The 129,614-nt window shown below is 36.0% G+C and overlaps 2 protein-coding genes across 2 annotated transcripts; both read right to left on the bottom strand.

Annotated features, from left to right (window-relative positions):
- Positions 1–3,180: 3,180 nt before the first annotated feature.
- Positions 3,181–5,043, bottom strand: LOC143410444 (transport and Golgi organization protein 1 homolog). The gene is made up of 2 exons (XM_076871312.2): positions 4,844–5,043; positions 3,181–3,833 (listed from the first exon to the last, which is right to left on the bottom strand). The coding sequence occupies exons 1-2, from the start codon at positions 4,998–5,000 to the stop codon at positions 3,520–3,522; spliced, it is 471 nt and encodes a 156-aa protein (XP_076727427.2). The 5' UTR covers positions 5,001–5,043; the 3' UTR covers positions 3,181–3,519.
- Positions 5,040–76,037, bottom strand: LOC143410653 (A-kinase anchor protein 9-like). Its single transcript, XM_077110646.1, is given in 27 exon segments — positions 5,040–5,048; positions 6,612–6,688; positions 7,956–8,056; positions 8,167–8,234; positions 8,312–8,347; positions 8,462–8,522; positions 9,387–9,488; positions 14,165–14,217; positions 15,959–16,081; positions 16,614–16,709; positions 17,200–17,343; positions 18,774–18,977; positions 20,651–21,007; positions 21,764–21,856; positions 22,979–23,078; positions 32,691–32,854; positions 33,406–33,434; positions 34,579–34,789; positions 42,169–43,275; positions 43,277–44,530; positions 48,915–49,106; positions 49,885–50,040; positions 50,978–51,151; positions 51,523–51,576; positions 54,994–55,038; positions 55,562–55,807; positions 75,990–76,037. Coding segments are annotated over 27 exon segments (5,304 nt in total).
- Positions 76,038–129,614: the final 53,577 nt, after the last annotated feature.

Here is a 129,614-nt window from a genome sequence, read left to right on the forward strand (position 1 = left end):
ACTGCAGGAACAACTGCTGTTTTTCTGACAACTGATTGTGAAACCTTAAAACCTGCATACCTTGTCTTTATAAAGTGATGAGTATGCAAAATCTGGAAAGATATTCTATTTTTTTAAATATAGGTAGATACAACTGCCATTTATATCCTATTTAGATATATTGACATTCATATGAAAATATGCAGGTCATTAGCCTATTATAATTTCACCATTTACATTACTTTTAACTTAATGATGAGACATAAATAAAACTTTCATAGTACACAAGGTGGATATTTGATACACAGAACATAAAAATTTGTGAGGAGGTTTTTTGTGGGTTACATGTAGAACCCATGTATTTTAATATTCACTATTTTAAAAGAACAATGCATGAAGGGAATGCAATACTTGGCCTATTTTTAAACTAGTGTAAACCCTAATCATACTATCTGTTTGCTTTTTAAACCGAATAACAGTTATTTTAGCCCTTGCACTTCAAGAGATCTAGTCTTTAATTTTTCAGTCGTCTGTTAGGTCAATTTTGTTTACTAGATGAATGTTAATAAAACTATATGAGCCTGAAAGAATTCTCAACCAAATTTAGTCTTTTCTTTCATCTGGATTGGGTTAATTTCACAAGTGCAAAAATAGTTCAGTCTACAGTAGTTCTAGGAAATGAAGAATTTGCCTTAATAAAATGTTCACTCAACTGAAACTCTGAGTAGTCAAAATTTCCAGACTGTAAACTTCTCAAGAGAAGGGCCTCATCTTCTCCATGTCATGTAAACTTTACAAGGTGCTTGGCAGCACTCTGTACCCTGTGGAGTACTCAGTACCTTTTTGTTTGATGTTACTGATGTTTGAAGTTGCTCCCTTAAAATCTACTATTAAAATGTAGCAAAACTGATACATTGTTCTTTCTGTTTTTTCATAGACTATAAAACATGTATATCAAAGTGATAATTTAAAAAAAAAACAAACCTTTTTTTTTGGTTGTAGATGGACACAGTACCTTTATATTTATATGTGGTGCTGAGGATCAAACCCAGTGCCTCACACGCAACCCCAGCCCCTCAAAGTGATAATTTATATAAAGAAACATTTAGCATCCTTCACATAAGAATGCTTTTTTTTAACCTCTATTTATTTATGTGATGCTGAGGATTAAACCCAGGGCCTTGCCTGCGCTAGGCAAGTACTCTACCTCTGAGCCACAACCCCAGCTGCCACCAAAGAACAGGGTTATGTGAAAAAATAAGAGGATGCTTTGTATGAATGTCTTTCATCAGCATTAAACAAACTTAAATTGAACATTGTCATCAGCTTAGCTTTAATTCAGACCTGAATGACCAAACCTCCCCTGCCAAAAAAGGTGGTTTTATCTTGAAGCAATTAACACAAAACAATCTGTATCTCACAAATTAGTTGTTTAAATTTACTTTATAGTGTGGGAGGGGATGAGTCACTGGACAATAATTACAACTATAGCAGTAATACTTTCAGGTTGAAACACTACTGCTTCACAAATGAAATGATTTTAGTAACTAAACTCAAACACAATTTGCTGGAGAGGACTTCTAAAACTTTTGAGATACAAAAGTATAATTGAATCAAGAGACAGTATTCTCTCACAACTGGTATATGGGCAGCTACCTTGGGCTTTGCTACAGAAGTGGTACAATCAGATGGATGTAAGGAGAGGCAACTATGGGTGGGTTCAGAACTGCTCAGATAAACTACATAGAACGCATTATAGCTTACCAATAGAATAAATACAAAAAAGGCTTTAGAGGGAAAACTACTGTTGCTTTGAATAAAAAAATAAATCTGCCTTTCCTTGAAAATCTATCTTCCTAGCTGACATCACCTTTATTTAAATGCTATTTTAAAATTAGAAGTTTTAGTAACTTCAGCATTGCCTTGTGTCCTATAGAGGTTGAAAGATACATTCAAAATTGGTGTTTGTGACTTAAATTTTATTTTACATGGTTAAAAATGGCATAAGCTATTATATGGTTTTCCTCTTACACACAGCTGCTGCTTCTGATATTAAATGGAGGCTATGTAGATTGAATTCTTCCTAACGGACTCAAATTCTTTTTGATTCTGGGTCATCTTCAGTAGTTTAGAGATGTTGTTTCACAGAGATTTTGTTTCACACTGAAGCTTTTGCCTCTATTTTGAGAATACTTAGGGGACATAAAAAGAACAATGATATGTTCTAGGTTTCAACAATCCTATTACTTTCTAGAACTTTGAAGAATGGAAAAATATGTTCTAGCAGTAAACAAAAGTACCAGGCTTTTATAATTTTATTTAAATCTTAAACCTCTTAAAATGTACTGTTAAAATTGCTGTAATTAAAATTACAGCTCTGGAGAGCTAGTTCTTAGAAACATTGTTTTAAAGAGAGTAGTTACAGATTCAGGACTTGCTTTAATTGATTTTTAAATAAAATATATTTGAGTATCTGTAAAAAAAAAGAATTTAATTCAGCCCATAGTTGCTGATTAAAGACATTATAAGCCTTAGAGTTTCATTCATTCTTTCTCAGAGGGTTATACTTTTCTAATTTTTTTATCATATTTCTTGAAAATCAGTGGCAAGGTATGGGAAAGAGAAGAGTGTGTGTGTACATTTTTTAAAAGAAATTTCCTTATTTTTTATAAACACAACATACCACCCTATATTTTACTGTTATAATGCAATAATGGCAAAAGCAGTAGAACTTCAGGTCAAACAACTCTTGCTACTAATGTAAACTCATTCTCAGAAAACTATTCTCACATGGACAGTGGTTAGAAAAAAGTACATGAATGTGCTACAAAAATAGAGCCACAAGACTTCTCACAAGTAAAATAAATTCCTCTGTATAAGTCCACAGTTGACCAAGGTCCAGCCTCCTTAACAGTGAGCAACAGGAAATATGCTGCCAAGTCACCATCTTCAGTTCTGAGAGTGAGTTTACATGCTTCCCCAATGGCACAAAGTCTCATGACAATCCAATGAATCAACAGACACTTGGGAAATATTAATAAACAATTTTTTATGAACTATTACAACAGAGAACTTCAGCAAGAAGGAAAATGAAGTTTATGATCTTTGAGTAAACATTTTTAGCATAACAGTCTCTGCGGCCAGATATTTAAAGAGAAAAATCAAGCTTATAAAACACCATTTCTCTGTTATCAACTGGAATACACTAAAAAGAGGATAATGGAAATACATGTTCTTAAAGCATTTCCACAGGAAATGTCCATAATTATGACATTCTAAATCATTTAGCAATTGTATATGCTACATTAACTAAAACAAAGGTATTCCTTATTGCACATTTTAAAGTTGGAAGGATACTCTAGTTTAAGTGGGGGATATTTAGGGGGAAAATATTTTGGCTCCAAATGTATACTGTGCCAAGGCAGCTTCATTCTAAAAACATAAACCATTTAAAAAAACTTTTATATTTTGAAGCCAATAATCCTTCAACACAATGAATAGTTCATAGTCCACTTTCTGACTAAGTGTCAGAGGTTAATTTTATGGGCCCTGTTTTAAGGCCTGTGAACAGCCCTCACTACTCTGAGAATCGGGTGTAGTTGGAGGCTCATCTTTAAAGCCTGAAGACATTAAGTCTTTTGCAGCAGGTGGTGGCCCATAGTCTTGGGGACCATGAGTTGGAGGTGGTAATGGGGCACCAGGAATGAAGTACTCTCTTGGGTCAAATGAGCCTAAAGGTCTAAATGGTGCAGGTCCTGGAAAAAAATCACGAGGGTCAAAAGGCAAATCCCGTTGTCCAGGTGGAACACCTGGTGCATATTCTCTGAAGCCTATTGGTGGATGCATATCAGGACCTGGAAAATAAAAAGGAAGTTATGTAAATACCCAGAAATTTCTGAACTTGGGTGATTTCAAGTATGTTAATATAGTCTTTAATTTCTCCCAAGCCTAGAACATCAACTGGTGAACACCCTGACTTGCCAGATGAGGCAAACTGAAATGGATCAGGTTTAGGTTATAGCCTGGCCAACCAGCCATGAAGCAACATATTAAGGATCTAAACATGGCTCTACCTAGCTCCAGGCTCATCTTTTTTCTTTCCCTACTATATAATTGCAGAATTATTTCTATCTCACAAGAGCTCCACTTATATTTGGAAGTACTATATTACCATGACAAGATGATAGATTATGAAATAAGAACTTTGCTACATCAAAGAAATTTTGATAAAAGGAAATCCCACTATTTATTACTGTATCCATTAAAAATTCATGAAGTATTTCAGCATGGACTTTACACATGCCATCAGAATCAAGGTGCATGCCCTCCTGGAAAAGGCCTTCCAAAGCCACCTAATTAAATCAGCAACATTTATTAGGTCACTGTTAAATCCTCCTCTTTAACACTCCCCTCTGACTTTTCTCAAGGTAAGGAGGGTTTGACTTTTCCTTTTCTATATTCTATAACCTACTGCTTATGCTTCCATTATGGGTGATTACAAACTTTATGCTATAGGATTTTCATATCTGTGACAAAATTTTAAGTTATGGCATGTGTCTCATCCACCTTTCCATCTATTGCAGTGCATATCAACATATTTTCAACAAACATCTGCAGAAGTAATATTTCTGGCTTTTCTCTATATAGCCCCTTATCCTTGTCAATGAGATAGCTATTGCCTATCTCAGTATAAGATTATGTAGTGTCCCATATGTCCCAGAAAACTGGAGGAAAAGTTAAAATGTACTCAGCTGTATCCTTTCATTGTTAAGACCTGAGATAGCAACCAACTGTTTTAGCAAGCAATAGAAATGAAAGATGAATGTGATTTATAAGTCAATCACTACTGTTCAGATCATCATACCAAATGGTGGAGGAATTGGCCGAGGCCCAAAAGGCCCACCGAGCTGAAATGGCGGTCCATACCAAAAGGGAGGTGGTGGAGGCCGTCCCATCGGGGGTCCCATAGGGGGGCCCATGAAGGGTACCCCTGAGAAAGGAGGGGGCCCTTTCATAGCCATATTAACCTGCAATTTAAGATTTGAAAGCAGTTAAAAGTTTTAAAATTCCTATGTATTAAGACAAAGTACCAACACCGATAAAAGCTAAAACCCAAAACAGGCACCTGTCCAGAGAACACCATCAGTGCAACAAAACTCTACCCACCCCTCCTGTGTATACCCACTGACAGCTTACAGAAGTTATAAGGATTCCACAAGAGGGAGCAGTTTGTTACTGATTATATCTGCACAGGAAAGGGAAAGGCAAGAGGACTGGCAGAGGTTATTAACAGAGGTGATTTCTGACCAGTATGTCATGCTGTATTCACTACAACCTATTTCAAAGGGAGTCCCCCCCTCCCCATCACTTCCCTTTCATCACAGTAGCTCATTACTTCCATATTAAGAATGAACAGAATAAAATGAAAAATCCATTCTCTACCCATGTAATAATAGCTACAATTCAGAGTATCTTCAGTACGTCTTTCATATATTATTCAACCTCTGAGATCTTTAAGTAGACTGTCTTGTTTTAAATAAGAGGGAACAAAAGCAAATGGATTATCATAATTTGTTGACGGCCACACTGCATATTAAAGGATCTCAATCCCAGGTTTGCCTCCAAGCCATGCTTTCCCACCTCTACTCCTCTCTAACAACAGGTCTTTGCTCTCTTTTAAATCTTCTACTACAAAGGGTTTTGGGGGTCTTATCTAAGCTGCCCTTAGATTGCTCCAGAGATGTATGTTCCTGGGATATGTATACACTGGAACTTGAGAAGTATTTTCCAACACAATGCTATATACACAAATTAGGAAGACAAGGCTTTAATATTTACTTTCATTTACTGTACACCATTTGAGATATTGATTTATCATTTCCTATGAGTAGTGGGTTTGAAACTAAACAATTAAAAATTTATTTTATTATAAAGCTGCAGAAGACCTACCAGATATAATAGCAACACAGTTACAAGAGAATGCACTTATGTGAACAAATGAGACCATTGCTTGGGACTGGCTCAAGAGGTCATTTCAGATTATCATTGTTGCACTGAAACAGTATTTCACTTTCAGAAAATCTGATACCAATCTAATTCAAATCACTCAAAATAGGGTTTGCTCAAATGGAGGAATTCTTAAATAGCATTCTTCCAAACAAAAATAAAAATGATGAATTATATAATTTATAATGAATTTAATTTGCCTTAGAACATTCAACACAAAACACCATATAAAGTTAGAGTGATAACTTTTCACATTCTGTAGTTCATTATAGTTGTACACACTTAAGCCACATTTCCAAGTTAAGGAGAAAAGTAAGCTCAAAATTGCATGCAGTTTAAAGCAAACAAGATCAGTGTCATGCTCTGAATATCCTTCCCAGAAATGCACAGAATAAAACCCAATTCAGTTCTCAACCTCTAAGTACTTACTCCAACTGGATGCTCAGTCAAAGAAGTAATGGTAGAAACTGAGTGGGTCTCAGGTTCTTGGGGAACAGCTTGCTTTTTAAAAAACAAATGGGATAGTACAAATAGAACACAAAGAAGGATAAAGCAAAGAGCAAGTACTGTAATAAAGCTACATGTTCCTCCATGACCACGTGATTCACAGTAACTACAGAACTTACCTTGCCCTCATCCGTCACCTTAGCTGGAGAAGAACTTCTGGAGCTGCTGTTCATGTGAGCTGGACCACATTCTGGGTCTGTTAGAGATCAAAGAATGGATTCAGACTTATGCTAACATGAAAAGAATAAAAATCCTGCATCCACAATTACAGATTCTTTGAAATTACTTGGTCTCTTTACCAGAGGCAATGGGTTTCCCAGATGCCTCAGAAGACCATTGAGTACGAGGTAAAGGTTCATCCATTGACCCTTGGGAAAGAAAGATCAGAGCCCTTGTATGTATTTTTCAGAAGAAATAAACCACTGGTGGACAGGTCAGGGTTCAACAATAACTAGAAAGCAACATTAAAAATGGGTCGCCCAGGGGTTGGGGTCGTAGCTCAGTTGTAGAGTGTTTGCCTAGCATGTGTGAGGCACTGGGTTTGATTCTCAGCACCACACCATCTACAATTAAAAATATTTTTTATAAAAAATGGGTTGCCCAATACGAAAATCACAATTTATGAAGAGACTTAAGTAAAATAAAGAACTGCCTTGGGTTGATAGAACAGCAAATTAATACGTACTGGTCCTAAACTTTAAGCTATAGACTTGAAGTATGTGTAGGTTGGCTTTTCTTTAGTCTATATAACCTGACTTCCAATCTTACCAAGACTACAGTCCTATTTAGAATTGGAAATAAGACTCAGTATTTCATATTGGAAATACGTATGCTACATAAAGTTTAAGGCTACTTTTATAATATTTGGGAAAGGAACACCATAGAGATTTAATTTAAAGATAAAGGTTTACACTTCACAGTGTAAAATTTAAAAGAAAAAAACAATACAGGGACCTCCAGGAAAAAAAAAATGTTTTCTATTCTAGAACAGATTTTACAGAAAACATTCACTAAGATAAAGTAAGAAATTATCTTCTATATATTGTACAGGCCCAAATTCTATGTTTTCATTAGAATATTCAAAAGGGAAAAAAAACAAAACCTTGAAGCAGTTTACTATAAAGCAACATGCGAATGCTCACCAAATCCATTTCTAGGCATATCTCTTTGATTAAGAGTAGCAGAAGGAGGTCTCCCAGCTGGCTCTGCTTTCAGTGGAGGGGAACATTCTCCACCACTCATTGGGGATAGACCAAAAGAGCCATTATGGCTCAGTGGACCTAAAGACAACAATGCCGTGTTACTACTTTAAGGCAGCCTTCTCCCTGACACCAACCCCCACACCTCCCGCTTTAGCAAATCATTCAGATTATTTCATAACCATTACACACAGAAATAAAAAGTAATTTACATACATTCTGCACCAAGAAATAAAATAGCTCCTTTTACAAAGTGCCCCCTACCTCTCCGAGGAGGACTTTGTAAATTTGGTCTCCCCGGCATTGGTTTTACAATCACAGGTTCATCTTGCCGCATTGCCATCTTTTGGGTCATTTCCAGTAGTCTTGAATATTGAGAAAGAATGGGCTGAATTATGAAACAGCAATCCTAAATAATATCTAGCATAACCTTAAAACACTATAAAACATACAGTAAGACACAAAAATCACATACTTCTGTCTCAAATTAGCAACTTCCCTTTTCTCTTCAGCTATAGCTCTTTCTGCAGAACGAGCTTTGAGCTATTAAAGAGAAAATATTCAAATTCAGTTGCGGTAGGCTATGCAAAAAATAAAGAAAAGGGGGAAAAAAATCTTACCCAATTATCATGAGCTTTCTTCTCATGCATAGCAATCTGAAAAAGACAACACATTAAAAAAATGTTTTTAGGGACTCATTATAATAGCCTATAATTGTCTGTATTAGATATCAAAGAATTCTGCAACTACAGGACAGTATTAATTACTACCTGGTTTTTAAATGAGCGCTCGGTTTTCTGTAATTCTTCTTCCATCTCTTCAATTCTCCGCCTAAGAATTACAACAATTGAATGAAATTTGAAACATTCTGACCATTTTCTCTTTATTCCATCAGCTATACTTTTTAAAGACTTTTATCATACATAAGAAAAACATTTCTGTAGTTATATGAATCCAGTGTGATCAAAACTAATACTACAGACCAGGTGCAATGCCACATGCCAGTAATCCCATGCCAGATTAGGAAGCTGAGGCTGGAGGATCACAAGTTCGAGGTCAGTCTCAGCAATTAAGTGGGAACCTATGCAACTGAGACCCTGTCTCAAAGTAAAAAAAAAGGTCTAAGGATGTAGCTTAGTAGTAAAGCACCAAAAATAAATAAATAAATAAATAAATAAATAAAATAAAAACCTAATACTAATAACTTCTTTATCATTTAATTGCTAGAGATTCTGAATTGATAAATTATAATTTCCTTAACTGCTCATCAGTGTGTTCTCAAGTAATTCTGCTAGAAATATCTTCCTCTTTAAAACTTTTTTTTCTTTTTTTCAAATTATATCCATAGAAGATTTCCAAGGTCTATCAAATGCCACACTTTTGTGGGTCTTGATATAACACACAGCAAACTGATTTCTTAAGAATTACTATAACATAAAAAAACCCCAGAACTGTTTGCATTGACCAAGTTCCCTATGGTCTTGCCCATTGGGTACAAGTAAATTTTTGTTAACATTTTTTACTTGTTAAGTTGAAATTTATTTTTTCTCCTGTGTGAATTGAATGTGTTCATATCCTCTCGTTATTATACTTCCATGCTATTTTCTTCTATCTACATTATGTAAAAAAAGATTAAAAAGAAAGCTAACACTAATTCATTAGACATTGACACCCTCCTTTAGAAACTGAACTCACTTGTAATTTTTAACTTCCTGTACAGCGGAAACCACCTTTTCATCTGCAGCTGACAGCTGCTGCTCTTTTTCTAGTCTCTCACATTCTTCTTGACTCAGTTTCCTAAAATAAAGCCAGTTATCAAATCAAAAGTTTCTCTTTGTGAATATCACTTCCCACAATTCTATAAAATGCTTAGGCACATAAAATGGGAATTCAAACCTGCAATTTCATAAATCAAACTCTGGCAAATCACTTACAGTTTCTAACTTCTCCTCTTAATTCTCTACTTACCAGTAAATAAAATAAATGTGAAAACAACATGTACCCCAAGGGCAAGTCTCCTGTGTGTAAGATAATAAAAACTCACTTTACTTCAATGTGGAAGATCAGGACTGATCAACCTAACATAATTAAACATATTAGGATAAAGCAGGGGATAATTCTTTTCTCGTTTCTGCCATGGGTAGGACACTAAGTATATCTTTGTCATGGAGGAACTCTTTTCTCAATCCAAGACTGGTACCATAATAAACATATAGTCAGTCAAAGAAAAAATCTTCTAGAATATGTCTTTTAGCTATGCAATTAACCACAGAACATTTTTCACACTTTAGAATTGTAAATTAAGCAAAAAGACAAATCTGAGTTTTGATAATGTCTATCACCCAGAAAAAGAAGCCAAACTGACCCACTATCAGAGTATTATCTACTGACAAGTTTTAACTCTGATCATGAAACTCAAGATGTTCATCTACTGACACAAAGGTAGCCACATTTAATGATTTTAAAAATACTATTTTCTGCTATCCTTGTACTACTTTAGCCATAGTTCCAATTCAAAAGATAATTAACTTGAAACTTAATTTCCATAAATCAGAAGAACTACAGTAAAAAAAGGATTACTGATACCAAATAGAAAAAGGGGATTATATATTCTTATATAGCTTCTCATTTAATTCTTCAGCAAGTATTTTATGAGTGGCTATAATATACTAGTTATCTTGTAAGATGCTAAAGAATAAAAGAGCTCACTGTTTCAGGTATAAATGATGCCTAAAGGAATATAATAATTTTCCCCACTGGCTTAAGAAGGAATATGGAGAAAACTGAATCTTGAAGAACAGAGAGAATTTTGTTTCCAATTATCAAAGAGTTAGTCTGAGAGCACTAAGAACAATCAAAACATCTTTATAAGAATATAAAATTGTGTTTGAAGGGATCCAAGCTAAAAAGTCAGTGAAGATATATGTATGTGGCCAAGATCCATTAGAAAAAGGAATCTCAGAATTACAAGTAAGGCTGGCACTTTAAGGTACTTTTCTCCTATTAAAGATAACACAAAGATATGAGTCTGAACCAAGCCTTCATTAAATTCCTGGGCTTAGAGGAAAAAAGAGGCTACCAATAAAGGTACCCTTAATAAAAGCCCTAGTCTTTGAGTTTAGATTAGAAAGTACTGGACAGTTAAGTGATGAATAGGCAAAAAATCTAAAAGGAACAATACTGAAACATTGAAAAGACAAGTCATTTTTGAATTATCTTAATTGCTGACTAAGTTTAAAGTGACAATCTTACTCAAGTAACCTCAACACTTTTCTATAAGAAGATAACTTCGTCTTAGTCCTCAAATTTCATCTATAATTATCACAACAATGTTGGCCAATCAAAACTGACTAGGCACTCCATAAGACAAAATTCTGTGAGAAAAAATCCCACAGAAAAGGAAACCAGCTAATGGGGTTATCTGCACATGTTTTAAAATCACTGTGCTTTATATAGTCAAAAAAGTAAAGTAAAGATTATGAATTTCAGGGCTGGGAATATAGTTTAGTTGGTAGAGTGCTGCCTTGCATGCACAAGGCTCTGGGTTCAAACCCCAGCACCACTAAAGAGGAAAAAAAAAAGATTATGAATTTTGTCAAAGGATTAGAAACTATAACACCAAGAAATAGTTGGGTGTGGTGACCTTCCTACAGTCGAAGATACTCAGGAGGCAGAGGCAGAATTATGAGATTAAAGATAGCTTGGAAAGCAGTAAGACCATAGTCCCTTATGAGAAAGAGCAAGGAGTCTGGAGAGGTAGCTCAATAGTAGAGCACATGGCTCAAGGTCCTGGGTTTGAGCTGTAGTACTGAAATAGGACTGGGGTTGTGGCTCAGTGGTGAAGCATGGGCCCCACATGTGTGGGGCACTGGGATCAGTCCTCAACACCACATAAAATAAATAAAATATTGTGTCGGGCTGGGGATGTGGCTCAAGCGGTAGCGTGCTCGCCTGGCATGCGTGCGGCCCGGGTTCAATCCTCAGCACCCCATGCAAACAAAGATGTTGTGTCTGCCAAAAACTAAAAAATAAATATTAAAATTCTCTTTCTCTCTCTCTTAAAAAATCCTATAAAAAATAAAATATTGTGTCCATCTACAACTAAAATAATATTTTAAACCCTGAATTTTTTAAAATCCTAAACTCAATGAATGATTTTAGCAGCAGATTTGGGAAGTAAAATAAATCCTAGCACTTTTAAGACAGGTCAGAAGAAAATATCCAGAAGAAGTAAATCCAGAATGTAGGAGGCAGGGGAAATCAAATTCTAATATGCATTATTATAATCACAAAAGAGAATGAGGTAAAATCAACATTTAGAAAAAGACTCGAAAATTCAAGAAGTGTTTAATGGTCCCAAGCAACATAACTGCAAGAGGAAAAGTGGGTGGGGTGGGGAAAACTACACCTAGGCACTTCCCAATACAACTGTTAAAAAAACAGAGAAAGGACTACAGAAACTAGGGGAGGGATAAGACCAAACAACAATGATAATGGACTCCTTAAAGAAAAAATTTAAAACAGATGGTAATTAATTGGATATTTTTAAATTGCTAAAACTAAGTAACAGTCAAAATTCAGTAGCCAAAAGAAAGATCCTTTAAAAATGGAAACTGGTTTTAACTCTAATCATGAAGTTCATGTCAACCTAATACGGATTATAAAGGTAGCAATATTTAGTGAATAAAATACTATTCTCTGTTTATCCTTGTACTACCTTTGATACACTAATCAAATCTATCATTAAAGGACAATGTTCAAATAGAATGAAAATAATTTCAAATAAGAAACCAACAGTGTAGAATGCAGAACTACAGAAACTTTAAATATGTGTATAAATTGAATGAATGTCTTGTGGAGTTCACAGTATATGAAGTACTAACATATAATGCCACAACAGTTATCTGATTCAGGAGCTACTTAAAGCCCATAAAAAATAATAATAAACCTATTAATCTATGTCAGATTTTTATTAAATCCAGAATATATACCATGGCCTTTAAATTATGAGAAGATGAATAAAATTATAATTATATAATTATAATTCCATTATAATTTATGATTACATCAAGCATATACAGGGGATGAGGACAATAATTAAAAATATATAAACTATTAAAAAGATACAAGGAAGAAAAAAAGAACAGGTCATCAAATAGAAAGCAAATTCTTCATAAACCACTGGCACATATTGACATGGACAGACTTATATTTTAGAAAGTCCACTCAAGCAGCTTTAGAGAAAACTACTAAGAATTTGAAATAAGTTATATACAAATATAAAAAAATGGAGAATGAAGACAGATGATCTAGGTTAGAAACAGAAAAGATGACAGAGGCATGAACTGACATAGTACCTGGGGATGAGTAAAAAGAGTACAAACCACAGATGATGACTGAATTAATTTTGGAGGAGTTGAGAAAAATAGTGCTACAATTTAATTGCATTACAAAGAAAATTAATTGCCATTTAGGTCATTCAGATTACTAGTAGGGACAGAGAAAACAAGTGTTCTTTAAAAAAAAAAGTGATAAAATGAGAAATGTTTCTTTGAAACAGGCCAGGAATTTAGAACTGGCCTGAACAAAAATTTGAGATTCTAAAAAGGTCACTTGGAGATCACAGAATTTTAGAAAAGTTAATGGAAAGGTTTCAATATTTAATGCATTAATTAGGCAACAGAAGTCAAAATACATAAAAATAGTTAGGTCTGTAAGAAGGTCTGTCTTTGCTTTACAAGATATATATATGCCGAAGAGTAAAATCAGGTGCAAACAAATAAAATCTGACACAACCTATTTTTAGAGAATTCAAGTATATTTGTGGATTAAAAACTTCAAATGAACTTTCAAAAAATAACTACCTCCACACTAAGAAGATTAATATATAAATATTTACTCCAAACAAGTACTTCTGTAATCATAACTCCTAAGGTCCTTGCCACAGTTCAATTTTGTGTGAACATCTGAGATATTCAAGTCCAAAACTTGTACCATCAATAAGTAAATATTATTCCTTTTTGAAGTTTTTATTCTACTAAAACATGTCATTCCAAATCACTCAGTATTTTTAAAGGTCCAGAGTTAGAGATACAAGTTCAAAACATTAGAATTACATAACTGATCACAATGAAAGGTAATTAAAATAAATAGGGGGATCATAGAAAGGGTCTAGAACTTTGAGAGGTATTTCCACAGTGAATGTTAATACCTTTTTACCACTTCCTGCCTTCATATGAATTTGACAATTGATTATGATGTCCTCACAGCCTTAGTTTATGGTTCCAACTACCTCAGGACTCTTAAGACTGACGATGGAAAGAAAAATGCAACTTATAGGAAACAAAACACAAAGGAAAAAAGACAAATATCTACTTATTACAACTAGAAGAAATTGTAAATAATCTTAAGAAAACATAAAATTATCTATTAGTTCACACAGTGATAACAATAACAAGCAATGAAAATCTTACTTTTGTAGTGCCATCTCATTTTTCTGGTAGAGTTCATTTAAAATCTCCACTTTCTGCCTTAGAGTTTTGCATTCCTCTTCCAGTCCAACTTTAGAAGACTGTAGTGAATTGCAGTCACCTTCTAATTTCTTTATTTGGTCTGTAAAGGATAAAACAGCTTATCTCTATATGTGTACAAGGACTTAAGAACTTGTTTGAGGGAGTAGTGCCAAGAAAAGTAAGAAGCATGAAAGCAAGAAGCCATTCTTTATCTTTCCAATAAAATTTTAAGTCTTTCCAACATGGCAATTTCTTCTCAAGAAGAACCCACCTTCTAGATTACATTTTGTGGACATCGAGGCTCTTAGCATAAGTTGTAAAAGTTTTAGATCCTCTTCAACTACTGATATTGTAGTTTGTGTCTAAAAATTGCAGAAAAAAGAGGTATTCTTAAAAGTGAGGCACAGGAAGAATTCACAGGTACTATGGGACTCTTACAAAGAACTATACCTGAGAGACATCCATCATCTACTTAATTTGATCTTTGATCTTCTCGTTCCGATCACCTAAAAAACAAAAGACTTTAGCTTTTTCTTTCCTTACTTTTAACTCTATATTCTCCTAACTTCCCCAAACCAAATATTGATTGTGTTCAAACACCAGAAGAAAAAAATCAATTAAATAACTAAACTGATTAGACTAATGACTTTTAAGAGAATTGTAAGATTAGATTTAAAAAAAAAGAGAGAGACAGAGGTGAATTTCAGGCTGGGGTTGTGGCTCAGTGGTAGAGTGCTCACCTAGCATGTGTGAGGCACTGAGTTTGATCCTCAGCATAAAAATAAATAAAAGTACTGTGTCTGTCTTAAAAACAAAACAAAAAAAAAGGTGAATTTCTAGTTTGCACAACTAAAATGTTATCTATGCTATTCTTGTAAGATAAAAGCTTTTCTTCTCTCTCAGATCTATTTTCACCTGGGCAAGTAAGTGTCTTATTTAGAAAGATTCAATCCTCTATTTTCTCCCTGAATCTACTACCAGGTGTGGTTTGAAATACTTGCTATGTAAGCAATATCCAACTTGGGAGAAAACATCTGGAAATATTTTCCTCATCAGTAAACACTGTTACACTCCCTCTCTCTAGTTTTCTGATAGTCTCTAGCCTCTGTTCTCACAGCCTTAGTTTATGGTTCCAACTACCTCCAGACTCTTAAGACTGACTGTGGACCTTAAAACCACAGACCCATAGAGATGATGAGTATCAAAATCAACTATCATCTGCATAAGTTAAGAAATAAATTTCTCTTACTGTACAATGTTCAATACTCTAAGTATTGTACAGGATGTGACTATTGTAGCTGCAGTGTACTTACTAGTTTTCAATGGGATAGAAAAAGTCAGTGTTCTTCACATGCCTATTGCTACATTATACCCCAGCAACCTACCTCTGCCAATGCAACAGACATATCTATAGATCCAGTGATATATGTCTACAACCCTGAAGCTTAAGAAGAAAATCAGCCAGCTGAAAAGTGGCATCTGTATAAATACTTAATTAAAGACAGGAAAGCAAAAAAAAGGATTCAACCTCCCTGAGACTGATCTTACCTGCTACCTCTCCGTTGGTTAATTCATCTGACTCATCTTCTCTATTTTGATCCTCAGATTCAGATTCACATTGTAACTGATTCAACTGTGTGATATAATTAGTCAAAGCCTAGAAAAGAAGCAAAAGGTTGGAAGACTCTCGATTTTAATTCAGAAGATTTCAGGAGAAATCATGAGATGAAACATGTATTTGGAGTATAAACTTACATTAATAGTATCATCTTTGTGATTAAGAAATACAAGTAAATCTTTCTGGGACTTCTCAAATGATTTGATGTGTTCACTGAGCTCAGCATGTGATGTACACCAGTCTTTGACTTCCTGCTGCAACTGAAAAGTCAAAACACATGAATTCCTATGGGTTAGGGAGGGATTTCTGCACTGGATACATCAGGACTACAAGACTTAGACAAAGAAATACAGAACCATACTCCTTGGTGGCCTGCCTCAATCGAGGAGGTTGAGACCTTGGTTAAGGAAGAGGGCAGAGTGGCCCCAACTCTTAGAGCTGCAGTAAGAACATCAGAGCTCTCAGGAAGTTGACCCTGTTTATTACATTCCCCAGAAAATTGCTGCCAATTCAAATAATTTACCTCCAGCAGGAATGGCTGGGCACATATGACTGTCTCCTAAATTTAGACTCCTTATCATGTAATCTTCCCTTGGCCGGTGAATCAGTAACTACTCAAAAGAGGATCATAAAATACTTAATTTTCTGGTTTAAAAAGTTTCTTTGAGGCAATGCAAGTTAATAACTGATTGACATTTTAAGAAAATACACATATACAAGATAAAAATCAGGATGAATAAAGTTTATTACAGTTTAACAACCATTTTAATTGACTTTGCACTGAAAAAATACACATTTTGTATAGCTTTCACTGGACAGACTATCAGGAGGTACATCTTCAGGTTTTATGTCCATTTCCTTTTCTTTCAATGTCTGTTCTCAATTTCCCTTTGGTTTTCATTTTCATTCTGTTTAAGTTTGTGCAACGGCAGAGAGGACAAGACAGAAAGAAAACCTGTCATCTTAAAAACAGCATATCATTCTTCTGTACTGGTATGATGTGAACCAGAAAGTGCTTGAAATAATATTTAACTACAATTTATCAAGAGATCAGCAGTATCAAGAAAAGGATAAAACATTCAAGTGTAGAGATGAAAAATGTTTTAATGGCTTCAAACTAATATACTCTATATAGTGTGGCAATAAGGGTTGTCAATAAAGGTTGCTCCTTGGTAGAACAGTTTCTCCTACAGCAATGCCAAATTCAAATTATCTTAAACAGAAAGCAAGGCATTTTGACTCCACCTACCTTACATCTAAGTGATCACCAATATGTTAAGCTCAGTAACTATAAAAATACGTCACCAATCAACAATAAAGACAAACAAATCCTACTGCATTGTTGATCTACTGTTCCTAAATGCACCAAAGTCAATACTACCTGTGTTTGCGTACTGCTGCTGCGCAGCTCACAACACAGCTTCTCTCTTCCAGCAAAAGACAGCTGCTTTAGTGCTACCAACTCTTCTAAAAGCACCCTTTCTCTTTCTGAAACCAGGTTTTTGTTATTTAATGAGGATCTCTAAATAAGAAAAGAGGTCATGGAAGAATATTGATTGCGATAGAGGTAAAAAGCAGAAACATCAAGCAGATTTCTTTTAACCCCTTGGGACCAAGAGACCTTGGTTCTACCTTATGATTCATATTTCATTATTAGGGATTAAAAGGCACATATGAAGTTCAATGCAAAATTCGCAACTTTAGAAAAAAAGTTATTTAAACTTAAATATTCAGGAGTTTGTATAGTTTGAGTAATATTTTCTCTGTCAATTTTTGCATTGAAATTTTAGAAGAATAAATTCACAAAATGCAATGAAGAAAAGAAAAACTGATTTTTCTTTTTTTTTAAAGGAGAGAGAGAGAGAGAGAGAGAAAGAGAGAGAATTTTTTTTTTAATATTTATTTTTTAGTTCTCGGCGGACCCAACATCTTTGTATGTGGTGCTGAGGATCGAACCCGGGCCACACGCATGCCAGGCGAGCGCGCTACCGCCTGAGCCACATCCCCAGCCCCACAAAACTGATTTTTCAAATGATATATTTTATTCTCAAATATCAATTTCCCTATTATTTTATATTTTAAAAATACACGTTTTAGTTTTCAAAATTAAATTCAATAAATTTGTTTTCATAAGAACTTTCATGCAAATATTTCTTGCTTTTCTGCAATAATTTTGTGAGTATATTTTATATAGCAGTTGATAAGAATATAGCTCCCAAATACCATGAGATATTTAAATTTAGAAAAGAATGTTATATAAATTTGAATTTCTCTAATCAACAAGAGATGTGTCCTCTGAGAGAGTTCTAGAAACAGATTACTTCAGAAGATTTCCATTCATGATTAAAAAGATGGATTAAAGATAGCTAAAGATGGGCTGGGGATGTGGCTCAAGCGGTAGCGCGCTTGCCTGGCATGCGTGCGGCCCGGGTTCGATCCTCAGCACCACATACAAACAAAGATGCTGTGTCCGCCGAGAACTAAAAAAAAATAAATATTAAAAAATTCTCTCTCTTTCTCTCACTCTCTCACTGTTTCTTTAAAAAAAAAAGATAGCAAAAGATAAACCTTGGAGATGGTAATTGATAGACTCACAGAACTACAAATGAACATTGAAAAAGTGAATGACAGCAACTGTATACTCAAGTACCTCAGTATAATATTTCCAAAACTCTCAAAGTGCTTTAGCTATGTATGGTCAATAGAATTTTTAAATTTATATTGTAGTCACATTTCCAGTGCCTGAAAGGCAGTTAAATAAAATGATAATGCACATTATATCAGTTGAGTTAGGTGTGCCTAACAAGGTCTAAAGTTGATCCCAGGAACTTCCTGATGTTAAGTATTTGTAATTTATTTGTATCTAGGAAAAATAATTTTGACTTAAAAAAAAGCCACATAAAAAATACCATTATTTCAATTGAGGAGAAAAGAGACTCTAAAGTTCCATACCTGGGCTAACTGTCTATTAAGTCTCTTAATCTCTTCTTGTAGCTGCTCCATGTGTCTCATGTGTGCCTGCCTCAACAGTTCTGTGGCCTGTTGATGTTCTTCATACTGTCGTACAAGTTCTTGCCTCATATCTTCCAACTGTTCTTCATTTGACATCATTTGTCTAGAAGCATCCATGCTTGATGTCAACATCTTACCATGAATCTTTGATAGGAAAAAACACAAGCAAAAAACTCAATCAAAACATATTTTGTGGTAATTAGTCAGCACTGATACTTTAACTGAATATGAAAACAATTCTATTAACAACATAAAGCATCTGAGTTTTAGTTTTATTATTAAACAAAAGCATAAATCACTTTTTTAAAAAAATTCTTTTTTAGTTGTAGATGAACATAATACCTTTTTTCATTTATTTTATGTGGTGCTGAGGATCAAACCTAGTGTCTCACCCATGCAAGGCAAGCACTCTACCACTGAGCCACAACCCCAGCCCATAAATCACTTTTTTAAAAAAGTATTTTTCTTATTTATAATTCCAAAACAACGTGAAGTTAATTTATTACCACCATACATGTTATTTTCCAAAAGGAAACAGCTACTTACAAGATAGTTTAGCTAAAATCTAATTCTAACAGAGAAAAACAAAATACTCAAGATTCTTTATCCACCCCCTCCAACCCCCACCCCATCCACTTTTTTTTCCGCCCATACTAGAGATTGATCCCAGGGCCTCACACATGCTGGGAAAGTGCTCTACCACACCAAGCTACATCTCTAGCCCCTTCTCTTAATAAAGTTATAACTCCTTTATATCTCTTGATATTTTATAATGGGGAAATAATATAAACAACAACAAATACACACACACACACACGCAAAGTTTATAGGGCCAGGGTTGTGCCTCAGTAGTAGAGCGCTTGCCTAGCATGCATGAGGCACTGGGTTCAATCCTGGGAACCACATAAAAATAAACAAATAAAATAAAGGTATTATGTCCATATACAACTAGAAAAATATTTTTAAAAATTAAGTTCACAAAATATAAGGAATTTTGCCTATTTAATTTTTATTCATTGGTCATCACCGTATTATAGAAAACTGCTTATTCAAAGAAAAATTATAATAAATTTTATTTGGAAATAAATGCTTTACATTTATGAGTTTCTCACACTCATGACAAGTCAATAGGTTCTATGAATACTTCAATCCCTTAAGATACTAATTAAAATCATTCTGCCTTGAACAGCTATAGCTAAATTAGTTTTCATAAACATTTCACAAGTTTTGCATTACATAAAAAGCTGACAGTTTTATTTGAATACTCCTCTGAACAAGATATATCTATCGTGAACACATAAAATAAATTTGAAATTCAGATAATTTTAAAAGAAATAGAATTTATTGTTTTCTAATAAAGGCTGCAATTCGTTGGGGTAACAGATCCTCAACTAACAAGAAAAAAGAATTAGTATAGAGATAATAAGATACTTTGAATTGTCTTCTTGAATTCGTAGCAATTTCCTTTTATGTTCTTACATTTAATTGAGCAAATCATTTGGCCACAGGTATTACCTAGTTATAATATAATTAATCTTCAATTAGTTTAAATAATACTAACACAGGTATAATTTACAATGAGAACTTAACATGTACTATGTCCATAAGACAACCAAGAATACTATGACCTGATTTATTTTATACTTCACACCAATATTGTTTCACTTAATCAAATACCTTATAATTAATAAAATACATTAAAGTCAAGACTGGACTTCATACTTTCATTCTCTATTAATCAGCATTATTGCTACTGTTTTAAACTGAAGATATTATTATAAGTTTTTCTTTTTTTATATTCAAAGAAGCATACTTACAGATTCGCTAACTATAAATGTTTTGTCTTTGGAGAACATTTCTTCTGAAATAGTTAGTTGGTGGACCTCTGATTCTGTTATATCATCAAGATGATCACTGTTTGGTAATAGAACTTCTCCATCTTCTCCTAACTCTTTACTAAGTGGCTTAAATTCTTCTTTAAATTTCATGTCCAATGCATCAGAGGTCTGAAGATTAATTTGATCCTGAGATAATTTCATTTCATTAAAATAATGTTTTTCATTTTGCTGACAGAAAGTAAGTGCTTGTTTTGATGACATAGTATTTTCTTTTCCCTTTGATAGTCTAGATAGTTCAGTTTGTTGAGCAAATGCAACGCTCATTGACACAATGACCTAAAGAAATCAATCAAACAAACAAAAAAGGATTAGATTTATAAATACCAGCTGGATTTAAAAAGTGGGTCATTACTCAAAATTATATGAATTAGAAAAAAGCCTGGCCTCATAGTTTTAAAAACAAAAATAAATCCTCTGATAAAATGATACAGAGATAGGCTATTTTTCAATAAATTTAACATCAAAGTGTTTTACTGCCTGCCTTTTAAAATAAAACAAGCAAAACTTTTCTAACTATAACATCAATAAATGCTCAGTACAAAAATAAAAAATAAATAAAAGTCTTTACATTTCTTCCTTCCAAGAAAATTCACTTGGCTATGAGTGATAATGTTCTGTGACAAACCTCCATCAGTATCTGTAGTTATTATCTAACATCACAATAATTTATCAGGGTAATACAACTACTTTTTCTCTTCATAACTTTTCCCTCATTTTTAGAATGCCAAACTCCTTCACAAGGTAACTATTTGCAATGTAACACATATATAAAAACTTGTGGCATTCTGAAAAATTGTAATTACTATTCTTTATCAAGAAAAAATATTCTTTTCAATGAAAAGCACCGCAAAACATTCTATGAAGCAGCAATTATAGTTGATGCTGTTACACAACTGTTTGATGGAATATATATGAAACTTACAAATAAAAACAAAGTACATACCATCAATAAAATCCATGCTTTTTTTGACAGTTCAAAGATCAAGAAAATCTATAAACCAAGAAAACCTTGCAGATAAACTATAAACTTACCTTAGCTATTTCTTCTTCTAATCTTTCTTGGTATTGTTTTTCCAAAAATTCAACCATGTTTGTTTCTTGTTTCATTCCACATTCCTTAGAAAACTAAATTGAAGGGTGAAATATGACAATTTACACTGATTTTATACCATTAATTTTAAGGATGTAGTCAATATTCCAAAAATATCACTATTTTTGGACACTTTCAAATAAAAATAAATTTCAGTTATCTTTTAACTAAAAACATTTAATCTAATAATCCTACAAAATAATTACACTTAGTATAAACTTAAAGATGCAAAGAGAGAAATATATTTACATATCTGTAATTATTAGCATAAATTCTAGGGTGGGTTAAAGATACTTAAATATAATTAATAAGACATAGGTAAAATGTTAACAAATGGCTATGTTTGATAATGAAATCATGAGCAAATTTTCTTCTTGGTATTTATTAAAAGAACACAATTTTCCACATACAAATTATTTTTATCAATTAAAAAAATAAATCTTCTTTTAGAAATGTAGATATACAGTCAACATGAAAGTATTTGTTTATTTACCAATTATTTGAATTTCATCCAACAGACATTTAATAAGGGATGAGTGTGGCTCATATCTCTTCTTAATATCCAGAATGAGAATGGGCAATAGTCAGTGATTTTAATTTTTACTAGAATTTAGAATTATTTAGTGAAGATGAAGATGCAGTTGGGGGTTGAAAAAGTTTTGAATAATACAATGTCGAGGACAGGCAGAGAGTGGTTCAGTGGCAAGCACGGTAAAAAAAGCGTTTTTCTATCATTATTTCTGTTGGAAGGTGGCCTGATCCATTATTCCAGCCCTAGCACCTTGGATTTTAGGGAATCCTATACACCATTCTGAAGATACCCTCCGCTTCCATAATGGGAAGAAAAGACTATGTTGGCCATGGTACTGAAGCTGATTTGTTACACAGTTCATAAAGAAATGTTACAAAGAAAAAATTTAAACTGTAACAGGGGTGGAAAATTCTCAAATTTAACTTTCTCTGTGTTTTTCCTATGCTATGAAAAATATTTCTATAGACATTCTGGATCTTTTACATAAGGTATTATCCTCATGATTTATGCTTAATCTTAGCCAAATATTTACTACATAATTACAAAACTGAAGACATAAAATTGATAGTAAGAAAAAGTATCAGTGTACATAACTGTTTAAAAATGAAGATTAAAAATAACATACCTCTATTGCATGATCAATATTCTTTTTTAGACAACTTCCAGGATGTACTACTGATTTCTGTACATCAGATTCTTTAATTACCACTGAATCAACAGAGAAGCTAAATATAAATTAAAAAGTATATAAAAAAATTAGTGTTGTGTGTTTTATCCAAAGTTTCTACCATGTATAACGTGTACTGAGGCAGTGGGGAGACAAAAATGATAGTTCCCCCAGGGTTACAAGTATTGTAACTTAAAACATTTTTGACTAAGTTTTCCAATTAAAAGTAACAATGAATATTATGTCATTTAATGAATTTCAGTATAAATGTATGATAAAAAATTTATTATGTAAAAAAAAATTTTAATAATTCTTTTAAAAATAACATCTTAGATATGCTTATATAGCAACAGTGTACATAACATACTATATACACTGATACTACACACTACTTATATACCTAAGATATATGATACATATTATTCATATTTCATGGATATCTAAATTACAGACACAAAACATATAATAATATAGAATAGATTATATTGGATTAAATATATTAAAAGAGCCAGGTACAGTGGTGTGTGCTTGCAACTCCAGAAATTTGGGAGGTTGAGGCAGGAGGATCAAAAATTCAGGATGAGCCTTAGCAATTTAGTGAGACTCTCTTTCAAAAAAAAAAAAAAAAGGTTGGAAATGCAGGAAGATGGCTGAATAAAGTATTTGCTTCCCTGACAGATCTGTGGAGTGAACCAAGAAAAGCAAAAAGGTCACTTTTTTCAATAAGATGGGTGAATGGTCCAGAACTAGAAAGGACTTAACTGGAATTTAATACTGGATACTCAAAACAGATCATGGACTCAAGAGATCCTGTATAATAAAATAAGGGGGAAAGATCCCCAGCTCCAGAGCTGGAAAATAGCTGGAAGTACAAACCAGAATAATCCCTATGTGAATGTAGTAAAGCAATAAAGGAACCCCCAGTCCTAGGAAAACAGAGGTGTTTTGCGGTATGGAGAGCTTAAGAGCTCAGAGATACTGCTCAAACAACAACAACAACAACAACAAAAATCAGTAAGCTGTGCTGCACAGCATGTGTGTACAGGAGGGAAGCCACCAGCTTTCTTGGCGGCATGCATGGAGGACAGCAGAAAGAACCCTTGTGAAGCAGTGGCTGGGGGGCCTGAAGTTAGGTGAGTCAACTATTGGCAGATCGAAGTCTGGCCCCAAAAATGTGCAAGGCAAACCCATGCTGTGTGATAGAGAGTGTTCCAAAGTGACCGGAGAAAATCAAGCATGGAGGGACATTTACACAGGAGAATACTGATCAAGGAAACCCACCTGGCTTTCCCCTCCCCATCCAATCAGCTGCTTGCAGTACTGGCTGGAAGAGAAGTGCCTGACTGTGAATTTGAAAGGACAGGCAAAGAAAGAGATCAAGTTTGGAGACCAAATGAAGACCAGGGTTCATGGGGTCTGCAAGCAAAGTTGTGGGCTAAGAACAGATTCCTACATCACATGTGTAGAACCTAAAGGAGATTCCCGAGGTACGGTCTTCCAATGTGGACAGACAATTGCTGAGCCTTGGAGGTGTGATGACTTAAAATCTTCAGACCAATAGGCACGCAGTGAAGAGATTGGAACGTACCTAAGCCTACACCTTGGCTCTAGTAGTTCCGCTTCCAGGACTAACACTCTCACCCTAGCAACCCTAACTACCCTGAGGGTAGAGCTAACATCAAATTCCAGACAACATACCTAACTGCTCAGAAGAGAAGCTGAGAAACTTGAACTGTAATGGAAAAAAGTGTTCAATTTTTCATCCAGATTCCTTTTTTTTCTTCTCTCACATGTCTACCATTTTTGAAACCAAGTATTTTTCATGGATCATTTTATTGAGGACTGGGATATCTGAATAGTACATTACAGTTTTGTTATTATGTTCTTTTAAAAAATTATATATATATTCCCCTCTCATTTATCTGTTTCCTTGTATTCTCTTTCTCACTTTTCTCTTGCTAACACCCAACCTCTATTAAGTCCTCCCTTCATTCTTCCTATAATTTTTTAACTACTATCTTTTCTGATCCTTCCTCATAAACATCACACCCTACATGACTTTTGTTCTCTCTTTGTCCACCAATGGAAACTGTAAACTTTTTTGCAAACTTAATGTTTATATTGTAGACAATAATTGAACACATCATTTCAGTTTAATGGAATAAAACTGTGGATGCCTTAATAGGAGCTATTTGGTTTAAGGCTGTATATTATTTGTATTGGGTGCAGTTATTATTTGTCTCTTCCATAAAGGCGAGGTACTAGAAATCTTCAGGGACACTATTAATCTACAGGGTAGACACTGTACTGCTTGAAATACACACTGCTAGAAGGACAGACATAAGAACAACATGAGAAAACAATGGAACAAAGTGGCCCAAACAAACCAAGATGATCCAATAATTAAACCCATAGACAACACAGTAAAAGAAATGTAGAAAAGGAATTTAGAAAGTACATATTAGACTGACCTGGTACATAAAGAATGATATAGGGAATAAAATCAGAGATAAATTTGAGGAGGTAAAAGATCATTGCAGAGGCAGAGATTCTCAGAAAATTACAACAACAACAACAACAACCCCAGAAATCTTCAAAATGAAACAATCAATAAACCAATTAAAAATTCAATGGAAATTATTATCAATAGACTAGACCATTTGGAAGATAGAACCTCAGGCAATGAAGACAAAATATATAATTTTGAAAATAAAGTTGACTACACAGGGAAGATGGTAAGAAACCATGAACAGAACTTCCAAGAATGATGAAATAACAAGACCAAATTAAGATTTATCGGGATAGGTGAAGGCATAGAGATACAAACCAAAGGAATGCCCAGTTTTTCAATGAAATAATATGAAAAAATTTCCAAAATCTGAAGAATGAAATGGAAAATCAAATACAAGAGGACCTCAAATGTACAAGATCACAACAGACCCACATCAAGACACATCATTAAAAAAAGGTCAAATATAGAAAATAAGGATTGAATTTTAAAGGCTATGAGAGAAAAAATATCAGATTATATATAGAGGGAAACTAATTAGGATCTCAGGTGATTTTTCAACCCAGACCCTCAAAGCCAGGAGGTCCTGGAATAATATATACCTAGTTCTGAAGAAGATGGATGCCAACCAAGAATTTTATATCTAACAAAATAAAACTTCAGATTTAAAGATGAAATAAAAACCTTCCATAATAAAAAAAAGTTAAAAGAATTCATAACTAGAAAATCTGTGCTATTTTCTGAGAATCTCTGCCTCTGCAATGATCTTTTACCTCCTCAACAAAATATTCCATGAAGATGGAAAAAAAAGTCAAAAATCAACAAAGGGAGGAGCCATACAAAAGGAATAATCAATCAAAGGAGAAATTAATTCAAAGAAAAAAGTAGAAATAACCTAAAATGACTGGGAACACAAATCATATCTCAAAAATAATGTTAATGGTCTAAACTAATAAACCCAAAAGACATAGATTGGCAGATTGGATTAAAAAAACAAAACCCAAAAATCTGTTGTCTCCAAGAGACTCACCTCATAAGCAAAGACATCCACACAGTGAAAATGAAAGGACGGGAAAAAACATATCACTCACATGGACTGAGTAAACAAACAGGGGTTTCTATACCCATGTCAGATAAAGTGTACTTCAAGCCAAAAGTTAATCAGAAGGGACAAAGAAGACATTTCATACTGCTAATGAAGACAGAAAACTCAAATCACTAAAATTCATAATCACAAAAAATATTACAACAGATACTGTTGAAATACAGTAGAGAATCAGAAGCTATTTTGAAAATTTATACTCCAATAAAAATGAAAAATTTAAAGACATCAACAAATTTCTAGAGACAAATGAGCTACTCAAATGGAATTAGGAGGACATACACAATTTAAACAGATCAATTTCAAGCAATAAAATAGAAGAAGGCATCAAAAGCGAACCATTTAATAACGCCCAGGATGAAAAAGATTCTTACCCAGTACTACAAGACCTTTGATGAATTAATACCAATAAGCCTCAAACTATTTCATGAAACAGAAAAGGAGGGAACTCTTCCAAACTCATTCTATGAAGCTAGTATCACCTGATATCAAAATCAAAGACACATCAAGGAAAGATAACTTCAGACCAATATCCCTAATGAACATAGATGCAAAACTTCTGTATACAATTCTGGCAACTCACATATAAAAACATTAAAAATATAGCTGTTATGTTTTGGTTGTGAAGTATCCCCCAAAAGTTCACATAAGACAATGCAAGAAGATTCAGAAGAGAAATGACTAACCTAATCAGTGAATTAATCCCCGATAGGAATTAAAAGAAGTGGCAGGGTATGGCTGGAGGAGATGGGAATTGGGGGGATGGCTATGGAGTATACATTTTTTATATGGAGAGTGGAGTCTCTATATGGGGTATATATTTTGTATCTGGAGAGTGAAGTCTCTGACTCTGTTTCCTGATCACTATGTGAACTCCTTCCCTCTGTCACACTCTTCTTCCAGATGTTCTGCCTTACCTCAAAGCCCAAGGGATGGAGCTGGCCTTCTATGGACTAAGACGTCTAAACACGATGAGCCCTCAAATAACACCATGAGTCCTTTTCCTCTCTTAAAATTGTTCTGGTCAGATCTTTTAGTAACAGAAATAAAAAAGCTGACTAAAACAATAGTGCATCATATTCAAGTGGGATTCAAGGTTGGTTCAACATACAGAAATAAATAAATGTAATTCATCACATCAATAGACTTCAAGAAGAATCATATGATCATTTCAATTGGAGCACAAAAAGCATTTGACAAAATAAAGCACCCTTTAATGTTTAAAATACTAGAAAAACTAGGGATAGTAGAAACAAATCTCAACACTGTAAAAGCTATACATGCTAAACCCAAGACCAAAATCATTCTAAATGGAGAAAAACTGAAGGCATTCCATCTACGAACTGTAGTAAGACAAGAATACCTTTTTTTTTTTTTTTTACCACTTTTATTCGATATAATCCTGGAAACTAGCCAGGGCAAGTAGACAGAAGAAAGAAATTAAAGGGATACGAATAGAAAAAGAACTCAAATTATTACTATTTGCCGACAATATGATTCTATATTTAGAAGACCTAAAAAATCCACCAGAAAACTTCTAGAATTAATGAATGAAATTCAGCAAAGTAGTAGGATATAAAATTAACAACTATACATCAAATGCATTCCTATATATCAGTGATAAAGCCACTGAAAAAGAAATTAGGAAAACTACCCCATTCACAATAGCGTAAAAAAATAAAATAGAATATTTGGAATCAATCTAACAAAAGAGGTGAAAGACCTCTACAGTGAAATCTACAGAAAACTAAAGAAAAAAACTGAAGACCTTAGAAGATGGAAATATCTCCCATATTCTTGGATAGGTAGAATTAACATTGTCAAAATGGCCATACTACCAAAAGCATTATATAGATTTAATGCAATTCCTATTAAAATTCCAATGACATTCTTTGTAAAACTAGAAAAAGCAATCATGAAATTCGTTTGGAAAAAAGAGACCCAGAATAGCCAAAACAATCCTTAGGAAGAAAAGTGAAGCAAGAGGCATCATAATACCAGAACTTAAATTATACTACAGAACCATAACAGCAACAACAAAAAACAATGGGATGACACTGGCACCAAAACAGACACATAGACCAATGATACAGAATAGAAGACATAGAGACAAACCCATATAAATACAGTTATCTCATACTAGACAAAGGTAACAAAAATACTCACTGGAGAAAAGATAGCCTATTCAACAAATGGTGCTGGGAAAACTGAAAATCCACATGAAGCAAAATGAAATTAAACCTCTATCTCTAATCTTGCACAAAACTCAACTCAAAGTGGATCAAGGATTTAGGCACTAGAACAGAGACCATGCATTTAACAGAAGAAAAAGTAGGTCCAAACTCTACCATCTCAGCTTAGGAACTGACCTCCTTAACAAGATTTCTAGAGCACAAGAACTATAAGCAAGAATCAATAAAAAGATTCAAACTAAAATGGTTCTTCACATCAAACAATCAATAACATGAAGAGTGCCTACCGAATGGGAGAAAACCTTTACCACACATACACCTCAGAGCATTAATCCCCAGGATATATAAAAAACTCAAGAAACTTAACAACAGGGGCTGGGGTTGTGGCTCAGTGGTAGAGTGCTTGCCTGGCATGTGTGAGGGACCTAGGGTTTGATTCTCAGCACCACATATAAATAAATTTAAAAAATAAAGTTTCATCAACAACTAAAAAAAAATTAAAAAACAATAAAAACACCAGAAAAACAAACCAATCAATAAATGGGCTAAGGAACTGAACAGACACTTCACAGAAGACATACAATTGATCAACAAATATGTGAAAATACATTCAACATCTCTAGCAATTAGAGAAATGCAAATCAAAACTCCAATGAGATTCTATCTCACTCCAGTTAGAATGGCAACTATCAAGAATACGAGCAACAGGCCTAGGGACATAGCTCACTTGGTAGACTGCTTGCCTCACATGACCAAGGCCCTAGTTCATTACTAAGCACCACAAAAAAAGAAAAAGAAAAAATATGCAACAATAAATGTTGGCAAGCATGTGGGGGTAAAGGTACACTCATACATTGCTGGTGGGACTGCAAATTGATGCAACTACTATAGAAAGCAGCATGGAGATTCATAAGAAAATGTGGAATGGAACCACCATTTGACCCAGTTATCCCACTCCTAGGTTTATACTCAAAGGGCTTTAAATAAGCATAATACAGTGATGCAGCCACATCATGTTTATAGCAGCTAAATTCACAATAGCTAAACTACGGAACCAACCCAGGTGTCCTTCAACAGATGAATGGATAAAGAAAGTGTGATATATATCTTCCCAATGAAGTATTACTCAGCCTTAAAGAAGAATGAAATTATGGCATTTGGTGGCAAATGGATGGACCTGGAGAATATCATGCTAAGCTAAATAAGCCAATCCCAAAGAACCAAAGACTGAATATTTTGTCTGATATGCAGATACTAATTCACAATGGGTTGGGGGGGTAGGGAAGAATAAACATATTTTGGATTAGACAAAGGGCATGAGGGGAGGGGAGGGTTATGAGGGAAGAAAGGATAGTACAATGAATCAGAAATTATTACCCCAAGTACATATATGATTACATCACATATTCTACATCATGCACAACCAAAGAATGAGAAGTTATACTTCATTTATGTATGATATGTCAAAATGCATCCTACTGTCTTAGATAACTAGTTAGGAGAAAAAAATTGTTAGAACTAAAAAATAATAATTAGTTATTGAAACTACATATATAGAAATAATAGTTCATTAAAATTGATTTGTCTAGAATCAAAGTGTGAAATACGATATATCAAGAACTATGTAATGTTTTGAACAACCTACAATAAAAATTAATTAAAAAAAATTGATTTGTCTAACATTACCCAACTGGTATGTGGTAGATCTGAACATGAGTTATTTTAAATAAAAACAGTAGTTCTGAAAAAAAAAGAAGAGGGATGAGGATGTGGCTTGATGGTAAAGAGCCCCTGAATTCAATCCCTGATACAAAAAAAATTATATATATATATATATATATATATATATATATATATATATATATATGTGTGTGTGTGTGTGTGTGTGTGTGTGTGTGTGCATGTATGTATGGATATATATATAAAGATATACCTAAGATATATTACTGAGTTAAAAAAGCTTGTAAATTCTCACTTGCATTAAAAGCCTGTTTTAACATATATGTCTATATAAATAGGAAAATGTCTGAAAGAATACATATCAAAAGTAACAATGATTGCTTATATTGGAAATGAAGTGTGGCAACAGGAAAGAGAAGGTTCTTAACTTACAGTTAGTTTAATTTTAACTTACAATCAGTTTAATTTTAATTTTATCTACCCACATATCTTTTGGTATGTATGTCCGAATTCTGTATTGTTATATAAGCATTCACTACTTTGTAACAATGTTTTCTTAAAATGTCTAATCTTATAACAATAAGGCAAGATTAGTATTTAGAAATCATGTGGATTTAGAATACATCAGTGACTTAAATAGACAACGATAAGCTTAAATTCCTAGGCTGGGGTTGTGGCTCAGTGGTAAAGTACTTGCCTAGTGTGTATGAGGCACTGGGTTCAATTCTTAGCACTGCATGTAAATAAATAAATAAATAAAATAACAACTAATAAAAATGTTTTTTAAAAAGGCTTAAATTCTTTAATTGAAAACAAACAAAATGAAACAATATTTCCTCTAAATTTATATATATTTGGATACATAAATTACATACATACATTATTTATATACACATATACATGCACACACACAATGATTATAATGTATTCGTACATATAAAACAAATAATTTTAAGAAAAAATGAAGTAGAAAAGTAAGACACAGACTCTTTGGGGATGATTTTAATTTATGTAGGAACATGACATCTAAGTAAAGATCCAAAGGAGATGAGGGTATGGGCATACAAATACCTGCAGAATAATCATTCGAGGTAGAAGAAAAAGCCAATCAATCCCTAAAGCAGAAGCATACTGATATGTGATATAATTGAGGATCACAGTGTGGATGTATGAGGTTTTTTTTTTAATCTTTTAAAATTGTTTTTAGTTGTCAATGGACCTTTACTTTATTTATTGATATGTGGTGCTGAGAATTAAACCCAGGACCTCACACAAGCCAGGCAAGCGCTTTACCGCTGAGCTCCAACCCCAACCCCATGGGATTATATGGTTTGAGAACAGTAAGTGATAAGAAAGTCAGTAGGAAATGAAAGTCAAAGATGTCATGGTCCTCAGGACTAGTGAGACTGTAAAGAGCAGAAAAGGATTAGAGTAACATGATGTAACTGAAATTATAAAAGCAAAGGTTCTGGCACTTGTGTTGACTATATAGAGAATAGACTGTAAACAGAAGTTGAGTAATCCAGGTGAAACACAAAACAATGGCAGGGACCAGTGGAGCAGTAAGGAGTGGCACAGTTGTGATGTACTTTGAAGGTTAAAAAGAAAACAAGATTTTTTCATAGAATGGCAGAGAGTTATGACAGAAAGGAGTCATGATGGATGAAGATGGCTACAGAAGGAGCAAATTTTAGAAGATCCTGATCCAAGAAAACATACATAGTGGTAATTGAAGATCATTTCTTCTCTCCTCATAGATCAGGGTTCTATTTGGGACATGATGAATTTGAGCATTAGACAATCAAATGGAGTATATTCAAGTCATAGTGGAATGATCATACTTAGACTATTTAAGTACTCACCACATCAACATATCAAAGCCTAGGCATAGAATAAACAAGTAAATGTCTACTACCTGACCTATTTTAATTCAGAAAATAGATTAATAATAACATCTTTATAAAAGTATAAGTAAAATTCCTATAATAAAATGTCTTTGGTTTATACCAACATTTATTTCACACATTTCAAATACAGAATTATCTCCTGCTCTTATTTCTTAAAAAATGTTACATCCTATCTCTTTGTTAAAGTTATATTTTATTCTTAAAATAACCATTCCAGATGATACTATCATTGTTACTAAGCTACAAATACTGCTGAATGAAGTTTTAAGTAAATAGATACCTTGGGTCCACCGTGGTCTCACTAATGGCTTGAAGCTTCTCCTGCAGAGAATAAATTTCTGCCCTACGATTTTCTTCAGTTTCATTCAATTGTTTGCGCAAAAAGCATATGAAGTTTTCTAATTCTTGAATTTGTTCTTCAAGTTGTTTATTTTTTTTTGGTATCTTTCAGAGAAGATAACAGGAAGAGAAGACAATACACATTTCAATACAAACTTCTCAGTGAAATAACAATCATTTTATTTCAATGTATAAAAATATTTATTCTTTGAAAAATGTTTTGAGTGAAACTCAGGTTTTAATTTGACTCATTCTGACTGATGAAAACAAGAAAACAGTGTGATTCAAGATCATTTCTCCTATCCTTATGGTATAGTATCTCTAAATTCAACAATTTTATATCTTTAAAACAATTCAGAAACATGAAACAAAAGAAGTGTTAAAAAGGGACCACAGGAGAGTAGTTAACACCTTTCACTTTCCTCTTTTATTTTATTTTATTTCTTAAAAATGCTGATAATTAATCACTAAACTAACTTTTTTTGCCAATTAAATGAGCCATTAGTTAACATGCAATTTGGGAAATAGTGGACAGACTACCTCAAGAAGATATCAATTTAAAAAAATACAAACTTAAAATATTACTATATTCAAAGAACCCCTGAAGTGAAAAAGCATGGTATTATCTGATATGCTTGAAATTCTATTCTGTTCACCAAAGCAATTACAATAATAAAACTCATTCCTAAAAGCAAAAGTGAAGGCTTAGAGATACCTTGAACACAAGAAGTCTAGTTAACTGGCCAAATAATCATGAAAGAAAAACATTAACTGTGACTAATTGTTTATGGTTCATTGTATGGTCCCTTAACACTGTTACTTCCCATTATGCCATCTTGGTCTTTTAACTCACTCTCTAGTTTCCCTTGATAACTCATTCTTGTCCTTGACCTCTTGTCCTTGACATTCATGCTGATTATAAATCTTTACCTCATAATTAAATTTTTCTCCCAGGTTTCAGACTTCTATTTTCAACTAACTCCTATATATTTTTTCAAAGTCAATAAGTATTCTATTCTTAACTCAATATATTTAAAACTGAATTATTATTTTTTTCACAAATTGGTTCCTTTCTATGACTAGAACCATACTCTAGTTTCTTAAGCTAGAAACTTGGGTATCATTCTTAGTTTCTGCTAACATTAACGACAAACTAGAACCAAACTCTAAGTGTTGAACTTAACTTTCTATCATACTCAATTCAATCTGGCTGGTCTTCCCATCAATAATTTCATCCCTTCCAACTGATCCTAATGGTATCAACTTAAAATAAAAATCTTATTGTTACTCCCACTATTTAAAATCCTGCTGTAGGTCTTATCACCAATAGCATAAAACATAAACATGTTTCATCAGAGTACATAAAACATTTCCTGATCAAGCTCCTTCCAATCTCTCCAGTTTTATCTAGCTAACACAACCTGAACTCCCAGTTCTCCCAAAAGGATGCAATCTTAGATAGAGCTCAATGCTTAAGACTCCATAGCCTTCCCCAAATTTCCAACCCAGTTACTCCTACCCATACCCTCATCCTACTCATCTCCCCAGGAAAGACAAAACTCTTTTTTCTCCCTCCATTCTTTACATTTCAGAAATTTTCAGTGTATTTTATATATGCTTTCCCAATGGATTATAATTTCCTATGGGAAAATGACTCAGTAATTTTAGTTTTCTCTAGCACTTGAATGAATATCCAATGTTTATATGAACAAATAAGACTAGGGCTTAGATACACAAGTCACCTTCCCCTGTGAGTTCTAAGGACAGAATTATGAAATGGTGGACTCTAAGTGATGCTTCATGGTAATTATAAGTCAGAAACTATTTACCTGTTTGTGTTTTTATATTCTGTAGTTCTAACTGGTATATTTTCTGAAGCTCCTTGATCTTTTCCTCTTGAGTAGAAATAAGCTCCTCTTTAAGATTGCAAAGAGCTTTATCTTTTTCATTTTCCATATATTCACGAACCTGATCCACGTCAGCTGAATAAACCACTGAAAGGCATATGCACTGAGCTTCCATCTGTAGCCTTAAATCATTCTGAAAGTGAATATATATTAGAAAAATTTAAAATAATTTACTATAAAATAATTTGCTTTTTGCATATACTAAAACAAGAGGAGAAATAATTTATAGTTTAAAACTTCATAAGAGAACCAATGACAATTTTTCTTCATTCTTCATTCAATTATACTTAGCTACTTCTTTTTTCAAGGAGAGTAGTATCATTACCTCAATTTTAGAGCAAATTCTGATATTTGGTATAGCTTATGATTTGTCCATATTGGAGAGTCTTTATTCTGACTGTCTGGGAATGCTCCCTACAGGAACAAGTTGTCTCTGCAGGAAACAGCCTAGAGTCTCAACATTTTAGGATATTTAAAGGCGAAAACCACATCCAGATTGACTTGGCAACCAGCAAGCAAGCAAGCAAGAAGTAGTACAGAAGCTGAATAAAGCCATTAGCGAAACAATGCAATGTTTTAATCAAATTTTCATTTTATTCATTTCTCCTGGGATTTTTTCATAATCATAATCAAAAGAGAAATGGATTAAAGTGACCCTAGTTGAATACAAATTAAAGAATGGCTACTAACATCTAATCAATTATTCCCCAGAAAGGTACACTGCCCAAGGAAAGTGGGAACAAAAGAGAACAATTTTACATTGTGCAAGAATTGCTATTCTGTATTGCAAGTAGGCTATGCTAGGCAATTAGTAATGTGGTACAGTGATGGGACTTTCCTATGGGAGAAGCTCTTCTTACGTAATATGGAGTCTCAGGGTAAAATGAAGTCTGTTTGGTCATTGCTTATATAGCCTGGCCTATAACATTCCCCACTGGTTTTATGGAACTAATCAAATCATTAATTAATCATCATTGGTTTACAGCTACTGTAGTGAGTATGGAGGACCATCAGTTTTACAGAATGTATTTTTTGTTTTATATATCTTATTAAATAAACAGTTAAAGATGCAGGGTCCAATTAAAAACCCTAAGAGGACTAACAGCAATGGATCGGCTACAGCTGTGTAAGAGTAGTTAGCCAAGGAGACCAGGAGAACAAATTTTCATACCAATTTCTCTCATGTTGTCTTGGCTCTTCCTTATCTTTCTTTTTATTTTCAAATAATATTTTATTTTCATGGCACTGGGAATTGAACCCAGGGGTGCTCTCTACCTGTGAGCTACATTTCCAGCCCCTTTTTTTTTTCAATATTTTCATTTTTATGTGGTACTGAGGATTGAACCCAGTGCTTCACATATGTGAGACAAACGCTCTGCCACTGACCCACAATCCCAATCCCAGCCCTTTTTGAGGCAAGGTCTCAACAAGTTGCCAAGGTTGGTCTTGAACTTAGAACCCTCCTCTGCCTTAGCCTCCCAAATAGCTGCAATTACAGGCATGCACCACCATGCCTGGATTTAAAATATTATTTTAAATATGGAAAAATGCAAGCAATAAACTCAAAACCCAAATTAACAAGTACTATAACATTTTCTCTATATTTTTCATTCCCTGTACTCCCCATAAACTTCTATGTTCTCATCACTCCTTTCTCACAGGCAACCATAATCATAGTTTGGTACAAATCCAGTCTAATTCTTACATTATCACTTCTCATTACAATACATTTTGCATTCTCAATGCACTGTATATTTTGTATTTTTATGGACTTACACAAATGATATTAATTTTACAAATTTATTTTCTCATTCAATATGTCTCTGGTATTATCCCATGTAGGTAATGGGGGGTTTAAAGTCCAGTACCACAAACAAACAAAAAATAAACAGCATGAAGGCAACAGGTTAATTCATTTTAACTGTGGTATTATGACTATACCAAAATTTGTCCATTTCCTTTCAGGAGATAAATTGGTTTATTCCTAATTTTTGGATAAATGTGCTAATTTCTTTCTAATTAGTGGTTCTCAAATGTAACATGCATCAGAATCACTTGGAATGCTTATTAAAACAGGTTACTTTAGGAACCTAACCCCATCCCCACAGTTTCTGATTCAGGAGAGGTCAAAGAGCTTTGAATTCTAACCCGTTACCAAGTAATGCTGTGCTTCTGGTCAGGAACCCCACTTTGAGAACTACTTAGAAATATAACTGCTAGGTCACAGATAGTGCATTTTTAACTGTGCTAGATTTGATCAAATTATTTTTATATAACAGTACTAATTTACAATGCTACCAGAAGGTTGAGTACTTATATACTCACATCCTCACCATTCTTTATATCAGACTAACTTCACCAACCTAAATGGGTATAAAATGTTATTTTATTTTTACACTGAATAGTAAGGTTGAAAGAATATTTTCATGTTTATTAGATACTTTGATTTCCTATTCAGGCACATGTCTTTCACATCTTTTGCCCATTATTATTTTGTTTTTGGACCTCTTGTTACATTAATTGTTCTTTCTATATTCTTGATAGCTTTTGTTTGCAACTTACATTCATGGCAAATATGTAGTCCCAGTCCTCAAATCTGTTTTACATCATTGTTTTTAAAAGATACAATAAAAATTTTAAATGTTTTCCCATGCTTTGTATTTATTAAAAGTTTTCCCTATCTTAAGATTCTATTTTCTTCTTATGTGTACATTTTTAACCAACCTGATTTTTTCCCCTAAAGTGACAATGATCTAATTCCCTAACTTCTAACCTCTAGTATCAAAAGTCAATTGTGCTCAAAACAATTTTGTTTTTTTTCCTCCCAAACAATTTTGAATACTCTAAGCTTCTGCTAATTTGGTTTATTTTTTGATTTCCTCTGTCTCTGCTCAAATATCATCTCACCAAAGTAGTCTTCCTTGACCTACCCTATGCAAAAAAAGCCCTACACTTAGGGAGATCTTCTTATCATACTGTAATTTTATTCATAGCACTTAAGACCACCAGAAATATTTGTCTGTATTTTCTAATGTTCATTTAAACCCTAAAAAGTAAACTTTATTCTTCCTTGACCATTTTCATTCACTGTTAAATTATGAATGACTTGAACAGTGCCTGGAATGTAGTAGAGATTCACTAAGTGATTCATTGACTTGTAGGGCCTTCTTGCTAAATTTTTACAAGATACAGATCTGTTCTGGGCTTTTCATTATATTCTACTGATCTACTTAACCATCCTGGCATTAAACCATATTGTTTATAATGATTTTGTAATAAGTTTTGATAACAAATACATACTTTTTAAGATTGTCTTGAGTATTCTTGGCTATTTACTCTTCTATATCAATTTTAGAATCAGTATTCCACATTCATTAAGAAACCTTATTGTAATTTTGACTAGAACTATTAATTAGGAGAGAACTGATATTTTTCTTTGTATCTTTCCATTATGGATATGATATGTATTAGCACACAGTCAGGTCTTTGTGTCTTCAATATTTTATAACTTTCTTAACAAAAACTCAAAACATCTTATTATCTTGGGTTTAAAGTTTTGCCTGATCTGTTCATATTTTTTCTCATTTCCTATTCTTGTCATATTGCAAGAACTGGAGAAGCATTCACTAAGAACTACAAAACCATGTTTCAATAGTAATGTTGACAATGGGTATGTATCCTAGTCCTATACTTGATTCTAATGGAAATGCTTCTAAATTTCACCATCAGAAATATAATCTGTCAACATTTTGATGAAAATCAGCATCATGACTAGAAAATTTCCGTGCTATTCCTGATTTCCTAAAGCTTTTTTTTTTTACTTATAAATGGGTTGTCAATTTTTTTATGTATTTTTTTCTGAGATGCACTAAAATAATCATGGATTTTGTCCTGCTACATAAAAATGTAGAGATTACAGTCACAGATTTTTTTTTCAAATGTTTAACTATTTGTCCACTCTTGGTATAACTTGCTAATATTTTATTTGGAATTTCTGCAACTACACTTACAAATTAGATTACTCTACAATTTTATTTTCTTTACAATTCCTATCAGGACTTCATATTAATATTGGCTTTCTAAGGTGAACTGGGTGGTTTTTCTTTCTTCAGTTTTTCTTCTTTCCTTTTTTTCCCATTCTCTCTTTAATCCTACTTTAGTGGACACTTACACTTTTGTTCTTGGAGAGTTAATAACAATTACTTGTAAAATGGTCTTAAGTCTAGCATTTTGGTTTGAGATGAGGCAAAAGGGAAAACTTCTGACCACTACTTCAACTCTTTAATGATTACTGACTTATTCATTTCTATTTAATGGTTATTTGAACTTATTCATTTCTATTTGCATTAGTTCTGGTAGTTTATATTCTTCCAGAACACCATCTAGAGTTTGCTTATATTTTCAAATCTATTGGCAGAGATTATTTGTAGCATTTTTTATGACTTTTAAAATTTCTTGTGGTACCTGTACTTATGTCCTTATTTCATTCTTGATTTTGCTTATGTGTTTTTCCCCCCTTGGTCATATTTTCGGAGATCTAATACCTGTAAATAATCTTTTCAAATAATAAACCTCCAAAGTTCTTGAAAAATTTTCCCACTTGTTTATTACAAGTTCTCTTATTTTTGCTCTTTATTTCCTTCCTTCTACTTCCTTTGAATGTGGATATTCTTGACACTTTTCTACACTGTTTAATACTTAACTCATTTCAATATCTCATTTATTAAATTGATAGTATTCTAATTTTATTTATATTGGTCTTACACATTTTTGGCTAATTTTGACATTTATTTTACATTAGGATTTTTGGTTTCTTTGCTTAGATTATTTTTCTCAATTTCTTAATTACACCTGTGAATTATCTACTTCTATTTATGCCATGTATCTTTTTATCTTTGGAATGGTTAGGGCTTATAGAACAATGCTAAATAGCAAGCGACAAAAGCTATTCTGATTTTCATTCTAACATGAAGGCCTATCCTGATTCACAGCTGATTCTTGATAAAGCGGCTTTGTTTATTTCCCCTATTCACCCCTCATTCATCCATTTGTAAAACATTATTAACTGCTGATCATGTGCAAAACATTATTCTAGGTACTAGGGATATAGTAGCTGTCTATATAGCCTATATAGTAGTGTCTCTTCACTCACAGAACTGATATTATGGTTTCTCTTGAGGTTTCTAAGTTCCAGTAGATGTTTCTAAGCTCAGTATCTCTTCCAATACCAATAATTACCTCCAATTTTAAACACACACACTTGAATTTATGGCTTCTCTCAGCATCAATAACTAGCCAATATCTATAATGTTCCTGCCACTCCTTATTTCTTGCACCCCAATGTTGAAAAGACTCTTTGATAATATGGAATTATACTCCAAAACTATTCATTTCTTTCTTTTCAGTTAAAAAATTATTTTTTTCTTTTTCTTTTTTCTTTTTTGGTACTGGGGATTGAACTCAGGGCACTCGACCACTGAACCACATCTCATCCTTATTTTGTATTTTATTTAGAGAGAGGGTCTCACTGAGTTGCTTACTGCCGCACTGTTGCCAAGGATGGCTTTGAACTCACTAGCCTCCTGCCTCAGCCTCCCTCAGCTGGGATTATAGGCGTTTGCCACTGCAGCTGGCCAGTTAAAAATTTTTAACAGCCACATTTATTTTGGTTTCAGTGAGATATATCTGCTCTAATTACTAAGTTTAATACTGAGAGTAGGAGTATTTTGTTGCATCTGCAGTATTTCAGACAAGTAAACAGATTCACTATGTAAGTCACCGCTCAATTTCTTCTGTGAGCTTCCCTCCACCTGCATAAATACCTTACTCCCCCCTCTGTATCAATGATGGCGTTTATTTTAATAATGATAAATGGGAGCAATTTACAGACTTGCTTTTCTTCACTTTGTTTAGTTAATTTCAAGGAGAGAGTATCTAAATACCATTGCAAGTATCTTCAATACAGAAACAAAATTCCTATTAAGAAAATTTCACCAATTTGACAAATGTGCTTCAAATTCAGGTCTTCTTCGAATAATGCTTTTTAATAAAATTTAAATTATGTCTGACATTTTTTAGGAGTAATTACCACCATTTATAGTTTTAAAAACAATTTGCAATATTTAACATAGCAAAAGTTGTTAAGCAATTTGAATTTCTTGGGTCTATTCAAGTTATTAAAAACGTAAAGTATGACCACATTTGATAAGATCATCAACATGAACATGTCATTAGAAATAAAAACAGAAAACTTTCCGATGACTTCCTATTGTACTTAGGGATAAAAATCTAAACTTACAAAGTCTATAAGGCTCCCTATGATTGAGTTTCTTCCTTCTTCAAACTCTTTCCAAACTCAACTACATAGGCCTTCAATTCGGTTCCTCAAATTTACTCATGGTACAACTGCTCTAATTTCCATAATGCAGCCTCTTCCCTCTCATTCGAATCTCAGTTCAAGTGTTAATTCCTCCAATCTCCAGACCACCACCCACCCCCACCCATCATTCTCAATTTTTTTTGTGAGCTTCCCTGTTTTATTTTATCACGATATCATGTTTTATTTCTTCATAGACTGTTAACAATATTTCTGTCTTATTTTCTCATTTATTACCTGTCTTCCTCACTGAAATATATACTCCTTAACTTCTTCTCTCTTTCAACACTAAACTCTTATATCTGCAAAAGATATTTATTACCTAAGTTTTAGAAACACATAAGTTTATTTAGCAGGCTACAGTTGTGGCTCAGTGGTAGAGAGCTTGACTAGCATGTGTGAAGCACTGGGTTAAATCCTCAGCACCATATTATAAAAAAATAAAATAAAGGTAAAATGTCCATCTACAGCTAAAAGTTGTTTTTAATTATAAAAAGTTTATTTAGCATTATCATACTGAAGATACACATCAGACTTTTCTGTTATTTCTAATATGAATAGCTGACATAAAAGGAAATAACCTATTATTTTATGTGTTTTATTTCTTTAGCTGTACAGAGAATTAATACTATTTTTTTTTTCCTCCTCAGGTATAAGACTCAAAAAACTCTAGGGCTTAAGTGTTTTTCTTGCACAAAGGAAAAAGAATTTATAACTATTGAACAACTGCATAAGGTTCTAAAACACTCAAAAGAGTTTGTTTACAATTGTGGAACCTTGAAAAAGACCAGTATGAAATAAAAACTCTAAAAGTCTTTGAAATTGCAACAAAATACTAAGTTATAAAATCAATAACTTTTGTAAAGTTGAGATTCTAAACAATATTATTTAAACTATTGTCTTTACAAAGAAAATATTGCTTTAATTTCTGAGCAGAATACATAATAGATTAGCTAAAAGAAAAACAGTTTAAGAAAAAAATAGGAAAATTAAATGATAAATGATAGATCCAAATGAGAATTACATAATTCACTTTCATTTTCTTTTATAAATTTGTTTTAAGAAGGTGAAAACTCTTTTTAGCATGAAATGTACATTTTCACTGTGCTATACCATATGTAAATAAGTAAACATACCTGTTCTGATTTAAGTACATAAAGTTCCTGATGGAGTTTATCGTTTTCACTTGATTGATCTGTCCCAGGTGAGGACTCATTTGTTACTGATGGTGAAAATAACTGTTCTTGCTTGCTTTCTCTTCTAATAGCCACATTTTCAAAAGAAATTTTCTCTTCCACTACTGTTTTTGATTCTTCTCCAAAATCTTCACATACATTAGATAATGATCCTTGAGAATCCTTGTTTATAATAGTTACTATTCCATCTTGTAAAGAACTTAAATGAACATCACACATGTTTATATTTTCTGCTCCATGATGGTTAATTAGGAGTTCTAGCTCTTGACATCTCAATAGAATTTTCTCTTTTTCTTGCTTTAAAGATTTGACTTCTTCACTGAGAAAATTAACCTCACCATGTTTCTGTTTTAATTGTTCAAAGAGATCAGACAGTTTCTCTGACAATTCTAGCTTTTCTCGCTTGGTTACCTCAAGTTTTTCCATAAGTTCTGTTGTATCTTTCTCAACAACTTCACAGATTTCTAATGGCTCTTCGACAAAAGCTTTGTCAGTATCAAGCATGGCACTTTTCACTTTGATTGTAGCTGGATTTATTCTTTGTAAATGAAGCTCTTCATTAAGTGCTTTAAGTTTACTTTTATACTCTAATTCTTGTTTGTTTTTACTGTCTTCTAAATCATCTTTTACCTTGAGAAGGCAAGTATACTCCTCCTGTAACTCTTGATAGTTAGCTTCAAAATTTTTTTCAGCAAATGAAAATGTACTTCTTTGATTTTCAATTTCTTCATTTAGCTGAATACACTGTTGCTTGAGGGCCTCATTCTCTTTTGTAAGCATTTCCATTTCTTTTTGCCAGCTGCAATCTTTGGATATGGACTTGCTGGAGTCAATGAAAATCAATTTTTCTTCTTGTTCAGCAGGAACATAAATTTTCAACATGTCCTCAAAAGCTTTTTTCTCATTTTTAAGAATGTTATTTTCTGCTTCAAGTTGTGAAAACTTTTCTTTAAGGTCATCCTCTTTTTCCTTTATTTGTTTCTCCAATAATTCAATTTTAAGTTGTAATTCCTGAACTTCTTGTTCAAGCGTACCTTTTTCTTTTTTTTTCTTGTCTTAATATTTCGATTTCCTCTTGGAGTTCATGCATCTGAAGGTTCATTTCTTCTGATTTTGAATCCATGATGGACTTCTGTAAATCTTTTAGTTTTGAAATTTCCAAAACCAACTGATTCTGCTTAGTTATCAAATTATTTTTTTCAAATTGCATTGTTTCCATCTTTTGACTCATTAAATTTTGTAAGCCATCTATCTGCTGTTTATAGTGAATGCCTAAGCTATCTTCAAGTTTTTCAATATTTATTCGATGTTCAAATTCTAAATCATCTTTTAGTTTCGAAAGTTCTTCTTCATGACTAAATAGGAGCTGTGTTCTCAGCCTCTCTAATTCAGCTTCTTGTGATTCAGCCATTCTGTCTAATACAGCATTTTTTTCTTTTTCCAACATTTCAAGTTTTATCTTGTAATTTGTAACTTTTGCTTCATGTTTTAACTCTAGTTCTTTCCTAGATTCAGATGCCAGAACAATCTCAGCTTTTAAAGTTTCTACTGTACTAAGGGACTTACGTGCTTCATTCAGTTGACTTTCTTGTTCAGCTATTATCATTCTAGCTCTCTGAATTTGGTCCCTTAAAAAGTTCAATTCTTCAAAAAGGTCATCAAGTTGTCTCTGCAGAGTAGATTTTTCTCCTGAAACTATTCCTAGTTCTTCTTGGAGTTTTTCCTTTTGCGCATTAGTATCTTGTAATTTCATATTCAGTTCATTTATTGCCACGTTCATTAACTTTATTTGATCTTCATTAATTGTAATATTTAAATGTGATTTTAAAACACTCTCAATTTCTTCCTTATGTTGTGCTTTAAGTTCCTCTATCTGTGACATGTGTTGCTTTATTAACTCTTGTTTCATCTGTACTATCTGTTGCCCATACATTTCATCCATCTCTGCTCGGAGTTGTTCTAATCTTTTTTGCATTTCTTGTTCCACCATTTTCTGTACCACATCAGATTCAAACTGGCTATCTGTGTAATGATGTCTTTTCTGAAGGTCTTCAACTGTACCCATTAATTGTTTAATTTCTTCAGAACATTGTCTTTCTTTTTGCTTAGAATTAGCCAGCTCTAATTTCATACTTGCAATTTGTTCTTGTAATTCTCTCATTAATTTTTCAGTGGCTGTGACTTGATCCTTTAGCTCAAGATTCTTTTTTTCTTCTTCTATTATTCTTATATTTAATGCCTGGATGATTGCCTCCTTTTCTTGTAATTCTTTTTTATTTGACTTTTCTACTTCATCTTGTTCCTTTAGAAAGAAAAGAAAATGAAAATATAAGAATGACATTTTTAGCTTCTGGCAACTTCTTATGGGTGTCTCCTTTTTATAAAATTCTATAAAAAGCAACTGTTGGGCCTGTCCCCCCCCCCATTTTTCCCAGTACAAGGACACCTAGGACTCAGTACATATGAGCAAACAATATAACAGTTTTACCCTTCTTGGGAAGAAATTTCTCTTACACTGTGCTGTGATTAAATATTTAAATTTAAAAATGCAATCTAATTTGCCTAGCATGTGTGAGGCCTTGGGTTTGATTTCTAGCACCACCAAAAAAGCAAAACAAAACAAAAACCAGTCTGACTAAAATATCTATATAAACTATCACATTTTCATTTTTCTTATTAACTGGTCAATATTCTAAATATAAGTATTTCTGATGGCTAGTTATAGTACTACATACTATCTAGACACTCTCAGAAGACACAAAAATATAAAAACCTGTCCTCCCCTGGATTCCCATAAGAAACAAAAAATAAATAAATAAATACTGGTCCTCCCCTGGATTCTAGTGATTTGAAGGTATTTCATGGACAAGTGCTATAAAATGAGAACAACAACAAGAACTAAAGTGGATTCCTTAAAGTCTTCCTTAACTTTATTCCTGGGGTTTTAAGTGAATCAGAAATTTAGGGATATGCAATGCTTAAGTGACTGAACATCAAGTGACACCTAAGACCACTACTGTATATTTACAGCATACCAACTTGGGCTTAGACCCACAGTTCACACAGAAAGATAAAAGACCATCAGATAATTTTCCCCAGTTCCTATCTTTGGAACTGGAGATTAGGCTAAGACAAGACATATTAACGCATATTCATTAAACAGTTAAGAGCTATAGTCCCAAAGCCAAGGAAATAAGTGAAATCCATATAACTGATGAAAATATAGGTAAGGAAGTAAAGTTATCTTAAGGAGACACGAGTCCTTGCCAAACAGGACTCTTAGGCGCCTTGAATAAATGTACTAAGAAAATGTAGGCATTGATCAATTGAGTATAGTTCTTGGAAGAAGACCAACGCACCATCAACCTTTTAGAAGTCTGATCCCTCTCGAAAAACCATACTGAATGCAGAAAACAATGTTGGGAGTTACAGCAAGGAGCATTTAAGAAGTTTAGTCTACAGACATGAACATTACTACTCTGAGATGGATGTAACAGGTTATCTCAACCTCATGCCACTGAACATCTGATTCCTCCAACACCCTTTCATCTAATACTTAATAAACAACTTTTTAAATTATTACCTGGCTTTTAAAATTCATCTGTCCATAGAAAGAATATAAAATCCAATGATCTTAAAATCTGAAGTTTGTGATAATTATTTCTCATTGTAAATTCACAGTCTTATATTTAGACTTAAACATTAACCTCTTGAACTAATTCACCTCTGATATAGCTCAAGAAAAAAAATATGACTTCTGAGCCTAACAAATAAAGGCCAAATTTTGCACTACATAAACCAAGGTTATCTTGTGCAGCCTCTTGAGTGAGACTATGAGCTGTTGTCCGAGTGTCACATATTCCTTTTCCAATTACATCAATTATTACCAAGTGCTGAGCCTTCTTAATTTCTACACTAGAATGCAACATTAGTAAATTAGTGTAATCTATTAATCCTGGTATTTCTATCTGTACAATAAAGATAAATTTCCTCTATCTCCCAGAATGTGTTTGAGGTTAAAATAAAATAATTAAGGTATTTTATTTTTACTGAGCTTTATACAAATATATTCATATACTAGAAAGAAATTTATAAATCATTTGGAACCTATATAAAATGTAAAATCAGGACTGGAGCTGGGTCTCAGAGGTAGAGTGTTTGCCTCACACACATGAGGCACTGGGTTCAATTCTCAGCACCACATAAAAATAAATGAATACATAAAGATATCTTGTTCATCTACAACTAAAAAAATTTTTAAAAAAGTAAAATCAGTTCATGATGGTCAATTTTAGCTAAACTGTTAAACAATAACTAGTTTTGAAAAATGTTAACATTGATATAAAAATCTGTTATAATTTTATTTCCTGATTTTCTATAAGATGAAAGGAAGACTCCTCATAAAAGAAAATAACTTAATTCAACACTGTCCAACACCTAATATGATAACCATAATTCTTCATTCAACTATTAAACACCACAAATTCACAGTTTTCTTTGTTTAGCTTTTTTCAAATTACATGGTTTTAAATCACTTGTTCTATGTTACAAAACTGAGAGCCCTTCAGTCAAGGAAACCTCTATTTTTAGAACTACACCTGAAAGAGTGGGGAATAATATACCTCCTGTTTGTGACTACTATAACACAGGAGGTTTGGAGGATTAGGATAATGAGCCTTTGACTATCAATATAGTTACTTCAGCTGCTCTGACAGAACTACTTCTCAAAGGGATTAAATTTTTTGAAAACTGAGAAATTAAAATATAATAATAAGAACAATAAAAGTAGTATTGCTAACATTCAAATAAACAGTTTATTTTCATACTAAAATGAATTACATAAATTTTAGATTATCTGAAATTATACTGCCTAGTGACAATAAGAAATAATAAAATCCTAGATCCAGGCACTTTCAACTTAGGTCTCAATTGTCTTTCTACTCTTACCCTCCAGAAAGACACTTCCAAAGCCTATTGCTTTCTAAGTAAATTACTTTTTGCTCCCTATACATTTTCAACATTTCAGCCTGGGTCTTTATGCCCACTCCATACCCCACAAAGAATATCCTGCCTATCTCTATTTGTCATGAATTCATAAACAATTCTCTTGATTACCAAATAGGTATTGAATAGCTGTTCCATATATTATACCAATTTATGGGTAAACAAAATATAAATAACACATTATTCCAATTTATAGATCTATCTCAAATATTACTTCCCTGCTGATGTCTACCCTGAATCTTTTCCTCATAAATCAGACCTCGTCAAAACATTCATAACACTTGTTACCTGCACTTACTTTTTATTTTGTGGTAACTTGTGTACATGCCGCACCGCTCCATGGGTTCAGTGAAGAAAGGGGACATCTTAAGGTCCGTCATATATCTTTTGCAAGGGTTACTACAGAATAGGTATTCTGTAAACACTTGCATAATCTTTAAATTACCTTAGTTGAAAAGCATGCCCTTCTCATAATTTTAATTTGTACATTTCCTATTTTTCAAAGAGGAGTCTCTGGAGTCAGATAACTGAGCTTTGAAATCTGGCTCTATCAATACATCACTTCTGCACCTGGATTATCTCCTTCATCTTGCATTGTCTTGGTACCATCATTTGTAAATGATAAAGGTACCCTTATCTCATGGGGTTGTAGTGATAATTCAATGCATTAATATGTGTAAGAGGCTTTGAATACTGCCTGTTATAGAGTAAGTACTTAATAAGTGCTAGTTAAGGCTTTTGCTATCCAAACAATATTCTTGTCTTGGTAATTTCTAAACTTCCTGTAGAATCTTCTAAGTTTATAAAATATGCTGTATTATATATATTCTCCATCTTCATTGTTCCCAGATTCCGTATTTGCCTACTTGCTCAAATTTATTTGAAACCCACAAATCCATACCAATGGTGCTTTCATAGACATTTGTAGACACACACAGAGTGATGGAAAGAAATTTGAGTTACTGTAAAATGATGTTCAGCTACATTCAAACACGGTGATCACACTGCCTTGTTTCAGCTCTCACAGAGCAAAAAAGAGGACAGAGATGGCAAGGATTAGAGTGCAGTGTAGTGCAAGGAGCTCAGAATTTCAACTCTGGCACCTATTAATGGGGAAGCTTCAGGCAAATCACATCTAAACTTCAACTTCTCAAAAAAAACAAAAAAATAATGGAATCTACTAGCATGAATTGCTTTTAAGATTAAAGATTACAATCCATGTGATACATTTCCTACCAGGAGCACTTATTGACTAAATAATTCCCCCAAACTGGAATATAACTCAAGTGAATAAAAAGAATCAACCACATTTTTTCCTAGTTTAAATTTACAAAATTTCTTTTTCAGAATTTTATAATCATGGCTAAAATAAGAAGAAATACATTTAGTTGGAGGAAAAAGGATAAAAATCCTAGTCATAAAAATAGATTCTCCTGAGACTTTAGTTTAACATAGGCAGATCACTTTTAAGGAGCAGAGTAATGAGTAGTGTCATCTTTAAAACTATTACTACAAAATTCTCAATGTTTTTGAAATATATTATTTTATATACTCAAAGAGTTTGTCTCAATTATGAAATTTTGGGTGCATATGCATAAAAAAAGATAAACACCTCCATTAAAAACTTTAACGTTAATTACAAAGCTGCTACAAGTAGGTTGACTTCCTTAAGACACACATACCATTTCATATACTTTAATTTTCTCCTGTAAGAAATTAATTTGCATTTTGAAGTCTTCTTTCTTTTTTTGATAATCTTCTAATAGATGGTCTTGTTCTTCAAGCTGTTGTTGATGAGTGAGAATTTGTTGTTTGGCTTGCAGTAAATCTGCAGCTGTGTTACTGCGAGTGCTGTTTCGTAGAGTTTCAATAGCCTGTAACATGAAAACAGAAAGAAATCTCAAAATATTAAATTTTGAAGTGACACTTTATTGTACCCTCAGCCCACAGGGGTTCTCTGGAAACTATGCTCACTTCATAGGCTTACTATCTCAGTCAACATGTTTCCATGCTGTCAACATGCTGATAGGTCATGTGCACTTTGGGTAATGAGCCAAAGAATTTACCTTTCACATTATAAAGCTGAAAAAATAGGAGAAATAAGACAGGCAGACAGGCAGAGAAAAATGCGGACTGAAAGTTCTTCCTGGATTCTTGATGACTTTTCAAACTCTAGTTCCAATTTCTCTCAGAGTTCTGGTTGTATTTCTGCCCTTAAGTTCTATAAACAAGCCTGTATTCTTACCTTAAATTCCTCCCTTTTGTTTAACGCAATTAGATTATAGTTCCAACTAAAGATAAATGGAATATATCCAGTTGTCAGTCTAGTTATAATTGATAACCTAATTAACATAAAACCATACCAGGGTTGGAAAAAGTAGGGTGTAACTGCAGGTTAAATTTCTGCAAAAATACACCTGATAAGACTTTGTAGAATTTTTAAATAGAGACAGGGAAGAAGTACAAAGAAAACAACAGCAAGAAACTACCCAAGAAGTATAAATTAAATTCTTGATTAACGTAACACTTATTCACTAGTTTTTCCAGTATGAATAAACAAATGGCTTTATAACAGATTTGTTCTAGAAAGTGAAAAAATTTAAAAATTCATTATAAAAATCGAGTAAGTCTTGTTCTACTTGTAATACTTACTTGTTGGAATTGAATCTGCAATTTTTGACTTTGCTCCTTCAACTCTAAACATTTTCTCACCGTTTCGTCCCTTTCCCTTCTTGCCTGTTGTAAATTGGCGGTGAGCTGTGTGATAATACTATCTCTTTGTTTAACTGCTGCTTCAAATTCTTGTAACTAAAGGAAATCAGTGAAAATAATTATATTCCAGGCTTATATTTTACATAAAACTGGTTATCATTGTTACAAGCAACTTTTTAAAAAATATGAGATTCAAAACACATCAGTGGAATTCTTACAATTTGTATGCTATCTCCCACATTTGAAAGCTATGAGCTTTAAGAAATTTGTTTTACTTCCAAATCAATCTGAAAGAAATTAATGTGCACATGCAAAAAATTTTCACTTGTTCTGGCTTTTCTATATATCTAATTCTAGAAGCAAATGCCTTTATATTGGGGAGCTCCCCCAATCTGTTACTGGGCAACACCACCAAATTGTTTTTGGAGAGGATGAAACTGAAATCTATTCTGTCATCCTCATTAATATCCCATTTTCATCTTGATTCATAACTGATTACTTAATACAAGAGATCTCACTCTAACTGCAGATAATATTTACAGGGACTTGCTGACATTCTTAATGGGTTTAAGTCATCATTTTAAAAAAATATGATTTATACCACAATTTTCTTTCAGGCTCATTAGAAAAACATCTGTCCTGAAATCACTGAAGTTATTTTACTCTATCTTATTAAGGTAAATAAACAAAGTAACATACATGTTACCCCTATTAGTTGAATTCTAGGTGTAAAATGGGATTCTTAATACTATGTGCAAGAACCCCATTTTTCTCGTGAATGAGATAATCTTAAGTTAACACCTGTAATTCTCATTAAATAAAAAAAGTATCAATAAAATTTGCTGGAGGGCTGGGGATGTGGATCAAGTGGTAGTGCACTCGCCTAGCATGCATGAGGCATTGGGTTTGATTCTCAGCACCACATAAATGTAAAATAAAGATATTGTGTCCACCTAAAAAAAAAATATTAAAAAAAAATTTCCTGTTTTTGTGTTTGTGAGTAGCAAACAAAGGCCACAGAAGGTAAATGTACCTGATGCAATCCGTCAGTCACATAGGTGGCCCTCATTTCTTCCAGTTCTCTGTTCAGTTCTTCGGGCTCATGTTCAGGTTTTCCAACTAATTCGTTTTCTATCAACTCTAGGCGAGTCTCACTATAGTGTGCGCCTTGTTCAGAATAAGAATCAACGACACCAAATTCTTCTTCCTAAATTAATCCAATATTTTTAATAATTCAGTACTAGCAACATTCCTGAGAGAGGAATTCGAATATTGAATTCCATAGCAAAATCCACTTTAAAACATCACTCTTCACTTTGAAGTTCACTTCTATGGTAATCTGGTTTGCTATTAATGTGATATTACCCCTAAACAGCATATCTGCAAATTTTGTTCCAATTCCATGTTATAATAGAAATGAGGTAACTTTGTTTTGTTAAGCAGTAAAGAAGATCTAGTAACTTTTAGAAATCACATACAGAAAGAATTACATACAGGAGAAAGCTTGGTTAGTAAGTCAAATGGTTTTAAATAATAAAAAAAAAATATTAGTATCATGAGTAGTTTTATATACTGTACCATTAATAAATTGGTAGGCTTTCCTGTTTTCACCACATTACAGCAATCATTTACCTGTATAAAAACAATTTCCTGATATATTATGATAGACCAAATTTTATTTACCTAACAATAATATTTCTACTAACTGTGTATCTTTTACATCTAGGGAAAATGCCTTAATAGCAAAACAAATATGGTAATTATATTTAACTGAAGTATCTAAGAGGCATATCAAATGCCAATCATTCCTCAAACATCTAAGTTCTTACAATGCAAAAGACACTTTCATTTAAGTTAACTGAAGTTCTAAGTGCAGTTCCTATTTAGTCTTCAGAAAGAAAACTAAAAGCTTCAAGTTACTAGATCTTCTTTTACAAAATGCTTCCTTAAAATTAGCTAAATATATTTTTAAAATTAAGCCTTATTTATTTTCAAATAAAACCATTTACTGGTATAAATTTTATTAAAGGCTAGTGAGCAAGCCAAGGGAAATAAAGAGGTAAAGAACACTCCCCTAAAAACTTTCCTCTGGGGATAGTACTATTGCTAGTCATGCAAATCCAGACAGATGTGGGGGCTTTCTTTAACATATCACCACTTGGCTGTAGAACAGATATTTTGTAGTAAGAGAAAGGAGGATGATAGAATATGTATATAGGGTTTAAGGAGTGGGAAATTAATTTCTTATCAATTAATCATTTAATTGCCTTTTTACCACTAAGAATACAAAAACCAACTTCATTCCTGCCCACATTCCTGCCCATATCTTAAGCCTTCACAATTCTATGTTAATAGAACCCAGGAGAATGAAATTGTTAACATTGAAATATGTGGGACAGACTAGTCAGAATGTCTAGAGTTAGGATTAAGTCTGTATGAGCCATGACACATTAAAAAGTAAAAATCCTAGGACTGAAGATGTAGCCCAGTTGTAGAGCATCTGTCTAGCATGAGCAAGGCCCAATACCCACAACTGCCAAATAAAAGGGGGAGAGGGTCCTAACTAAGAGACTTTTAAAAAATCAGTTTGATTCCTCTACTTTTATTCTAAGAATAATCTCTGAGAAATAAAGCTAAAGGGAAGGCAAAAAAACAAGTTTTGTTAACACATTATTGTAATTGGTGAAAAACCACAAGAATGTAGAATACTACTTCTAGATAGAAAGTCACTTGTGATAATTTTCAAATTATAATACTTCTAAATTTCAATTAGTTTTTCATGACTCAGAAATGACACATTCTAATTTTAGTACACACTAAAATTTCTATTTTGAAGTAACAGTGTAATAAAATGAATATTTGTAAATATCATCAAAGATCATGTCAAATACCATGTTACCAGTATTACATAAATTATTTATCCCGTATAATAGTTATATCTAATACCTCTATAGCAAATATTCAGTTAGTTCTCCTCTAATTCAGTTTAAACATATTTATAATGCCCCACAATGAGTTGGTTAGGATCTATCTCCAAGTACTTTCTGGCCATCATGTTGCCCATTGTTAGTTCTCCTCTAATTCAGTTTAAACATATTTATAATGCCCCACAATGAGTTGGTTAGGATCTATCTCCAAGTACTTTCTGGTCATCATGTTGCCCATTGTAGAGTTGTCTTGAAGTGCCTGGACTGTTATGATCTGCTCTGAGTTCGCTGTTTAGCCCTGAGTGCTAGTCACAATGCAGCAGGTTGAAGACAGCCTACTGGAGGATTGTCACAACCTTCATAACTAAGATTCTCAACTTCTTATCTACTATTTTTTTCATAAGTTTGCAGAAGAGTTCTCAAACTTCACCTCACTCTCCTCCATTTCATTTTTCTCATCCTCATCTTTAGTTAGTTGCAGGCCTTCCCACCAAATTCCCCAAGCTACAGCATATAATACTCATCAATATACAAACTGAAAGCCCTGTTTCTCCACTCCACAAAAGCAGAGTTGCTATCTGATCTTTGCTCTCATCAGTGATGAGACCTGAGTCTCCTTCAGGCAACAGACATTTTTGACAGAAAAGTGATCTCACCTCCAGACTGGGAGGTATGATAGTCAAGCAGCTCAGAAAGGCATCAGTAGTTATTGGGAGTCCTCAGAGCTTCTAGGTTTTAGAGAGTTTAAGAGAATGCCTCTGAAATTTTTTCCCTGTAGTTTTCTTTATTTTGTGCCAGCTCAGAAAAAAGCTCAAGGCAAATTTTAACAATGTCTTTGTGAATGACTTTCAAGATTTTTCTCTGCTGGAGCATTTTCTTGGGAGATGTTCAGAGGCAGGTCCTCAGAGAACCACACCATGGAAAAAGTTGAGATAATTCTGGTTTGCAAGTACAAGGCTAGCCTGAGCAACTTAGCAAGTAAGTTTCAAATAAAAACAGCTGGGAATGTAGCTCAGTGGTAGAGCGCCCCTGGGTTCAATCCCCAGCAACAAACACACACCCACACTCAAACAACAAAAATAAAAACTAATATGTTAATTTAAGAACATAGTTTTTTGAGCTGGGATTGTGGCTCAGCGGTAGAGTGCTTGCCTAGCATGGGCAGGACCTGGGTTTGATTCTCAGCACCACATTAAAAAATAATAATAAAATAAAGGCATCATGTTGTGTCCATCTACAAAAAAGATTCATATTCATTCTCATTCTCTCTCTCTCTCTCTCTCTTTTAAAAAAAAGGACATAGTTTTTCTATTAGAAGCCTACAATAAATTCAGACTTATGAAATATACTAAGTTGCGTAAACATTCAGAGTAAAGAATAATTTTCCATGTACTCTAAACTTGGGAGCAAAGAAATGACAATCATATCTAAAAAAAATAAGATAACAAAGTGATACTTATTGCAAACATATAAAGAAGGCAGGTATTTCTTAAGAGACCAATGCCTATTGTATAGTTTATCACCTAAAATAAAAATCATCATTGTCAGGCATGGTGATGCACACCGTTAATCCCATCTTCTCAGGAAGCTGAGACAGGAGGATCACAAGTTCAAAGATAGCCTGGGCAACTTAGAGAGAATCTATCTTAAAATAAAACTGAAAAAGGGCTGGGAATGTAGCTTGGTGACAAAGTGCTTTCCTAGCATGTACAAGGCCCTGAGTTCAATGCCCATGCACTCGCACAACACTACAGCAACATTAATTCCAATAAACATTTATATATATATACACACACTAGTATTCAAACATTTGTAAAAAGCATTACTATAAAAATCATACTAATTATAAAATTTTTAGTGTGTTAAATGGCTATCTTAAAATGGTCATGGATCGTAGAAATGCAGACTCACTTTCCTAAAAACCAAAATAGGGCTGCTATATAATTAAGGATTAAGCAATTCAAACAGTTAAGACTTTAGCTAACCACTGGAAAAAGATACAGCAGTAAAATATAATTTTCAGTTTTTCAATCCATTTATATTATATTATGTTACCTTAAATTATATTAAATATATACAGAAGTGTATATATTTATATATATACAGAAGTGTATATACTTACCTCCGAAGTGTAATCTTCTGCTGTGGTTGAAATCTCACTTTCCGGCTACAACAAAAGTAAAACATGATTACAATTATGACATTTTCCCCTGCTAAATATCATACTTTACAAAAAAAAAATAATCCTGCTTTACTAAGACGTTGCTGTTAGTAACAATGATAGAAAATTCAAAAAATATACTATTAAAAAACTAGTAAAAATTATCCAAATCTTTAAAAATTTCATTTCATTATGAATTATAATGACTTATAATAATGCATATAAAGTTTATAACAAGGCATTGTTATAAATACAAAAGTACCAAGAACTTTTACATATATAGTAGATGTCATCTGTAAGCCAAAAACATCAAAGACACCATTCCTCTAATTCATGTAACTCTATTAAATAAAAGTAAATCCTTAACATGCCATCATAAAAGTTCAAGTTCTTTAAAAGAATCATCAGTTCTTGATGCTAAAAAGTCAATGACTTTGTCAAGCTTCCCTCAGGTGGATGTTAATGACTTTTCACTGCCACTACTTTCTAATTAGAGGTAGAATGTTTTAAAATCTGGATGAATACTTACATCAATAGAAAAGACCTCCTCATGCTTAAGCATTTCTTCATTGTTTAGAGTTCTCATTATTGTGGATTCAGACATCATGGCTGATCCAACACCCTGAGAACTATTTGTGAACATCTCCTCACTCTTTGATTGATCAATATTCAAGCCATGAACATCATTTTTACTGCTTGAGGTTTTCTTCTTTTTTGGCTTCTTATGAGGGTTTTGTCCATCCAATCGAGCTCTTCTTTGTCGAAACTGGGCAAGCTACAGGAAAAAAGTATCATTATGATAATTTTTCTTTGGGATCACTTTATTTAAAAGATCAAACTATCACCAAATTAAAACGATGATAATAATATAGATGACTTCACAGTTTCAGAATAACTATTGGATTGAATATTCGGGTTGTAAAGGTTGTAAAACTAGGTACTTGTGAATGAACTTATTAAATATTGAGGGGTAAGAAATGAACATGTCAAGTCTAAAGAAGAGGAAATTAGCTGAGTTAGGGGAAAAACTATTCTATAACTAGAATAGGGGAATAGAGGGACTCTCATTCACAGTATAATCTCTGGATTTAAGATTATATGAAAATACACACAAAAACAAGGAGCTCCAAACACACTTGTTCTGGTCTACTACTTTATACAAAAGATATTGTCTATAATTATCTTTTATACAAAAAAGATAATTAGCCTATTAGCTATACAAATGCTCAATGCAACCATATTTATAGTGGGAAAAACCTTACAAGTAACTTAAAATTTTAAACAGCAGTGTTTTCTACCCTTTATCATTTGTCTGTCATCATCAGAATTTGTACCAAATCCTAGTCGTCGACACGTTATCATTTACTTAACATATTTTAAACAGTGTATTTTCTTTAAATTTATTTTAAAAGGAGATGTAATCTGTGGCATAAATTGAAAGTTAATATCACTTGTTATTTCTTTTAAGAGATAAATTGAAAATAAAAGAAATGATAAATCTATTATTGAAATTTTAGTAAGAGGTTGCTGAAGGCTATGAAAAAAATGGACAAAATAAAAGACTGTTAAAGAGAGACAAGCATCAAACAGATTTTCATTATCATAAGCAGAAAGAAAACTGAAAAAGGTAAAAACTTTCTTACTATACTATCCAAAGTTTTTTAAGACCTAAAATTTTTTCTTACCACCTAAAATCAGAAGTACACATTATATACCAGGTAACACTAGAACTAATTATGATGAACTTATATTAAAAATGCCAATGCAAGCAATTGCTATTAAAGACTTTGTGATATAATAGCAGGTATAAAGTAGTATTGTAGCATATCTATTTCTTTTGATGAAAGGAAAATTACACTTCATTTTTTAAAAGATAAGGCAAGTCTCAGGCTCATAGCTTTCAATGATTATATCCAGTATGAATTTAAACATCATTATATTCATAGGCATAGGTAAATTCTGGAAAACTACAACCTTAACAACTTTTGTTTACATTTGGAGTTCAGATTACAGGTATTTTTCCTATTGCTCACTTACATTTTATTTATTTATTCTTAAGAATTTTTTTTGATGGACACAATACCTTTATTTTATTTATTTTTATGTAGTACTGAGGATCAAACCCACAGCCTTGTATGTCCTAGGCAAAGGATATATTGCTGAGCTATTACTGTATTTTTTTAAATACAGTAAGTATTCTGATTTTTATATAAAGCAACTACTGACAAAGACTTAAATTTAATTTGAGCTCCTGAACACTCTTAAGGAGAAAAAAGAAGACCTCATGTAAGTTCCTTTCTGCCTTAAAAAGAGGAAATATATGCCTAGAATTACCATAACTCTTAACCAGACCAATTACAAAGACAGGAAATAAATTTCTTATTATCTAAAGTATTAAAGCAATCTTGCTAATGTTACTATCAAAATATGTGGCAAATACATTATTTATAAATAACATTTTATACTTAAATTATCTCCTGTAGATGAAGAAAAGCATATAAACAAGTTCTATTCCCTTAATAAAGATATTTAATTCATAAGTCAGAAATAGCTCATGATTATACTTACAGAGAATAAAAATATATGACATTTAACATTTTTCCCAGTTATTTAGTAACTACCCAGTGTGTTGAGGAACAGGTGCAAGACCAGTTGCCTCTATTTTCACATTATTAAGCTGCTGAAATGTACTTGAACTACTTGGAGCATAGCAGATCATTCTTAAAAATAAACTAACTAGAATATTGGCAAATACTTTATCTATAAATAGAATCAGAAATCCAGGAGCATTATTTAAAAACATCCCTTTGAGAGAATGCAATGCCAAAAAATAAATACTAATAATAACATTTATAATATTTATACTCAATTTCATAAACTTCTTGAAATATCACGTTTCTGCATCAGAATATATTTAGTCAGCAAAATTTATCAAGTCAAAGATGAAGATTTTGCTTAAAATTCCAAGTGTTAGATTATATCAATAATTTATATCTAATATTTATTCAAATATCAAATATATAACAAAGGAAAAAATTATTAACTTTGCATTATAGAAAGAATGACTTAGATCTGGGGATGTGGCTCAGTGGTAGAGTGCTTGCCTAGCAAGCACAGAGGGCCCAGGTTCAACCATCAGTACAAAATGAAAGATAGATAAATAAAGAATGGAAAGTTTGATTTAAACAACAACAACAACAACAAAATAACAAAAAAAAAAACCATCCAAAATACTAATATCTGTTACTAAATGCAAAAAGAAGCACACAGATATGGAATAAAAAGTAGAAATAGTTCCATTATAGTATTTAGAATGAATCACTTCTACAAACATAATTAAAGATACTGTTCTAGGCCTATACTACTCATTATATGAGTCATATTATTTTTTCAGAAAAACTAACCAGAAGGTAAACCCCATGAGGGCAAGGATTTTTTTCCTCCCTACTTCTATATATTAAAAGCCTAGAGCAATATTAAATAAATATATGTTGAATTTTTTATCTATTTTTTAAAAAAGATGTTAGAGTCTGTAAACAAGTCTGGATGGGTGCCTGGCATTTTGCCAGAGGGAGTGGTTTGTGAAATAACGCCAGTGAGCCATTAAATGTGGAGATTCCTGATTGGTTGACTGCTGTATATAGTTTATGTTAATTAGATAAGCTGTGTGGAATGTATAAATACTGCTCCTGTCCTACAATAAACGGCTCCCATTCCTGCTGTATCAACGTACACAAGTTGTTTGTCATCCCCCGGCTAGTTTGCTGCAGCCAGACTGCGGCAAAAAGAGAGAGAGAGAGAGAGAGAGAGAGAGAGAGAGAGAGAGAGAGAGAGAGAAATAGAGAGAGAGAATTTTAATATTTATTTTTTAGTTATCAGCAGACACAACATCTTTGTTTGTATGTGGTGTTGAGGATTGTACCCGGTCCGCATACATGCCAGGCGAGCACGCTACCACTTGAGCCACATCCCCAGCCCCTATGTTGAATTTTTGAAAAGGATAATTTATCTTTTATTGAAAAGTCACCACACTAAGCAAGATCATATAAAAGGCATACCTAATTCTACTTTATTAAAATGTTCCATGGTTTCAAAATTAAAATGAACAATTTTCAAATTACTTGAATCACTCTTAAGAGGTGAAAGATAAAAGAATGAGACTAAGTGAATTTCTTTGTTCCTTAAAAAGAGGAAATATATGATTGGAATTACTGTAACTATTAAATAGACCAACTACAAAAATGGCTAATAAATGAATAAGAACATAAAAAAATCCTTCTCACTATAACCTCCCTCCTCCACCAAGAAAACCAAAACAGAACAAAAAGTTTCTCATAAAAAATAATATCCATAATAGCTTTCTGGTAAGACTACTGTTTTATAAAAATGTGAGAGGAATAAGATTGTATCATGTATTCAATTATTTATAACTATTTAGTTTTATTTTAAATTTGAAAAATGGCAAGCTAGCAGATAAGCAAAAAAAAATCTGAATCAATTAGATAACCATCTGATACTGAAATGATGCACTTTAAATTACTGAGAAAACATTTATTCTAAAACATGCTGAAAATTCAGACTACAGCCATCTGTGTTTGTCATTTGGAAGCCAATTATAAAAGTGTTAACATATGTAGTCACAGAAATAGTTGCAAGATTTACTGGAAAGATATTATGTTCACATATTTGTCTTTCAAAAGTAGACCAGATCACAAGTAAATGTCTTATCTTGACCAGAACATGAATAAAAAACTGAATATAAATATATTGAGTTCCTTAAACTCAATATTTATAATTTTATAAATGATCATTCTCAATAAAACAATACATTTTCAAAATGTTATATATAAAAATTTGCCAAGTTTTTATAATGTTCCTTCAAAAATAAATGACTAATTGAAGTCTGTTTAGGTTTTTGTGTGTACACTGACTATTTACTACATGCCAGGCACTGTGCTAGACATAAATGAAACACATGGCCCCAAAGGTAGAACTTCAGAGTATAATGCCAAACTCTATTATTAAATGGAGTGAGAAATAAGGGTTAGAGCACAATTTCTTAAGCCTGGAAATCGTTCCTATATACATATATGGACAGCGAGAAGAGAGAGAAGAGGTGTATTGTGTTATAGGAAACTGTACTGTCCTGATTTTCTTTAAAAAGGACTTCCGAAAGAGATGTGTTGTAGTTTTATGCCTGGAAAGCATAAAAATTGGATTTATGTCAGGTTGTAAGTATATAGTTCAGTTATTTAACAAATACTTATTGACTGCCTATCATGAGCTATGACAGAGCATGTAGTGATAAATAACACATATGAACTCTCATGAATTGTAATCCAGTAAGAAAGATAATATTAAACAAATAAAGAAATACGTACATCCAAGTTATAAAAAGTGCTTTGAAGAGAAAGTATATGCATTAAAGACAGCATACAATGGAAATTCAATTTGTGGGACTGTAGGGAAAGGTCAGAAAATATCTTACTGAGACAAAAATGTAGAAGCTGATATATAAAAATCAATTTGTTAGGGGCTGGGGTTGTGGTTCAGCGGTAGAGCGCTCACCTAGCACATGCGAGGCCCTCAGCACCACATAAAAGTAAATAAACAAAATAAATGTATTATGTAGAAATAAAAAATATTTTAAAAAATCAATGTTACCTGATCAATATTATAATCAGTGGCAAAACAAAACAGAACTAGAGTATCTGACTCCAAATCCAACCTTTCATTATACTAATTTGCTTTCTATGTATTCTTAGGTCCTTTTTCATTGTATTTCACAATCCTAGAACATTAATTTTAAAGCATGAACAAATGAAATTGCCAAACTGACAAGTGTTTTTTGATGACAGAAAAAACAAACGTGAGAATGCACATACCTCAAAGAGAATGTTACAAAAATATGTAATCTGGTAATCTCTATAGTATTTAAAAATAACTATAAAAAGTGATATTTATGTAGAAAATGGAAGAAATCCCAAATAATTCTAATTATGGTGACTATTTGTTCTTTGCAGGGATGTCATAAAGCCTTTTTAATATTTCTTTATGGATGATAAACAAGAAGCTATATAAACTATCACAGAAAAACTTTGGTGGCCTAACCATGGAAACAAAAAGATTATAACGACTAACCTAAAAACCAGCTGAAGAAGGGGAAATGAGAGCAAAGATAAAAGCAACATTTTAGGATGCTCTGAATCATATTTTCCAAAATAACAAAAAGGTACAAACCAGGCCTAGTAGAATGCCTGTAGTCCCAGCTATTTGAGAGGATGAGGCAGAAGGACCTCCTGAATGTAGGAGTTTGGGGTCAGCCTCAGAATCAGCAAGACACACCCCCCGTTCAAAAAAAAAAAAACCTGTAAGAAAAAAATAGTGCTAAATAAAACTAAGGAAATCAAGAATGGAAAAGACCATAAGACTTTAAATCATTGAGCAACCAAACCTATTTATAGCCTATAATCTCATTCAATTCGATCACCTTCATGTTTAAAAAGAAAACAGATTCTGTAGCTTAAGGAATCATCTTAATTTTGTGTACTTCATGGCCTGGGTATACAGACAACCCAAATATTTCTTGAATTTCAAAACAATATGGACTACATATAATATAGTGCTGAGCTGTCACATAGTACTAGCTATGTGACAGTGGACAAGCCACTTAACATCAGGAGAATTCAGTTTCTTCAACTGTATAATGAAGAGATACATTAGAAGGATCATTTAAAATTTCCTCCAGGTCTTGGGTTTTTTTGAGAAAATTTTTCAATTATTTCCTTTCCTTTCTCCTTTCTTTACCTGCAATTCTAAGGAAACCAGCATTTTACTTATGAAAATTTGTAAACTGTTGCTTGAAAATACAAGCCAACAAAAAGTATATAGCTATTACTAAATAATCCCAACTGAAAAATGGTATAGGATACAGAAAAAGTGGGATGATTCAGTGTTCAGAACGAATCACATCTAACTACATAAAATTACCAAAAGATTATTTTATTCTCATGTTATTAAGTATCATTCAGAACAAATTACTAGAAAGTTCCATAAAGGAGGGGATTTTTAATAAAAATCAATCATTATACACTCCAAGTCTAGAACAGTGACTGCATATTAGCTCTGAATAATTGCTGAATTTTTAAAAAAACTGATTTTTTTTGTGAAAGAGGCACCTCTAGGCATTAATAATAGGCATTATTTCTCAGAACTTCAGAACTCCTACATAGTTTCTTTAACCAAAAACAAACAAACTAACAACAACAACAAAAAAAAAAAACCCTAAGATGATACATTCAGGTCCATGGCTACACATGGCTATAATTACTTAATGCAATGTAATGTTATGCAGCTGTCAAAAAATATTTTCAAAAAATTCTAACGTGGGAAAATGTTCTCAGTATAAAGCTGGGTAAAATAAGAGCACAAAACTGCATAAAATGAATCAAGTGGAGTTTTTAAATATATTTGTGCATATAAACAAACTATTAAAAATTAAAACAAATTATTAAAAATAATTACTTGTAGATTATGAGACTACAGGTAATTTTTTCTTCTTTGAAAGATCTTTACTGCCTTCTACCCCTACATATCTTTAAAGAATATTCACTGATAATATTATCATGGCTCCATGTGTTACTATAACTATTTTTTATGGTGCCTATGTTTTCCATTTACATCTTCTTATTTTATACATATAGATGCATGTAAGTATATGTGCATACACAGAGAGATCTCTGTATCTAATATGCACATATAAACATATACAACAAAAAATTTAGGTCATTAAACAATCTTTTTAGTTTCTTCCATGAATCAATACAATGATATTAGCACTAGAATACCAAGACAGAGTGAGGAACAAAGTGATAAATGCTAAAGCAGTGGCTACAGTTTCATATTGGAGTCTCATTTCATTTTACTATCACATTGGTTCCTATGTTTATGATGAAAACCAAGAGTGTTTTCTTTTTAGCCTGAAGTCAACTGAATCCAGTACTCCTGGCTCTAGGGCAATCCAAATCAATGTGAGAGTTTCATTTCAGATGCTTGATAGAAAATGTCTAGCAAGAATATCATTTACAATTGCTGCTTGGGATAGTATACTCAGTCTTTGTATGCTTATGTCTCAGGCTGTCTTCTCCCGCCACTGTCATTCCACCACCATTCCACCACCATTCCACCTTCAATAATAACTATTTTCTTAAAGAATAATAAAACTATATACCTACTAGAAATCACATCCAAAAGAGTATTATTCAGATACCACCTACCTCTGCTTCATTTCACTGTCATGCAGGCTATTTTATTATTTATTAATTTTTAAGTCTAGGTTATAAATGACTCCTTCTGGTAAGCATATAGTTTTGGCAGGCAATATCAACTCAAAAATACAAGAACTGGGCTGGGGTTGGCTCACTGGTAGAGCACTTGCCTTGCACGTGTGAGGCACTGGGTTTAATCCTCAGCACCACAGGAAATAAATAAAGATATTATGTTCATCTACAACTAAAAAAAATAGAAAAAAAAATAAAAGAACTGCTCCTCTGTTCAGGTCAGTGATCCATGTTAATTGTCAATGGGTATCAAGTGTTCATCAATAGTTCCCAGGGATGTCTGTTTGATGATTTATATAATGAAACCATGTAGATAATATTAACAAATACAAGTTTTGCTTTTTTCATTTTTTTTATATTTTAGTGGTAGATAAACTCAATTCCCATTTTATTATTTTTATATGGTGCTGAGGACTAAACCCAGTGCCTCATATCTGCTAGCCAAGTGCTGTACTACTGAGATACAACCCCAGCCTCACCAGGTTGCTTTTGATTTCACTCCCTCTTTCTACCTCATTTTCAAAGACACTCTCTAGTACTCAAGGACTAAGGGAACACAGGATTCATGATTTCTATCCAACTCTAAACCCTTGGCACTTGCAGACAAAACCTAACACAATAGAAATATTTGTAACAGTAACAAAACTGGAAATGACCTAAATGCTCACTGATGAGAATGGACTCTGAGATAAATTTCTATAATGGAATACTATTGCAGGAGTGAAAATGCTCTAATGATATTGAACAAAAGGAAAATCACTGAAGACGTCACATAATGACACCACTAAGTTCAAAAACAGAAAACTAAGTATACTTTATGTACACATATGTGGTATAAAAAGCAAGGTGATGATAAATTCAGAACTATAGTTAGCTCAGGTGCTAGGGGTGGAATTAGATAAAGATTTTATTGCATTGGTAGATGAATGTTTTTAATCTAAGTGACAGATGTAGAGGTCTTTTTTTTTCACTTGTTTTAATATTATATATATATATATATATATATATATATATATATATATATATATATATATATTTACCATGCATTCTTCTGTAGGTGAAACACTGAAGTACTTTTAAAGTATGTAGAACTTCCTTCTGAGGGAACTGGCCAGTACTTACAACTTCTACCATCCATGACATCTGTTTTCACCCTCTTTTGATAAGAGGAGTGAATCAATTAGATTCTTCTCTTGAAAGTAGGGAACAAGGAAGTAGCAGAGCTGTCCAGAAAGGTTATAGAGAAGAGATATCTTGTATGAAGGATTCTAAAATTAGTGCATAATTTGATCCTCATGTAATTACAGCCACACCACTAAAATGACCTCTAAATTACAGTACACATGATCATCCTACAAGATAAATTGCAGCCCAAGACACTTTTCTCTATATCCAATGCAGCCAGTTTTCCTTCTGGCATTAAATAATTCTTACAGAAGCACACCAAGTAAAGTACCTGGCTTATAAGAAGTCATAATATATAATCACTCAAGAATTGCAAAATCATGCTCTATCAATGGGTTTTAAACTTTTCTGCTCTTTGAAAATCTTTTTAAAATAGTGAGACGTTCTGATTTTGGCATGGGGTGTGTTCTAAACAGTAAAAAGAATTTTTAAAAAGCTTACCAGGAGCTTCGAGTATACAGCAAAATTTGGGAACCACCAGATAGTGGTTTATTTTATGAGATTTGCTTCCACTGTTTATATATTGGGTTTTTTTTTGCCTTTTAAAAAAAATTTTAAATGTATTTAATGGGAAACCATTCCACTATATAGCATAGGTTTGAAAATTCATCCTCTAATTTTTGTTCATACACAAACTGATGTGTAAATAAAGGAAGTTAATATATAAAAATATGGAAATGAGATAAGAAATGGTGGCAAGAATGGCATCAATTTCCCATGGCTTTTCAGTTTCTCTGAGGCCCTACTACACTTCTCTGTCCTTCCTCTGAAATCTCTGCATTTTTACAACAACCCTCTCTTACCTCATCTTAACTAATCTTAGTTTTTGCTTTGAAACAAGGAAGTCCTACCAGAATTAGACTGTTTATATTCAGCGATCTTAACAAATCAATACTTCATTTTAAAAAAATGATAGTTTTATTGCTTCATTTGTACAACAGTAACACATACCTACCACCTGGTGGCAGCATACCTACCTAAAAATAATAAATTATTTGGAAAGAAGCCTTTCAGAGGTTAAGATATAACACACTTAAAAAAAAAGTTTTCTGCTATATTTAGGTTAAAATTCATACTACTTTTAAGTGATACATACAGTCCCTCATTATCTGATCCCAGCATATTTCTCTACTCTAGTTTTCTGCTATATAGCGTTAATCTTCTAAATTCCAACATGACAATGATTTTAAGAATGGCTAATAATTCTTTAAGACTTTTTACAGCCTGACAAAATTCTAAAGTATTTTATACTAAAAGGCTAAATCTTTACATCAACCCCAGTATCAACATTTACAGATGAGTTACTGAGTTACAGAGAGGATAAGTATAACTTCATAAAGACATATAGCCATAAATGACAAAGTCACACTTGATCCCAGACAATCTGGGTTAGCCACAATAGGTTATACTTTTCTCAACAAAATTTTTGAAAAATTCCACTCAGATGTCTCATAAGGAACTTCTAATACAAAATATTCCAAACTGATTTCCCAATCTTGCCTGAAGTCAACAACTGAAACTGTTCTTTTTCTCTTAGTGATAACACCAACCTTCTATCCATGTTCTCTCCTTTACCAACCAATCACATTCTGATTTTATCCTCTCTATATTTCTTGATTATCCCTACACTTTCACTCCTATTTCACTGTCTCAATTGTAGTTCAACAGCCTCTAAATAGTTTTACCCTCAAGTCTATCCTCCATACAGCTGCAAAATGGATCAATCTGAAACTCAATCTTTTTAAGTATCAGTTAAAAATAATTTTTAAATGCAGAAATTTAAATGAATGAATGTATATGTAACCATATTACTCCTTGTCTTAAAACCCATCAACATATCCCACAACCTTCAGGATAAAAATCTCCTTAACATGAAATTCAAGACCCTCAGGATAGAGCCCAGACCTACCTTCTTTAGCTTCATCTCTTGCCCTATCTTGCTTATACCTTTATACTCCAATAATACCAAGCTCTTGTACACCTTCCCCCAAAGAAGTCAAACTGTTCCACACCTCGGTGCTTTACTCTTCCTGTCTAATTTTCCTGAAGTTTCTACCCACACCTCTCTCCTTTTTCACCAAGTTTTTCTCAAAACTTCAAGGCTTCATTCAGAGTTTATCCATGCAAGAAGCCTTCTCTAACTGCCAAATGGAATCAGATATTCCTCCCTTGTGTTTTTCATAGAGCCAGAATTATATTACATTCCTAAATTTATAAATATCTGTTTATATTTCTGCCTACTACTAACTAAATGAATCTTGTATTTAGCAGATTCCATGTCTTTCACATTCTACAGTCTAGCACAAGATATAACAAGCAATAAGTTCACAAATGTATTTATCAAATGAGTAAATAAATGATTATCTGCACTTCACTTACTGTATTGTGGTTGACTTTCTACTCTATTAGAATGTGAAAATATTAGGGGCAGGCCTGTGGGTTTTTTTATCTCTGAATCTACACCGACTTGCATGGAGGTCAAATAAATATTAAATAGATTAATAAGACTGAAAATACCTGAGTAACAAAATGAAAGGAACATTTTAAGATCAAGACAGTGACAATGTACAGAATCAACTTGAGAAAATTAACAGAGTCAAAAAAAAAAAAGCACATAAAAGGTGAGTTAGGCCTGATTATTTTAGGGTGTGAGATAGGAATAGAATGAGGCAGATTTTGAATTTAAAAAAAAATAGGTTTGGGATTTGGCTATGAGTATAAAAAAATAATCCCATAATGTTCAAAGGATTTTTCAACCAAGATGCATCCCGAAATAGACACTACTGTGCATAGAAAATATGATGGTGTGTGAGACAGAGAAAACTTATAACATTAAAACAATTTAAGTTCATATCCTAGGAAAAAAATAAGTATAGATTCTTCTTTCATAAAATTAAAATCTTGAGGCCTATATAAAATATTATTTCATCCTTTTAATTTACAAAAAAATAAATATCATATACAAAAATAAATCTCAAATTAAACTTTTTCTGTCAAACTTTATTCTAAAAATTGGTATTGGTTGTTTGAAGCAGAAAAATGAAAGTCATTAGAAATACTCAGACATGTAGTTCACTAAAAAGGAATTTATGCAAGTCAAAAGTAAACATTAGTTTGACAAATATAAAAGATTTCACACCAAAAATATTTATCTATTAGTAGAATATAGAATTTCTGTGGCTTTTAGCTAAAACCCATTATTTCATTTAAAAAATGTCCTCCTAGTGCACATTTGTTAATGCAGTTTTTACACCTTTTCTAATACCTTGATCTTTAGAGCATCTACTAATTTATTCAACTTTCAAGGAATCAACATATACACATGCACTCAATAAAATATCAATGATGCAGGAAGTTAACTGAGAATATTGACCACACCTATGGCAACAACAACCCCCCACATCTCCCTCACACACTTTTAACACATTAAATTTGATTCTTGAACTACTATTCCATTTATAATTGGTTCCTTTTTCTATCTTCCCTGGGGAAAACAACTAGTAAAGAAACACCAACTTGAATTAAACTGAGACCTCTGAGGAATAAATAAAACCTAATTACTGAACCCCCACAATGAACAATCCTTAGAAAACAACAAGGAATTTTATAGTAGATGCAATATCAAGAAATAGAAGGCCTAGCATGCATGAGCCTCTGGGCTCAATCCCAGGGTTGCTGAGGGGCTAGGGAGTGGCTAGAGAAAGAAACTGTAGATCTTGTTAGTTTTTCAGAAATCTGTAAGTCAGAAAATCTAATCAATCAATACAATTTATAAAGTCAAATTTTTAAATAGGACTTTGTATAATATATAGAGTAGTTCTGAATCATCAAAATAACTTGAGGCTCTAAAAATGATCTCTAAAAGGGGAAACACATCAACACACACAAAAAAAATCTTGGAATTACACAAAAAATTTAGATTACATAAAAATCAGAGCAAACAGTAACCCAAAAGAGGACAGCAACTGCAAACAAGAATTACATTGTTCTTGTAAGATAAAGGAATTTTACATAGAACAAAAGAATATAGATTTAAATAAATAACCTAGGCAAAACTACTCCTGGAACAATGCTAAATTTATGAACAGTCTTAACATTTAGCACTTTTGAACAGTGTATAACCCATGAACAAATTAACCAAGCTTTAGAAGGTGTACCTAAATGGGCATTAAATATCCTAAGTTCTATTTTGGTGAAAACTACCACAAAAAGTAAAAGGGGAGTCGATATGACAATAAAAATCCTTTGTACTAGGTAGAATACATACACATGTCTATCGTGTTCACACAGAAAAATGACAGGGCTTTTTGTTATGGAAGACTAAGTCATTTTTCCCCCAAAACTGATATGTATTGGTAATGATCAAGCCAAAAGGCCAACAGGTGCCCATTTGACCAGCTGGTCAAGGAATGGAATGACTCACTGCACCACAAAAAAACTCAAACTTCACCATCACGCTGTAATCAATTCACCAACAGCTTATTCAAAGGAAGTACCAGTTTAAATTTTGGTGAGCCAAACAAGCTTTAAAAAAAAAGAAAAAGAGATGGAAGATAATCCCACTGGAAATGTGTATTTCTGTCTGCTCCTCTCTTGTACATGATCATACATGCTCTCTCCCTTGATGTATGTATGTATGTGTATATATATATACACACACACACACACACACACACACACACACACACACACATTAATAATAATATGTAAAACAAATTCCTAACAACCAAATTACAAGATAGGTAAAGGACTTGAATAGTCTGAAGATCTACAAATGGCCAAAAAGCATACAAAAATGACACTCAGTGTCATTAGTCATCAAGAAAACAAGAATTGGGGCTGGGGATGTGGCTCAAGCGGTAGCGCGCTCGTCTGGCATGCGTGCGGCCCGGGTTCGATTCTCAGCACCATGTACAAACAAAGATGTTGTGTCCGCTTATAACTAAAAAATAAATATCAAAAAATTTAAAAAAAAAGAAAACAAGAATTAAAACCACAGTGAGAAATCCCTTTATGCCCACTAGAATGGCTATGATTTAAAAAAAGAAAACAAATTTGTTGAGATACAGAGAAACTAGAATTATCATGCATTATCAGTGGGGATGTAAAATGAAATGGTACAGTAAAATGGTAAAGCCACTATGGTAAGCAATTTGGAGATTCTTCAAAATGTTTAATGGAATTACTATAAGACCCAGAATTCTTAATCCTAAATATACGCCCAAGAGAAATGAAAACAGGTATTCAAATGCTTGTATACAAATGTTCAAAGCAGCACTATTCACAATAGACAATACATAAAAACAATCTAAATGCCGATCAATGGATTAAAGTGTGAACACATTGCTGTATATACACACACTGGAATATTATTCAGTCATAAAAGAGAACGAGGCATGGACACATGCTACACCATGGCTGAACCTCAAAACATTACACTAAGTGAAAACAGCCAAACATGTAAACACCACTGCACGTGGCCCTTTTTATTTATTATTTTGAGACAGGGTCTCACTACGTGAGCTAGGGTCTCACTAAATCGATGAGACTGGCCTAGAACTTGTGATCTTCCTTCCTCAGTCTACTGAATCACTGGATTACAGGCATGTATCACCATGCCTGGCTCCCAATTAAACGGATGCTAACCAATTAAATAGAATGCCTAATTTTAATTTTATAAAAATCTTACTAAGAAATAAAAATAATGTCCCTTATCACTAATGTTTCACAATTTACCAGAACTTTTTTCTATTTGTCATATTAGAAGAAATTAATTCACATTTCAATCATCAGCAGCCTAAATTAAATGTTTAATAGTCATAGTTTAGCTCTTTCTACAAACCTTTTTATTTAACAAAAATAAGAAATGTTTTTGTTTGAAAAATTTTTGTCCCACTCTTGTCATAGTCCAATCCTTTGGATGAATTCTATCTTTTTTGTTTCCTCGTTGCTGTGGGTTATCATTCAGTAAGGATGTCTGTGGTGTTCTGTCAATAAAACTGAAAAGTGAAAAGAGGAAGTAAAATAAAAGACACATCCAAGGGACTAGATGAGAACAGGAGTGGGATAAAAATTGTCCTCAAACAAAATTATCTCTTCATTGGATTTTACTGATGCTCTGTTTTCCTGCCTTAGAGAAATTTCTTTAACATACATTTCAAGAAGCCTGTCATGTCTATTCTTTCCTCTCAACACCATGTTTTCTTTTATTTCAGCAAAGCCCAAAAGTCATGAATTAGTTTTAAATCACAGGAACACACCAGTCTCTGATGGAGGCATCAAATTGATATATCCAGAAAAAGCTTAAAAAATTGTACGTTGTAAAACTGTTATCAAATGTAACTTTGAAAATTAAGTAAGACCTGTCACAAGTATAAAAAACTAGAAAGTTAAAAAGAAATCAGAGAGGGAGAATAGCTTTCTTCACTGTGGAGCAGAATATCTGAAAATGCAAGGAACAATTTTATACCATAACTAGCTTGCCTATCAGAGCAGCACAGTAATTGAAAAATCCTATCAATAACCTAATAAGAGAGCTTACACAGAACATTACAACACTGGCATTATTCTACAAACTAAAAATGCTTGTTAAACAACAACAACAAAAAACTCATATAATTCCAAGTTACTGAATGTAGTAAAAATTTTAATTATTCAATAAATAATGATAATTATATAAAATGCTATAGAAGTATAATACTTTGGTTTTGCTGAATTCTAATACATTTGAAGTACTTTTAAAAATATAGCAAAAGTGACTGATAGGACTAATTTCATTCTAAATACACAACTGTCCTTTAATTTTGTTCACTAATAATTAACTACTTTATTTATATAATCATAAATAATTTTACTTGGAAAAAATTAAGTCATTTAAAATGGAGTTGAAATAGTTTGGTTGATTCACTACAAGGATAGCCTATGTGGGGCCATCTCTGTCAGGAACTTGTAAATGAGGTCAAGCCCAGCTCTGAAAATATTTAATAATGTAGTTAACATCTCCAAGTATTGGGCTTCTTGCAACATCAATACTGAGGAGATAGTTGAGGACCCAACAGCAAACCAAAGAACTACCTAGCATCAGAAAAACTGAATTGCCGCAAAGTCCTTTCTACTAAGTTCCATTAGCCCTTGATTCTTACAAATCATTCCATTAACCTCAGTTTCTGGGTTCTTTTGTTACAACAAATCTAAAGCAGCAAGTTAGGGGGAAAGGCAAATGAGAAAATACAAAGCTGGACAAGCAAGTTCATAGGAAAAACCAAAAAACTGACAGCAAGGAAAATGGATAAGAATGACAAAAACAAAAAGGCAATCCATAAATGTCCAATAATATAGAATTCTGACTACATAATACAAGCGGTACTGGAGTAAGAATTAGAGTTCCAGGACTACACTAATGTAGGAGACCTAGTTATTATGCATTTCATATTCTTGTTCTGTATGAGAGTCATACAACATTAACCTGTTTATCATACTGCATGTAATATCTTTTTCTTAAAAATGATACCTGGGGCTGGGATGTACCTCAGTGGCAAAGCGTCTGCCTTGCAGTCGCAAAGCCCTGGGTTCGACCCCCAGTTCCAAAAAAGACAAAAAAAAAAAGAACCCCACCAAAAAAAAAAAAAATGATACCTGAACATTGTGCCTGATCATAAAAGAATAATGTTGTAGAGAATTTGTAAAATAAAGTATAAAAAAAATTAAAATACCTATAACCCACTACCCAGAGATAACCACAACTGACATCTTGGTGCATATTTTTCAGATGTCTTCATATATAAATACTTACACGTACCTTTTTTTTTTTTTACCTGACATTATCTATAGGCATTTTCCCAACTTGAAAAGTGTTTGTAGAATAATTTTAATGGCTACATAAAATAATTCATTCTCCTATTACTGCAGATTTTGGTCAATATAAAATACTTTACAAAGTACACTTCTATACTGTAGGGGTTGGGGTTGTGGATCAGTGGTGGAGCACTTGTTTAGCAACATGTGCAGCTCTGGTTTCAATCCTCAGCACCACATAAAAATAAATAAATAAAATAAAGGTACTGTGTCCATTTACAACTAAAAATTTTTTTTAAATTATACTATACTGTATACATGAGAATTTTAAAATGATCATTTATTATAAGGTCTTGAAAAAGGAAATTTAGAGAAATCTAGAAAGAAAGAAACAGAAGACCAATTACCAAGAAAAAGATTAAAAAGTTGTATGTTGTAAAACTGTTATCAAATGTTAACACTTAAGTCTTATGAGTAAATGAGATACTTGGAGAACCAAGTCTCTGAAGAAATTTTGGAAAATGATCATTTTAGGTGGTTTCTGATACCAGCAATAAGAGACATCTGATTAAGAAAATTCTGGATTACTCTTATTAAATTCCAACCTAGCTGGTAACACTACACTCATTAAGAACTTATTCTGTCATTCTGCTCGTTCATCCAAGAAGCAAATGTCAGGGACTGCCCTGTACGTGAGCTAAGCCCCTCCAAAAGCCTTGAGTAAAGGGGATATTGGATTGGCAACATACGCCACACCATGTGTTATACCAAGCAAGTGGCCTTTACCCCCACTCATCAAGGAAGAGCCTCAGCTCTGGGCTTGAGCAGTACCCAACAGGATTGGGCAACCCCTGCTGAAACACTATCCCCTGCCTTATTGGGGTGGAACATTCTATCAAATGTCTTTTCCCTAAAAAACAGAGGGGTTCCAAGTGCACTTGCCCTCTTGCCCTCTTGCCTTCCAGCGTGGAAGAGGACCCTTGAGGTGGCAGAGCAGGCCCACCCTCCACCTGAGAAACTGGTGTCCATGGGTTGCATGATTCTTCGCTGTTTCCTTACTTTAATGTTGCAGCCAGCTCTTTTGACCAGCTCATCTTGCCAGCATGCACAGCTGGAGAGAAGCAAACACTTATTGAATACCTGCTATATGAAAAGCACTATGCTAGGTTGCATTTAATTGATATTGAGAGTTTTCCTTATAAAATATTCTAGAAAATGAGTCAGTAGAATTTTAAATATTTTAACAAAATGTTGTGGGGGGGTAAGATCCAAAATCCAACCTCTCACTGTACTTATTACCCAGGAGCATCTGTCTCTCCTACTTTGGAAATCAGAGACTGTTGCCATTTCTCTATTTCCACCTCTTGATCTAAGTTTGCTGATTATGTGTCTGTTCAAAGTTAACTATGTTTAGTAGAACTGCTTTATAAATTTTGTTTGGTGTTGGGGACTAAACCTAGGAACTTGTGCTCTACCATTGAGCTATATCCTAGCCCATGAATAACTATATTTATAATAGTTTTTCAATCCCATTCTAAAAGCACATGTTTATACGAATGAAATAATGTACATACTTTGTTTAGTTTTTTTTTTGCAGTAGTGGAGATAAAGAGCAGTAGTGCTCTACCTTTGAGCTATAATGAAAGCTCCCCCCCCTTTTTTCCCCTCAGACAGGATCTTGCCTCAGCCTCCTGAGTAGCTGGGATTACAGGTGTATACCACTGCAACATCTAAACTATTTCTGATAATGTTGTTTTCACTCTATTTACCATGTCCCTCTCAGCCTTAATCCTTTTAATGATTGTGTAATATTCCATTGCACTTACATGGCTGAGGAATCATGACCTCAGTAAAGTATTTTATACCAGATAGCTAATGTTACAGCAAACATATGTTGCCTTAAAGGCCTCAAGGATCTCTTACTGGAAACTGGGTTCATTTCTAGGGGAAAATAAACTACAATAAAAATTAACTTAAAATGATTTTTACCCCATAGGTAGACTTTTGAAAGATAAAGAAATATATACATAAAGAAATCAAAATTCTACTTTGCCAAATCTACTTAGAGCAAGCAATTTAATTATTATGAAATGTGACTGTTCAAAGTTAACTATGTTTAGTAGAACTGCTTTACATACATTTAAGAAAGATACATTTGGTAAAAGGCAGTAAACATTCTTAGGTAACAAATAAGATATCTAACCAGAACTTCCACGCTTTTGAAAAGGTACGCAAAATTACTTTCAATTCCTTAGATGCAGAGTGTTTGCTTAGTCCCTTGCTTAACCTTGGGCTGCTAACCCTTGGGTTGCACAACTGTAAGCAATTTTGGGCTTCTGAAAATGCAAATGTTCCTTCATTTATATATCCTAGAGTAAAAAACAAAATCTACCTGTTTACATACAAGCATTTAAGTCTTAACATTAAAAGGGGGAGATTATATAAAAGTCAATTATATTTTAGAAATATGAAGCTGGTTAACCTACACATTCCTTTAACACACTTCTGATGAACATCTACTACTGCATCTCTGCAGTAAGGCCTTTCTTTCATTGATTACTGAAATCATTGACCTGGTTTCCTTTGTTTATGTGGAAGAATGAAGAAAGAAAGGAAGAGAGGAAAAATAGTTAATTGTGTTTCAAGTATGATTGTTATCCATTAGCTCTAAAAAGAATATCACCTATAAAAAGTAACTCATTGTAGGGAGGAAGGGGGCCTTTCAGGCAAGCCTAAAGAGCTGCTAAAATGTGAATTTTTTTTAAAAAATGCTATTCAATTTATATTTTGTCTACGTTAAATTTTTCATGATGCCCCAAGAAGGATATCTATGCATAATACAATTTTGTAATGTTTGCATTACAATTTCCATTCATATACACACGCACACACACATAAAATCAGAACTTCACTACACACACACACACACACACACACACGTAAAACAAATTATTTAAAGCAGGAATTCTAAAGCTTTGTTCTGTGGAATCTTTCCGTCTTCAGAACTTCCAATCCACAGGATACAAAACCAACTGCCATGACAGAGACCTCCAAACAGGAACGTACAAAGACACGCTTTTAAAAAACGCCCCTAAAGCCAAGTTCACAGCTGGCACTTGTGGCACACTCAGGCCACTTCTGAGGCAGCTGTCACAGGCCAATCTCACACACGTCCTCGAGTGCCAGCGTGCCACCTAAGGAAGACAAGCTGCTGATCAGTGCACAAATTCCCCACTGAATAAAAGGAAAGCTCTAAATCCCCACCCTGGAAAATACAATGCCTGCACCACCCATAAAACTCCCTTTAAAAGTGAAGGGCTGAAGTTTTAAAGGCTATTGATTACCACATAATTATCAATACGGTTTAAAGAAAAGAGAGAGAGAGGTGTTTTATTGGGGCAGTCGTGAGAAAAGAGCCACACCATTCAATCACCACCGAAGTCTCGTCAGCTAGGTAGCAGCACCGGGCTTTACAAGTCCTAGGAAAAGGGACAGGAGAGAGGGGAGGAAACCCAGACCCTGCAGTACCTCCCTCCGAGGGCAGCCCACCGCCGGGCGCAAACTCGTTCCCCAGGCCTCCTCCCACCCTTTCCAGGCCACCGCCTCCCACCTCTGGCCCAGCGGTCCTGGCTCTCCTACCTTCGCTCTGCCAGCTTCTACCTTTCTCCTTCTTTCTTCATCCTCCATGGCTTCTGTGGGGGAGGCAGGGAAAGAACACGGAGGAGGTCGGGGGTAGAAAGGAAAAATCGGTTGAGACTGAGGTGGGACGGCTAGCTCCGCGACCCAGGCCGCAGGGCCCGGCCGGGAGCTGCCTTCCCCCCGGAACACAACCAGTCAGTTGCTGCAATCACTGGCAAATCGTCCTCCTCCACAGGAGCACAGCGGTCGCCACTGCCATCTTCGTCTCCACATAAACAGAGAGTGAGGCGGGAGTCAAGACACGTCACAACGCGCAGGCGCCTGGAACGCCGCGTTGCCTGGCAGGTGCGCCCGCGGCCCCGCCCAGCCGGCCTCGCGGGGGCGAACGTTGTAACCCAGTCCTCAGCTCTCGCCCGGGGCTCCAGCCTGCCGGGCGACCCCCACCGTGCAGGGGATTCAGTGCTTCCAGAACACTGAAAAACCCCATGGGAAAGATGGGAGGGAGGAAGCAGCGGGATGCTAGCCTTCAACCTGGACTGATTCCCCCTGGACTCAAAGGATTGGGGGGAAACAGCTCTGTTACTTCGTTAGCCTGAGAGCCCCGCCCTTTTTCCCCCACACTGGTTCCCGCCCAATTTCGGGTTCATCCTTCAAGGCCCACCCCAAGCACCGCCCCCAGATCGCTCTGATTTCTTTGTTCTTTGCAGGGTGACTGGGAAGTGTCCAGTCAAAATTTACTCCCCTCGCACACCTCTTAGGGGTGTCCGTTCATCAACAGTGTTCTGAAAGAAGCCTGAACTTTGAAAAATAGGCAGGAAACAAAGCCGATCTATATTAAATTTCTAGCTTTAATGACTTAAAACAAGTTACCTATCATGTCTGACCTTACCTGAAATTTTTGGAAGGGTTGTTGGTGTACTTGACTGCCCTGGTATAGTAAAACATCTGACAATGTCAGGTTTTTTTGTCTCTCCTTGTAGTTTCTTCATTTACTCTGCATGTTTTTAAATAATACTCCAGGACTCCCAGTTTCTTGACGACAGAGACTTATCCTGAGTCATTTCATTATTACTGAAATGATGAGCCTACTGCTTTGCATGCAAGAGACACTTGTTGGCTTGAAATGAAACGTGTTTATAAATTGAGCATTACTCTTCACCTGATCCCTTAATCCTTCTGTTTTTCTCTGTACTCTCCAATCCTCAAATCCATTCCTAGGGTGATCTACACATTGCATTGTCTCAGGTTGATAGTTTCTCCTTTTTTGAATCATGAGTTCAATCATAGAAGTAGTGTGGAGTGAAAGTTGGATTTAAAAAAGAAAAAAGAAGAATTTAAAGAACTTAAATGTACATTAACAGAGCTATTCTGCAACAGTCCTAATTTTTAAAATTTTTAAATTTTAAGATTTTGTTTTCTCAAGCTCCCCCATTGCCAACTTGCCCTGTTATCTCAACCTGAATTGAGAATTGGATGAGGTTAGACAATTTACCATAGAGAACAAAGAATTGATACCAAAAAAAAGAAGTTATTTACTCGGTCATATTTCAAACAGTGCAGAGATTTAAATACTGCCTAGACTAAAGGATTGTGTTTGTAGATTCTGATTTCCTAGACGGAGGAAGCCCCAGGATATTTGATAGGTATTCCTTTTTGTTAGTGAATACTGTTTTCTCAGTGGCTGAGGAAGTCAACTATTTGTTCTGGTGTGTGCTGAAAATATTCAAGAACATCTGCTAAAGCAACAAGTTTATTTCAATATTTCCCTTCACTAATAGCAATCAACCAAATACATTGTTTTACATGTAATGGGTGCTTAATAAATATTGAAAGTTGTGTGTTGACTTCTATTAAAAGAGGAAGCATATAAAATTGGTGCTCTCAGTCTTATTTATAGCATCTGTTCATTCATACCATGTTATACCATTCACACATTCGTGTCATGACACATCATTCTCTCAAGTCATTCCCTAAAAAGATGATATTTCATAAAGAACTTGGAAAAGATGAAAGAGCCCTGGAGATAAGTGAGGGAAGAGCAAATCCAAAAGCCCTAAGCTAGAGTATGACTGATATATTAAAGGAAAAGCAGGAGGCAAGGGTGGGTATAGTGGAGTGAGCAAGAAGGAAAATAGTAGAACAGAGAGGAAACAGGGCCAGATCCTGTGTTATTCTGGAGGTTATTGTAAGAACTTTGGCTTTTACTGAGTGAGATCAGGAGCCATTGAAAAATTCGTAGCAGATAAGTGACCTGACCTGACTTATGTTATTAAAGGACATCTGGCAACTATTAAGAGAAAGGACTCTGAGGGATATATTTTGTTCTTATTGCAATAATTCAAACAAGAGATAATGGGAGTTTGAACCATAGTGTAGTAGTAGTAGTAGTAGTAGAAGCAATGATATAGGATCAGATTCTGAATATAGAACTAACAGTGCCATAGAAGTTGTAGATTGAATGCGAGGTTTGAGAAAAGAAGAGTCAAGGATGACTCTGGTGTTTTGTGGTCTGAGCTACTAAAGTGTTGTAGTTGCCAGTAACTTGGAGGAGGGCAAATTTGAAGATCAAGAATTCAGTTTTGATACAGCTTAGACATAAAAATTAGGCATCCAAGAAGTAATGTTACCCTTAGAAATCTGAGTTTGAAATTCAGGATGTACACACAAGGCGTAGTCTCTCTTCTGTGTGTTCAAGTGTTGTCCTTATCTTGTACTTTTAACTTTTTAAAAATGCACTGGGTTGGGGTTAAAAATCAACCACCAAATGGATCCCAACACTAATCTGTAGCCCAGGAGCTCCAGGATGCCAGGTGTTCACATGTCTAAATCCCTTCTCAGCACAGAGAGTGAGTCAATTATCTTTTTATAATTAAAAAAGCACAAAATTGAGTAATATCGCATAAGAGTATCAGAAACTGCCTAAGTGGAAACCCACTATTTACATTTAAAACCTGTAGTTAAAGCTGCATCCATGACAATGGGGAGGTCCTGTTTGTTGGCAAACACTAGTAGGAGGTCCCTCCTAGACTAGCTTATCTTTGGTGTACTCTCAGGAGTTCCTATGGGCCTCTTTCACAAGTTGTCATTGCTGTCTACCACAAGATCAAGCCTTGGGTATCCTGGAAGTAGTGATGTGGTAGCAGGAGGGTCTTGCAGACCTCACATGCCCCTGTGGTGAAGCTGGTGTTCTAGTACTTATTGGTCTTCACATGAAAACCTAGGTGAGAATGGTGGTCACGATTTCACCAAGCTTCAGTTGGTACATAATTGTCATCTTCCCTCCAGCATCCAGACCCACCATGAGGATGCACATCGACTGGCAACTTCCCTTAGTAACTGATCTCAGCACAGTTGCTTCTCCAATACCAAGTAGCTACCCCAAAATCAAAGATTCTCATCCTCTGCCCTTTGATCTTTTTTCTTGCCAAACCATGTATTTCTATGAGCCAGGGTCATTCTAGCAAATTCCACTTCTGTGGCCCCAATTTTGAAAGAGATAGGGAAAATCCAAAGTCTTTTTTTCTATTCTCATACAACAAATCAACACTTATGGTCACCAAAATATATGGGAAAACGAGTTTTACTTAACCAGCAACCAATTTTTCAGCAGACAACAAATGGTGTTCCATAATCCATTTCAATTCTGATGTTCTACCTAGAGTTAAAGTGAGATCCCTCAGAGTAAGCCCTCAGTCCCACAAGACTTCTCCCCACACTAATTAGTCACTTGTCACCTATACTTCTGACTAACTATAAATTAGTGTTCCCACTAACCCATCCTTGGTTTCAATTAATATCCTAGGATAGCTCACAGAACTCAGGGAACACATTTTCAAGATTTTTTTTATATAGCATATCACAAAAGATACATGAAATAGCTAGACAAGGAATGGTTAGGGCAAGGTAAGAGGGGACACAGAGCTTCTATGCCTCATATGGGGTGCCATACACCCAACATTTCCAAGCGTTCAGCAAACCAGAAGCTTTCTAAATCCCACAGATATTTTTATAAACGTTTCATCACCTAAGTATGATGGATTACATCATTGACCATTGGTGGTGAACTTAACCTCAGCTCTTCTCCATTCCCTAGAAGTCAGGAAATAGGCTCAATGTTCCAACCTCCCATCACATGCTTGTTTCTCCTGGAAACCTGTGCTCATCCTTAATATATCCAGAGGTCTCCCTGTGTTGCCTAATTAGAACAAATGACATTCCTATCACTAAGAAAATTCCAATGGATTTAGGAACTGTGTCAGAGGCTTTCCTATCACTCAGGAAAGCACAAAGATCTTATGAACTCCATGTCAGGAACTGGGGTCAAACATCATATAGGAAAGCAAGTTCTCCTAATGCCCTATCTACTAGGATTCTAGGACCTCTATCTATGCCATGAACTGTGGGTAGACATCAAATACATATTTCTGCATCACAATATCATGCCAGCAAATGAGGTACATGGTTTATGGTCAAGGAAGCAGATAGTAGGTTAACTACCCTGGTTAATAAGAACTACTGGGTAGTGACAGGATTGTTTGGCTGTAAATTTAACCTCTTATCATGTACAAAAGTAGCTTCCTGAGTACAGGCGATGCAAAATCAACAGGGACTTCACCCTCTGAGGTGACCTGGAGCAACCTTCAAGAATACTAGAGGAAACTGAACCTCATCATTAGCCACAACTAGCAAGGGCAAGGGCACCCACCCCTGATCTGCAAAGAGCGGATCATAGGGAGAGTTTTTTTGTTTTGTTTTCTTATTTTATGGACCAATTTACTTTGAATGGTGCAGAGTAGTTAAGAACACCATTTCCTGGTACATAAAGATGACATTTCTTCATTGTTTTCCAAGTGTAGTTGCTTTCACTTTTGTAGCCTACACAGTATATTTTTGTCATTAGGTTATCAAATCACACAGGGCAGGGCTGAAGATTTGTTTGACCTAATCTCATGTATTGTTGATCTTCTTGTGCAATCATGATGCTACAAATAAATAAACCATGCTAATTATTAATATGATTTATTAGGAAGGCACAGGGAAGTCTTCCTTCCCGCATGTTTTAACCATGTCCCCATTCGTCATGCACCCTAGTGTAATGAACAGGGCAATTTCCAAATAAACAAGTATTGCTGTAACCATTGGAGAGGCAGCTGATATTATTATTAGGAACACACATGCTGAAGCCTGATTACCTAGTTACATCCAGTGTTACTGATTTACCTCCTTGTGACTCAATTTTCTCATGTGCAACTTAAGAACAATTGTAATACCTCTTCATGGAGGGCTTATGAGGATTAAAAGAGCAAATACATACAAAGTACTTCTAACAGTGCATGGCACATATGTTCTCCATAGGGGTATTAACTGTAACTGTATTTTATCAGGAACTAAAGGAAATGTTTCTGAAACCTTGATGAGGTAGGGAAGTGGGGGGTTGTTAGGAAGTTAGATCAATTGGCTTTCCTGCAGACTTTGAGATAAATAGATTTTAATAGGAATAGAATAGCATGGCTACTCAGATGATCTAATCACCAATGCTTGAACTCAGGGGCACTCAACCACTGAACCACTGAACCACAACTCCAGCCCTATTTTCTGTTCTATTTAAAAGCAGGGCTCCACTATTGCCTACCTCCTCACTTTTTCTGAGGCTGGCTTTGAACTCGCCCTCCTCCTGCCTTAGCCTCCCAAGCCACCGTGATTACAGGTATGCACCATTGCGCCTAGCTGTTTGTTTGTTTTTAAGACAGAGTCTTATTGATCTCAAACTCCTAGGCTCAAGCAATCCTGTCTGGGTCTCCTAGAACTATAGTTGCATGCTACCATGGATGGCTTTCAATCATCAAATTGTTTACTACAAAATATGTTCTAGGAATTCTTCATTAAGCATTGGAGATACCTCAGTGAGTGAGAAAATCAGGCAATAGAAGATGTGGATGAATATTCTAATGGAGGAAGATCAGAAATAGCTACATAAATACCTCATTGACTGATTCAGTCAAAATACTGTTCCAGTCGCTGGGATTGACATACAGTCCCACCTTACAGGAAATTTAAGTCTCTGTGGGCAGCCTAGGAAGGTACAGGAAAAGCCATTCACTGAATGCCAGTATTACTTTGTGTGCTGGTGAAGGGACTGAAAAGGTTGAGAAGGAGCCTTCTGGATTCAAGAGGGTAGCACCTAGTGGGTTAACACGCTCCAGGGTGTGGTCCCCAAGCTTACAGATTCAGAAGCTCAGTTTACTCATGAGCATCATCCCTGTTCAGAATCTGGACTCCCAGTAATCTTATTCACAAGAAAAAGACATGTAAGTCAGTATACCCAGTGTTTATGAGGGTATATTCTCTTTTTAAAATTTTTTTTATTTATATGTGACAGCAAAATGCATTACAATTCTGATTACACATATAGAGCACAATTTTTCAAATCTCTGGTTGTATACAAAGTGTAAGTGCCCTTGAGCTATGTTATCATCTCAAGGTATGTGAGACGGTGAGGGAGGAAGAATGGAGCCTGAATTCAAAGTCAGGTGGGTACTTAGTGAGGTGGAATCAGACAAAAATAGGTTATTTACAGGCCAAAAAGTTTGGAGAGTCTCAGGTGAAATTTCTGTACCATGGACCACTCCCTTCAAGAGCCTGCTATTTCCTATGTTCATCACATTCATATTCTGTCTTCCTGGGCTGAGCTAATATCCACTCTCCTAATTTTAATTCCTTCTTGTCTTTGCTACATGATGACCATTCTGTTTGTATTAGAAGATTCGTGATTTAATAGCTTTGACTAAGCAATTTTTGCCTTTTTCTTTTTCTTTCCAGATCTCTCTCAAGGTAATGTCTGCTAATAGACAATATTACATCTTGGTGGTCTTTATGAGTTTAACATACAAAGAGGATACAATATAGACCCTTGTGAACTGCCCATCATGAGATAGTTTGGGAAATCACTGGCCTGGGACAGCCCTAGAAAAATGCCACAAAGGGCCTCTGTTGAGTGGGATCTAGACATAGACTGACATGAGTAAAGAGAAACTTGCATACAGGAGGAGCACTCTGAGGGAAGTTGGGGGACAGGAAAAGAGCATGACTCATTTCAAGAACAGAGTGAAGTAAATTTCTGACAGAGAACAGATCATAAAGGGAGTGTGACTCAGGATAAGAGGCAAATAGATAGGATCCCCAATGGTGGCTTGAACTTTGAGTCATAGAGTTGAGATTATACTTTAAGAGCAGAAGGAATTTACCAAAAATTGCAGAAGAGGAAAATGTGACATATTAAAAAAAAGTCCTTGGAAAATTAATTGGGGAATAAGGCATAGAGGAGTACAGAGTTAGATTTGGAGAAAAGAAGATATGGTAGCAAATGACTCTTCAGACCTAGAAAAAGGAGAAGGCAGGATAACAAAGCTCAAATCCATTCACAAGTCCTTATATACTTATCTCCCTAAATAATTATATTGACAGAAATGGGCAGCGATAATATTTAATTTAACACTTCTCCTAATTTTCACGTACCTAGAAATTATTAAGAGTCACTGAAAATTGGCCATTGACCAAACTGGGCCAAGCCCTCTCATTTTCAATTTCCTGTCCATAAAGTCTCTTTCTTACTCCCTTAAAAAGTTCTCAAACATACATAACATAACTCTTTTCCTTCCAGGTAAGTTCATGTGGAATAGACCATGATGTCTGGGAGAGAAAGAACTGAGTGAACAATCTATGAAAGGGTGAGGCATGTTGGTTATTTCCTGCTAAACTAATATACCAGAGCTAATCAGCATCTGGGTAGAAGTCATAGTCAGGAAAGTTAACTGAGTCATCAAGTTTTAGATCTCATTATGATTTTCCACATTAGTCCAATAAGAAATCTTTTAAAAGAATTTAACCCTTTTTAAAATTTTATTGATTTTTTATGTGGTGCTGAGGATCAAATCCAGTGCCCTATCTATGCTAGGCAAGAGCTCTACCTCAGCCTCAAAAATAAGAGATTTGAGGCCAATTTCTGGCATGTATATTCTAGATTCCATACATTTTAGGAATTTAGGCCACATCTTCAGAATGGGGTCAAAAATATACATTTATTCATCTGTTTATTGAACAAATGTTGTTGAGAGTCTACTATATACCAGACATTGGGTTGAGATTTGCGATGTATAAAGAAAACATTGTTCCTACCGTCATAGAATTTATAGTCTAGTGGGTGAGAAAAAAATAATAAACAAAACCTGCAAACGAAACAAATACCATATGATCAAGGTGAAGTTTGGGAAAGGATTATCTAGTTTAGGAAAGTAGTAATAAAACAACTCTTTGAAAATATAACATTAATCTGGAGGAGCTAGAAAAACAAATAGCAAAGGAAAGAGCTTTCTTGACATCTGAACACTACTACTAATGGCTTAAATTAAAAAAAAAAAGTGTAATAAAGAGGAAGATAAAAGGGGAGGAGGAGGTAATAATGACATTTACCAGACTCTCCACATTTTCTGCTGTAAGGTTTGCAAGCATGATCTCTTAGCTCTCACAATTTTCTTATAGGTAGGAAAATAATATTCCCATTTTGGAGAATAAAAAAAACTGAAGTAAAGAAGTGAAGTTCCTCTCTCATGGTCATATAGTAAATGCTGGGGCTGGAACTGGTCCCTGGAGCAGTGAATCTCATGCTCACACTCACAACCATGATGCTTGGGATCTGGAAGACAGCAGTATGGCTAGAGTACAGTACACCAGAATAATGGCAAGAGGTTAAACTGAAGAGATAAATAAGGGACAGGTCATGAAGAGACTGAAGGACTATAATAAATCATTTGATTAGGTGCAGTGTAAAATGAGAAGCACTAAAGAGTTCTATGTGGGAGATTGGTGTAGAAAATTTTGCCTATTAAAAGATCACTCTGATTGCAGGCCATAGAGGGGAAAAAGTCTGGCCTTGGACTAACAGCATGATCATCACATGAAAATTTATTAGATATGCAGGATCACAAGCTCCAAACCAAGCACATTGAAGCAGAAGTAAGTGCTCACCTGAGAGTGCATGCTCATGAAAATTTGAGAAAAACTGGATTAAAGCAGTGATTCTTAATCCTAGAGATACATTTGAATCATTTCCAGAATAATTCCCATGAGATTTCAAGATATTTTCCATTCAAACTTTGAATCAAAATTTCTGGGAGTTGGGACCCAGATATTTATAGGTGGTTCAATGTGCAATTTAGGTTGAGAGTTAGTAGACTAAAGGACACAAGAGGAAGAAGAAAGACCAATTAAGAGGCTCTTGCACTAGCAACAGGGTTGGCGTTCTTGCAAATGGATAGAAGTAGCTATGCTTACGATTTCTTTTGGAAGCAGAATTATTGGAATATGTTGTGCACTACATATGAGGATTAATGAGAGAGAGGGATGAAGAATCAGAAACTTAATCTATGATTCTCAATTGAGTGGTGAGCATGATAGGGATGACTTTTGGTAAAATGGAATAGATATAGAAGAAAGGTTTGAGGAGAGAAAGGAAGAGCCTGGATGGAGTCCTGCACCACTCCAGCTTGTAATGACTAGAGAAAAAAGAATAAGCCCATAAGGAAGACTGAGAAAGTGTAGCCAGCCATTAAGGAAGGAGAGAAATCAGGAGAAGGCAGAATCACAGAAGCCAAGAGAGGAAAATATCTCGAAAGGAAAAGAGGTATATGTTGATGAGTGCTTCTGAGGTAACAAATAAGCTAGACAAAGATCAAGTGGATTTGGCAACAGGCAGTGTCTTAGTTTGCTGCCAAAACAAAATACCTTAGACTGGGTAATTTATAGATTATAGAAATTCATTTTGCACTTCTGAAGACCAAGATCAAGGTGCATCTGATTCTGTGGTAAGGTCTGCCCTCTGATCTGCTGATGTCACATACTAGTTGCATCCTCTAGAGGGGGCAAATACCATGTCCTCACTTAGGAAGAAGAAATGGAAGGATAAAAGAGCTAGGCAGCTTTTCAAAGCCTCTTGAAGAGGGGCATTATTCATACTCACAAAGGTCTTATCACCTTCCAAAGTCCCCAACTTTCATTATCATAATCTTGGACACTTTAGGTTCCAAGATGAATTTTGTAGGAACACATACATTCCAGTCATAGCAAGAAGGCCCTGGTGACTGAGAAAGAATAGGTGCAATGGACCATGGGGGCATGTACAAATCGGACTGCACTCTTGGGTGCAGGAGAAAAGATCTCTGGGAAGCAGTCAGGGATTCTGAAGGCTTCAGCTCAGCTGGCATAGTAAGGTCAGAAAGAGCAGAGATTTGAGGAGGGAAAAGGGAAACCCACCACATCAGGATAAGGGTCTAAAAGTGGAGTGAGAGTTCCGAGAAACAAGCCCTTATCCACAAAAGATCATTTGAGGCTGTTAAGCACCTGCTATTTTCTCCACCTCTCTGGATCCGTGTACAGGGCAATGCTACCTACTCCTCAGCAGATACAAACTAATCACAAAGTCACCATCATTGGGAATGACCCAAAGGATTTATTTATTCACTTATTACCTTCCAGGAACTGGTTTACAGACTGTGAATAAAACAGTAAACAAGAGAATTAACTCTAGTTCCTGTCTTTGGTATCTTACTCTGGGGGTGGGGAGAGGGAACAGAGGATATTCAGGGTAAAAGAATGGAAAATAAGCAAAAGGATATTTTAAAAAAATGTCAAGAGGTACTGTGAATCAAACTAGACCAGATTGAAAGGTAGAGAGGAATGGGGCCTGTTGTTTTGGATAGAACAGGCTAAGAAGTCTTACCTCCCTAGGGTAGTGACATTTGAGCAGAGATCTGAGTAAAGAGGGAATTAGGACGCAACAGCAACAAGATTTGTTTTAAAACACCTGCCTGTAAAGAATGACCTTATACAGATTGTCTTGGAAATGCCAGCTTTGTTCATTCAGCATGCCCTCTTCCACATTGATAATTATCTATAATAAATAACTAAGGAACAGGCCTCTAAGAAATTGCAACAGGCCCTCCGGGGCAGTAGCTTAAAGCTCTGTCTTTCTGTGCATTGTCTGCAAGACCCAGGCAGGCTGAAAATGGCTGTCTGAGCCATCAATCAGCTTAGTCTAGACAGTGCTGGGTTCTGGGATACAGCGATGCTGCAAGCCCTAGCTCAATCCTACTCCCATAAAACCATTCTCTCCTTTCCCTCTAACTCATCATTATACCATTTTCTCCTAGTGAGTTTTCAGAACCACAGCCCTGCTACAGCCCTGGGACAGCAGTTCTCTCAGCAACAGTTTCCTTATCACACCATCAACCTCCCAAAAGAACCCAACCAGACAAGGAAGGACAGGACCCAGCCTCTTTTAGAGGTTGTCTTTTTACATCTATTGAATAAAAACTTCTCTACCAGAAGACCCAGACCTAAAAATATAAATGCCTCCATTTAATGGGAGCTGAATTTTCCTCATGGAAATGTTTTTCCACTGTTAATTTTGAGTACACCTGAAAGCTCTGTTGGAAATTAGAATTCAAAGCCATTTGTTTCTTTCCCATCATGCTCCAGTGAAAATCTATTACAGGAAAATTTATTCCCATTTTGTGGACTTTGAAGGCCAGTAAGGGAGTTTTGGTTTTCTAAATTACATACCTCTATTTGGCTTTTTGAAAGTATTCTTTTCCAGAATTATACCTAATTTTGAACAAGTATCCTTCATTCAGTTCATTATAACATTAGCCCAAATTTAGCTAATAGATCCTTGGTGCCCCTCTTAGATGTAAGAGGCATACATGTCTTATTTAATAAAGTTGAAGGTCTGCTAGTGGGTCTTTTTTTCTTGAAAAAAAATGCTATGCCTCTGCTGAGTGCAACACATTTCCACAAACTTTCCTATTTTAACCAGTAGAGATTTGTCCTGATGTGACACGCTGTACATTTCCTTATAGTGTTTCAAGACCATCTGAAAAATATATCACTTCAATTAGGTGTGTCAAACCATCTGCCACAAGAAAATGCAAAGTACCCTCACTGCCACATGATGGAACATAGCTGATTAATTCAGAAGGTGACTGGAAACCTGGCAAAGACTCAGCTTTTCGTGGAGGGAGAAAGAGTTGCTGTCATGAGACACCAAAACAAAAACCTCACTCGTAATAAAAAGGGAAGGCCTGCTGAAGGCCACAGGAGAGAGAATGCAACAGATGCCCTTCTTAAATTAGTTTAGCTTACAATAGATTGAAGATACCACGTTGGCTTAATATGAATAAATCTCAACATGATCCCTGGAACTTCGAAACTCAATCAGTTATTCTGCAGCTGTTTTCCCATACCATCTGCATATTTTGGATACAGATGATTTGCAGCTCCTACAAGTTTCTCATTAAAGGTTGACATGAAAATTGCCAAATATGTACCCTCTACAACCCCTTATTATGGGTTGAAGTGCATAGGAATATCGTGGGAGTATGACATGTCAGTAATTGCTCTGATTTACTTTCTCTCTGCAGGACTATCAAGAAGTAAGGAAGGAAATGCTGAATTCCTTATTTTAGACAAATTAGTAATGAGGTGTGAGCAATATAAATGTAATTTCAAGAGGAGATTGGAATCCTTGTCTTTCACATAACAGGATTTCTCTAAATCATACTTTATTACCACCAACTCTGACTTTTAAAAAATAACCTACTTGGTAGGATCTGACCCAAGCTTGTTGTTCAGTCTCTCTTCCTTCTGCCAACTGTCTCCTTGCAAGAGGCTGCTTTGTGCACTGTAGGATGTTTAGCAGCATCTCTGCCCTCTATCTCCTAGATACAAATAGCACTTCTACTATGATAATAAGGAATGTCTTTAGGCATTTTCAAGTGTCCCTGGAGTATGAGGACCACTCTTATAAAGGTTTTGGGAAAGAGGTGCCGGAGCTCCCCATAAAGTCACATGACAATTCTCAACCAGTTAGAGCCTGTTGGCCCTGTCAAGATGGCAGCTCCTTCAATTGCTAAGGAATCTCCACTGTTTCTTCACACCAGTAATGGAACTGCCAATGATACCCACTTCTTGGGCTTAATGATGTGTGACTATAGCAATACTAAAACCCTGTTTCCTAGCAGTCATGATAGGTAAACACACTGCTTATGTAAGCTGGATTAAAATGTCCAAGGTGATGAAGTATTTTATGGTCTTCTAAGCCAATCCATGGCACAGCAAATCAAGAACTCATAACCTTCATTTCTCATTATCTAGTCAACCACAACAAAAGTAAAGCATTATTCAGGCAGATAAGATAACAGCTCAGATTCAGGAGGAGTATGTTTGGAAGCAGTAAGATGCACTAAAGATGTGGATTATAAATATTATAACACTCAGGATAATAATAATGTAGCATTGCCAAATGACATAATAATCTAACAAGTGAAAAGAATACACTTTTAAACAAGAAATACATTACAAATAATAAAGTTAGTTAAATATATATTAGGAGTGTTTTTAAAAAATCTTTCCCATCTTCTTGTGCATGCGTACACACACACACACACACACACACACACACACACACACACAAACACACACAAGTGCATTTGCTCCATGAAATATTTTAACTTAAGATTTGGATTCTGCTTGACCCTGGAAAGAATATGCTTCAGAACCTAGATCCATGGTGTCCAGTGAAGTTATCTTTTCTTTCTTATGCATAAAACTGATTTAAAATTTGTTCAGACCTCAAGAAACCTTTTCTAATATTTCATTGTAATCTCTAGTGTAAGACATATTCCTCCAGTGAAAGGGAGTCCATTACTTATATACTGATAGATGTGGTTTGTCCTGCAAGGGCTATGTGTTGGAGGCTTGGTCTTAAGTGTGGTAGGGTTGAGTTGGTAGGACCTTTGAGAATTGGGGCCTACTGGGAGATCCTTAAATTATTGGAGGCATTTCCCTTGGTCACCTGAAGAGAGTTCTTGAGAAAATGATTGTGATAAAAACCATATGCCTGAATCTCTTTTTAGTTTATGGTCTAGTATGTAAACACTTGTTCTTACATGTAATCCCACCAATGAAATTCACCATAAGGTGACATAGACAACCTGGGAGCCCTCACCAGATCCTATACCATGTTGTTGAGTCTTCTAGCCTCTAAAACTGTGAGTTAAATGAATCTTCTTTTTTTTTTAAGTTAGCCTGCCTCAAGCGTTTTTTTTTTTTTTTAATAGAAATTAAAATGACTGATACACATGCCTATTAAGTGCTCCTTAGTTCCTGGCTGGTTCTCCTAACACCAGAATATAACTACTGTCAGATAATAACAGCAAAATCTTGCATTTTTAAGCATTGTTCCCCATAACACTTAGAACTTTCCTACATATCATCTCAATTGATCCTTGCTAGTACAGCTATCTTCATTTGACAATTGGGAAAACTAAAACTGATTTTTTAGGACTATCTGGAAAGAAGAGGAAGGAGGAAGATTAAACACTGCTCCTCTGGTTTTCATCAAAAACATCTTTAACCACCTGCATTTTTTAGAACAAAAAAGAACATATTGGTTGCTAAAACTGTTCAATGCTGTAAGCTTAGATGTTTGGATCTGAATGATAAAAGATGAGACTTTAAAAGAAAAAAAATGGTTAAAAATATAAAGTACTATTATATTGTAAGTGACTACATGGACTCTTTGAGAAATTATCTTTGAATTATATTTGATTGATCCTATTCTTTAAGGAAAGCAATACCAACGGTCAGGCACAAAGAGATACAGAGTCAAAGCACACCATGTGATGTGTATAAATTTCTTTCTTCCATATATTTACTCAAGTAAAATCAGGTTAACATAAACACCAAAGGTAGCCCTGCAGGTAAAGGAAAAATATAAAAAGAAAAGAAAGATATGTCATTTGGCTAAAGAAGAAGGCAATTTCCATTATTGTATCTTGGTGATAATAGGAGGAATGGTAGACACAATATGCTATGGAATCTCTCAGTAGTTTTTAGCACCAACTGACAGCTATCTTCTTATTTTATCTCAAACAAACTCCTAAACATTTTCTCTTTAGCAGCATGCTCAGGCCAACCCCTGAGCTTTTCAACCCAACCTCTTCTGAACCACTGGATCTGAGATCAGCGCTCTTACATTGGGATGGTTATTGTTATTGGGAGGCTTCCTAGTTTGGTGCTTAGGAAAGAGTGAGCAGAGTTTTGTGGTGTCATACCTTAAGCTTCTGAATCAGTTTACCCTAGATATATTTTCATGTTTAGTGACTTATAAGAAAAATTGAGGCACATGATATAAGCTAGTCTCCCTCTGGTATTGTGAATAACTCATAAGAAAACAATCTGACTCAGCCAATGATTAGGAGACAGCCATAAAGAAGAAGGTGATGCAAACTGCATAAAACTAACCAAATAGGATTAGCAATCAAAGTATTGGGAGGTTTTCAACATATCTCACATACTAAGATGTGGTCTGGACAAATGGTGTTGTGGATGCTTGTTGTCTTTCTGCAGTCACCATGCACCAATTATCTCTGCACAATATTCCCATTATCTTTGATTATAGTCAGAAGAATCTAAACTTTCCCATAAACTTATTTTCTGATGTAACGGAGGAACATTAACTCTTTCAGGTCTTTAGGGTGTCATCAAAAGCACTGCAATAATCTGCCAAAAGGTGACTACTGTCCAGAAAAAAAAAAATCCACCCTTTTTAGTGCCTAATACAAAACTATAAGTTCAGTGCTGGTAATGACAGTACCCCAAAATAAATATGCCACATAAAATAATGACATAAAAAGTAATCCTAATCTAAGCATTGAGTTATGATGAAAAGTACCTATAGTGTTTAAGGGTCTCTTCTTGCCTACAAAGATTTCATTTCTCCTGAAGAGTATTTATAACACATAGTCAAACAGAAACTGGCTTTTATACTCAAATTCCATGGTTTTTGCTAAAAAATAAAGGCTTGTGTTTTATTATATGATCTATCTTGATTGTATATCTCCTAAAACACATTTTAAAGAGTTTAAGACCTTTGAGAAAGTAACCAAAGGAAGCAAAGCCACTATAATTAAGAGACATAGAATAATATCTTGGTATGGGTGAAGAAATTGGCTTCTCCTCAGTGAAAACAAAGCTGAAAACCACTTGTCCTTCCAAAGATGTCTTCTCTAACCAGTCCAACTTGTTTCTCTGTGCAGGAATCTCAGCATCTACAAAAACCCAGCTTTTAAGATGGAAGCCTCTGTGTTCAATGCCCAAACCCTTAAACATAAAAATGGCATTGCAATGTACCCAGAACACATAATTATATATCAACTGATAAACTTTTAAACGACAGGATGGGGATTCTCAGCTTTTCTTCAATTCACTTTCTGACCATAGTGTTAATATAAAGAATTATATCCTCACTGTTGTTGAATAAACTTGAACAAAAATAATGTAATTTTTACTTACATTAGTGAATTTTTTTCTCATTATCATTGCAGCAAAAACTTGTATTTCTCTGGATATCACCTCACATTTCAATTTTCACATTTCATAAGTTGAGGTGCTCACCTGTCATATGCACACAGGGTCATCTCTATAAGAGAATTTTGCTCTCTTTAATCTTTTTGTGTATCATTTTTAAACGTAAATTATCTGGTTGGTTGATTGCTTAAGTGATAGGCCAAAAAATGGAATTCACTAAAGATGTGCATAACATTGTGGTTTGATATCCTTAGAAATGAAAGAATGTTCAATAATAGTCCAGTTTTCATTATCTTGTAGCTTTGTTCTATTCTTTCTCATAGCTTTAACCTCTGCACTGTTTAAAAAACAAAAAACAAATAATAAATTCTTTAAAAGCTGAGCCTGCCATCAAGGTGGTTAGTTTCCCATCTCTTTCATCTCGTCTTATTGTAGCAGCTAAAATGGGGCTCTGGAGAACTTAACAGTCCTGAAGCTGCTTCTTGAACCGAGAGTCACCAGGTTACTTGAAGAATTCTTGACAGATTTTGATGGAGAAAAAATCCGCTTCATGAAACATATCATATACTTTCAATCTAGATATCCATGGAATTCTGTTCCAAAGCTTATTTGTGTGGTGAGTTTCTTTTGACAGTTGCAACTCCAAAGAACTCATCCCCCTCATTTCCACTCCCCCCATGCATCCTGTCTTTCCCAGCTGTCCCCTCTTCCATCGAAACCATAGAGAACAAGCCCTCCTGAAGCTTTCTTCCTGCTGCTCTCCTACTATACCTGTGCCTACCTTCACAGTCATCTGAGAAATCTCTGTATGTAATGTGACTGAGTTTCCCAAGCTCTTCTACAAAAATAGGCTCAAAGACTCTGGAATTCTTAAACTTCTTTTGTCAATTCCTTTCCCATAATTGCACAAGAAATTTTCCTGTCCTCCTTTAGAGAGATCCATATATCACAACAGTTTTAGAGAAAAAAAATAGATTTCCAATAATAGGAATAAATTATCTGTATCACAAACCTTACACTTAAATAAAAGTTAAAAACTCATTGTCACTTAGGATCCCATGCTCAGCACATCATTATCTTCAACATCCAGATCTATAACCAACACCATTGAGGCCCCCCCAAAATGCTGCTTCTCATCTTTTTCCCAAGTCCTGGAAACAGAATACTATATTCAAGTACCACGAATATTTTGGATTATGTCCCTGTTGACACTGAAAATGGACACAGTGATGTAATCAGAAGAGGATTTAGATAGCAAATGTACTTACAAAAAAGGAGGAATGAAAAAGGAAAGTAGAAAAGGAAAGAAGGAAAGAAACAAATGACGTGTGAATAAATCATGGCTTGGATATGATGTATTCCCTCAAAAATCTCAAGGTAATGCAGGAATTTTCAGTAGTGAAATGATTATGAGAGCTTGAGCCCAATTAGTGGGTTAATCCATTTGATGGTTTAGTAATTTGAATGAATTACTGGGCAGGTAGGGAATAGCTGGAGGAGAAAAGTCACTAGAGGCATGCCACGTAGAGATTATGTATCTTGTCTCTGGCTCCTCCTGCTGCCTTGCAGCTTTCTGGTTGCTACTAGCTGAGAAACTTTCCTCTGCAATGCCCTCCTGCCATGTGGTTCTGGAGCCTAGAGCAATGGAGTCTGCTGATCATGCTCTGAGACCTCAGAGACCTCTGACTGTGAGCACATAATAAATTTTTCCTCCTGTAAGTTGCCTTTGTCAGGTCTTGTAGTCACAGAAAAGCACAGATGAAAAGGAAGAAAAGAAAGAAAGTAAAATTTGCCAAATTCTTCTACTCAGCACGAATGCAAGATTCTTGGGTAATAAAGCATTGTTTCCTAGTAATTTCATTAGGAAAATGTTTTTTTTTTCATTTTGTATTCCAGATATTCATAAATTTTGGAGATATTCATGAATAATGAAATACAACAGTTGAACTAGGATTAAAAGCAAAATAAAATAAAATAAAGATATTGTGTCCACCTAAAACTAAAAAATAAATATTAAAAAAGGAATATTTAATAAAATTGAACTAAATTTTAAAATATATATAATATCAGATTTTTTTTAAAGATTTCTAAAATTAAATTTTTCTTTAACTGATAATTGTGAATGTTGTTGTATAAAGCCATGTGAAAATAATAACTTTAACATTAATTTTTATATTTGACGTCATAAAAGTTAGATTTGAAAGTTGGAAGACAGAGAAAATTTTAATTACCATTTTGTCAATTTATTTATAATTTATAAATACTCAGACCACACAAATGTTGGGGGTGGACCTATTCTTTTCCTTTCATCAAGAATTCCCAATTTTGCATTCAGTTCTACATTTCTTGGAAGTCCGCTCGCCAAGCCCTGCTCTGTAAGTTATTATTCTGGAGTTTTCTTGGATTCTCAGACAGGAATGTAGATAGAATATTCTCCACTTTCTTCAAGCATCATAGATACACCTTTGTCTCAAAGCTTTAGGGAAATAAAAGCTATAAAATTCTCACAGAAAATCTGGGAAACTCCTCTTCAAATAAATTCTAGGTTGTGTCCAATAAACAGAATGAAAGGAATTTCCTTCTTGCCCTTCATCTTGAAACTGTCTGACCCATTTGAAAACTACACATGATTTATTTCCATTGAAGTATGTAATGCATGCTTCTGTATGCAAAGGGAGATTTTTTGATCAGTGAGTCATTCCCTCAGAAAAAGAAAAGAGAAAAATTACTCACATGGGCTACGATCACTTGGTGACAGTTTCTGTAGCGTTACTTTTTAACACTCCTCATTATATTTTTAGATCTTTCTTCTTGATCTAAATTTGAGGAGCCAAACATCCCTTTGAACTGTATTTGGAATAAACCACTATCTAACAGGGGAGAAGGCAGTTTCATCAATCATGGTTTAAAATCTGCAGGGTTCCATCTCTCAAGATGTGTAATATATTGTGTAAGCTGCTATTAATAATAATTTGTCATGATTAGGGGAAAAATTAGGTAGTCCTTTGACTGTCAGGTTGTTATCCTAATGAAAAGCTGTCAAGATAATTTTATTTTACTCTGAAATCTCTCCATCAATTAACTTCAGTTGATTGCTAGGATTTTAACCTTGGTTTGCCTTTCAGATCTGCTAGTCTCAGAACGGTATGTAAATATAAACATGATATCTTAAAATTGGTTTGATGGATTTTTTTCCTATTCTATATAAATAAAATCTAACATTCTAATGATGAAAAATGTACTAAATATTTTCCTGGGATTACAAAGGTATACCTAAAAGTGCCAAATTAATTATAAATCTTAAGATAGAAGTCCTATTCAATTTTTTCAATGTCCATGGAACTATTGTATGATCACATGAACTATTCAACCAAAGAAAGTCATGGCCATTCATTGTTGTTGTTATTGTTTGCAGTGCTGGGGATGGAATCCAGGCTCCCTACATGCTAACACATGCTCTACTTGGGCTACATGCCCAGCCCACCTCCATTGTTATGACTGCTAGAAGTGACACCCATAAGCCATCCTTGTCAATGTTGAGGAGTGCAGGCTTCCCAGGAAGGAGCCTGGGTCACACATATTTCACATGCAAGGAGCAGGTTAAGAAAGCAGAAGAGAATGGACTATAACAGCCTTTTAATAGCTCTAAGAGAACAGGATGTAAGCAGATCTTAATATTTTCAGAACTCCTATCTTCATCCACTTCTGTTTCTGAGTCCCCTTCTACTGCTGTTCTGTTCCCTTACAGGAACCCAGACAAAATGGGGTGTTGATGCAAAGAACTTTTGCCACAGACTGATTTCTCAGTTACTCCAATAAGCAGTATTGAACTTTGTAGTTCAATGAAATTTTAATTAAAAGAGTCTTTATGTACTTCCTCCTGTACTTGATTATAATCTTCTCATGGCAGAAATAGCATCCATTGTATAACTGTGTGTCCCAAATATCCTGCACAGTAGTAGATGTTCAATAATCATCTGCTGATTGACAGATTATGAATGGCCTTCTGCTCCTGATGAAATATTTGGACAGGTACTCAAATGGAAATGACTGGGAAAAACAGAGAGAAGTATTGCAAGTCTTCTTAATTTCACTGAAGAATTGCCAGACTGTTAGGCTAATTCTCCCTGCAAGAGAAAACTCAGAGAACCATTGTTTTTCATGAAAGCATTTGTTGAATACTGGCAAACTTGAACTTTGGTTTTCCTGACCTTGCTGCTAAAGGAACAGAAGCCAAGCTCTTAGCCAAGTGAGGAGTAAACTAGGAAACCCTCCCCTTCATACAACTCCATTCTCAGTTTGTCATAGCTCATCTGAGTAATTATTCTCTTTCTTTTCTTTCTTTTTTTTTAAGGGAATGACTCACTGACCAAAAAAAAGAAAAAAAAATCTTCCTTTAAAGGGACTAAATCTTTTGCAATTTTTGAAATGGGTCATAAAGTCTTAAGATGAAGGGAAAGAGGAAATTGTTTTTGTTAAACAGATATCCTGGGATCCATTTGAAAGGAGTTTCCCCAACATTCTGGTGAGAATTTTATAGTTTTCTTTCACTATAGCCTTCTCCCAACATGAGGGCACTTCAAAGAAAGTTGCTTTGGTTCTTAACATAGAAGGAGGGAATATCCCTAAAAAAAATTATAAACAAAAGCTGGTCATGCAAACTTGCAAATTCAACTTAAATTCACTAGGGGACTCTAACAAATGGACCACAGGGGTATATGAGGTTGATGGTGGGAAGGCTTGATCTGGAGGTAGGAAGATATGAGAACTCTGTATATTTCACCTAACTTTGCCATGACCCCAAAACCACCTAAATAATAAAATCAACATTAAAAATTAATTAGAGGGCATCCTCAAAAACCTAATAATTTAAGAGTTCTAGATTAGTGATGCTTCATCCTCTATAAGGAAATGTAAGTCCTTGCTGAAGAACTGCACCTCCAGGGTAGGCCTAGAAAACTTCCACAAATGCTTATGTAACCATGGAGCTTGTGTGAGTCATCTTTTCTTTGCTGTGACAAATACGTGAGAACATCAACTTAGAGGAGGGAAAATTAATTTTGTCCTATGGCCTCAGATGTTTTAGTCTGTGGTCAGCTGGCTCCTTGCTTTGAGCCTGAAGTGAGGCAGAGTAGCGTGGCAGAAGGACAAGTGGGAACAAAGCTGCTTACCTCACTGCATCTGGAAAGGAGAGAGAAAGCAAGGGGACCAGGGACAGGAAATATCTTCCAGGACATGTTCCATGGGACCTACTTCCCCCAACCTGGTCCCACTTCCTATAGTATTCATCCCACTTGTGTCATGACATTAATTCAGTAGATTAATTCATTGATAATATCAGAACCCTTATAATCCAATTAATTACCCAAAGTACCGCCTCTGAGCATTGCTGCATTGGAAAACAGGCCTTAAACACCAGAAACATTCCCGATCCCAAACCACAATAATGAATAAATTCAAAAACCAAAAACAAGGTCAGAAGACTTTTTGTGTAAAATCCAGAACAAATGGATCTTTTAAAATTTCAAATAATGAAATAGGAAGACTCAGTATTTAAATTAACTCAAACACAGTTTTGAAAATAGTTTCAGGGACTATGAAATGCAAAATATAGTGCAAAAGGTTTGAACAGCAAAGAGATTTTATTTTTAGAAATCATAAATGTAATAATTGAAATAGAAAACTTAATAAATGGATTCATCTGCAGATTAGATGTAGCTGACCAAAGACATTGTAAAGTTTAAAATAGGCCAAATAAAATGTTTCAAAATGCAACACAGAAAAAAAGAGGGAAAGAGAGAATGAGCTGCTAAGATGATACACATATAACTGGGATTCCAGGAGGAAGAGAAAAAAGCAAGGATGGGGACAGTATTTAAAGAGATAATGGTGATATTCCCCACAACTGATAAAAGACATTGATGCCTAAGTTCAGAAATCATAATAAATCTCCAGGATACATATATAGGGACTTGTATCATAAAAGAACACATGCATTCTGATCCCACTTACATGGAGTTCCACAAGAGGAGAAAGAAAAGGAGACAGTCCCTGATTTATGATGGCCCAACTTAACACTTTATTTTCTTTTACTTTAAAATGATGCAAAATCAATAATCATTCAGTAGAAATAATACTTTGAATTTTGAATTTTGATCCTTTCCTGAGCCATCAATATACCCTACTGTAGTCTCTTGAGATGCTGGGCAGGGTTAGCCAACTCTACCAGCCACATGTCCAGGAGGCAAAACCATCAATACTCTATAATATACTGTGTGGCTAAATCATTGATATTCATCAGGTTAGATGTGTTTCCAATTAAGATAGTTTCAACTTAAGATGAGCTTACAAAGAGGTAATCCCATCATTAGCCAATGAGTATCTGTGTATATAGTTTAGTAATGCATGCATAGGTGACAGTGAACCAAAACTCTTGAGACAGAGGGATCTCTGACATGGGTTTACTGAGTATTTACAGATCCTATCTAGAAAAGGACCCAGTCCTAGCACAAGTTCCCATGATAACCAGCAACAGGGATAAATGGCAGTTTGAAAGAAATGACCACTGGACTTAGAGCTAAACAACACTTTTATAATTGAAGTTTGGGGAATGGAAAGTGTAAGTTGTTGCTACTGAACAGCAGAAAAGAGAGTTACAAATAATTAAGAGTGCTATAAATTAAAGGGATAGGATAATGCAAATGAGGGGAAGCTTTGGGATAGGACAGTTCACAGGAGGAAGAATCCTTGCTTCTGGGTTGTTGGGGTGTAAAAAGAATGCAGTGAGCTAGAGGATCTCCATAGATGTGCTAAGGTTTTCAAAGCTTTTCCTTGTTTTCAGTATGACTGTGAACTAATACCTCCCCCATCTCTCCTCCTTTATCCTTAGGGACTTGTAATTACATTTAAGACATATCAGAATTGTTCTCTTTCCACTGTGGGGTGGGGTCAGAAAATAGCTAGGTAATACCTAGGGAGAAGGGGGACATGCTGGGGAAGGATTCAGGACCTATCATCTAATGAACTGGTAATTGTTGTATTCCTTATATAATGTGGGTGTTTGATTTATAATCATTCTTTTAAATCAGTTTATATAGTTAATTCACTCATTTGTAGGGTTCAGTAATGAAGAACACTGAATGAATGAATGACTAATGACCTTTGATCAGCAATTGCCTTTTCTAGTCCTGTTACAGCTTGGATATGTGGTACCCCCCAAAGCTCCTGTGTTAATGCAAGGAATACACCTGGAAGGGTTTATCTTCCCCGTGGTCCCCCTTTCTCAGCCTACCTGCTTTGCTCTGCTTCCCAGCTACTATGAGATGAGTAGCTTTACTCTCCCCAACCCTTCAGCTGTGATGCTCCACCTCACCTTGGACCAGAGCAATGAACTGAACCTCTGAGACTATATGAGCCCAAAATAAACTTTTCCTCCTCTAAATTGTTCTTGTCAGGTATTTTGGTCACAGCAATGAAAACCTGACTAACACACATTGTGTTTTTTAAAAGAACATAAAATTTTCTGGGGTTATATGTCAGTGATAGAGCTTTTTCCTGGTGTATGCAAGGCCTTGGGCTCTATCCCAGCACAGAAGAAAAAAATTACTAATTTTTTTCATTTAAAATCTAACAACAGCCATTTCTTGGAAACTCATTTGACAGCTTTTAAACAACCATGTGTTCCTTTTTTAAAGCTTTTAATCTTCAAAGTCCCCTCTGAAACTTTGGGTTTTGTTTGCTTTTTGTTGCTAAGCCAGACAATCTGCATAACAACTGTATTTCATTTGAAGCTTCCATATAGTGGCTGGAAACTGGCTGCTCACCTCTTGCAGCACAGTACTGGTGCAGCTGAGGATTAGCCCACTGAGGTGATCATTTTCATTATTAATGCTTCATTTAATTCCTACTCCTTTCTCAAGTTGATGGACAGGTTTCAGGACTGTACATGCCTATGATTGAATTCTACCTTGCCACTAACTCATTGTATAACCTTGAGCAAGACTATGCACTTCTCTTTAACCCTGAATGGCTGATGAAAAAATACAAAATAAGACTGTAAGAAATCTCTTATCAATATCTGATACATAATATATATTCACTAACTGGAAATAGTTGTTAAACTAGACTTCACTGAACAGATTCAAAGAGATGAAGAATATGAGAAAGTGAATACAAGGAAGAGCCTAGGAGAAACAATAGAGTCCATTTCTTCTAGCAAAAGCTTTTTACAAAATGTAGGTACCAGCCAGATTATTAGCCAGCTTTTGTAGATGTCAGTGATTCATCAATGATGACAGCTCATGGGAGCTAAGATAGGAATGCAGGGACTGACACTCACACCAACAGTCTTGGACTAAGCTTCCATGGCTCCAAAGAGAACTAGTCATATTCTAGAACCTCTAAAGAAATGAATTGTGCTTCTCTCAGTCCCAACTAGCAACTGTACCTAGCATATAGGGCTTTAAAAATTGCTCCATATCCCCTATGAAGACTTCATTGATTCCTTTAGCCTAATTTCCTCATTGACTCCAATCATCCATCATGGTTATAGTTTCCTAGAGAACCCCAAAGTTCCCGTGAAGTGAGATTCTGAAACCAGGAGGTGAATCAACTGTGGAGTGATTCTTGGTTCTTGGATATAATGCCTAACAATAAGGTACTTACCTCAGTGCAGAGGCAGAAGTACAGCAAATCAGAGAGAGCAATTAGAGCAGATTATTGCAAGGCAAAGGAAAGTCAAGACAAAGTGATATGCACACCAGAGAGAGGGACAGGTAGATCAGCTAGGGACTAAAATGGACTGAGATGATATAGGCTTTGGGCTTTTGTTGGGATAAGGGGTGGGAATTTGCAGTACAGCAAATTAGCTGTACCTCTTCAATCTGCTGCCCATTTGAAGGAAGCCATTCACCTGCACTATGTGAAAACTGAACGTATCTGTGTACTAGGGTCACTTTTCTTTCTCTGGCCTGATCCACCATCAGAAGGTCACTTAATGGTCAACTGACCCTCAGAGCAGTTTGTGGGCATATGTAACATTGGAAACAGGATGTGTGCCCTTAAATCTCAAGAAAGGAGAGTTGCATCCACTTAATGGAAGGTAAGGGGGAGACTGGTGGTGCCATTCAGTGGCTCTGAGTAGTCCTCCCATCTTCCTAACATGGATTTCTTCTATAGTCCACCCACACAAGAAAGGGGGAATTTATGTCCTTATGTCATCTCTCTGGGTCAGTTGACAGTCAGAGGCCCTCTTCTAGTCACCTTTCTGCTTTGTCTCCCGTTCTCCCATTTCTGCTCATTTCTAGCTAGCTAATTATGCTAATGGTTCCTTCGACTACAGTTCTCTCAGCTACTGGAAATTCCTCAGTTTTGGTCTTAGGTTAGTTCTTTGTTCCCTCACACACCTGTGTATTTACAAATTGGTTCTGTTTGGCCCTCTTTGCCTGCCCATCAATTTAACCTCAGAGCTCATACAAATTAATAAGGAAATGAATAGGATGAGCATGATCATTCAAGGTAGGTCTCTGAATAAAACTGTGCTGATAATTTTCCCTTTCTCTTAGTTTTTCCTAAATTTTATTTTCGAAATCTATTTTTTAAACTTCGCTAGGAGAAATAAGACCAGAATTATTTCATGGTATATACAGTAGATCATGCCTCATGGTAAGAGTTTAGCATATTTAGCATACGGAGGGATAAACTTGCAGATCATAGAAGAAATTTAGAGCAGTGAAACTAATCTGTGTGATACTATAATTGTGAATACCTGCCATTATATATTTTTCAAAACCCATAAAATGTTCACAAAATCAAGAGTGACCTCTAATATAACTATAGACTTATAGAGTGTCAATGTAAGCTCAACAGTTATAACAAACGTACAATCAAGGTACAAGATGCGGATAGTGAAAAAGACTAGGTTTGTGGAGATAGGATTTACAGGTACTCTCTGTACTTCTACTCAATTTTGCTGTGAATCCAAAACTGCTTTTTAAAAACTAAAGACTACTAAAAATAAAACATAAAAAAAAATAATTACTATCACTGGTGATCAGAAATGAAGTGACTGGTTGAGGTAAGAGATTAGATCAAGAGCCCAATTTCCATGTCACCAACAAAATTATTCTCTAGATTTATAAAATTTCAAGAAAGAAAGTATATTTTACTTTGATTTCCACTAAAATTATTTTTGGCTGGCTATGCTAACACTTCTTTTGCAAAGAGAGAAAACAATTTATTTGTGGAACTGTCTAAATTCTAAAGTCCAGTTGATAGTTTTTCCCTCACAAAATTTTATACAAAAATGTCCTATACTTATCTTAAGGAGTGACATCCTTCTCACACCTTGTCCATTCCCCTACCACAGACCAGCACAATCAACCTAATGATAGGATGCACTCTGTATTCCTTTCCTAGTTTCCTAGGGACCTGATCTTAACTATATGGTATGAATGTCATCTCCCTAGAATTCTCATAGATGAGATTTCTAAATAAACACAGATAAGGTTAGGATTATACAATTATTATAAGCAACAGAAGAGTATACTTGAGAATTTAAAGGACAGAATGTCCTTAATATGTACCCATAAGAGACTTCCATTTGCCCCTGGAATAATAAACAAACACATATAAGGACTCAGCAGAGGAGGACATGGCCTCCTATTTCACTAAGGAGGCTCAATTGTGCTGGCTCTTCAAGGATAGGAAGGATTTAAATGAGTAGAAAAACATCCCAGATGGGGAAAAAAAGTTAAAAAGTGAGCAAAACGTGGTAAGTGGGAAGGGAAAAGGCCATATGACTACCAGCAAGGAGTTCAATTGTCCTGCTGTCTAATGATTCCTCAGCAAGCAAAACAAAATATATACTTCCAGAACAGTTTTTCTTCCCATGGATTTACCTATGATGTCCAAGTCATAGCACGTTAGGAAATCACCATATCAGTGAAAAATATAATTGCTGTATCTACTGTTAAGTAGTGAAAGAAAGTCTTTTTCCATCATTTCTACACACAACCTTTACTCCCCTTTGCTAATATCTTCCCTGATACAGCAGAGAAGATCTTTTCTCTTAGCTGCAACACAGCCCAATTTTCTGTGCAGAATATTTAATTATCTGAACATTTTAGCAACTAAGAATGCCTGATCCAAACTAGGCACAGTGATGCAAGCCTGTAATCCCAGCAACATGGGACACTGAGGCAGGAGGATCACAAGTTCAAAGCTAGCCTCAGCAACTTAGCAAGGCCTTGTGCAACTTAGCCAGACCCTGTCTTAAAATAAATTTTTTTTAAAAAAGGACTGGGGATGTGGCTTGGTGTTAACACCACTGATTTCAAAAGTACCAAAAAAAGAGAATGCCTGATCCAGTCTACAACAGCATGATGTCCATTGTACTTTAGGATGTGTGAATATATTAAAAAATAAGCTAAATTTGTTATGGAGGGTCTCAGCTATCTAAGATGTGCAGTTTCCTTGGTCCAGCTGGGCAGCTCTGTGATATTAAACATTATGTCTCTACTATTCTCTAATGCATCTCCAGTTTCTAGCTCAATGTCTGTTGTATTGATTGAATACACAAAACATTTACCAGCCAGGTTGTCTCTTGTGGATTTGGTTTCTGTACATGTAACATGAGGACCTGGAGCCAATCAGTTGTGATCTTGTTTCTCATAATGCTTTTTTGACGGCACATTTATAATAGAGCTCATGTGGTAACCCACAGATAGGCTGCATTTGACCTGCACAGTGATCTGAAGTTTTTTAAATTAAATTCCCCAAATCTGGAAATTCACATATAAAACCTACTTGAAAAACAATAGGCATGACAACATTGTTCCAAGCAATTTGCCAGATTGATATGAGTCAGTGGTTTAAATGGATTGCAATATCTCCAATGATCTATGTTCCCTGCCATTCTTTATTACTTACTACAATACATTTTATAGATTTATTTTAACTCTCTACTCCCTGTAGACATTTGATCTCTTGATCTTCTAGATTTTTTATAATACATAATAACCTCCTCCCCATCTAATAGAAGGAAATATAGATACACAAAAATATTTTGTGTGATTATATTCAGGTTCCTATTAAGAATAAAAATCTGAAAATTCAAGTTAGGTCTATGGAAATGCACCATATCCAAACCATCATATACTTCTAGCTTTGGATTTCCCCTCACTGCCGAAACTTAGCCCTCTTTCATGTAAAATCCTTCTCTGACTTATTTGGGAAAGAAAAAAACTCTATACAATGGTAGATTACCTTTGGAGAAACCAAAGTAACAACTACAGTTTTGAACCCATGATGTCAAAAATAATAATTTTTTTTTCATTAAGCATTAATTAGAGCTTGTTATGCTATTAAAACAATTTCCCTCTTTCTGATCCTATAGAAAGTTCTTTCTTGCGTTGTTTGGAATAACCACTGTTGAGGCTCTGAGAAGGTCTTCTTGACCATCTTCAAAGCCATATTCTATTATCTACAAGAAAAGCTGTCTCCAGAACATGGTGAATATCTACATTTCTTTGACAGAATAGGAAAGCAAGACTCCCAAGACATGGCCCTTGCCCTAGGCCACAGAACAGGTAAGTTGCAGACCTAAAAAAATAACACCCTAATCTATTTAAACTCTTTTTCTAAAGTATTTTCATCTTTCTGCTCCCATTTCCACTATTTCCCTTGATGTTGCAACAAGCATTGTTACCCTCTGGAACAATAAGAATAATAAATTTAATCAGTGCTCTTTCTAATAAGCTTATAGATGTCAACAAACTTGTGATATTTCACAGTTTAAATGTCCCTTTGCTTATTTCTCTAGAAGCCCTCCTGCCTAAAAACTAAATAGTCGGTCATTCGTTGAACAAATCGTGGTTAAAATGGAATTTCACTGGAAAATTCTACTTTTTAAAAAATGTTGTTTATAGGCTAAATTTGTTTTCTAGTTGGAGAATGGGTCAAATCGTCTGAGAAACTAATAACTCTACTATCAATGTTAATTAAGATTAACCACCCAATAATGAACTCCTAGTTGTGTGTACACAGGGGAGGGGTCGATGTAAGATATCTAAAACAAACAAACAAAAAAAGGCCTAGGAAACAATTATTTTATGGTAAAGGTGAGACTAGTTAATTATTACAGTAGGATTCAGTGAAGAGATTGATGAAGCAATCTGAACTGACTTGAGCAGACTGCTTAAAGGAGATGAGATTCTATCTGGGTCTGTAGAAGTGCATGACAGGTAACTGAAGAAAGAAAGGTAGTGAAATGTATTATTTATGCTAAAATTAGAGCAAACAGAGTATCTGTTGTTTTCAAAATGGTTCCATGAGCTGGTTGTAGCTCAGTGGTAGAGCACTTGCCTAGTATGTGCAAGGCCCTGGGTTCAATTCTCAGCAGTGCATATAAATAAATAAATAAAACAAAATAAAGATCCATCAACAACTAAAAAAAAAAATCAAGTGGTTTTACCTAATTACTGAAGAAGGACTGTGTAGAGAATAGTGAGAAAAATGTAGTAGGTAGGGTAGAATTAGACATTCAAAAGGATGACTGTTATGAAAAAAACTAAACTGAATATGAAAATAAAAATAATGAAATTTTATATTTGTTAAAAAATTAAAATATAAAAAATTATCAAGTAGTCAAAATCTAAAATAATCATTGTTTGTTCATTCAGTTTAATGATGGATTTCCTGTTGTAAAAATTGTATTTTATTTTAGAAAAATCACTCTCCAACAGGATTACACACAAATACACATTATTTTTGCCATTACTCATCTCAATAATGTCCATCTAAAAGAACTTGCATTCCCATATAAATTTTATTTACTTTCCACTTGGGAAAACAGGATCAGGGATTTTATCCTGAGGTCCTTTTCATTCTTAAATTCCTTTAAATTCCATATAATGTTTCACCTTCTGTAGACTAGGGAATGGTGAAAAGTGACCCTTATCCCATTTCAAGTAAATTAGCTTTGCAGACTTGTTTCTGAGAGGAAAACTGTCTAATTTAATAGCAAAACAAAATCTAATTAGTGCTTAATGAAAAAATTATTATTTTTAAAATCATGGGCTCAAAACTGTAGTTGCTACTTTGGTTTCTACAAAAACTAACCTACAATTGTATAGAGTTTATAGTTTTTTCTTTTGCAAATGAGTCATGAGAAGGATTTTACATTTGATATATTTGTAAAGTTTTTTTATTTTGTATATTTGTAAAGATTTATGATTTATGTTTATCAGTCCTGAAATTTTCTAGATAGGAGAAAACCAAATGGTATATTTAAAAAGGATGATAATGGTAAACAGATATTAAGTAGTTAGCCAACTTCCTGTCTCTTCACCCCTTTTTCCTTCCTATCTAACATATCTTTGTAGCTATCTATGTATTAACTTAATTCTTCTACTTATACCACAATTTATGATAGTTACTTCATTTACCCTTGGGAGATTACATGGCTCTTTGCTTGAGCAAATAGAGTAGTCCTTCTTTATATGTGAAAGATGCATTACAAGATCCTCAGTGGATGCCTAAAGCCATGAACATTACCAACGACTATATATCCCATGTGTTTTTTCCTATTGTGCATTCTTATGATAATATTTATCAATCAGGTACAGTAAGAATTTATAAATCAGGTATAGTAAGAGATGAACAATAGTAACTAATAAAATAGAACAACTTTAACAATGTGCTATCATAAAAGTTATTTAAAACTTATAAATTATTAATTTCTGGAATTTCCTATTTAAGCGGGGTTGGCCAAGTGACTTTTAAACATTGCTGAGTACCTTCCCTGTCATTCCAAACCCCAGATAAGTTTCTGCACACAAAAATTACTCATGGGATGGTGATGTAAGGAAACTAAGGAAGGCAAACTATTCCATAAATGTGCCAATAGAGTGAAGAGAACAAGAGAGTGGACATGAGGCATGAGTGAGATGAAGAGTTTGAAAGGAACCAAAAGCTGGAGCATAGCACAACCATGAAAATGTAAGCTCTCAGGAATCTGAAGAAGTTTTGAGAGAACGCTGCAATTTCCATTGGGTAGAAATAGAGAGTTAAAGCAAATTAATGTACCTCTCAGGTTAAAATAATATCATTATTATAATAATAATAACATAATGTGCATTATTGGTGGGAATAAACATTAAGGAAATTTCCCCCAAAATCAAAAGTAGAATCATCATATGATTCCACGATTCTACTTTTGAATACATAATCAAAAAATTTAAAAGAGATAATTATAATTGTATATCCATGCTCTTTTGCAGCATTATTCATAATATTCAAGAAGTAGAAGCAATTCAAATGTCTACCAAGAAATTAGTGGATAAAGTGTGGGATCTACCCACATGGAAAAGGCAAGCTTTGAAAAAGTTAATCCTGTTACATCTACAACAGGGACGAACCTCAAACCTGACATATGCAAGCTAAATAAGCCAGTCAACAAAGGGCAAATACTGTACTGGTTCACTCACAAGAAGTATCTGAAGAAGTCAAAACTATAGAAACAAAGTGGAACGGATGGTCAAGAGCTGGAGAGAGTGAAGAGAGGGAAGTGGTGCAGAGTGGAATAGAGTTCAGTGTTCCAAGATGAAAAAGTTCTAGATCTGCTATGTACCCATGTGCATACATTTACTACTACTGGGCTGCATACTTAAACATGATTAGGACAATAAATTTTATGTAATATGTTTTTTCTAATCACCATTAAAGAAAAAGAAAGATAGAAAGGCATGACAGAATGCCACCACAATCAAGCATTTGTGGAGCATGAATGGGTGCCCATGGCTCTACCATTCAACAGCACTGAGGTAGAGCATCTATTCCCTTCCTGTCTCATTTCCTGCCCATTAATTAACACCCTGGCCTCTAGTATGTCCCCAGGGACTTAGATGGAAATGAACTGCAGCCTTTGAAATTCACTCTGACTCCTCTTCCTTGGGATCAGCCTTCATGTGGGGAGCACATGCTGTTTTGCTTTTGGCCATGTGGAAGGAAGCTCAGCAGTAAGTCTCCTCAGGTATAGGAGGCCTGTGGTTTTCTCACTCGGGCCTATACACAGGAGCCAAAGCCTCTCCACCACTGGGGTTTGTACATGGGAAGTCCACTGTGGCTGTTCACCTAAGCCACATCCTTCACCCTAGCCTCTATAATGATGATGACATTTTACATTTGTCCGACCAGCTCCACTATCTCTCTCAATGGATTCAGAACTCAATACCTAAAAACACAGAGGAGCGTCTCTTTCCTCACAGCAATTACACATTGAGGGAGAGTGATCATATGGAAGCAGATCTCTGTCCATCGAGGGGTGCATCCTCTAGCTGTGAATCACCCTTTTACCATGTAAGATTATTTTTGGAGTGTACTGAAGGTTCCAGAAAGAGAGTCAATATTTGCATTTCTATGACTAAATTTACACAGCCTCCTTTGGAGTTCATTGTAACTTTAGATATGTTCCCTGTTAGCTTTCTGTCACCGTGACCAAACACCTGAGATAAACAACTTCAAAGGAGGAAATGTTTATTTTGGCTCATGGTGTCAGCAGTTTAGCCCAGTCACTTGGTCTTGTTGCTTTTTGGGCCTATCACCAGGCAGTGCATCACGGCAGAAGCACATGGCTCCTGGTGGCCAGGAAGCACAGAAAGTGAGATCAAGAAGTCAGGGTCTCAGTGTTCTCTTCAGGTGTACACCCGCAATGAACTACTTCTTCCAACTAGGACCCATCTCCTAGTTCCATCAGCTGGGGACCAAGAGGTTGGGCGGGGTGCATTTATAATCCAAAGTGTGATGGTCATTACAGACTTTTTTAGGAGAAGCTATTTCATGTGGCATTTAAAGAACTAATCACATTATGATAAATTGGAAAAGTTCTTTTTTTAAAATGCCCAAATATTCATCATAATAATTCTTTTTTAATAACCTGAAACCATATTTTTGTCAGGTCCTATTATATAATGCTGGCATATTTCAGATTCTCAGTATTTTCTCAATCAGCCCCATATTCTGTATCTTTTGCCCATTCACTTGCCTGTATTGTTAGGTCTGCAGACATTTTACAACACATTTTAAATTGCTTTGCACTAGATCTTCACCTTTTTCTTTATTAGGCAATAACCAGACTAATCATTCCCTTCTAGAATCTTCACTGCCAGGTGCACATTGAAAGCTGAGCTATTGGGTCTTTTCTTAAACATAATTCTTTTCTGTATATGCTGGGGACTGAACCCAGGGCCTCACTTTATCATTAAACTACATCCAAAGCCCTCAAAGAAAAATGAGGAACTGATAGAGTCACATAGAATATAATGCTACCTACATAGTGAAAAGCACCTCTTCTGAATTATGGCACGGAATATTTTCTGGATTATCACAAAAGAAATATTATCCTCAATGTGATTTTTATTATTAAATATACCCTTATTGATAATCCAGCTATTATGCTTTTTATTAAAAGAGCCCTGGAGTCTCTAGCCTCATGGAGAAACCACCTGCTCTCTGTGATTTCCTGTCAGGGTCTAAAGAGATGCCATCCATCATCAGATCCCCAAAAGCTAGTTCTTCTGTCTGGATGGGTCAGCTGATGTCACACCTTTAAATTGCTGGGACAACAGTGACATCCAAACTAACACTTCATCTCAACAGCCTAATTCGATGGACACAAGATTGCATGTCACTGTTGAAAGGAAAGATGGGATTGGGAGGAAGATGGTGGCTACAGAGACACTCCAGAGATCACCTCCTCACAGAGAAACTGATTTGGCAGTTTTCCACACACCAAACTACCTTCAGAAGAGCTCAGGAAGCCGGCGTTAGACAACATAATGCCTAATTTTAGCATAATGAATGAGAAAAGATGCACTGAAGAAGGCAGGAAGGAAAAAGTGGCCCATATCTCTGCTTCTCCAACTTTACACAGCACAGCAAGAAAAGAGATGTCTCCCCCTTGGTGACAGGGTGGGTGGGACAGGCACAGACTGAGACCAGGCCTTAGACTTGAAGCCCAGCAACAGGCTCACTGTGGGAAAACCCAGTGGTAGCCTCAGGATTCCTGCTCTAGGCCAGTACCTGCAAACTGAACCTCTGGCCCCTCCTCTACCAGATGGCCACAGGGCTGCCTCCACCACGTTAGGTACAGAGAGGAGCAAGATTCTCCCCAGCAGGTAGGGCAGGGAAGTGAGCACAGGGTTGTGTCCTGAAACTGAGGGTTGGGCTGGTTGAAACCTAACACCTGGCAGATCCTAGCAGTCTCTGTCCCCTGGCCAGGGCCCACAGCCAGAGCTGTGGCATTTGATAAAATTCAGCATTCCTTCATGATAAAAACAAAAGAGGAAGAAATGTACCTCAACATAATACTGGACATATATAATAAGCCAGCAGCTAACATCATACTTATAGGGAAAAGTCTTTCTCTCTAAGATCTGGAACAAGACGAGAAAGCTCACTTTAACCAGTTTTGCTTAACAGCATTGATGTCCTAGTTAGAGCAATCAAACAAGACAAAGAAATAGAGGGCATCCAAATTGGGAAGGAGTAGCCAAATTGTCATTGTTTCTATATGACTTTATATAGACAACCCAAAAGATTTTTCCAAATAATACTATTAAAGCTAATAAATGATTCAGTAAAGTTGCAGGATAAAAATTCAACATATGAAAATCAATAACCTTACTATACACCAATAGTAAATTATCTGAAAAGAAGCCAAGAAAGCAATCCCAATTTTAATAGCTACACAGAAACAAACAATCAAACAACAACAACAACAAAAAACTAGGAATAAATTTAGCCAAAAAAAGTAAAAAATCTCTCCAATGAAAATTATAAAACATCGATGAAAGGATTTGAAGAGGATAAAAAGAAAATTTTGTGTTCATGAATTGGAAGAATCAATATTGTTAAAATGTTCATACTACCCCATAGTGATCATACTATCAAAGTGATCAATGCAATCTCTATCAACACAATAAGCACTTTCTTCACAGAATAAAGAAAAAAGTCCTAAAATTCGTACAGTACCACAAAAAACTTCAAGTAGCCAAACCACCATAAGCAAAAAGAACAAAGCAACTGTAGATCATCATATTAAGCAAAATAAACCAAAGAAAGATAAGAACTGCACATTTTCTCTCATATATGGAATCTGATGCAGGGGTAGGGACAGAAAACGTGAAAATAGAAGCGAGATTATCAAAGAAGAGGAAAGGGATCAGCGAGTGGGGTAAAGAGAGTAGGAAGGGCTTCAGGGGGTGGAAATGATTCAAGTTATATGCATGTATGAACATACCATGATGAATCCCCCTGTTCTGCATTGTCAACATGCACTAATAAAAAATGTACCATCTAATTCAGTTTCACACATTTTCCTTGCCAACTCCTTAAACTGTCAGGATGAGAATTCAGTCTCTAGGACTCTTACTGAAATTACCAAAGTACAGAATAAGTTTGCTCAGAAGCATAATTTTAGTGAGGACGTTTTCATGCTCCCTAAAGGATGACAATTCATTCAAGTACAAATAAAATTGGTCATGAAGTATTTCTGGAGTATTGTTCTTGATGTAAAAATAAAAGCATCCAATTGCTTGGAAGACAACCTGACAATGTTACCTTTTAGCACTAATGGATAACTTAGCAGTGGTTTTGCTAGAGAGTTTGGTGCTCTTCTTCTGATGGGTGGCAGAAGGTTCTTTCTTCATGATCTTCAGGCTCTGGAGCAGCAGGGTCTTGCTGGTCCAAATCTGAACAACCACTGCTGGTGCTGGGGCTGTCATCATCATCGGACATTTGCTTATCACTGGCCATCTTCATGAAGTTATCACCTGGAAAACTTTTTTAAAGAGAAAAGGGAAGAAATGTTAATCTAAGAAATCAATCAACAGCTTTTCCTTATATTAATATCATTCCCAAATTGTATCTTTATAAAAAGGCTTCAAAAGTGTTCCCATTTATTGTATGAAAATGTTACTGGGGATAGGATGAGTCTTAAATGCCAGCTCTCAGGGATTGTCCAAAATCACCCACTCACACTTTTTTTCCATTCCTTAGATAATCTATCAATTTTCTACTTTCTCAGAAGGCATGAAAAAGATTTGCCAGGGAACTTAAGGGAAGGAGTATTAACAACATATGACACACTGTAAATAACAGATTCTTATGAAAAATGTTAAAAAGTCACTACAGGTCTAAATATTCACAGACTGACATGGGTCAGAGCTACCAAATTCCCTTTCCCAGAGGAAAACATTCCCTGTTAATTACTCACATGCTTATTTAAGGTGAACATTCCTGTTCTATGTACGTAAAACCTTTAAACACAATACTGGGAAATTTAAAACTCAACTAACAAGCTTCCCTAGCCTTTTCCAGGGCCAGCAGTGAAGATTCATCCAGCTGCCACCATGGGAAAAGCAGAATCCAAACTGCACTTTCTGCAAAGCTCCCCATGTCACCAAGGTTCCTTGCTCAATCTTTACATCACGGGGGACATTTTATCCAAAATTAAAGAAAAGAAGGGTAAAAGCCCAAGGAAAAACAACAAAGCCCCAAGAACTATAACAAATGACTGTGCCCTCATAGGCGAGCTGCTGCTGCTGTCGCTGCTGCTGCCGGTGTCCACGCAGCTCCGTGGCCCTTTGTGGGGAAGGCTGCCCACGGACAGCTCGCCGCCCCAGCCGCCAAATAATAGGAGCAGCCAAAAGGCCCCGCACCTCGTGGACACCGGTGGCGGGGATGCCTGGCGGAAATGTAGCTGCCGCTGCCGCCGCAGCCCTAACTGCACACCCCCCAGGACCCCAGCCCCGCCGCCCTACCTTGCCACCTGAAGGAAGCTGCTGCCGCCCCTACTGCCCCACACGCGGACCCCAGCCCCGCCGCCTTACCTCGCAGCGGGAATGAAGCTGTGCTGCCACCGCCCCGGCTGAAGCCCACGCGGACACCATCCCTGCTGCCCTACTTCCTGGCCGTGACAAAGCTGCCGCCACCCCTACCACAGCCCTAGCTGCCCCCAAAGCCGACCTTAGTCCCGCCACCTGAGGAGGAGGAACGAGGTGGCGGCGGCAGGAAGGAGAAGGCGGCGTCGGCGGTAGGAAGGAGAAGGCGGCGTCGGCGGCAGGGAGGAGAAGGCGGCGTCGGCGGCGTCGGCGGCAGGGAGGAGAAGGCGGCGGCGGCGGCGACGGCGGCAGGGAGGAGAAGGCGGCGGCGGCGGCGGCGTCTGCGGCGGCAGGGAGGAGAAGGCGGCGTCGGCTGCGGCGGCGGCAGGGAGGAGAAGGCGGCGTCGGCGGCGGCAGGAAGGAGAAGGCGTCGGCGGCGGCGGCGGCAGGAAGGAGAAGGCGGCGTCGGCGGCGGCGGCGGCAGGGAGGAGAAGGCGGCGGCGGCGGCGACGGCGGCAGGGAGGAGAAGGCGGCGGCGGCGGCGGCGGCAGGGAGGAGAAGGCGGCGTCGGCGTCGGCGGCAGGAAGGAGAAGGCGTCGGCGGCGGCGGCAGGAAGGAGAAGGCGGCGTCGGCGGCGTCGGCAGGAAGGAGAAGGCGGCGTCGGCAGGAAGGAGAAGGCATCGGCGTCGGTGGCGGCGGCAGGAAGGAGAAGGCGGCGTCGGCGGCGTCGGCAGGAAGGAGAAGGCGGTGTCGGCAGGAAGGAGAAGGCGTCGGCGGCGGCAGGAAGGAGAAGGCGGCGTCGGCGGCGTGGGCTGGAAGGAGAAGGCGGTGTCGGCAGGAAGGAGAAGGCGTCGGCGTCGGCGGCGGCGGCAGGAAGGAGAAGGCGGCGTCGGCGGCGTCGGCAGGAAGGAGAAGGCGGTGTCGGCAGGAAGGAGAAGGCGGCGTCGGCAGGAAGGAGAAGGCGGCGTCGGCAGGAAGGAGAAGGCGTCGGCGGCGTCGGCAGGAAGGAGAAGGCGGTGTCGGCAGGAAGGAGAAGGCGTCGGCGGCGGCGACAGGAAGGAGAAGGCTGCGTCGGCGGCGGCGGCAGGAAGGAGAAGGCGGTGTCGGCAGGAAGGAGAAGGCGGCGTCGGCGGCGTCGGAGGCAGGAAGGAGAAGGCGGCGTCGGCAGGAAGGAGAAGGCGGCGGCGGCGGTGGCAGGAAGGAGAAGGCGGCGGCGGCGGCGTCGGCAGGAAGGAGAAGGCGGCGTCGGCAGGAAGGAGAAGGCGTCCGCGGCGGCAGGAAGGAGAAGGCGGCATCGGCGGCGTCGGAGGCAGGAAGGAGAAGGCGGCGTCGTCGGCGGCGGCAGGGAGGAGAAGGCGGCGTCGGCGGCGGCAGGGAGGAGAAGGCGGCGTCGGCGGCAGCGGCAGGAAGGAGAAGGCGTCGGCGGCGGCGGCAGGGAGGAGAAGGCGGCGTCGGCGGCGGCAGGGAGGAGAAGGCGGCGTCGGCGGCGGCAGGGAGGAGAAGGCGGCGTCGGCGGCAGCGGCAGGAAGGAGAAGGCGTCGGCGGCAGCGGCAGGAAGGAGAAGGCGGCGTCGGCGGCGTCGGCAGGAACGAGGCGGAAGTTGCCGGCGCCGACCCCCGCGCCCCCGTTGCCTTACCTCCCAGCAAGAAGGAAGCAGCCGCTGCCACCGCCCACAGGAGCCCAGATCCGCTGCCTTACCTCGAGGTGGAACGAAGCTGCTGCTGCCGCTGCCGACCTTGCAGACCCCAGCCTCCTGCCTTACCTCGCCGCCTGAAGGAAGCTGCCTCCGACCCCCTCCACTGCCCCCACGCGGACTCCAGCCCTCTTACATTGCGGTGGGAAGGAAGCTGCCGCCGCCATCCCTGGCTGCCCGCCACGCGGACCCCAGCCCCAACGCCTTACCTCGCCGCCAGAATGAAGCTGCAGCCGCCGCCCTGGCTGGTGCCCACCGGACCCAAGCCCCAGCAACTTACCTCGCTGTGGGAAGGAAGGTTCGGCTGCGCTGCCCTAGCTGTCTACCATGCAGACTCCAGGCTCCTCCTCCCCTTACCTCGGGGCAGAAGGAAACTGCCGCCGCCTGGCTCCGCCGGCCCCCTCCCTGCCGCCGGCTGCCCTCCACGCGGACCCCAGCCTGGTTACCTTACCTCGCTGCTTCAAGGAGGCTGCCTCCGCTGCCCAGGCTGCCCCTCAGGTGGACCTCAGCCTTCTGCCTTACCTTGCCACGTGAACTATGCTGTAGCTGCTGCAGTCGCCTTCGCCATCGCCCCTTCAGCGCCCTCTAAGCGTACCCCAGCCCTGCTTCCTTACCTCGCCGGGTGAGTAGTTTTGCTTGTGTATAACTACCCCACAGTAGACTTTTGTCATTTAAGAGGGCTGCAGGAAATCTTTGCATTTATGTGGGTTTTCCTCTGTGTCTTCTGTTCTTTACCATTGTTCTGTGTGTATGTTTTGGTGCCAATACCATGCTGTTTTTGTTACCATGGCTTGGTGGTGTAAGTTTAAGATCTGGTATTGATTTTGTTGCCTCCTGCATCACTTTTCTTGCTAATGACTGCTTTGGATATTATGGTTTTCTAATATTTCCAAATGTATTTTATGGATGACTTTTCTAGCTCTACACAGGAAGTCATTGGTATTTTTATAGGAATTGTATTGAATCTGTATAGCACTTTGGGTAATATGGTTAATTTGACAATGTTAATTCTGCCTATTAAAGAAGACCTTAGAAGATGGAAATATCAAGGACATGGGAGATATTTCCATCTTCTAAGGTCTTCTTTAATTTCTTCAGTGTTCTGTAGTTTTCATTGTAAAAGTATTTCACATTATTTGTTCTATATATTCCCAAGTATTTTCTTGTTTTCTGAGGCTATTGTGAATGGGATAGTTTTCCTACTTTCTCTTTCATTTCATTTGCCATTGATATATAGGTACATAATTGATTTATGGTGTTAATTACCCAATAGATTTTGATGTGTTTTATCCCTATTCCCATTTATTGCTGAAAGTTTTTCTCCCCTAATTTTATCTGTGATCCAATCCTAATCTAGAGTTATATATTTTAACCTCCAGGCGTTAAATGGTTTCTAATTGTTATCTTGTCATTAACTTCTTATTTCTTTCTTTTATGATCATATTGGGTGCAAGAAATTATCTCTATTTTTTGTATTTACCTTGTACCCCAAAATATGATTTTTTTGGTTGTGTGTTTGTTACCAGAGATTAAACTCAGAGGCACTTGACAATTGAGCCACCTCTCCAGCCCTATTAAGATACAGGGTCTCACTGAATTGCTTAGCACCTTGCCTTTACTGAGGCTGGCTTTGAACTTGCAATCCTCCTGCTTTAGCTTCCCGAACTGCTGGGATTACAGGTATTCTCCACCACCCCTGGCAATATGAACTATTTTAAAGAATACTCATTGTTTCATGGAGAAGCAAACAGTCCACAGATATCTATTTGGTCTATCTGATTAATACTATTTATATAGTTCTGAAGAAGCCAGGCTGGCAGGGTTTCCTTTTTGGATGGGCATGGTACCAAATGTCTCCCTAAACCTCAGCAGTGTGCAGAGCATGGAGTGTGGTCCTCACAAGGCCTTTCATCTGCTACCACAAACTCTGTCTTACATCTGCTACCACAAACTCTGTCTTACATCTGTGACTTCCTCTAATTATCACCTCCTCAAACCCCCATCAACACCACACCATTTTATAGTAATCTTATTTTGTTTAAAAACATTGACACAGGTGTTGGGTATATGGTCTGTGTAAATTACATAAACTAGGTGTTCAGTGTGCAGGGGTCCAAGACTGGCTTGCTTCTGTGTGAGGCTTCATTATCCTGTGATGGCAAGAAGAATAGGTCCAAACCTTTAACGAGCAAGGTGTTACCAGAGGCATTCGAGCAGGTGCAGGGATATGAAATAAAGTCACAGGCCCTAAGGGGAGGGAGCAAGGTCAAGAGAAGATACAAAAAGATTAGGGAGATCACTGACTGGCCATGGGTACTATGGGCCATGGTGAGTATTTTGAGCTTTATTCTAAGAGGAGTAGGAAGTTATCTGTGCCTGAAGCAGGGTGAGTGTCATGGGTTGGCTCCTGGTGTAGACTTTCTTCATTGAACTGATTTTGTTTTAACCCAGATGTTATGTTGTGCTTCCATTTTCATTATATCAAGTTCTCTAATTTTGTTGGACCATTCATTTACTGAAGGCTTTTAGTTTTCCTTGTGTTACCACATTTCTCTGCTTCTTCTTGAGCCTAGTAGCTTAAGTAATGACTTACTTAATGACTTATTTTAGGATGGGAGGGATTTTGCCTGCAGAAAAGTATGGGAGGATATACTGACCGGGTATAGGTCTGGTCTAGTGGCATGGAGCACTAAATTTGTTATATGAGGTTGAATGAAGCATTGCTTCTCTTTTATTTGGCACAACTGTTGGTGACATGAGAACCTTCATGGTCATTGGTGGCTAGAGCTGTGGGAAATCTAGAGTTGCTATGAGGACTAGCTGGCACATTGTAGTGCCTCTAGGTGAATGCAGAGGGGACTAGAAAAGGTGAGAGATGTATGGGCCAGGTATTATGAATAATTTGGTGCAGTGTCAGCTGCAGGCATGTGCATTGCAGATAAGAGTATCTGTTGGCAGAGAAGTGGTAAGGAATAATTAGGACCAAGGATGAAATCCAGGGCTGGCAGAGTGCCTATGAGGTGGGACCTAGTTTTGTTAATGCACCTGGCAATAAATCAGGTCTGATTTTAGACACATAAGCCTTCAGGGAAGCAGTCAGAAGCAGAGCTTTATCTGGCTGCTCTGTATCTACATCTCTGGGGCCTAATCATGGATGCATAAAGCTACAAACCTCAGCTGTAAATTCAAGTATGGTGGCAGGGACATGCAGGTGTTGAGCATGGCTATAAACATGCATTATTTTTTGGTGAGTGGAGCTGAGGAGAAACACGTGTGCAGTGGCACAGAGCAACTGTTTTCTGGCAAACCTACATGGTGGTGGGTACAGTTAATGGGACTCTGGATGCTGTACATATGTTCATATCACCATGAAACAGAGCTGGTGATACACAAGTATGTAACTGAATAGGCTGCTAAATATGTTGAGCAGTGGCTTATGACAGTTGTTGGAAGTGGTGTTGTGCATGTGCAGCTGTCAGTCCAGCATTTGGTGTGGTACATGGATCTGGCTGCAGGGGTCAGTCACAGGTGTACGCCCATGGCAATTCCCCCGTGGTGGCTCTTCTAGTGAAGAGGAAATGTAACATTAACCTGTGTGACAGTGATGGCAACACACCCTTGATGAAGGTAGATGTAGCCATTGGTTTTGTAGGAAATGAATTTGATGAAATGCTTAGAAGGAAAAATGATTAATGCCATTTAGTTATATCTATTGAGTAAAATGTGAAATATTTTTCTTGGATTTCCCAAATTTACAATCTATTTTCTTGGTTAAAACTGAACAGGCCCTACAATATGAAGAAGAGGATTGTGAAATTATTCTTATATAAAATGGTGCTAATACAAATATTCACAACAACAAAGGTAAAACTTTTCTCCACTATGAATCATTTATAATAACAAATAAGTAACAACAAACCTGCTTTCATTAAATGCAGATATTGAAGACAAAAACATGGTATATACATCAATCACCATTATTTCCAAAATATTTGAAATGTTTCCTTAAAATTAACAATGGTGTATGTTAATAAACACTGATTATAAGCAGATTTTTTTTATTACAATAGTAGCAAATGTTGGAAGTTTTCCTTGTATTCCTAGTCCATCTTTTGTAGCTCATTTGTATGTTTAGTTTGCCTTCATGAATTGGGTACATATTTAGAATTCAAGAGACTTATACAGGAATCTGAAGTTCAAGCTTCTGTGAGGGAACCTGATGTGGTCCCCCTTGAGCCATTGTACTGTGCTGTGGGGTCTGCAGGGTTTGCCTCCCACATACTGGGCACACATGTTCTTCAGTTTGCTACTGGCAACTGCAACATTCACTCAATTCATCTACTTTGCTTCTATAAATCAGGTTACAACTCCTCTTTTATAATGTTTTTATAAAGATTTAATGGTGATTTCTACTGATATACAAGAATATGGGCTACATAATATATTAAGAATCTCTTTTAAATGGAATTAAATTTTTGAATTTAGAATTTGGCATTTAAATAGTTTTCTTACTATATACAATAAAGGTTCATCTTTATTGTACCATGTGTCAGAATGACCTTCCTTTTCAAAGCTGAATGATATTCCATTGCATGTATATGCCAAATTTTGTTTACTCATTCATCTGTTGATATACACTTGGGTAATTATACTTTTTGAATATAGTATGCTTTTGAAGATAGGCCATCCAATAAATATATTATAATATACTTAGAAGAATTCCTGCCTTCTAAGATCTTATATCTAGGCAGCGTGTGGTGGGTCACACCTATAATCCCAGCTACTCAGGAGGCTAAGGCAGGAGGATTATGAGTTTGAGGCCAGCCTAGGTGACATAGTGAGACCCTTTCTCAAACAACAACAAAAAACCCAAGTGGGCTGGAGTTGTAGCTCAGTGGTAGAGCACTTGCCTAGCACACATGAGGCACTGGGTTTGATCCCCAGCACCCCATTAAAAAAATAAATAAACAAAATAAAGGTATTGAGTCCATCTACAACTAAAAATAATTTAAAAAATAAACAAAGTAAGCACTCTCTTGCTGTACCAGCAAGTCACACCCAGTTAGAAACCAAAGCAACTTGGTGTTAAGAGAAGTCAGCATGGGCTTGTATAGAGTAATCAAAGCCAGACTCATGTCTCTTTCAGATGTCATTAGGCTGAGGCAGGAAAGGCCATAACAAGGTCTTCATTTGGTTTTCTGGTCTCTTCCCTTCTGCCTCTGTGTGCTCTCAGCCAGCTAGTGGCCATGTCATGGTGAGTCTTGCAGATTGTTAGGGGATTTCATTGCTTTGCTGAGGCAGTCTGCACAGTCCCCAGGTGTGTGGCATTGACTGGAGTGTTGCCCCTTTTCTCTTTTGTTCCCTTGCCAGTGTGTCAAGCTTCCAGTTCCTCACTGGTCCTGCAACCAGCCTTTGCCAGAGCCCTGTGGCTGAGGGTAGTGCAGTTGCCTTATCTGACTGCTTTAGGGCTGTTTGGTACTTTTCTATCACTATATTCCCATCTGTTCCATGTCTTTTTTCCTAAATATTTTTATTTTATTTATTTTTATGTGTTGCTGAGGATCAAACCAGGGCCTCATATGTGCTAGGCAAGCGCTCTACCACTGAACCACAACCCCAGTCCCTGTTCCCTGTCTTTTAGAAGGACCCATCAATGGTACTTATCTATTTTCTGCAGTTCTTCTTTAAATTGTTCTGATTTCATTAACTTTGATATTTGATCATTTTTATGGGTATTTGGGAGAGGGACCAAGTAAACACTTGGGCTCATTTATTATCTTCAATTTATTCTTGTGTATTACTTAGTTCATTTCACTGCTATAACAAAGTATCTTAGAGTAGATAGTTTATAAATAATAGAAAGTTATTGCTAATGGACTCTGGTGAGTTCTAGAATAGTGTCTGATGAGGGCTTTCTTGCTGTTTCCTCACATAGCAGAAGTGGGCAGGGAGCTCACTGTCTCTTTTATAAGGGGGCATTAATCCCATTCATGAGGAAAGCCCTCATGATTTAATAATTTTCCAAAGGCCTCACCTCTTATACTATTTCGTTGCATGTTCGGTTCAGACATTTTAGGGGATACCAACCTTTACACCATAGTAATTATGTTTTCCCATTTTTCTAAACTCTCTTTAATTGTTCTGATTTCATTAAATTCTTTTGGAGTTTCCAGATGGAAAATTGTAGCACTTGTAAATAAGGGTAATTTGGGTAGTTTTTGACTTTTTCAATTTTTATGACTTTTTTCTGTCATAATCTACTGACTGGAATTTCTATAATGTAAGCATCTTTGGCTCAGTCCTCCTTTTAGCTATGAGCACTGTTGGTTTTAGTCACTTTCTGCATATTGCCAAACTGCCTTCTCCAGGACTAGAATTATAGAGTGCTTGTCACCTTGCTGAATGACTGGAGTATTGCAAAGGTGCTTCCAAGTCTGTGGCTCTATCATTTAAAATTAAATCTGAGTTTAGTTATTTGTTATTTTCTTAGAAATTCTGGAGTCTGAGAATAGTCAGAGTTGGCCTTCATTCCTATTTTGTTTTGTTCTTATCAAATAATTACACAACTTTCCCTCCCTATTCCAGAGCAATGGAGTGTGGAGTGGAAATTACTCTTGTTAATCATTTTTTGCCATGGGAGGAGGTACTGGAGATTGAACCCAGAGGCACTCAACCACTGACCTACATCCCCAGCCCTATTTTGTATTTTATTTAGAGACAGAGTCTCTCAGTGAGTTGCTTAGTAGCATCTTCACTTTTGCTGAGGCTGGCTTTGAACTTGCGATCCTCCTGTCTCAGCCTCCTGAGCCGCTGGGATTATTACAGGTTTGCGGCACTGTGCCTATTACTCTTGTTACAAATCTTTTTTTTAAATATTTTTTTAGTTGTAGATGGAAAAAATATCTTTATTTTTATGTGGTGCTGAGGATCAAACCCAGTGCCTCACATGGACAAGGCAAGCACTCTACCATTGAGCTACAGCCCCAGCCCCAGTCTTGTTATTCTTGACAACATAGTTTGGTGGATAAAGTATCAGTGGTCTTGCAATGAGAGACCAAAGCTTAGTTCTGTCACTTATAGCCTTTTTGGGGAGGGGGGTGTTGCTTAGGGATTCTCTTAAGTTATTGAGTCTATCCTTGAACTTGAGATCGTCCTGCCTCAGCCTCCTAAGCTGTTGGAATTCTCAGGTGTGTGCCATCATCCTGGCTAGTCTGGTAAGTTTTGAGAAGCTTATTTAAGTTCTTTGAGCCTTGGTTTAAGCACTTGTAAAATGGGGATTTTACTTGTCTCAATGGGAGGTTGTGACTTGTGTTAAATGCTTGGTGGGCCCTGAATAGTATAGAAATCCTTAGTTCTTTCTTAGCCTTTCTTCTCCCTCCATGGTTCACTAACATACTAAGGCCATTCAGCACTACGCTTTGTATTTTTTGTTGTTGTTGTTGTTGTTGTTGTAGATGGATACAATATCTTTGTTTTCTTTCTTTATTTTCATGTGATGCTGAGGATCGAACCCAGGGCCTCAAATGCTCTACCACTGAGCAACAACCCCAGCCCTGAACTTTGTATTTTGATAAATTATAGTTTTAATCAGAGATAATTTTTGCTTTTTTAAAAATATCTTTATTTTGTATATTTATTTTTATGTAGTGCTGATAATCGAACCCAGTGCCTTACATGTGTGAGGCAGGTGCTCTGCCACTGAGCCACAACCCCAGTCCCATCCCCATTATTCTTAATCCCTAATTTTCAAATGGAATCAAGAGTAAATGATAGTTTTGTTCCATATCCTTTTAATAAAAATAAAAATGTAAGGGGTTGGGATTGTGGCTCAGTGGTAGAGTGCTTGCCTAGCACATGTGAGGCACTGGGTTCGATTCTCAGCACCACGTAATAATGAATAAATAAATAAATTAAATAAAGGTATTGTATCTGAAAAAAGGAAAATTATAACACAACATCCAACATTTTTTTTAGTTGTCAATAGACCTTTATTTATTGATTTATATATGGTGCTGAGAATCAAACCCAGTGTCTCATGACCTGTAAGGCAAACTCTCTACCACTGAGCCACAACCCCAGCCCCCCAATATTTATTTTTTTATTTTTTGATACCAGGGATTGAACCCAGGGGTGCTTAACCACTGAGCCACACCCCCAGCCCTTTTTTATATTTTATTTAGAGATAGGGTTTTGCTGATTGGCTTAGGTCCTCGCTAAATTGCTGAGGCTGGCTTTGAACTTTGATTCTCCTGCATCAGCCTCCTGAGCAACTGGAATTACAGGTGTGGCACCCAGATATCTAACATACATTGAACAGTCTTACTATTTGACAAGCAGTTAATTAAGCACTTTGCATATGTTTATTTAATCTTCCCAATATTTGCACTTTATAGGGGATGAAGAAGACAGAAAGGTCCGGTCAGGCAGTGTGAAGACCAGGGGGCTGTCCAGCTCTGTGGTGCAGAGCTCTACTGGCTGAACATCCCTAATCTGAAAACAGGAATTTTGGATTTTCAGATTAGGGATGCTCAACCGGTAAGGCCTAAAATATTCCAAGTTGTACTAGTCGCCACTTCTGTTCTGATGTTTCTGTTCTGGTCTTTACCTGATATTTATTTATTTTTGTGGTGATGGGCATTAAGCACACATACTAGATGAGTACTCTGTCACTGAGCCACATCTTCAGCCCGTTTTTTTTCTTCCTGTGTTTGTTCTTGAAGCCCATTCTATTGCTTATAGACCTAGATGTAGGAAAAAAAGCAAAACAAAATGGCTGATTGTTTTGAAAAAACAAATCATTTGTAAAGTTAAATAACAAGTGTCAAATATAAAGCATTTTTATCTATTAAATGTGTTAATTCTAATTCATAGCATTAATGCTTTTTCTTTACCTGGGCAATATAATTTGATTTTTACTCCCTTGAAATATCTCCCAGATCTGAACCTTCTGTCTATACTATATATTTTAAGAACACTTGTTTAACTTTCTCTTAGATTATGGTAAATTCTTTCTAATTAGGATATTCTTGCCAGTATAGTTTTTGTCACTACATTCTCTAAAGTTGTTTTCTGTCTTTGCTTTGCTCTTGTCTTTGCTTTGTTTTTGTACCATTTTCTTCAGACCCTACATTGGTTTTATTCTGCCAAGGCCAGACATGTCACCAAGATTTTCTTAGCTCAGCCCTTGATATATTTTTTGGCCATGGTTACAGCATTTGTCTTTTGTTTTGAAGTTTACCTGTTTTGCCCAGCTTCTTCCAGTTGCTGGGTGCCCTTCAGGTCCAGGGACTGCACTTCCATAAACTGCATTGCTAGTGCCCAGCTGGTGCCTGGGCCTATGATGGGAACATTTCTTGTTTGAGTGTCCTTGGGGTGCTTTCCACACTTCACTCTGGACTCTTGCAGCTAAACTTAATACACATGATCTATTGATTTGATATTTGTCTTATTAAAGCCTTCCTTAAGCTTTCAACATTTCTTCCTGAAGTTCTGGATCCTTCACTGATGAAATTGTTCTTGGGTTAGCAGTGATCTGCTGCAGACTTCATTGTGCTTAAATGTAGCGACTTTCAGGGATTCCTTGCTTTGTCTCAGAGTTTATATAGCAGCCTAATGTAAATACATACTCTAATTAGTTTATTTAATATAAGTAGTTTTCTGTCCTGCTATATTTCATCATCAATTGTTGCTTATCATGTGACAATCAGGAAAACGTTTGATAACCTTGTCAGATGGGTAGCTATTTTGATCCTGCTTTCTCAAGTGGTGTCATGACTCATTGATGAGGGAGGGCAGAAAAAACACATATAGAATTTGTCTCAGAGGTTATTATTTGTTTGTATGAAGTTGGATTTTAATGTTAGCATTAGGTATAGTGGCATGTACCTGTAGTTCCAGCTACTTGGGAGGCTGAGGTGGGAGGATTGCTTGAGCCCGGGCATTTGGGGACAGCCTGGGTAACAGAGTGACACCCATCTCAAAACAAAACAAAATAAATTTAGGAAGTACTAAGAATGAATCTGTGCTGAGGAAAGCTTACGCATTTGGAAATCTGGAGGATCTGCTTTGGTTGAGTGGAGATGTGCAAGAAGGACGCGGTGGGCAGGGTCAGTGGTGGAAAGGATTGATTGGGGCATCTGTGTGCTGGAGGCTTTGAAAGAATGTGCAGAAAAATTTTTAGGAACTTTCTTTTCTAAATTAAAAATTTAGCAGTGGATTTAGGAGTAAGGAGTAAATTACCAAAGGGTTAATTACATAGTTGCTGATCATATGCTGTCACTGAGTCTGTAGTTAACCCTGCTCCCAGAGTGCACCAATAACACAGCAGGGGAGGTAGTCTTGTCACTAGATTTTTGTTGTTGTAGTTTTTTAAGTTGTAGATGGACACAATACCTTTGTTTTATTTACTTATTTATATTTATGTGGTGCTGAGGATTGAACCCGGTTCCTCACATCTGCAAGGCAAGTGCTTCACACTGAGCTACAGTCCCAGCCCCGACTAGATTTTAATTTAAGGTGCTAGTGCAGTGGCAGCTGAATTTCAAGAACCAAGAAGTAGAATTTGTGAGTGTGAGTTACTAGTGGGCTCCCACATTTCACCATCAGGTTCTTTTTTATTATCTTCTTTCTTCTTCCTATCCACCCTCATGACTATGATCTGATTTAATAGCTAGGAACTTTTTTTTCAATACAGGATAATGGTATTAATAGTTCATATTGTTCAATATGTATTTATATGCTTAGTGATGAACTCAGTGAGGGAGAGGATAGAGATGGAGGAGAAGAGGATCCTAGGGGAGCTCTGTGCAACCCCAGAATCCCAGGCCTGATGTGTTCCTAAGGCAGGAAGTAGGAAATAGTGTAGCTGGAACTTTAAGTCAGTCAGTCAGCTTCCAGATTCTCCCTGCTCAACCACTGCTTGCTTTCCAAGTTTAGTGTTTCACCTAAAACAAATGTGAGGATTTAGTTTATGTAACATGACCATAGTGGATGCATAGTTCTCATTACATGTTTTATCCTCATTTTTAACCAAAAGGCTGAGAAAACAATCAGTACAGGTTAAAAATATTGTCAGAAAGCTTGAACTTTGATTATTGGATTTATAGGCTCATAGGCTGATCCCACTTTCTCAAGTAGTGTCATGACTCATTGATAAGGGAGGGCAGAAAAAACACTGATAGGATTGTGTTTAAAGCTTACCACTTTAATTTTTTTGTTTGTTATTTTTGGTTATACAAGACAGTAGAATGTATTTTGATAGCTTACCTTTTTTTTTGAGGCTAACTCATCTTTATGTTGATGATTCTTAGGCTCATGTGAAACTCATAACCTGTCTTTGGGAAATCTGGTCCAACTTTGTCATCTTTCCTGTGGAGAAAACAGAGGCCCTCGTTGTTGAGGGACTTACCCAGGTCATCACTGGAATGTGAGACTGAGTCTCTTTCCTTTAAGGTCAGAGTGGGTTCAGTTGAACTGTGAGCCCTCCCTTGGAATGTGTATTCTTTATATGGATAGTGCTGTAAATGACAACTAGGGGTCTAGTTGAAATAAGAACATTAAGATGCTAAAATGGCCTCATCAAGATCATGGATAACTTCCAGGTAGCCATACCTGATGTCTTCATCCACCTTGGCTTCTCTGCAGGGGTTAGGATTTCACTCTTGCTTGGTTTTCTCCTCCCTCTCGATTCTTTGTTCTCAGACTTATGTGCTGGTTCCTCCACTTTTACCTGACGTGGGATGTTGAGATTCCATTGGGTTCATTGCTAGATCCTTTCCTGCATCTTCATCCTTGCCCTTGCTGAACTTACCACTTTAATTTAATTTTTTTGTTTGTTATTTTTGGTTATACATGACAGTAGAATGTATTTGGTAGCTTACCTTTTTTTTTTTGAGGCTAACTCATCTTTATGTTGATGATTCTTAGTCTCTAACACAAACTTGTGAAGTTCAGATTCAAGTGTCCAGCTACTTATGGACCCTGCCACTTGAATGTCATTTAGACATTGCTAACTTGGCATGCCAAGTGGAACCTATTCCAGGGCTCTGTAAATCTGTCATGGCAGCTTCCCCAACCCATCCCATTCTTCTGCTCAGTCATTGCCACCACCAACTGGGAATTACTCACAGCACTAGATGGCATTATATTGAGTTTGTTGTGTGCCAGGTACTGCCTTAGAAGTATTACATGAATTAACATAAAATTGTCTAGTTAGTTAGATAGAATCATGAGGTTGATGTTAATAATAGTAATGAGAGTTATAATTGGTTATGAAGCTCCTAGTGTGCACCAGGCACTGTTTTAAACATGTTATGAATACTCATGCATTAAATTCTCACAGCAAATCTACAAGGAAGATACTATTATTTATAATCCCTAACATAGGAAACGGAAGCGCACAGAGATTCAGTGACTTACTCTGTCTTTCAGCCAGTGAAGAGTGAGGCTGCACATATAACCCTGGCAGAGCCTGAGTGTGACCACTGCTGTGTTACTTGATTATTCACATTTTACAAAGTAGTGATCCTGCCTTTTCCTCTCCCACATCTAGTTCATCCATGTTCTGTTGATTCTAACTCCAAAACATACCTCCAGGCTGCTCTGTCTGTCCTCTGTCTGGGAAGAATCTTGTTCAGCCAGCACTGGCTCCCACAGCTTCTTGCCTGTGCTTTCTGCTTTGACTGTCCTCCTGATCCACACTGAAGCAGTTCTGAGCCTGAGAGGAAAACTGCAATAATTCAGCCCATCCTGAAAACTAGTCAGTGCACTCAGAATAAAGTAAGCTCCTTTCTGTGGTCTCCCAAAGCCTTTCCTCAGTGACCCCTTCCATTTTCTAGTCTTTTCCCATATCCTCAGATGTGTTAAAGTCTTTGCTTCCTCTTAAGCTATTTATTATTTCTTTCTTTTTGTTGTTCTCCCCATTAGAATATAAGCTACCTGAGGGCTAGAGCTCAATGAAGTTGAAAGAGAGTAAGCCCAGGTTAAATTTTAGGCTGCATTAGATCCTGACATTTCCTGTTGGAAAATGTGTTCTGATTCTTTAGTAGATGAATCTCCATCCTTGGTTCCCTGAGCTGTGGAATGCTTGCACACTTCTTTCCCTTCTTTCACTTTCTGGAACCACAGGCTACAAGAGCCCCAGGACATTTGCAGCTGTATTTTTTGGGGAGGGATACCAGGGATTGAACTCAGGGACACTGGACCACTGAGCCACATTCCCAGCCCCACCTAGAGCCTAGAGACGGTTTCACTGAGTTGCTTAGTAGCTTGCGGTTGCTGAGGCTGGCTTTGAACTCTGGATCTTTGAATTCAGCCTCCTAAGCCACTGGGATTAAAGGCATGTACCACCATGCCTGGCTGCAGCTTTATTTTTTTTTTGTTCCCCTCCTAGTCCCAACTACCTTCCTCCTGTGGCAAGGGGTACTAATTTCTGGAGAGGGAGACCAATACTGTGTAAACCCTGGTGACAGTTCTGTAGACAATAGAAGGAAGTTGCCAGGGGAGTGAGCCTGGGAAGGAGCTGAGCCTCAGAGTGGCCATTCCTTGCCTGTGGCTATTCCTTGCCTTCAGACCTCAATCTGAGTCTCACCAACTCAAATCCTCCTGGCACTGATCTGCCAGTTGAGCACCAAGCATGGCCAGCCATCAACCTTATCATGGCTGCCAGGATTTTTTGTAACTCTTCTCATGCCTGCCATAACCCACTGCACCTCTGTGTCCCCAGGGATTCTTCTGAAACCAGCTAGATCTACACAAGGTTAATGGCAAATACTTTTACTTTAATTCAGCAACCAAACCTGTCACGGTGGGGTTCATAAAAATTCCTGTAGTAAGCAAAAAGAGAAGTTTGGGCTAATATTAGCTGAATTCAGTGGCACACATCTGTAATCCCTGCAATTTGGGAGGTCAAAACAGGAGGATCATGGGCTCAAAGCCAGCCCCAGCAACAGTGAGGCACTAAGCAACTCAGTGAGACCCTGTCTCTAAATTAAACAGAAAGAAGGGCTGGGGATGTGGCTCAGTGGTCAAATGCCCCTGAGATGAATCCCCGGCACCCCTGCCTCCAAAAAGGGCAGAGAGCAAGGGATGTAGCTCAGTGGTATAGTACCCCTGGGGTAAATCCCTGATACCAAAAAAAGGGGGGGCTCATACTAGTTAACAGACAATAACTGTTAAATTAAGGTTTTATTTGTAGTTCTGTTATGGAGGACAGAAAATCATCAAGTTATTTAAGATCCTGTGACTTCCAAAGAAGTGTCATTATGTGAAAGTATTGAATGTGGGTGGGCCCCTACTATGAGATGTAGAAGTGTGTACTTCACACATACTTTCCAAATTGGAGCACTGTATCTCTTACTAAGCACAAGTAATGATTGTAATAAACCAAGGAGACCTTCCTTATGAAGCAACAAAAGCAACATGTTCTTAGTTGACAATGGAAGAGTAAACATGACCCTGATTAATGGCTGGAACCAATTGTTCTCTCTTCTTGAGCTCATAATTTATAGAGGTAACAGTAAGTCAGTATAGAGGTCCCAAGTCTGTGTCTTTTTGCCATAAAATCCTTTCCTTCAGCACTCTATTTGTTAATTTGGAACACTTGGGAAGCAGTGAGTACAAAGCAGCACTTCC

Source organism: Callospermophilus lateralis, chromosome 11 (genome assembly GCF_048772815.1).
Source record: "Callospermophilus lateralis isolate mCalLat2 chromosome 11, mCalLat2.hap1, whole genome shotgun sequence".
In the NCBI taxonomy this organism is placed as follows: Eukaryota; Metazoa; Chordata; class Mammalia; order Rodentia; family Sciuridae; genus Callospermophilus; species Callospermophilus lateralis.

Excerpts from the sequence above, each read along its gene's own strand:
- LOC143410444 (XM_076871312.2), bottom strand. The coding sequence starts at position 5,000 with ATGGCTATGAAAGGGCCCCCTCCTTTCTCAGGGGTACCCTTCATGGGC. Across the intron at positions 3,834-4,843 it reads GCCAATTCCTCCACCATTTG|GTCCTGATATGCATCCACCA; the intron begins GTATGATGATCT and ends TTTATTTTCCAG.